Below are 111,102 nucleotides of genomic sequence, written 5' to 3'. Positions count from 1 at the left end.
AACCACACCCCCCCCCCACCACCCCCCCCCACCACCCACCCCACCCCCCCCCCCCACCACCCCCCCACCCCCACCACCCCCCCACCACACCCCCCCCCACCCCCACCCCCCCACCACCCCCCCCCCCCCCCCCCACCCCCCACCCCCACCCCACCCCCCCCACCACCCCCCCACCACCCCCCCCCCACCACCCCCCGACCACCCCACCACCCCCCACAACCCCCCCACCCCCCCCCCCCCCCCCACCACCCCCCCCACCCCCCCACCACCCCCCCCACCACCCCCCCCCACCACTCCACTGCCGCACCCCCCCACCACCCCACCCACCAGCCACCACCCACCCACCACCCCCCCACTAATTGCAATGCGGCGCAATAATCCAGCTAGCACCTGCGCTGGCGCTGCTGATTGACAGGGAGGTGTAATGATCGCATCATTATACCCGCGCCCAACACGCAACCCGTGTTAACCGGTCTCAGCACTACCCCCCGATTGTAATTCGCACAATAACCGATGATATGCCTCTGGTGTTACCGACGCCTGGTTTAAAGCTGCCCGCTTGAAATTTCCCTACGTGGTTCTCGGCTACTATATGAGTTGGGAGGGAGGATGTCTGACATGCGGGTATGTGTGTATGTACACGTGCGTGGAGCTGGCCGGCCACCCCCTCGTGTTCGCTGACAGCACTTGCCCCAACAGTCTGTTCAGGCTATACGGGGGGTCTTTGTCTGTGTGCGTGGGGAGAGGCGGTGTCGCGGTTAGCGCGATACGCCGCGCTACGAATCCGGCGCGTCGAGTTCAATTCTCGCTCACGGCTACCCACACCGATCACGATGATCTGAACTGGTCCTGGGCCTCAAAATGAGTAACCTGGTGCGTTGTGTGTAAACATCACCACAAGGGAGACAAAGGCAGCCGGGGCGTGGTGTTGACCACTCATCTTCGTGTGCCGTGTCGGCCTGCCAAAGGTGCTCGCTCTTGCCCCTACAGTCTGTTGAAGCTATAGGGGGGGGGGGGCTTCTCTTTTTGTGTTTGGAGCGGTGTGCGTGGGCAGTGATTCACGCGTTGCGCTACGAACCCGGCTACCTGAGTTCGATTCCCTGCCACGAGTGACTTCAGAACTGACTCGCACCGATATGTATAGCCTCCGCCTCCGACATGTGTGTGTGTGATACACACTTGATACAGCAATCGTGCTGTGACGGTTCCACCTGAAGACGGAAGCTTGGGTTGCCTCCGAAACGTCGTGATTTTTATTTTACTTTTATTAATTTTAATTTTTACCTACGTGACTTTACCGAAAAAAACCTAAGAATATTTGTGTGTGTGTTTTCACAAACCTGCTTATACATTAAAAAAACTGATGTCTCAGTCGTAGGTAGTGGTGTGCGTGCTCCCTAAGATTGCGCGCGCGGTGTTCATCTGAAGCGACACATCTAAAGATGCCCCCCATATAGACTCGAGACAAGTTAGCGAGCGCCTATGAGGAGGCCGGAACAGCACACGAGGGGGTGGATGACCAGCAGAACGCCCGTCGTCTTGTTCAATGTTTGCACACCACGCCATTTGAGGCCGAGTCAACCTAGGGGACCGGTTCAAAAAAATCGTCACTGGTGTCGACCGTGATCGGGAATCGAACCCGGGTGGTCGGGTTCGTAGCGCAGTGCACTAACCACTACGCCACTGCTCCCCACACTGCAACTGCAGCCGCCGCACGCAACACGCAACACGCTACCTCTCCGAGATGCATACGCACCTAGAGGCGTTGTGAGTATTGTTGTTGTTGTTATCGTGGGGGTGTTACGATTGGAAACTCCGAGGTCGACTCACGCGTTGCAGCGTGCGCGGGGTTCACGGCGTTTCGCGCGAGACAACGCGGAGCGCGCGCGCGCGTCGGCCGTGTTTACAACTCTCACGGAGCAGAGCCTCTGCGTGCAGCAGCAACAACAACAACAGCAACAACAATAAAAAAGCACACGCACACAAATGTAGGTTTCTGGATCGTGCGTGGCTCGTCTCCTCCTTCCCGCTAAAGGTGTTTAATTAGGAGCGCCGCTCACACATCACATCCCTTTATCAACAAGTGTGAATAGCTTCGCTCTTTTGGCTTGAGTGCGTGCCGCGTGCGGGCGTGCGTGCGCGTGCGTGCGCGCGCGTGTGTGTTACGCACGCGCACGCACGCGCACGCGCACTAAACAAACCGCGAAGTGACGGCGCACGCGTTTGCGTGCATCGTCACGCGCGTCCGTCCCAGTCCCCTTTGTCTTCGTCACCCCGAGTTCAATTCCCGGCACGTGGCCCAATATGAAGGGGACGAATGTTTGCTTCGACAGATTGCCTGGGGGCATCTCCCCTGGATCGACTCAGCCTTTAACAAAAATTATAAAACATTGTGCGGTATGGTAAACATCAGCACTGGGGCGGGAGGTGAAAGGGGGGGGGTGGGGGGGAAGACAAAGGCGGTCGGGAGTGGTTTATGTCCACTCGCGCTCCTCGTTCACGCTCCATCGTGCGCCGTGTCGGACTTCATCATCCGTGCTCGCTAACGGCACTTGCCCCAACAGCTGGGCTATATGGGAGGGGGATCTTTGTCTGTGTAGATCGTCAAGCGCCGTGCAGCGCAGGCGTCCAAGGGCTGTGACTGCAACTCTTCGCGTTCTGTATGTGCTGTTTTGTACAAAGAGAAAGACCTCCCGTGTAGCCTTCACGGACTATTGGGGCAAGTGCTGTTAGCGAGCATCTATGAAGGTCAGCACGGCACACGAGGGGGTGGGTGGCCAACTCCACACCCGACCGCCTTTGTCTCCCTTCGTGGTGATGTTTATAAAACACCGCAGCAGGTACTCATTTGAGGCTCAGTCGACCTAGGGGACGCCCATGACCGGTTCAGATAATCGTCACTTGGCGTTGGTAGCCGTGAGCGGGAATCGAACTCGGATCGCCGGGTTCGTAGCGCAGTGCGCTCACCGCTCCCCGTGCACGTAGTTGCTGCCCACAGATGTGTACAAGCACACGCACGCATATGTATATATATTATTATACATATTCATATATCTTTCTCGCTCGCTCTTTTTAGCGAAATAGAAAAAAAAACTGCGGTCTCATGCCAAAAAACTTCGCACCCAATTTGCAGCTGTACATTTTACCCTCCATTCAACAGCTGTCCCACAATTAAAAAAAAAGCAAGCCACACACACCACACACACGTGTGGCTGGCTATATTAGGATGCCGACAAGGGGAAGAAAGATGTCTTGTTCATTCCGAGGTCTCCCTTTCTTTCGAGATAGGTTACCTTAACGCGCGTAAGCGCACGAGAGCGCGTGGAGCCCGCGGGATGTGATGCGCCGTCGGAACCAACACGGAACTTCAGCCTAACTTTACTCGCCGATTCAAATGACCATATCGCGCGGATTTGTATGAAAGGCAAAAGTTAGTGGGGAAGGGTGGTGGGTGGGGGGTTGCATATTAGAATCCGCCAGTTGTGTTGTGTACGTGTGTGTGTGTGGGGGGGAGCGGTGGTGTAGCGGACACGGGTTCGATTCCCGCTCACGGTAAACACCAGAAACGATAATATGAAGCGGGTCTGAGGCTCCCTTAGGTCGACTCAGCCTCAAATGAGTATCTGGTTGCGATGGGGAAACATCGCCACTGGGGACACAAAGGCGGCCGGGCGTGGTGCTGGCCACCCACCCCCTTTTGTGCTATGCCGGCCTTCATAGGTGCTCGCTAACAGCACTTGCCCAAACAGTCTTTGGTGTATGTGACCAGATTTGTCTAACTTTATTGTCGAAGGGCACACGGAGTTTGGGCTTGCGTCTTCACGTTTCGCAGCGTCTCGAACAATCGGAAGCATACGGGGCATCTATTAGCCGAGCAGTGGATGGAGATAAATGAAACCGTGACGTTCATTCGCGTAGAGGGCCGAACGCGATGTGATTCGCGCAGATTCTTCACCCGACCGCCGACGAGTGCGAGTGTCATTGTACCGGAGTCTGTATCGTCGCAGTCGTCGTGTCTGTGTGTCTGTGCGTGTTCCACAAGCATCCTTATAAACTGTCGGGGTCGTAGTAGCAGTAGCAGTCGGTCGTGGTGCTGTGCTAAACAGATGTTGTGTGTTGTTGTCGCTGTGAGCGTGTGTTTGTGTAAGCTCCCTAATGCTGATGGGGTGCGGTGGCGTAGCGGTTAGCGCGCTGCGCTACAAACCTGGTGACCCGGAGTTAGAGTCTCTCCCACGGCCATCAACACCGGTGACGATGATTTGAACCTGGTCCTGGGCCCTCCCCTAGGTCGACTCGGCCTCAAATGAGAACCCGGTGCTACGTGTAAACATCGCCACTGGGGAGACAAAGGCGGCCTGGCGTGGTGTTTGCCACCCACCCCCTCGCGTGCCGTGTCGGTCTTCATAGGTGCTACTCGCTAACAGCACTTGCCCCAACAGTCTGTTAAGGCTATCAGGGAGATCTCTGTCTTTGTTTTTGCTCCCTAAGATTGCGCGGGTGGTGTTCATCACAAGAAACGAATCTAAAGCTCCCCCGTATAGCCTTGACAGACTGTCGGGGCAAGTGCTGTTAGCGAGCATCTTTGAAAAGGCCAGGACGGCACACGAGGGGGTGGGTGGCCAGCACCACGCCCGACCGCCTTTGTCTCCCCAGGGGCTATGTTTTACATATCGCACCAGGTACTCATTCGATGATGAGTTGACCTAGGGGAGGCCCAGGACCGATTCTCATCATCGTCACAGGGTGTTGGCCGTGAGCAGGAATCGAACTCGGGTGGCCCGTTTCGTAGCGCAGCGCGCTAACCGCTGCGCCACCGCTCCGCACATCATACGACCACGCGATCTGAGCGCGCGCGCACGCATCGTCAACACGTGGCACCATCAATGCGATTGTACAATGATGTAGTGTGTCACGTGATCCACTGCTGGCCGAAGGCCATACCTAAATCCGTGTCGGTCACGGGGGAGTTGTTTGACCATACTTCACCACGCCGGTGAAGAAGGGGGAGTAGGGGTGATGATGGGCAGGTCAGACGTGACTCGTCTACTCATGCTAGTCTTGGCCGGCAATCGAACTCAGACAGACAAGTTAAAAGCGCAGTTGTTTTTAACAGTTGTATATTGTGCAGTCTACATAAAAAATACAAATATATGGCGTTTAACATACTGCGAGCACCTGTGAAGGCCGGCACGGAATACGAGGTGGTGGGTGGCCAAGACCACGTCCGGCCGCCTTTGTCTCCCTCTTGGCGATGTTTACACACCGCACCAGGTACTCATTTGAGGCCAAGTCGACCTAGGGGAGGCTCAGCACCGGTTCAGATATTCGTCACTGGTGCTGACTGTGAGCGGGAATCGAACTCGGGTCGCCGGTTTTCGTAGCGCAGCGCGCACACGAGGATGAGCCGAGGCGTTATTGAACAGCACAGTTGAAGAACCCCACACGAGCATAATGTAAAAATACTTCTCGAAAGTAGATTCGGGGTAGTTCGGCGCGATGTCCGACGTTTCGCTCTACATGCTGGGAGCTTCTTCAGGAACTGAAATAAAGTCAGCTAGGGGAACTTATTCGTGAGAAGTGCATTGTTCGACTCCCCGAAGAAACTCCCAACTCGTGGAGCGAAACGTCGGACACCCTTGCCGCACAACACGCCATGCAACCGTGAAAACCGGATCGCTACACAACCGCGACAATCCTCGCACTCGAGTCGTCATACCAAGTGTGCGCGCTGTTATCCTCCGAGTCAAATAACACGCGCTCACCATGGCACGAACTGACGCTGCAGTTGACATTACATGCGTTCAGGTGCACGTGCAAGGTGTAGTATATATATACTGTATACATAGTAACATTTGACGCGTTAAGTGCCTTCCCAATACAATGTGTGTGTTCGTGTTGGATTGTGAAAAGGACTCGGCAGACAAGATCCGCACGCGGCGAACGCAAGGTGATGGCATTGAAGACGACTCTGGACTTTCCTGGGTGAAGCAGAGGGAAGAGCAACAGCAAAACGTACGATCGCGAATGCTAACAACGATGGTACTAACGCAGCGAGGGTGATGTAATAAAGTAATCTGTCACAAGATAACGTCCCAGATATGGCGCTGGAAGAAAGGGGTTCCCGTCTCCGCATACCGAACACATTCGCCGGAACGACAACGACTGTTGCCCGTATGCACGGAGCGTTGTAGCGAAAATGGTGCCTTGTCATGAACACTGCATCATCCTGCCAGTGTCCCTGTCGAGCTTGGGTCTAGCCGCACCGTGTCCGGAATGATAGCGCGATGTTTTCTGAGAGTTAAATCGATGATTATTAGTGGGGGGGGGGGGGGGGGGGGGGGGTTCTACGTTGTTGGATTTGTAGCAGACCAACCCGATTTTGTGGTGCGTCAAATCTAGAGTCCTAAACAGCAACATCTCCTGTTGAACACCTCGTTCATCCCGTTCACCCCGTTCATCGCGTTCATCGTCGCCTATCGTTGCGACTCGCGGACACGTCTTTAGCCGCCACGTTCACGCAAAGGGGCGAATGTGCAAGGGACGTCTTCCCGACGTCAGGAAGAGCCGCTACGCGTCGCTTCTGTGGCTTTCCAATTGAACATTTTGGTTTTTTTTACTCGTTCAAAACCACACCTGCTGCAAATGCTCACACGCAACCTGTCCATCATGTCCGGCTCAAAATGAACGTGTGACGGCACGCGCGTGATTGTTGATTTTTAAAAGCGATGATAACGATGAAGTAGAAGAATCAGGGAATTTACGCGTTGTTTTTTTGTATATTGGATATCTAACACGTGCTGCTTAAACGGATGGCAGGTAAATATGCCGGATTCAATCATGAGTGTCGTCGTTGTGAGACAGACCGTAAGTTGTATATTATTTATACGACGACTACGCTCGGCGTGCGTGACATTTGTTGTTCTTTTGCGATGTCTTTGACGAAGCCATCAGCACTTCGATGCGTAATCCACGCCTAATCAGCCGATGTTAGCGCATCTATGTATGTATGTATGTTGAACTTCTTTTCGCACCGCACGTATCCGGCCGTGCTCATCGGAGGCGACAGGACAGTCGGAGTACGGGTGGAACGCGTTGTGCGCGTACGTCGCACCTACTGCTTGCAATAACTCAACTCATCTTGCGTGATTTGGAACAGGAAATAATGCGCAAAAAATATCGTTCCGATTTGATGTTGTTGTTGTTGTTCTTTGTTGTATATTGTCTTCTATTATTATTGTCTGAAATTACGCAACGATATTAAAAAGCCACTGCAGTTTAACGCACGGCACAATACTCGTCTTAACTCGTCGGCATTGTCTAAGAGTAGAATTACAATTAGAAAACATGTGAATCACGGTTAAGCTTAAGCTACCGTCAGTCGACTGGCGGGGTCTTAAGAGTCTACATACAGCGCATCAAAATGATAAAAAAGACAAAGATCCCCCGTGTAGCCTTAACAGACTGTTGGGGCAAGTGCTGTTAGCGAGTAGCACTTATAAAGGCTGATGCGGCACACGAGGGGGTGGGTGGCCAACACCACGCCGCGTTTGTCTCCCCGGTGGCGATGTTAACCAGACACCGCACCTGGTACTCCGTTGAGGCTGAGTCGACTTAGGGGAGGGCTCAGGACCCGCTCAGATAATCGTCACCGAGTGTTGGCGGCCGTGAGCGGGAATCGAACTCGGGTGGCCGGGTTCGTAGCGCAGCGTAGCGCTAACCGCCGCACCACCACTCCCCACGCAATGCATTCACAATCGCGCAATCGAATCAAAGGTAATCGCGTTCAGGTTACAACCACAACCATTACAAATATCCGCCGTTGCGGTCTTGTATTAGCCGCAGCCTTGTTTGATAACCTCTGCATAGTACATATATACACACACCTGAGTTTGTGTGTTTCAGTGGATGTGTGTTTCACGTGTGTCTGCGTGTGTTTGTTCCGGGAGATCGCGTGTCTCGCTCGGACAGAATCTAAAGAGAGGCGAGGTGTGTTCCTAAGAAGTCCTCGACGCGGCTTTTGCGCAAATAAGCGCAAATTCGTTCTACAACGAGTTTACGAAACGCGGTCCGCCTTCATTGACCGCTTTACATCGACGTCCCAACTTTATTTCGCGCTGTAACGCGAGTCGATTGTTCTGGCGCCGGACCGCCCGACGTTTCGCAACGGTCTTCTTGAGGAAGCTTCAAAAGGAAACGCATTTAGCGCGCGCCGCGAAACGTCGGAACGTCGTGCCGAACAGCACCGCGACGCGATCCGAAAGAAGAAGAAGGAGGAGGAGGAGGAAGAAGGAAGGAAGGAAGGAAGAGAGAAAGAAGAAGAAACGGAATCTTTGTAGCTGCGCACTTTACAACCGCGAAAACCCCTATCGCGCTCCCTCGTCGTATAGAATTGCGACGCAGTACGTTCAATACAAAAAAATGCGGTTACACGGCTCGGGTTGAAAAGGTGTCGGCCAAACCCCCCCCACGCCCATCTCTGTCCCGTGCACGTAACCTTTAAACCACGACTCGCTATCACGAACGCTCACCGCTCACGCCTGCACCTATGTGTCTCCTTGTGATCGCGTTGCGCGCTCACGAGCTGATCGGCGCTGCACGCGGAGAGCGCGCTACCAGTGCAGTCGAGTCATCCCTGCCCCCCCACCCCGCGGTTGAGAATTGCGGGCGCGCTGCGCGGTTTTACAAAGTTTCGCGAACGAAGAGATGCAACGCGGCCTTTAACAACCCTAGCTGTTGGTTGGTGTAGGTGGGGGGGGGGGGGGCAAAGTGCTGCTAACGAGCACTTGCGCAGGCTGGAAGGTCGCACGGAAGCTTGTGCGTGTGTGGTCGCCGTGCGAAACACACACGCGGACAGAGATCTCCCGTAACAGACTGTTGGGGCAAGCGCTGTTCGCGAGCGCCTACAAGCACCCACAGCACACTCACTGCACTCACTGCACGGGCATTCCGGCATGCAGTGCACGTTCCGTAGACTTAAATACACGCACACAGGGAGAACACGGACAAAGTTTAGCGAGTAAACCCCCCACCCACCCACCCCGTCTATATCACGACTGTTGCCCGTACGCTGTTCGAGGGTTCCGATAAGACGAGAGCGCTAGTCGATGCACACTGCTATCGTCCCGTAGTCGCTGGCTACGACTACTGCTGCTGCTGCTGTTGACGGCGATTTAATTCCGAGAGGGACGCGGGCACGCGCGCGCTCACTGAACTTGCGCTTGTGAGTGAGATTATGACGAGGATGACGAGGATGATGGTGATGATGGTGGTGAGCGCGGACTCGACACGGGGCAGGACGAGTGCGTGCCCGAGTCGCTAAGACGGGGACCGGATCGCCACGTGCGGTGCAAGAGGCGACGGGCACGAGGAGGACGCAGTAGGAGGAGGAAGAAAGAGTTCATCAGGGAGGGGTGGGAGGAGTGGGCGGGTGGTGATCGGGGTTGGTGGTGGTGGGGGGGGTAGAGCACATTGGTAGCGATCAAGCTGTGGCTACGGCTGCCCTTACAAGCAGAGTAGTCAGCGAAAGCAGCGAGCGAGAGAGACAAGGAGAGAGAGAGAGAGAGAGCGCGCGCGAGTGAGAGCGAGCGAGCGAGCGAGGGCTCTCCTTCACTCCCGCCCGCGTGGCCTCCCGCCCTCTCCACCAACACGTGCCCCCCACCCCCACGCACCCTCTCCTGTCTCTCTCTCTCTCTAAGGTTGTCCTCTCCTCTCTCGCCCCCCTTCGTTCGTCTCCTGTGCCCGGGTGTCGCTCTCTCCTGTCCACCCACCCCCCACCATCACCCGGCGGCCGCACGGGTCATGATACACACACTCCAGGCGCAGTTCGCCGACATGTCGGAGAGCGCACGCTGCCAGCGACGCAAGCAGGCGAATCCTCAGCGCAAACAAGGTAAGCGGAGATAAGGTGGTTGCTTGGTTGGTGGTGGTGGTTGGTGGGTGGGTGGTTGCTTGGTTGGTGGTGGTTGGGTGGGTGGTTGCTTGGTTGGTGGTGGTGGATGGTGGGTGGGTGGTTGCTTGGTTGGTGGTGGTGGTGAGTGGTGGGTGGGTGGTTGCTTGGTTGGTTGGTTGCTGGTTGGTGGTGGTTGTTGGGTGGGTGGTTGCTTGGTTGGTGGTGGTGGTTGGTGGGTGGTTGCTTGGTTGGTGGTGGTTGGTGGGTGGGTGGTTGCTTGGTTGGTGGTGGCGTTCTGCCGGACCCGTGCGGTGGGTGGGGATGGAGGCTCGCGGTGCGGCCGCGAGTTGTCGTCGACTCGACTCGCGTGATGCCGCGTTCCCACTCCGACCGGCGCGCTCGTTCGCGCGACGCGGCGGCCGGCAGCGGTGGCGGCATTGCGCCCACGTGCATGTCCGTGTCTCTCCGCGTGTGGCTGTCGGTGCGTCTCCCTGTCTCTGTCTGTGTGTGTGTGTATGCAACATTCGCCCGCGATCTGTTTGTGTGTAAGCTGCGCGCAACACAGAGACGTGTTCGGGCAATGCAGATGCACTTCAATGAAACGGAACGAATGGGACCTTAAGGGTCTGTCAATGTTTTGCGGCGACAGATCGCATCGCGGTCAGAATCCAACTCGCGATTTTAAACTCGCTCGAAGTATCGTGTCACTACGCGAGACGCGCTGTGTCCGAATTAAACCCAACACAACTTCAGCACGGAGCTCTCGGAGTCCCGTGAAACAAAGATAAAGTTCCCCCCCCCCAGTATAACCCTAACAGACTTGTGGGGCAAGTTCTGGCCAGGACCACGCCCGGCCGCCTTTGTCTCCCGAGTGGCGATGTTTACACACCGCGCACAAGTACGCTACTCATTTGAGGCCGAGTCGACCTACGGGAGGCCCACGTCCGATTCAGATAATCGTCACTGGTATTGGCCGTGAGCGGGAGTCGAACTCGGGTCACCGGGTTCGTAGCGCTGCGCACTGACCGCTGCACCACCACTCCCCACACTCTCAGGGCGCGCTCGAGGCTTGCGTTAGCCAGAGGCCAGCGCGCCTTGCACCTTGAGTCTACGTGAGACGGCCCGCGGACGCACACGGATAAGGGCATTTTGACATCTGTCATCTTGAATATGAAAATGCGAGGTCGATTTCGTCCGGTTAAGATCGTGTATAGGCAGAGCGACCGCACGTGGGCGCGGATTTGCGTGTATACCACAAGAATAACACGTTGGTTTTTTTAGTTCACTGTGTACGCGTGTACGTTGAACTTCGTTCGCACCGTACGCAGCCACCCGTGCTAATCGGATGTGCAGTGTTTGAGTCCATTGGCCAGTGCTGAGTCTATGGGGTAGTGTTAGTCTATGGGCAGTATGTATGTTGAATTTCTTTCGCACCGTACGTAGCCAACCGTGCTAATCGTGGGTGCAGGAAACAAACACGCGTACACATTGCACACTCACGCGTGCGTTAGATATGTGTGACCGCGTCCGAGCGATATCAGATCGCTTTAAAGTAGAATTAACGCTTGGGACAAAAACACAAGAAAAGTTCTCTCGCACAAAGCAGTTCATTAAAAAAACAACAACGGCAAAATTGAAGATCGCTCTTCATCGAGACATGGACATCGCCCGCGCCTAGTTTCGTGTTTTCCATCTTTCCCACAACTGCTCAGAACTTGAACGGCTGTCGCTCTCACCGTGGGGTTCAAGTGTTGCGGTTTGGCATTTTAGAGCAAAGCGAGAACGAAGGAGCATTTTTGTTTGTTGTTGTTGTTGTTGTATCTTCCGAGCGAAACTAAATGCGTATCGCAACGTATGACGCGCGTACTTTACCCAGAACACGTGTTTGATAAAAAAAAAAAGGGCACGCGCAGAGCCACTTGTCTCGAACATGAATTCGCGTTTTAATCGCCAAAGTGGCCAAATTATATTTATAAATATTGGCGGAGCGGCAATGCGCGTATCTTTAATTAGTGCACGTATTTGTCCCGTCCCAAGGAGTGCCTATGGGCATGACGTGTCAAGTGAACTCTGTACCGGTGTGTGCATACGTCTGATACGAGTTGAGCTTCAATCAAGGTAGGCAGTATACCTCATTGAGAGGGGAGTGGTGGCACAGCGGTTAGCGCACTGCACTGTGCACCCAACCACAATTAACATTAGTGCAGAGTGATACGCGGAACGGGACCCCCCCCCGCACTTAATTTATCCACCAACCCACCCACGCCTTCGCTTCACTAATCCGTACATACCAGCGTGGTGAAGTATGGTCAAACAACCTCAATGACCAACAGGGCGGCGTGGGGGAGACCGTCATCCGAGATTGTCCAAGGGATGTAAAGCATGACACGAAAATGACATTGACCCATTGACACGTCAGAAATGTGGTGATCTTTACGACCCATGGTCTATCGACTGCTGGATGAAGGCCTCCCCGCGCTGCCGACACCCATTCCTCGCTGTCGCGCGATGTGACTCTCCGTCGCGTTCCGTCGCGCTTGACGCTGATCGCCCCGCTCTCACTTCACGGTGACCGTCTTCTCGGGTACGTTGCCTCCTTTGACTGCCATTCCGTCGTCAATCTCGTCTGTAGACCATCATCGTCGTCGTCGTCGTGTCCTGCCCAAGCCCATTTACTTTTTCCGAACGATCATCGTCATCTTCTTGGTTCTTTCGGTAAAAGTCACGTAGAAGGGAAGTAATAAAATAATAATAATAATAAAACAACATAATAAAATAATTCTCACGACGTTTCGGCCACAACGCAAGCAGCCGTCCTCAGGTGAAGAACAGGTCTGTCGGAAAGACAGCGTCTGAATTCAGACACACCTGTTCTTCACCTGACGCCGGCTGCTTGCGTTGTGGCCGAAACGTCGTGAGAATTGTATTTTATTATGTTTTATTTTTATTATTTTATTATTTCCCTTCTACGTGACTTTACCGAAAGAACCAAGAAGATGAATCCCTGCAGTCACGAAAGCTTTACATCGAAATATCATCGTCATGTTGATTTTAGCCGGGTGGCGGCGGCGGTGGCTACGCTGCTGCACGAGGCTTCCTGTTGTCCAGCACTGTGCGGAGGCAGCAGCGAGGGTTGTTTGATCACCGCACACAGAGATTGGATGTGAAACTCCCCTTCCTATGCGCGTTGGGGAGGTTACCATACCCTGGCCCGCCAGGAGAATGCCGTGGACTGATCGCCATCTGTTTCCCTCTGTACGGGGATAGAGCGTTGCCCCCTCGCACGCGTGATGGTTTTCGCTGGGTGCTCCGGTTTCCTCCCACTCGGATAATCAACGACTCGTCGTTAGGTGGATGAAAACAAATCTCATCACACAAAAAAAACATCGCCAGCAGCACCCTCCTGTAAAATTCTCCTACGACTCAGTGTCGATTTGACCGGACGATTAATGAAAATAATTACATTGTTTCTGTGTTTCCCTTTGGTGGCCACTTCGTCGTGAGCGTCGACACTTGGCCATCAGCCCTTCGAGCGACGGCTAAGCCCGAACGTTTCTGAACCGTCGACTCGACGCACGTGGATTCGCGTGCGTTGTCTCAAATCCACGAGTTCTCTCTTTCCGTTCGTCGGCGTAACTCCCAGCGGGCGTCTCTTCTCTCTCCCCATGCCTCTTTTGGGCACTTTTGTTGTTGTTGTTGTTGTTGTTGTTTAAACAAAACAACGTCGCTCGTAATTATCCGCCCGGTCAACAATTCCCTCCAACGTTTGGACAATCGCAGAGTTCACGTGACTCAAATTTGTCCGGAGCCGCTGCACGTGCTGGAGAAAAAACCCACCAAAATCTCTCCTTTCGCTGGAAAGTTGTCTCTAAAGACCACGTGGTATTCTGTCCGCGAACTGGACACTTGTGAATCGTCATCGGAGACTAACACGGCGAGTTTTCTAAAGCGATCACCGCTTACGTTTCATAACGTATTAAACGATTACTAATACTCCTTTAGCTCTTATCGATACCCCTCCATATATTACTAATACCCCTCCATCTCTTACCAATACCCCTTCAACTCTTACCAATACACCTTCAGCTCTTACCAATACCCCTTCAACTCTTACCAATACCCCTTCAACTCTTACCAATACCCCTTCAACTCTTACCAATACACCTTCAGCTCTTACCAATACCCCTCCATCTCTTACCAATACACCTTCATCTCTTACCAATACACCTTCAGCTCTTACCAATACACCTTCAACTCTTACCAATACCCCTTCACCTCTTACCAATACCCCTTCAACTCTTACCAATACACCTTCAACTCTTACCAATACACATTCATCTCTTACCAATACCCCTTCACCTCTTACCAATACCCCTTCAACTCTTACCAATACACATTCATCTCTTACCAATACCCCTTCACCTCTTACCAATACCCCTTCAACTCTTACTAATACACCTTAAGCTCTTACCAATACCCCTTCAACTCTTACCAATACCCCTCCAACTCTTACTAATACACCTCCAACTCTTACCAATACCCCTTCATCTCTTACCAATACCCCTTCATCTCTTACCAATACCCCTCCAACTCTTACCAATACCCCTCCAACTCTTACCAATACCCCTTCATCTCTTACCAATACCCCTTCATCTCTTACCAATACCCCTCCAACTCTTACTAATACACCTTAAGCTCTTACCAATACCCCTTCAACTCTTACCAATACCCCTTCAACTCTTACCAATACCCCTCCAACTCTTACCAATACCCCTTCATCTCTTACCAATACATCTTCATCTCTTACCAATACCCCTCCAACTCTTACCAATACCCCTTCATCTCTTACCAATACCCCTTCATCTCTTACCAATACCCCTCCAACTCTTACCAATACCCCTTCAACTCTTACCAATACATCTTCATCTCTTACCAATACCCCTCCAACTCTTACCAATACCCCTTCATCTCTTACCAATACCCCTTCATCTCTTACCAATACCCCTCCAACTCTTACTAATACACCTTAAGCTCTTACCAATACCCCTTCAACTCTTACCAATACCCCTTCAGCTCCTACCAATACCCCTTCATCTCTTACCAATACTCCTCCAACTCTTACCAATACACCTTCAGCTCCTACCAATACCCCTTCATCTCTTACCAATACCCCTTCATCTCTTACCAATACCCCTCCAACTCTTACCAATACCCCTTCAGCTCCTACCAATACCCCTTCAACTCTTACCAATACCCCTTCATCTCTTACCAATACACCTTCAGCTCTTACCAATACCCCTTCAACTCTTACCAATACCCCTTCATCTCTTACCAATACACCTTCATCTCTTACCAATACACCTTCAGCTCTTACCAATACACCTTCATCTCTTACCAATACCCCTTCAACTCTTACCAATACACCTTCATCTCTTACCAATACACCTTCAGCTCTTACCAATACCCCTTCATCTCTTACCAATACCCCTCCAACTCTTACCAATACCCCTTCAGCTCCTACCAATACCCCTTCAACTCTTACCAATACCCCTTCATCTCTTACCAATACACCTTCATCTCTTACCAATACCCCTTCAACTCTTACCAATACCCCTTCATCTCTTACCAACGCACCTCCACTGGAGCTGTCTGTTGCTGGCCGCTCGGCGTTGCGGGCCTCTGAAGCCTCTGGTGAGAAATCGTTACAACAAAACAAGCACGTGACCAAAGCACTCAGTCACGTGTTGCAGAACAACAAATTGTGGGTTACCTCTGAGAGCAACGTTACCTCGTTAAATCGACAATCCGATGAGTGTATGTGTGTGCATCTAATGCAATGTACAACCGTTTGTTAATCAACTGCTGGATGAAGCGCTGGTCAGTGCGGGTTGGTGAAGGGGAGGTGGGAGAGGGGTTAGTTTGCGGAGGGTGGTGAGGGGAGGGGGTGCAGGACCGGATTGTATCCACATCACCTGAACACATCACGCTTGGAGACGTATCACGCATACGGGCTGGTTAGGAACGAGTCGAAGTCCAAACATTTCTGAAAGGACAGTCCGTTGTTTCGGCGGTCTGAATCGCACGTACATTCTCGGCCAATTGCCAGGGACGTTTCTTAAGAGATGCCTCGATGCACCGCGCAAAAAGATGTCCAGGTGATGTTTACCTGCGCATGTTCTCGAGTGCAAAGACAGAGAAAGGCACCCCCCCCCCCCCCCCCCGAGTAGATCACGACATATACTGCTGGTGCAAGTGCTGTTAACAATCATTTATTAAGGTCGGTATTTCTACCGCGACGCAACGGTGTGGTCAGAGCCACGCCGCCCGGCCGACTATGTCTTCACCACCAGAGACTCGTCGAAGACAAAGGCGATCGAGGGAATGGCCCACGACTGGCTCAGCTGTTAACCGGAGCTGGGAATCGAACTCGGGTGGCCGGGTGCATAGCGCAGTGCGCTGGCGCCTATGAAACTCAAGTGATTTGCTTGAAAATGTTCTTTAGTGAACAACGTGAATACACACCGACATACACACACACATGCATGCACACAGAACCATCTAGCTTTGGAAGAGATACGGGAATTGTCCACCAATCGATGGAGGCCTTTCCATGCCATGTCAGTTATGGGGGGGGGGGGTGGAGGCGGCGGTGAGGATGGGGGACCATACTTCACCATGCTGGTCATTGCAGGTTGGATCTGTGGAGAATAGGCAGAACTCAGTGCCGGATTATCCAAGTAGTAAAAGTAGCTACATATGCAACGGCCCCCGCACTCTCAAGGGCCCCGCGCTAAATGCTTTCAAGCTATCAATTCCGGTTCAGTGATTCTGCACTTGCTCTATTACTATAGTACTATACTGCCTTCAACTTTTACGAACGACTGGGTGTTTAAGGTTAGCGATTTGTCGTATTTTCTGGCTGTATAGCGAATGACAAAAATGCAATTACTTTACTATGCTATTTTAAATGTGTGTTTTAATATTTACGTGTTTTTGTTTAATTTAGGGCCCCTTAATAACATCATGCTACAGACCCCGCACGAGCTGGATCTGATATCACTCGCCACTGATGTTAGCCATCGGCAGCGATCGCAACTCGGGTTCAGGGGCTCGTAGCGCGATGCCGCGAACCAGTTATGCCACCTCTTTTCACAAAGACAAAGGCAAAGATCTCCCGTATAGCCTTAACAGACTGTTGGGGCAAGTGCTCTGAGCGAGCGGCCACCTATGAAGGCAGGCACGGCACACGAGGGGGTGATTGGCCAGCACCACGCCCGTTCCTACACACAAACGCACAGACGTACTCACACGGAGGGATAGATAGAGGTGAGATAGAGAGAGAGAGAGGGAGATATTCGAGAGATGATGATGATGATAGCGAGATAAGGAGAGAGGGGATTATATGCACATACGGTGTGCCCTGTAATTACCGTCCCAAGCCCGGGTGTCTATTTAATTTGGCTCAAGTTTTCCCACCCATTCGCACTCGGACATCGTGTTGATAGTTTGATTAGCGGAAACTGTCAGCGCGGCAATTAAAGCTCTCCCGAGTTCGAACAAGCAAACCGATAGACTGAAAATTAGCATTAAAACTGTTTTTTTTTAATACACTGCGATAGGAAAGTGTCCCGCATTTAAACATAGATATGTATGTAATTCTCTTTATTTGCGAGCCGCCTCGAGAATGTTTTAATGATCGGTGGTTGCGCAGCAGTAAAGGAAATTACACGAGATATTTTGTGTGTGTGTGTGTTTAGCGCTATTTGAGAATAGGCGAGAAGATAGAGCCCCCCCCCCCCTAACCTCCCCCCCCCTTCAATAATACAAATTATAACGCAGCAGAGAAAGCCGATCATCAACATTATTGGGTGTAATTTATGAACACCATCGCGTGAAAATAGTCTGCATTCAACAGACTTCATACGACACGAATGTGAGATGTCCCCTTGATAAGACAGCACAATCAAGTGACGAGAGAGGAGAGATAGGAGAGCGAGAGAGAGAGACTGTCATCTTGAATGTCTTCAGTCCGAACCGCTGCTCGAGTGGCCCGCGATGCCAACGCTGCATTGGGACGTGTGCTTGTGTGTTGCCACAAACAGTTTAATTGGTTTACACGATGTGTGCTTAGAATAATACAACAATACAAATTGGTGGTCTCACCTCTTGTTTGTCTGTATGGTGGGGGAGCGGATTGTTGATTGCCGACAAGGGGTTACGCTGTGGTCACATCGAGGTTGGTGAGTGAGCCGGTGGGCGCATGCAGGAGTGATCAAGAGCTTTGCAGCTCATCGGATTCCTCCAGCGTAAATACATATTCGGATTCCGTGGCCGCGTGGTGGTGCACGCGTGAAATATCTGCTTTGGGGGAAAGATCGAACGTAGGCAGTGGCGTTACGAAGTTGCACTTGGTATGAGATTTTGAGTCGCGCGGAAATTCATGGACTTACACGGAGAACAACATCATCACGTAGAGACCCAAATCCTCACACGGAAACCCATCGACTCAATTGAAGGTTCATTGGCTCAAATGGAGATTCACGGACTTGCAGAGAGACCCATAGATTCACGCAGAGAGCCTTTGACTCACGTCAATGATCCACAGGCGTACACAGACAACCATAGATTCGCATAGAGACCCATCGACGAAATAAACAGACGCTTCTTCCGTCCTACGGTGGGGAGTTGATCAGCTGTGCGTGCGCGCGTGTCCGCGTCGTGGTTGGTGAGCGAACGAGTGGGCGGCTCGAGGAGCAGTGCGAAGCTCCGTTACAATGAATCAATTCATAGAGATGCACACGCGCGCGGCTTAATGAAATGCACGTTTGTCCATTGTTACACGTGTTCTGATTTAGTGCGTCGTGTAGCATGTACGTTTCACTTATGTAACTTTTCCCGGGGGATCTGTGGTGCGGTGCGGCTAGCCTCCTTGCACTATGAACCCGGCGGAGTAAAGTTCGATTCCCGATCACGGTCAACCCCGGGGTGGTGACTTTTCCTACGCCCCTCCCACATCGCCAAACTGCACTGACCAGCATGGTGAAGTATGACCAAACGGCCCTACAGGAGCGCCACAGCATTGAATTGCGCTGCATTATTAATCTAGCGGCGGATTCTCAAAGATGATGTGATGTGTGATTGTATTACCACAAAACAGATTGTTTATCGTATCGTACGTGAACTGGGGAGCGGTAGGGGAGTCGTTAGCGCGCTGCGAGTTCGACTCCTGCTCACGGCCAACACCAGTGACGAGTATCTGAACCGATCCTGGGCCTCCCCTTGGTCGACTCAGCCTCAAATGAGTACCTGGTGCGGTGTATAAACATCCCCACTGGGAAGACAAAGGTGGCCGGGCGTGGTGCTGGCCACCCACCTCTTGGTGTGCCGTGCCGACCTTCATGGGTGCTCGCTGACAGCACCTGCCCCAACAGTCTGTTAAGGCTACACGGGGGATCTTTGTCTTGTACGCTCCACGTCTACTTTAACCCCCCTCCCCTCGTTTACCAATCCGCACACTCATCATCAGTGTGGTGAAGTATGGTCAAATAACTCCACCCCACCCCCGCCCCGCCACAAAACTGCCCGTACGGCGTTGTGGAGGTCGTCATCCAGCAGTGGATTGACAAAGGGCTGCAGCATACGGCACGACACGGCACGCGCATATTGCGAAATGCACGAGCGGCGGACGGCGCGCGCGCGCGTGAAACGAGCGCATTACGCAAGCGCTGAAAACCCGGAGCGGGACGAGAGGAGCCTCAACACAAGCACAAGCGTGTCCACTGCTGGATGCGAAGGGTCCACCCTCCCAGGAAACTCGCTCAAAAGTCCCTGGGCGTTCGTCAGCGGACCTCGCTGCTACTATCGCAAACGACCGAATGAACGCTCCGGCGGTTTTTCAGTGAACGCCGCTGCGTTGCCAATAACAAAACGCGCCGTGCTTGTGCGTTTCGTATCTCGCTTACCACAAACGTCTGCCACAAACCCAAACACACGGGGGCTAGAACAATTGCACGTGAAATATTATAAATACATTCCAACCATTCTCAATCAAACCAAAACGGGACGATGGCCTCGCCACGCTACGATGGTTATTGCGGGGATTCTTCGTGTCAACTTTACCATACTTGAACATTCTGATCAGTGCGGATTTGTACATTGGAGAGAGAGAGAGAGGCTGGGGGGGGGGGGTGATGGGTTCTTGGACAGAGGCCCGCGACAAGTTTCTGACACCAGTGATGTTATCCGCGCGCAGCACGCTAACCGCTGTCCCACCGTTCAACCCCGATTAAGCAAACGTACACAGGTATTGCGTTCCGCCTCTAACCACACACACGCGCACTTCTGAGAATCCGGGACTAGATTGTAAAATCCCTTGCGAAAGAGGCACCCCCTCCTGCCTTAAAAACAGACCATGAAATGCGTAGTGCAGCAGCAAGTGGCGTAGAGTGCAGGCGCTGCAACTGCACCGGAGATCTGAAGTAGCTGGATTCGTAACGCCGCGTGCGAACCGCTGCGCCACCGCTCCCCACAAACCACACACACAGACACGTCGTGCGTCTAAGTCGGCGGTTGTATACATGTCAGGCCGGAGCTGTAATCATCATCGATGATAATGACAGTCAATGTTAATCGGCCATGCTCTATCCACTGCTGAATGAATGCCTCCATCAGCACGTCGTCGCAATCGCTCGCGGTCACGCGACGCCTCGATCCGTCTCGCCCCATGCGCACGGGCTCATCTGGTCTCGGTGTTCTTGTGATCATCATCATCATCATCATCATCTCGTGTCGGTGTTTTTGTGATCATCATCATCTCGTCTCGGTGTTTTTGTGATCATCATCATCATCATCTGGTCTCGGTGTTTTTGTGATCATCATCATCATCTGGTCTCGGTGTTTTTGTGATCATCATCATCATCATCATCTCGTCTCGGTGTTTTTGTGATAATCATCATCATCTCGTGTCGGTGTTTTTGTGATCATCATCATCATCATCTGGTGTCGGTGTTTTTGTGATCATCATCATCTCGACTCGGTGTTTTTGTGATCATCGTCATCGTCTGGTCTCGGTGTTTTTGTGATCATCATCATCATCATCTCGGTGTTTTTGTGATCATCATCATCATCTTGTCTCGGTGTTTTTGTGATCATCACCTCCACCGGTTGTCGTCCTCCCGAGCGTGTTTCTGTCCTTTGGCTGCACATCTACGAACGAACCAGTGTCGGCCATCAATCCCTTGCGATCTGATTGTAAATAATACCGTGTTAAATTTTTTTTTATGTGAACACGTGAATGCAAATTTGCTTGAGTGGCACTCTTTTGTATTGTGTGTTGATGATGGTGATGATGGTAACGATGATGTGTATGCGTCTGTCAGTGTAGCACACATAGGGCGTTGCGTGTGTGTGTGTCAGTGCGGAAAAGAGATACTTGTGCAGAAATGTGTCTCGGCACCAAACAAATAGTGCAGTTCACCAGCATTGATTTCAATCAAGTCTGACCGTGCTGATGAGACGCTGAACGTCGAAACCGGCCAAGAGTTTGCCTGCTCGTATTAACACCGACGCCGGCTGTAAAGCGGCACCTCCAGGACACCGTGCGGCCAACGGGGTTTGTCAAACAATACCCGCGCGTGTTTATTTACGTGGGGAGACAAATATTATGGAAGGAGGCGCTTACGGGTCTTGCCTATTTATTGAACAACACGCGGCTGCGTTGTTACGCACGACACGACGGTAATGCAACGACGGGGCGTGGGGGGGGGGTAGAGGGGGCTAAATGTTCACGGGCAGTCGGCAGAGTTCAGACTTCTGCAGAGTTGCGCCGTGCGGTTTAGGACTCGGACTGATAGCGTGCACAGCCGACCAACCAAGCGAACGCAAGAGGCTGATAATGGTACTAAAATAGAACTCAATATATAAGCTGAGCCCATGCCAAATGCGGTGGGGGGAGGGGGGGGGCTGCGCACTGGGTTCGGTCAGTTTAGTTTTGTCCAAGTGGCCAAAAGATCTCAAATGATGTTAAGAGGGGCACCATCAACCCATATTGACCCCCCCCCCCCCCCCCCCCCAGAATGGTCACTTCGTATCGTTTTGTCCTCGGTTGGGACCTGTGGATATTTGCTATGCGTCAATAACACTGCGGCCTTAAAAAAAGTCAGCATATTAACCGACGTTCCGGGCAATTCCCCTTCTTCAAAGTGCTGTACATGAGAGGTCAGAGAGAGAGGTGGCGTTTGTGATATTTAACGTGCCATGGAGATGGGCCATTGTCTGAAACGTCGCCCATTATAGAATTTTCCTTGTAAAGGCCAACTGTGTTGACGAACATTGAACGGTTTACAGGAGTTTAACACGTAGGAGGCTTTCGCGACCAATATCATCCATAATAGAGGTTTTTTTTGGTTAGATCGCGTAAAAATATAAATGTGTCGTTAAAACCCGCCACCACCCGACACAGCCAACTAGTAAGGGTTGTCACGTAAACAGAACGTCGCCAATTCGTCACTAGTACAGCACTAGTGTATAGTGAAGTGTATAGTAGTGTATAGTGTAGTGTATAGTGTAGTGTATAGTGTAGTATATTATTAGTACAGCACCACCGGTGTGTTGGAGAGCCAAGCCACAACATTTACAATCTGAGTACGACGTTTCGCCAGTAATTACAACTAGCTTCATCAGGCGACAGCCAGATTTGTGGAGGAGCCTTACTGTTTCTTTCCTTATATAGAGGCGTAGATGTGTTGACCACCCTTCTGCGCTCTTGCACAATGTGGGGGGGGGGGGGGGATTACTGAGGCAACGTACATTATGCACGTTCATTATGCGAGCCCTTTGAACGAGCACTTAATTTACGTAAGGACACCCTCCAATAGTGAACAAAAGCTTTAACGTTGTGTGTATATGTGTGTCAAGCGCTGCGCTACGAACCCAGCGACCCGAGTTCGATTCCCGCTCACGGTCAACACCAGTGACGATTATCTGAACCGGTCCGGGGTCTCCCCTAGGTCGACTCAGCCTCAAATGAGTACCTGGTGCGGTGTGTAAAACATCGCCACTGGGGAGACAAAGGCGGCCAGGCGTGGTGTTGGCCACCCACCCCCTCGTGTGCCGTGCCGGCCTTCATAGGGACTCGCTAACAGGCTATACGGGATGTCTTTGTCTTCTGTGTCCAGCGAGCGAAGTGTACACACAAGCCCGCAAGCCGTCCACACCAATTTTGTTTGCAAAACCACATTAACACTATCCGCACATGTTTTTGTTAAATATATATCATCTGCAGCCATTTACCAATCCACTGCTGGATGACAATCTCTCTCCACGCCGTGACGGTCACGGCGTGGCTGTTTGACCATACTTCACCACGCTGGTCAGTGAAGTGACCGCTATTGGGATATCATTCGCTCGTCATGTTAGTCGTCGCTGGGAATCGAAATCCTGTACCGAGCACATAGAGCGGTGTTCTATAACCATTGCGCCACCGCTCACCCCCAAAGCCAATGGTAATTAAGTGCATAATGGGCTGTAACGGTTCGAGTAATTGACGCGATTGGGTCACGATTTGTATTTTTAAACATCGTGAATGTAAGCGCCTCTCGTGGCTGCTGGAGGAGTCACGTGAACCCATGACTGTATGTAACACACACCTCACGTGGTGTCCTTGAGCTCGATTATCAACCGACGAGTCGATGTCACCGTCACACCCAGAGCCAACAGGTCCCAATTCAACGTTCAGAACCGGTTCTGACAGCTGCTCATGAGCCGTGGTCGGGAATCGAACTCGGCCTCTCTGGGGCATTACGGCGCCGCGTGTGAACACCACTGCGCCACTGGCCGACCTAAAACCAAACAACTCTCAGTTGCGGTTTTTGTTCACCGGACAAATTCTGTGTGTGTGGGGGGAGGGTGGGGTTGGGGTGGGGGTTGGGGGGAGGGGTCGTGGATGGATGGGTGGCGCAGCGGTTAGCGTCTTGCGCTAGGAACCCAGCCGCCGATAACATCAGTCGTGGGTTCATATCTGAACTGGCCTTGGACCCCACCACCCCCACCCCCCGGCCCTCAACCAACTCGCACCGACCGGCGTGGTTCGTGGAGCCCGGCCGAACAACCCTCCACGACCGACATGGGCGTGGGCGAGGGAGCCCCTCGTCCAGCAGTGGATTGATCGACGAGTTCGCCGCTGTGTTCGGTTAGCGCTGCATCGGCGTCGCTCCCGATCCGTCGCCGCGCGCGGAGACGCTGGGTGGAGCGCGCCGTGCAATGTGCGATGTGCGTTCACGTAGCCTCAGGTCTCCCAGCTTGGCGTGTCAACCACTCTCGAACGAGAACGTCTTCATTTGAAATTTTAAAAAAAGCTTCAAGGGGCAGCCCTGCAATTGCATGCTCACGTCACTGCTGGCAGAAGGGCGTCCACTGGAGGGAGTTCTTTAGAGTCTCTGAATGTAGAGGCTATTTGGCATAACTCTCGATCCTAACCCTGACGCCTGTATATTTGGAGTTTGAGTATTCTCCCCTTTTAACTATCTCGCCTGGTATACAGGAGGGCGTGGGTGTGATCCCAGCCCTGGCGCCTGCTGTAGATTTGGAGTTTGCGTGTCTCTCTCCCCAAGGTCGCGTGGATTTTTCTCCGGGTTCTCCGGTTTTTCTTTCCACGTTTAGAATCAACATCATCACGCGTTTACAGTATTTGGCTACTGCTATACATTTGCCACGTGATAAGCCACTTCGTTGAGCTATCATTTGTCGGCAGGCCACTTCTGAAAAAAGAGCTGTATAGCTCAGTGGGCCTTACTTGGTAAACTAAAATAAAAACATGTTTAGTAACTAGTCTTTAGTACGGAATGCATTTGTACAGGTTTAAACAAAAGCGTCTGGGAAACATTCGTGTGCACTCTGCAAGGTCAATGGGCCAATAAACTGAACAATATTTTGTATTTTTGCGGTGATACAGAACGGAAGGTGATTTACGTAAACTCGTTACAGATACGCTTTCCTGCGGTGCAGTTGTGACCGCCATAGTTTAACGATTAGAAGCTATTGTTGCTTTATTAAAATAAACAAAGTTATTATAATAAGGCTGTGACGTGGCAAAACGATGGCAGTACGCCAGTGGATTATTGGATACATCTGTGCGAGGCTTTGCGTGTTACCACCACAATGCGCGATGGGCTTTCCCCTGGTTCTCTGGGATTCTCATCGCACACTAAGCCAAACACGCGTGTGTGACGAAGGACAACGCGCCCCGATGTAGCACGATCAATTGCAGTGTTAATGGGTACGTAGCATTATAACTTCAGTACTGCATAGCTCAAATTCATAATTGAGCAGCCTTTATCAATACACTGCTGGAGGAAGTCCGCCCTCCCCCCCCCAACACTGTGTGTTGGTCGTGGGAGTTGCTTTGATCATTTTTAAATCCTTGATATTAAGTTCGCTTGCTTGCTTGCTTGCGTGCTTGCGTGCTTGCTTGCTTGCTTACGACCGTGCAAATCTTTCGGTCGTTTTTTAACCCACTTCCCGTGATCCAATCGAGCTGACATTTTGCACACAGACTCGTTGTGCGTGACAATTAATTTTCGTGAAAATTTTTTTCCAAAATTTTACATTGTTTAGGGAAATTTTTTAAAAATATTTAATTACCAATTGCTTAATGGTGGCAGACAATCATCCGACCCATAGGTGGCAGCCATCTCAAGCCAGAGGACGAGAGGACTCTAGCCGCCCGTTTCAAAGACCAATGTGGGCTGGGTTGTGGCCCATTGAACACGCATATAAAGGATTTATAGTGAAAAACTTTGTTTTTACGGGTTAATTTTTTCATTCACCACGCTGGTCAGTGCGGGTTGCTGAAGGAGGAGTCGGATTAGGACATTGCGTTTCACTGGCCCACTGTGCTGTTAAGCTGTGGCCAGTGTAGATTCGTGAGTGGAAATGTCTTGTTTGTACTTCACGTAGTGAACCATCACAGCATCTACGTGGTCTAACAGGCCATCGAGGTTGCACTCCTCTGCAGTTTGACCCAGAGCCAGTGGTGTGTAGATTCCACATTCTCATGGCGGGGACCAATATATCCATATGATATGAGTGACAATCACTGTTGTTCGTTGGTTGACTTTACTCATCAATGGGATCGGATTAATCACGTTACAACTGCTAGCCAAGGAGATGCCATGCATTTTTTTAAGTTTGTCTCACCTCTTGAATTATTGCATTTTTCTTGAATAGTTTTTTTTCTCTACGTGACTTTACGGAAATAACCAAGAAGATGAATCCCTGCAGTCACGAAAGCTTTATATCGAAATTTAGTTTTTTTGTTTGCCTTAGACTCGATATGCATACGTAATATAAACAGACATTTAAATACAATATTTGTTTCCATCGAGCCTATTGCCTAAAATGTTCCGGCAGCATTTTGTTTGAGCAAGCGAACTCTGGAGCGGATTTAAACCTCTAGCAGAGGCAGCCTCGTTTACCAAATGCTGCTTGGCTTGTTACAGATGTTCTTGGCAAGGGCACTCCATCGAAACCGGTGGCTCTCAACATTTGTTGGCGTCTCAAAAAACCCCTCCTAGTCCAGGCCACTGGTGCCCTGTGTTCTGTTAGTCAGGGATTTGTTTCGTGTTATGTATTGGGGTGCTTTGTGTCAGTAAGGCATTAGTGTGATGTCGTTTATTGGTGTGCTGTGTTTGTAAAGACGTGCGTTAGCGTGTTCTGCGTTCGTAAAGCACTTGATTCATGTTGTGTGTTTGCGAGTTTGCATTAGTAAGGCATCTGATTCACGGCGTTTGTGTTTTTTGTGTGTTAGTAAGGCACTTGCTTCATGTTGTGTTCGCGAGTTTGCAATAGTAAGGCATCCGATTCACGGCGTTTGTGTGTTTTGTATTAGTAAGACGCTTGCTTCGTGTTCTGTGTTCGCATTAGGAAGGCACTTGATCCCCGTTGTGTATCCCCGCGTGGTTTATCACCGCATACTGCCGTTGACGTTCCCCGCGCGGGTTGGAAATTTATCCTGCACGGTATCCACGCCACAGCCTACACGCCCCACCACCACCCCCCCAGTGAAAGGCCGGTCTAATCGACGGGGGTCCCGTTCTTATCGATATCCACTTGGTGCGGCGTCGGATGCTCCTCCTGGTTGTTGCGCACGCGGCTTGAGAGAGAGGTGAGGGGCACTAAATGCCGACATCTGCCGGGCTGTTCGTGTTCCTGCCGCCGACGATAATCGCGAACGCACGGAGAGGGGGGACATTCACAGCGAAGGAGTGGGACGTTGTAAAGCCCTCTTCCACCCTTTCGCATTTGAACGTCGTTGTTGTTTCTCCTGCTTCGTCTGCGTCTTCTTTTTCTCACCGCGTAAAATGTTGAACGCGTTATTTGGCGACGGTCAATAAAACCGTGGCATTAAGACACACACAAATAGCAGGCGGCATTCTTACGTGCTACGAAGCAAGGCCATTGCCCAAAGCTTCGCCTATTTTATAGACGGCTTCCTTTTTAGGGCCACTGTGTTACTTGGCTGGTGCGTGGCGTTTGTTTTTTGCTACCGTGGTGTAATTCGTGGGAGAGTAGGCCAAATACCCCTCAGAGGGGGCTGTCCAAAGCTACCTCCGGTGGAAGACCCCTCTCATCAGCAGGGCCGTTGGCAATGAAGCCATTGTGGAAGATGCACCTTGCACCTAGATGAGAGAACACTCCCACGTCGGTGATGATGATGAACGTGCACGCGCGTCATCGGAATCGAGAAGAGCAAAACATTTAAATAAAACAACTTTATCGGTAAGGAGCCATCCATTTAGTCCGTACGCATGGAGGGGGGAGGGTAACCCAATGCGTGCGCGTCCGTATGGGGGGTCTACTGACAATGTCGTACGCATAGGAAACGGGGGGGGGTGAATCCTCGATAATAATTTGTCTACATTGGCCTTCAAATGAGTTAGATAATCCGGCGGTGGACTATGTTTGCTTAAACACGTGAATATTACTAATCCTTGATCGTTTCTGCGTGGATTAAATATCGACCGTTCCATAGGATTCGGGGGGGGGGGGGGGGGGGTGTAAAAAGTTTACGTGCCTACAGGGAGTGGGGGGGGGGGGGGTAAATTTTTTATGGATTTGTGCGGACCGACTCAATGTATGGCCCCTTGGAACCGAGGCTCCCACAAGGCAACGCGGGAGGGAGCGCGTGACGCGCAGCTGTCGTCGAGGATGCGGTCGTGTCGCTGCAGTTGTGGGCGGCGAGCACAGTTGCTTTCACACACAAACAACGGCGGCGGTGGCAGCGCTACGCGAACGGAACGCCGCAACTCCTGCGGCCTCGCCGGTCGTCTCTGGACGGTAACGGGTTAACGGCTCCGTTTCTAAGTCGAGGGAAGTGACGAGTGTGGGCTTGGGCAGGACGCGTTGGGGGCCATCCATTGAGTCGGTACGCACACATCTGTCAAAACTTGACCCCTCCCTGTACGCACGCGGACTTATTACACCCCCCCCCCCCCACCTGCGTACGTACACTTGACGCACCCCCCCCCCCCCTCCCCAAATGTTATAGAACGGCCGATATTTCATCCACGCAGAAACGATCAAGGGTTAATAATATTAACGTGTTCAAGCAAACAGATAGTCCACCGCCAGACTATCTAACTAATTTGAAGGCCAATGTAGACAAATTATTATCGAGGCTTCTCCCCCCCCCCCCCCCCCGTTGCCTATGCGTACATTGTCAGTAGATCCCCCCCATACGCAAGCGTACGCGTTTGGGTAAACCTCCCCTCCCCCCTCCATGCGTACGGACTAAATGGATGGCCCCTTGCTAGACGTGGGTGGGGGGGGGGTAACGATGAGACAGCGGAAGCCGTGAGATGAGCGAACACGCACAAAAGGAGATCCTTTCCTTGGAGATGGAACGATGAAATCAGCGTGTGCAGGTGCTAAGTGGATTACCATATCATAGGATCGCGAGGGATCGTGAAATTGCTGTTAATTATCGTTGCACAATTGGATAATTGCAGTGCATTCACTGTGATAATTTATACAAAACAGTCCACACGCCGCATTGGCATTGCCCGTTTGCATTGGCAGGTGATGACTAATGTTGTGAAGGGACGGGAAAGTCCATCTTTGGGTATTCCGGTGTTAGATGACACACGCAGAAGGGCTGACTGAAGCGAGTAACTGGAGTGTGATGGCAGTGGCCTCATTACATGCCTGTCAACCCATACGGTTTACCCCGTGTTCTTGTACAGGGAAATTGAGTTTTCAGGTCCATACGGCGTACAGTCGTTTCAATACGGGCAAAAATATATATTTGTTTGTGTTTGTCCCTTGCGATGAGACTTTGTAGGATGAACGTTGAGATGTATAGGGGCACGGGGGTGACCAATAAGGTCTGAATTGGTCTGTCGTAAGGTAGGGCACTGATACGGGGTCGACAGGTAAGTCATCAGCAGCACTTCCTCACATCTGCCCAACACACGTCAATCCGTGCAGCCTCCAGCTCTGGACCATTAGCACAGGTGGCCTTTAACGTCTAAATTATCAATCCATCTGACCAAGGTGATGGAGTGGTTCGGAGGTCAGAGCACTGTGGGCTGGCACCTCTGAGATTCTATGCTGGAATCTCTGCCTCAGCCGCCCGTGAGTTATTGTTTGACAGCTTTTTGTTCAAACCACCCCAGCAAGATGGGTTGTGGGGGAGGTTATTTTTTATTATCACCACACTGGTTAGGTTGGTGAAAGCGGGCGGGGAGGGCAGGGTCGATGTATACACATCACGATGTGCGAGATGTTGACTACCTCGCATGGTATGCATGGCGTCGTGGGTTCTACCCCAGCCCTTACGCCTGATGTATATTTGGAATCTGCGTGTTCTCCCCGCGGACACGTGGATTTTTCACCCGGGACCTCCGTTTTTTTTTCCCTCCACATTTAGAATCAACAACATGCGTTTACAGTATTTGGCTGCTATACATTAACAAGTGATAAAGCGCTCTGTTGAGCATTCATTTGTGGCCACGTCGCTTCGGAGAAACAGCTATATAGCTCAGTGGGCCTTACCTGCTAAGATAAAACGCTTAGTTGAGTTGTTAACCGTGGCAGGGAATCGAATCAGGGTCCCCGGGTTAAGCATGCTAACCACAACGCCACGGCTCTCACCCCTCTCCAAGAAACGTAATCCACTCAACGGTACACCCAGTGCCGGATTATCCTAGTGAAGTATTGGAATTGACGGCAGGAACTTCTTGACGGGTAACACACTTTTATTAAATCTTGACGTGTCACAATACAACGGGTGGTCTCTATCCTTTGGACTATACACTCCACTTAACTCGTGTAGACTCTATGCTTCTGACTACACCCAATACACTTGACTCGTGTAGACCCTATGCCTCTGGCTACACACAATACACTTGACTCGTGTAGACCCTATGCCTCTGGCTACACACAATACACTTGACTCGTGTAGACCCTATGCCTCTGGCTACACACAATACATTCGGCTCGTGTAGACTCTATGCCTATGGCTACACACACTACACTCGCCTCTGGGTTACACAGAGTCCCGGTCCCGTTAGGACAGCGGGACTAGGTACCGCAGGGCCCTAGGTCTTCATCCCCGTCTTCATTCTTCGCTGGTTACATACTGCCGTTACGCCTGTGTGCATCCCCTTTTATAGCCCCTGCTCACGAGAGACGGAGCTGATGCGGACGTCGATGTGAGCATCGCTCCTTAGTGAACCAATCACGACGCACTCTCTCTACGATCCGTTTTCCCCAGCGCGTGTTAACACTCCTCCACCAATCACACCGCGCTGCCACCAGGTCACTCCCTCTCAGCGCGTCACCGGCCCACAGCCAATCATTACCCCGTAACCCACGACCCCGCGCTGACCCCTGATCCTCCACCGTCAGCGCGTGTCACCACATACACAGCCAATCATTACGCGCTGGCATACGATCCCTAATCCCAGCGCGTATCACCACTACACTAGTATCAAAAGTAGCTACATATGCTAAGGGCTCCGCACTTTCAAGGGCCCCGCGCTAAATGCTTTCAAGCTATCAATTCCGGTGCAGTGCGTCTGCACGTGCTCTATTACTATAGTACTATACTGCCTTAAACTTTTACGAACGACTGGGTGCTTACGGTTAGCGATGTGTCGCCTTATCTGTGCTGTATAGCAAATAAAAAAATACAATTACCTTAATATGCAAGTAAAAACGTTGTGTTTTATAATTTACGTGGTTTTATTTGTTAAATTATTTATTTAGGGCCCCTTTATAACATATCCTACAGGCCCCGCACGAGCTGAATGCGGCACTGGGTACACCCATCCACTTTGCACTGACAAAGTGCTTTGCGGCTCGTCCAGCTGAGAGCGCTAAACCGTGGCGTTGTCTTCAAAGTTCAAACATCCGCGGCCCCGAGGCATTTCCGCGGAATCCTAAGAATCCAAAGAGCCACAAGCGGCGGGGCGTCATTGCGCTAAATGTTGTGCAGCCTGCAATGATTACGGCGATGTGTAGGCATTGCAAGCGGGGCGTATTGTGTGTCTGATTTAGTGGTCCGCTGTGGGAAGAATTGGCCCTCGGTCTTCTTGCCCCCGTGGCTTGCTTTTGCTTAAGGGGGGGGCGGGGGCGGGGGGGGGATACTCCTCTTTTTTTTATTTTAATAACTAGGAAATATGTCCCTCAATTCCCCCGTAAACTATATCGCAGCCTCGCGTCTCGCGTTCGACATCTGCGAACGCAGTTAGCTCGGCGTGCGCGAGCGGAGGCGGGAGGAGGAGAGGGAGAAAGCGAAGAGAGAGAGAGAAAAAAAACAGACCACATAACCGGGTAAATTCAAGAAGAATGTTAAAACGCGCGTGGCCCGTTGTCATCACCACGTTTGCATTCGAGACCAGGCGTAGCCTCCAGAGGAGGTGGGAAGGAGGACGAGGTGGAAGAGCACCTGCAAGTGCAGGTGGGTGGGTGGGTGAGTGAGTGGGTGGGTGGGTGAGTGGGTGGGTGGGTGGGTGAGTGGGTGGGTGGGTGAGTGGGTGGGTGGGTGAGTGAGTGAGTGAGTGGGTGAGTGGGTGGGTGGGTGGGTGAGTGGGTGGGTGGGTGAGTGGGTGGGTGGGTGAGTGGGTGGGCGGGTGGGTGGGTGGGTGAGTGGGTGGGTGGGCGAGTGGGTGGGTGGGTGAGTGGGTGAGTGGGTGGGTGGGTGAGTGGGTGGGTGGGTGAGTGGGTGGGTGAGTGGTGAGTGGGTGGGTGAGTGGGTGGGTGGGTGGGCAGCTGCGTGCTCCAAGGGTCGATCCCGCTCACCACGTCCCAGGTGCTGAATCCCAAGAGGTCGCCGCGTGTGGCACGCGGCACCACGCGGAATCCCCAAAGCAGCGACCAATCACGAGTAACCCCCCCCCCACCCCGCCCTGCCCGTTCCGTCCGTCCATCGTCATGTGGTCAGCCGCGGTCCTGCCCGCTGACGGGTGGGAATGAAGGGTACACGGTGTCCTCGTAATGTGAGTTATCACCTCGGGTGGGGAGTTCGCGCGATTCGACGCGGTTCGACTCATTCCCGGCACGCGCGCAGGTCCAGCTCCCTCCTTTGGCTGCTATTCTGCCCACCCGGTCATGTCCATCACTCGCCGTCCCTTACCGGCGATGTGTCCCACCCAAGATCAGAATTGTCGATGGTCATTTTCAGCCGTTGTCAATCTACTGTTAGATAAAGCACCCCCGCCGTGCGCGCCGCGCCCGGCTTCATTCACCCAAGCCATGTCAGTCATGGGGGGGGGGGGCGGGTTCTTGATCATACTTCCGCGCTTTGCCCAGTGGTGGTTGGCAAAGTTGGGGGTGCAGGACCGGTTCAGATATATGTTGAACTTCGTAGCCAACCGTGTCAATCGGTGGTGCGGGGCAATGCCAACAAACCAAACACAAACAACAAGCAGTTCTACAGAAATTAGCTTTCAATCTTGATGATTTTAAAGTGCATAGCTCCAGTCAGTGGCTTTCTAATGTCGGAAGGAAGAGCGTTCCAGACGGCCGCAGCGCGCGATGCAGTGACCGTCATTCTTCGACGGTTAGCCAAAAGCCACTGCGTGGATGACCGGATATCGCTCGCTACTCGCGAAAGCTGTGACCGGAAAACTAATTCGGTTTTGTGGATTCAAAATGCAGTGCGCGATCCAATTTGCCCAGAACTTATCATACAATTCAGTAAATGTCCTTTAAATACTTATCATTAATGCTCCAGCACTGAGTTGATACCTTCTACTTAGAGCTGCAAATGCTGTCAATAATCTGATCGATTGTGGGGTTTCGACGTCAGGCATTATGTAAAAGCGTTACGGCTCATCGTAAGCAAACGTTGTAGTAATTGCATGTGCATTTACAGGCAGACCTTGCTTACCAAACACCGATTACAATTCTCCCACCAAATTGGCGAAGTCAGTAGAATGCCCTGGTAGCCCACACATTTTTAATGGGGCTGAATATGAACGTCAAAGGGCAGGAACATGAAGGTATGAACACTATTAACGTGGCTACTATTTGATTTAGCCGAGAGTCTGTCACTGAAAATTATAATTCATTTCGGGTTAACATGATTTAACAGGTGATGTTACAATTAGATATTGGGGTTACGTATTTGAAGTATGTTAACTGTTAAGAGTTGGTATGAAGAGATCTGCCTGAAGGCTTCAAGGTTAAGTAGGCCCCCAATTAAGGCCACTGCTTATAACGTCCCACTCCCTCCCCTCCCCCGTCGCTAGGGCAACAATGTACACATATATCACGTGTCCATGCCTCGAGTCAATAAACTAAACTAAAAATATTTTTTTTATTTTACCAGGTAAGGCCCAATGAGCTATATTGCTCTTTTTTTCAGAAGCAATCTGGCTATCACAAATGATAGCTCAACGAAGTAGATTATCGCGTGGACATTTATAGTAGCCACTTGCTCTAAAAGCACGTTGCTTCTAAATGTAGATGGAAAAACCGGAGGACTCGGAGAAAAATCCACGCGACCATGGGGAGAGAGGCACGCAAACTCCAATTATACAGCAGCAGGCGTCAGGGTCGGCATCGAACCCACGCTCCTCCAGGGGAGGGAGTTAAGTTCTCACCACCGCGGCGCCCCAGCGTTTGTAGTGCCATAATAACTCATGCAGTGTTAGAAAGCCATTTGTTTCATGTTGTGCATTAACGTGTTTTTGCGTGCGCCCGGAATGTGGCAGTGACGTTCCCCTCGCACGATCGAAATTTCACCCGCACGGAAGGCTTCACGCACAGGTTGAGAACTGCCGGATTAAAGGTTCGATTTGTGGGCTAGGTCATTTTTCAGATGGAAAACTATTTTTTTTAGAACTGCTTTTTGTTGTGTTTAGTTTGTTGGCATTCCCCCGCCACCTCCGATTAGCACGGTTAGCTACGTACAGCCCGAAAGAAGTTCAACATACAACCACCCCTGCAACTTTAGGACAGGGGAACAGCATATGCTGTGCCCCCCCCCCCTCCCCCCTAGATTAATAGCCTTCATGGATTCCGTTTTTGTTATTGGACAAGCACCCCGATGTCTACATGCCCCCTCCCGAACAGCCCCTAAACCCGTGAACTTCACAGTCATTCCCACACATCTTGCTAAGCATTGCGGATGATTGCGCCACGATCATCGTTGATAAGACGAAGAAGATTGAGTGGAGGGGGGTTTTTTTGGGGGTGACAAAAAAAGCACAGCCATCAACCATTGGCCAAGTGGTCAGAGGGAGACTCGAGTGAAGCAAGCAAGGCCCGTTTGGCTCGATGACACAGACATGGGGACGGGTAATGAACGTGGCGTAAGATTTACCGCAGACTAAATTTGTGCATGTTTACGATTGGCCTGCCCGAGGAATGTGGTTGGTGCCAAGGAAAACACTTGGGATGTGCGCTCTTGCCTGGCAACTACTTGCTTGATTAATTCCTTGATGCAGATACGGGAGAGGGAAAAACATCTTTTTTTTCTTCTTCTTCTTTTTAAGTGTGATGTTTAGAGGGGGGCCATAGCATTCACATTCAGTGGCTCGTGTAAAATTGACCCAGAAACCTGTGATGGAGACTGTCGCTTGGCATTTGCACGGTGATACATTATAATTATCTCGTTCATAGTTAAAACAACAGAGAGTTCCACGATTCTAATTGTAACCAAATACATATCAACATGCATCCATGAAAACGAACGAACCTATAACAACATTTGTAATGCTCTCTTTAATATTTTTACCGCATATCTGCCTCTACGTTTATCCTCAAGGTCACTCTGAGGCTCTCCGTTGCACACTGCACGTTACAGACATTACACGTGCGACGCATTTTCAGTTACCAAAACTAACGCGCGCAACGTGTACGCTTGCACGCATTTCTTGAACGGTAACCTCTTGAACGGTAACCTCTGCTGCTGCTGTGAATTGCGACGCAGCACTTGATGCAGTAATTTTAGCTGTGACGGTCCCACCTGATGATGGAGACTTGTGTTGCCTCCGAAAAGACGTGATTTATGATTTTATTTTATTTCCATTATTACTTTAAGTAATTTTTTCTTTTATTTTTTCACCTACGTGACTTTACCGAAAAAAACCTAAGAGTATGCGACGCAGCAGTTCATGCCGCCGCGCAGACTCAGAGGTTGCGTGCGCGTGCAGCATTTCACAATCGGAATCTTTTCTCCATCGCGGAGAAATCCGATGAGCTATGAAGCTCTTCCCCCCCCCCCCACAGATGTCCGCTATTTAAGCGCCGCTGCGGCCAAGCCTCATTTATAAAGCCATTGGCCCCTGAAGCCAGCACTTGGCGCGAGTGGTGTTTGTAGAGCGTGGGGCGAATCGGCTGGCGGTCAGCGGGTGGCGGTGGAGGGGGAGGGAGCTACAGACTCCTGGCTGCTCGTGTGGCTTGACATGTGCAGGCGGCAACAGGAGAGTAACTACTGAAAAACAAGCGACGATAAGTGCACGCTGCGGTGCGTTCGGTTTCCTCCCCCCCCCCCCCCCACACAACTCCCCTTTTTGTTAAATTTTGGCAACACGCAAGATTTCATCGCGAAAGCTTCACGCGAGAGATATGTCACCCTCGCCGCCACCACCACCACCGCCCTATCTGCTATCCCTGTATCATGGAAAGAGTGTCTCCCACCACCACCACCACCACCCGCTTGACCCCCCGTCCCAAACCCCCCTATCGCTGTTATCCATCTCGCCCAACCCCCGTGTTGCCGCAAGAATAGGTAAAGATTCCACAACTCCCGAGGCGTGCGCGTGTCGCAACATCGCAGTGCGATGCCCACCACCACTACCACCCCCCGGATCGCGACGCTGCCGTTTGCAGTGCCATCGCGTTCGCCTTATCGCTCGCTTGGGGGGGGGGGCGGTCGGTGTCACACATGTTCCACAGATTCCGATCGCAATCGTCGTCGCGAGCGCTTAGTCACTCCGTCGTAGGAGTGCGTGTGGACAACTGATTGACTGACGGTGTTTGCCGGCCGGGGATTAAACACGGCGGGGAGAATGTTAACTTACCTCGCCTGGTACACAGGAGGTCGTGGGTTCGAGCGAGACACTGATAGCTGCTGCTGTATATTTGGAGTTTGCGTGTTCTCACCGTGGTCGCGTGGATTTAACTCCTGGCCCTCCGGTTTTTACCTCCACATTTAGAGTCAACGTCACGCGTTCAGAATATTTGGTCGCTGTGCATTTCCACGTTATAAGCCACTTCTTTGAGCTGTCAATTTGTGGCCAGGTCGCTTCTGGTGAAAAAAAAATAGTTTAGTTTTAGTTTACACACGAGAGAGCCATTGACCCTTTGTCAGAGGGCACAACAACAACAGCAGCAGCAGCTTTTTTTAAATACCAAACGCAACCTGGGGCTTACTTTAAGCCAGGCCTGTCCCAGTGAGAAAAATAAATTCCGCATCCCGGCACACCGCATCCAGTATACCTCAAGCAATGGCCGTGGCTGCTCGTCACGCGCCACCGAATCCAGTCCGCCGACAAGCCCGCAAAATATTCAGTGAGAAGAAAGACGGCTGGGAGAACGCAAGTACATCTTCGAGTCAGCCTTCAGAGTTAGCCATTAATTTGCAAACAACAACATCAACAAAACAACCTACCGCCCCAAACAGCAGACGGCAATTTTGGTTGCGAACTTCCGAAATATCCCTGCAATTTCCAGCGCACACTGTAAATATATCAATCCAAAAAAATGTAAAACCCCCCAAAAGGATCCGCCCAGGGTGTTGTAGCGTTCCCTTGTCAAAAAAAATCTCCTCTTTCTCGCTGACACGTTTTACTAATTTGGATGGGACTCGGAAAGGGATTTCCACTCTCCCGCTCGCACCAAGGACATGAGAAGCTAACGCTGGCAGCGGTGCTTCGTCCTGTTCCCCCACCGTCCCCCCCTCCCGCGCCCCCTCCTTACTCAACGTTTCTGGTTATACTTCTGGAATGTTTCCGTTAGATGAATTCACACTGTCTTGTCTAACCTTGACGACAAACACAAATAAAAGTCTGTGGGGGGGGGTCGCCTCTGTTGTGTGTGTTTTTTTTATTGCGTTTTGGTCAAAATGTCGCTGATGCTGCTGCGCTTAATTAATTCGTGCTTGGGTTGAGGACGATGCATAACAACGTGACGGTACTGTCCTGCAATGTTCCCCGCCTAGGGCAGTCTTCGGACGGCCGGAATTGTTTGACTATTACGCGATGCACTTTATCAACAAGCACGTAATGTCATTCGACGAACTGCCGAATGGCATTACGTGCCATGAGACGAGGCGGCGACATTTTTCGTAACCGTTTCATCTGTGGCGTTTAAAGCAGCGACGACAACAACTAAAAATCTCTTTTGTTCACACCGTTACCCTCAATGTAACTTCGCCACGATCACTTGCGTAGCATTTGCATACATCTTAAACAATCTTCTCTCACGCGGCCTGGAAAAAGAAAAAAAAATCTATTTTACTAAATGAATCGAACGCTTCGCCGCTTGGTCCGACACGTGAACGGCCGTGAAGTTTGTCTACGCCGTCGAGGTGTTGGCTTGCTGCCGGGGTGTGACGGTCAGGCACACCGGACACGTAATCCCTGCGGTCGTCACCAGGTTCAAATTCTTCTCCCTGCACCGAAGTTGAAATAATGGGACACGCTTCTTCGATACCGCTACAGATCCCCTCCATCACAACCGCCTCTGTCCACCCAGACGTTTAAACGGACGCAACCACACTGAGTCGATCGGCAGGCTGCTCAGCGGTGGGATAAAGTGGAGGTAACTCCCACCTCTTCAAATTCATAGCCGCCAACGATTGAAGAGTAGGCCAAAACAATCCTCTGAAGGGGAACACTGTAGAGCTCCTTCTCGTGGATGCCCTTCCACCAGCAAGTGCAGGCTATAGTAGTTGCAGGGCTGCACCGTTACCTTTTTCACGCAATCGAGGAATGTGATATTTGAGATATGTTTGTCCGCAATCCCATCAAACGTGTTTTTGGGCGCCACGGTGGTGAAATATTAACTACCTCGCCTAGTATGCAGGAGGTCGTGGGTTCGATCCCGACCTTGACGCCTGCTGTATATTTGGAGTTTTTGTGTCTCTATCCCCGTGGTCGCGTGGATTTTTCTCCAGGTCTCTCAGGCTTTTCCCTCCACATTTAGAATCAACAGGCGTTTAGAGTATTTGGTTGCTATACGTTTCCACATGATGATTAGCCACTTCGTTGGGCTATCATTTGTGACCAGTTTTCTTATTTAAAATATTACCATACAGCTCAGTGAACCTTACCTGGTAAAATACAAATACAGTAGTTGAATCGTAACGTCGAGATTTTTTTTTGTGGCCTCAAAATTTGGAACTGCTAATCCATGAGAACTTTTAACTGCACTTTTGTTAATGACGAATTCTATTCGCGGGGGAGGGGGTAGCGAATCCTATGGCAGAGATGCCTCGCCAGCAATGCTGAGATCCTGGTCTCAAATCCAGATTCCATCCACCCGTGATTAAACCGGCTTCTCAAGCGTAGTATCGAGTTAATGCTCGCACGCCGGTCACAACTGACTGCTCAAAACAAATATCAATTATAAAATTGGCGTTTCACATAATTTCAGTTCATCCAACCTTGGAATAAAAGAAAGATGTTATTGATGTGCACACAACCCTCGTATCGCTTGTGTCCCGAATGTGGATTCATGAGTGCATTCAGAAGTAGTTCTGTAATGCCGCCTTATCAGGCCTTTTTCTGACACAGGGTGGTGCACGTCTAGCTGCAAGAGGACGTGTTCCTTTTTAAACACGTGTCGTCCGTTAGCTGTGTGGCCCCAAGACCCGCATACTTCACTACGACGATCAGTACAGGTTTGGTGGAGCGAGGGCAGTTGCCAGGACCTGTTGGGGTACCGTAATCACCCGCCGCCGGTGTTAGCCGTGGCCAAAAATCGACTACGGGTTGGCGAATTCTCAACGCAACGCGCAAACCACTTGCGCCATCCCCTTGCGTGGAGCCTACAGAGTTGAAATTACGAGCTACGCACGAATATGACAAACAAAAACAATCGAATCTCGACACGTTCGTCAATAATTCGACCTTAAAAAGAATTAAGGACACAATGAGACGATGTGTCGGGGGCAATAGTCCTCCTTCACAGCGCATGTCGAGGCCAGAGAGGTGCGTCACGCCACCGCTGACTGTCGAACGCGTTGAGTTTTTTTGTGCGTTACCTGTTGCTTGTATGTATGTACATTGAACTTCTTTCGCACCGTACGTAGCCAACCGCGCTCATCAGAGGTGCGTGTTGCGGGGGGGGGGGGGACAACAAACTAAACACAAAAACTGTCATGTGCACCACTGCTAATGCAGCAGCAGCATCAGCACCAACTAATTTGTACAGCTATCCATAAGACGGTTTTTTGGGGTTAGATCGCGTACATATATAAATGTGTCGTTAAACCCGCCACCACCCGACGCAGCCAATTAGTAAGGTTTGTTACGTAAACAGAAACATGTCAGTTCGTCACTAGTACAGCACACCGGTGTGTTGGAGAGCCAAGCCACAACATTTACCATCTGAGTACGACGTTTCGCCAGTAATTACAATTAGCTTCATCAGGCGAGAGCCAGCTTTGTGAAGAAGTCCACCTGTTTCGAAACGTCCTACTCAAAGATTGTAAATATGGCTTGGCTCTCCGACACACCGGTGTGCTGTATTAGTAACGAATCTGCACGTTCAGTTTACGTGATAAATATGACTAATTAGCTGCGTCGGGTAGTGGCGGGTTTAACGACACACGCGATCTAACCCAACAAAAACTCTATTATGGATGATATTGGTCGCGAGAGCCTACTACGCGTTACACTCGTATAGCTAGGTGCGTAGTTCATATTTGAAGCACAGCATCGCAGAGAGAGAGAGATGCTGTGGCGGTTTGAGCATTAACAGGACACGGCTGGGAATGTCTCAGGGCACCAGGTGGGTCGGTTTCAGGTGGCCGGGCAAAGCGTCTACGCCGCTGCTGTTGTTGTTGCTGATTAGCCGTGATCACCCAGCCACTAAACCGGAGAGCGGTGGGGCTTGAGTTGACGTGGCTTATTAGAGTGCGTCGCACGGGGAATAAAGGTTTCGTGGAATTAATGAGTAAGAGGTGGGGGGTGGGGAAGGGGTATAACCTGAGTGATACCGAGCGGGGAAGAGGGCAGATGAGAGCGGTTAATCGTTAACGAGCTGCTGCGCGCGGAAAAGTGCAAAACGCTTGCCCCCAGTGCGACGACGATCGGACTACGCACGCCACATCGTGACACGTCCCAGCGCTCTCTCGGCACGCGGCGTGTTCGGGTCGTGCCGCGTGTTTGTCCCGCACGATGTCCGACGTTTTGCTCCGCGTGCCGGGAGCTTCTTCGCGTTACAGCGCCTTGGGATTTCAGCACGTGGAGCAGTGGAGCAAAACAATCCTCGCATAGGGCGCCGCGGTGGCGAGCTGTTGACTACCTCGCTTGGTACACAGGAGGTCGCGGGTTCGATCCCGACCCTGATGCCTGTATATTTGGAGTTTGCGTGTCTCTCTTTCCCCGTGGTCGCGTGGATTTTTCTCCGGGTCCTCCAGTTTTTTTCCTCCACATTTAGAAACATGCGTTTAGAGTACTTGGCTGCTATACATTTCCACATGATAAGCCACTTCTTTGAGCTATCGTTTGTGACCGGGTCGCTTCTGAAAAAGAACTACATAGTTCAGTTGGGGCTTACCTGGCAAAATAAAAAATATATAAATTTAGTTTAGTTTCGTGTTGTAGTTATGTTTGTAACATTCTAAAAATAATATTCAATGGAAGGTAGCAACAATGCGCTGCAGGTGTATCAAGGAAGAGGAGGTTGTGATGGCCGGGGTACATGTGAACAGATGGAGGACGATAGGGTAAGCAACTTGGGACTTGGGAATAGAATGTGGCAGGAAAGCCCTGTAGATGTGATCGGGAAGACGAGGTTGTGATAGGTGGGGTACGTGGAGGAGGCCAGGTGACCAAGGCAGGCATTGGAGAGGCACCCGGAGGTCACCGGCCAGGGGGAAGACCTCATGCCACATTGCGGAATACTATAAAGAGCAGACCTTGAAAGTTGAGTGTTGACTTTGAAGCAACTGAGGGAATGTGGCCAAAAGGAGTCAGTGATGACAAGGTGGGGGTAACTTCATTTGCGTTGGCTGCGATGACCTTGACGTAGACTTAATGCTGCTGTGCACTCGGCTTGCCAAGCACAAAGCCCGCCCTTATCATAGGGTATGTGGTTTGACCAGCAACTCAGCATCCACGCTTATTGTATCGTTACAATTATCAGCCGCGGGTCAATCCTCTGTTGGATGAACGCCTCCCCAATCCACTGCCATCTGTCACGGTCCTGCAATAGAACAATGATAATTCGCCCAGAACCTTGCACGTGGGCTGAGTCCATTGCTCCGTCTCCACTGTAGACGCGTCCTCTCGCAAGCATTTCTCGGTTCGCCGCGCCATCGTTGCCCTTGATCATTTGCCACTGTGCCTTCAAGCGAGTAGTGATGTGTTCTGCCGCACCATAGCACTGACCAAAAAAAATAAAATCCAGAAACTTTCATTGAGTGGAATTGATCGTTTTGTAAAGGAATAGTCTCGTTGAAGTCGAAGGGAAATAGGCATGTTGAGATGACGGGTTAATATTATATTGGGAATAACCGAAAGAATGTTGATCCTATATATGTTAAAGATATATATTTAAACATTCAAGTAGTTTTTGTTCCAATGCTCCACTGTTAGTTGTTAGGCAGGTCACATGCGGCGGGGTGAATTGTGGGTAATCCCACCTATTCCAAGATGTTTGGCCAGCATGAAATAACAGGCCAAACACCCCTTTGGGAGACAGTTCCTTCTGCCAGAAGTGGTATGAGTAGGACATTGCAGGGCTGCGCCTTTAACTTTAACTTTGCATCAACCTACCTCTGCTGTTCCCGTTAATTTATGCCCCAAAAGTCACGAAGTAATTGCGATGAAAAAAAGAAGAGAAGACGTGATCGTCTGTCGCCGCATCGCCACCAACCATATTTAATTACTGCTATCGGCCGTGTTCTCTCCACTGCTCGACCAAACCCCTGACTCGCAACGTCTCTTCTGGCCCTTTGCGAGCCGCGTTGCTCACTCAATTTGCCAGGTCACTGAGCCAGGACCCACAAGTTTGTGGCTCTCGTTTTTTTTTTCTCTCTCTCTCTCCTCCACTCTCTTTTCTCTACCCGCCAGACGCCCCTGGATTGCCGACGATGTGTATTTAAATATTACGGCAATTCATTCGCCATCCGTGCGCCAATTACCGGCTTTCGGAGATTCTAACAAAAGGAATCTCCATTAGCTCATCTTATGGACTGCTCACCGCAGAAAACATGCAGCGGCATTGCATTTTAGATTTTTATTTTTTTAACTGCACTTCAGTACACGTAAGCAAGCGTAATCGTCATAATAAATGTAATTTTATCATTTGGGACCCACTATGAAAAGACACTTGAACGAAATGAATGTGAATTGAATGGGTAGTCCATATTAACAGCATCCGGGGTTTCATTCACCATAGAATATTTTCTATGGGTAGCCAAGCTTCAGCCTCTCCCCCTCCAGACCCCACCGTATCCCTCCCGCCTCCCCTGACAGTGATGGGGGTGGTGGGGGGGAAATATTTTCTGGAGCTCAGCCCCACACATCTCTGGCTGAAAATGAAATTAGGCGCTGCCTCGATCACTCTAGGAATTTTCTTTTCAGTCAAAATACTAATAACATCTCGTTTATATCAATTTGCAAACCACGGTAGGAATTTCAATCATGGTCTGTGACCCCACTGAGAGGGAAGTGGGGCCATCATGACGAGAACCAGGCTATCGGATTATCAAGCAATCGGAAATTCAGAAAACAATAATAGGCTTCAACCTCTGTACCCACATGCGCCACTAGGTAGGAGGTGATGGGCGGGGCTTGATGACGTCAACAGAATCACTGCCCGCATTACCGTGGGCGTGGCTTATAGGGGGTTTCCCACCTTCAGGAGGCAGGATGTTGCGGCGGCCACCATTTTTAAATGGGCCCGAGTCATTCACCACAACAACAAAAATGGATTACAAATTTCAGTTGATTATTCAACTTAACCGACTCATTGCACAAGCTCTAATTATGACACGAACTATCAAAGAGGTCAAAAGGTCACGGGTATAGCATTGCACGTAATTATTATTATTATTGCAAATGTATTCAATATGGAAGCACGTTTTCAAGTTGTTTTAACACTTTGGCTACACTAAGGTGTGCAAACCTAGCAATTTACAAACAAGGCCGTTCATAATTTGCCCTCCTTCATAGCAATGACATGGGCACGAGGCCAGTTTTGCCGAGATTACGTCGTTTGCTCTGTCTGTCGCTGAATGCCCAATCAGGTGTGGCTGTGCGAGTCCATGCAAACGAAATTTCATTCCTCCCACTGCCTCCCTATAAATGGGTGCCCCAAAATTGACCGGCAGGTCACGTGCAGTGGGGTAAGGTGTGGGTAATCACACTTCTTATAAGACGTACGAACTAGCGTGGATGTGAAGGCCAAAATGCCCTGCGGAGGAGCTCTCTCTCTCACTCCATTTTTACGGACGTGCCTCCGCTAGCAGTGGCACGAGCAAGCGATTGCACGGCTGCAACTTTATCTTTGTAAGTAGTTTAACAAGAAAATCTCTCTCCAGTTACTCCGCAATTACCCCCAACAAGGGTGGGGGGGGGGGGGGAAAGACCGACTCGCAACACACCGCCGGTCCGGAGAAGGACCACTTGAGTACATTTTCCAATTATTTTGGCTGCGCTAAATCTCAGAGCTTAAACTGTGTAGCCTAGTGGTTAGCACATCTGTCAGCCCCGTTTGCGCACGCCTCAGCTGTTAACATCCCTCCACACCGCCCGGCAAACGCTGCGCTGCATTGCCAGCGATCGCACCGAGATGCCGCATTGTAGTAGTGTAAGACGAATTGATTTACAGCTGCTGTGTCAATCCACTGCTGGATGGAAGGGCTGTTCACGAAATGGCAGAATCTCTCGTGTCTGTTTTACAGAAGGTAATTTAATAATGTATCTACAATACAGGAGATACACTACAATACAAAGGGGTCTATTGTGTAGTGTATCTACAATACAGGAGATACACTGCAATACAAAGGGCTCTATTGTGTAGTGTATCTGCAATAGATGAGATACACTACAATACAAAGGGCTCTATTGTGTAGTGAATCTATAATACAGGAGATACACGACAATACAAAGGGGGCTATTGTGTAGTGTATCTACAACACAGGAGATACACGACAATACAAAGGGGTCTATTGTATAGTGTATCTACAATACAAAAAATACACTACAATACAAAGGGCTATATTGTGTAGTGAATCTACAATACAGGAGATACATGACAATACAAAGGGCTCTATTGTGTAGTGTATCTACAATATAGGAGATACACTACAACACAAAGGGCTGTATTGTGTACTGTATCTACAATACAGGAGATACATGACAATACAAAGGGCTGTATTGTGTAGTGAATCTACAATACAAAAGATACACTACAATACAAAGGGCTGTATTGTGTAGTGAATCTACAATACAAAACATACACTACAAAACAAAGGGCTGTATTGTGTACTGTATCTACAATACAGGAGATACACGACAATACAAAGGGCTGTATTGTGTAGTGAATCTACAATACAAAAGATACACTACAATACAAAGGGCTCTATTGTGTAGTGTATCTACAATACAGGAGATACACTACAATACAAAGGGCTGTATTGCAGTGTCTCCGCAAAATAGACAAGTAAGAGTCTGTGAGACCATGAATGAGAATGCGTCATTGTGTACAAGCCTTGCGAGCAAAGTTTGTCAAATTATCCACCGTGCTTAATTCCCGCTGTACGGATACCATGCATCCGTGTGATGTGTGGCATCTGTGGGTGAACCTGTACGGCGCTGAAGACCCGCGCAATTTGTTCATGAAGGAGACGGGGGGCGACTGAGGGCCACTCTGTAGCACCGCGGTTATATTTAATTCCCGCGTGTTGTAATGAAGACTCAACAATTACCATTTACAGAGGGAAGAGCACGGACTTAAAAAGCACACACACACACACACACGTTTCATTCGTAAGAATGATGCGACCAACCGCTATAATGAGGGCAATTTAGCAAGAGTGCATGGCAAACAGAAAGAAAATATCTATTTGTTAGGCTGTCCCTCCCTGCTGTGCCACTCGATATGAGATGTGGAGAAAATACGACTGAGGGGAAAAGAGTGCACGCGTTTTGGGGGGATTTAAATATGAACATTTTTATTAAAAGCGAAGAAATGAAGTCACCTCGCTTTCCAATTTGTAATTTTTACCTAGTGCCATTGACGTTGCATTAAAAAATTGTGTACATTAGTCACATACTTTGTTTATGATATAATGGTTTCTCAAATGTGTTTTGTGTGTAGCCTGCGTGCGATGACACGTAAATGTGTGTTGTGCTATGAACAAGGGTCATTGCCCGAAACGTCGCCTATTTTTTTTTAGGTTTTTTAGTTTTTCCTATTTTTTGCGGGGGGGGGGGGGGGGGTGGGAGGGCCACGGCGTTATTAATGAACGCGTTTAGTTTTTTTGTTATTTGTGCTTTGTGCACCGCTTGCCCTAAACGCGGTGCTGGAAAGAATTGTTTTAACACGTCTGTGTCCGCATACGAAAGATTAAAAAAATCTCGCGTCGCGCGCACAATAACGGCGAGCCCGCGCGCTCTCACACATACACACATATATATTTATGATGATATTACGCGGTGTACATCTACCGTATACGAAAGCGCGCGTGTTTGTGTTGCGTATATTTTTTTTGTTAAGGGGGGGCTTGGTGGCGGGGGGGGAGCGTCTGCCGCAGACCGTGTCGATGCGTTTCACACAAGGAGCTGACTGCCGAGAAAGGCGCCGAAAATTAAAACTGTTTAACAGCATCATTCCAGTAATTTGTAAATGAATTAATGAGGTCGTTGCTCTGATTTGCAATTCTCTCCCGAATGGTATTATCGCGTTTGGAAATTGGAAATCTCACTCGGCTGCGACTCGTGAAATTGCTGCCGCACGCTTTCAGCCTGCTATGCTCTTCCCGGTGCCCCATCTACGAGGTGGTGGGGGTAGGTGGGGCGGGGCGGGGGCCTAGGAAATGCAAAAGGGGGAAAAAAATAACCAGGAGCAACAACACACAGCCACCATTTAGCCAATGTTACAATTAAAATTACAAATTGAAAATTTATTGTGCCGAGAAAACGATTCCCCCCCCCCCCTCACGCCTGCGAGCGAGTCGTTTCTATATTTTGGATATACATTTGAATGTTTTTATTTATTAAATTCCCATTATTATTATTTGCCACTACTTATTTTTTTCTTTGGAGGAAGCGCTTTTTTCGCTTGACTGGAAAAAACAAACAAGTTTTACGCGAGTGTTTGCTTGATTAAAATATAAACAGTCAAGAGGGTTAGCTGATTCAGTGTTGTGTGCGCCGCGCGTGCGTAAGAATTAACGGTTAGCTTCCTCGGCCACCGCCGCCGTTTAATGAGCTAGACTTTTATCCAGGACTTTCAATGAGCAACACTGCAGTGTGACGAAAAGTGGCTTTGCCTTCGTCAAGTACTTACACCCCCCCCCCGCCCCACAACAACTAACTCCAAATAGTTTGAACTCAACGAGTAAATTCCACAAATGGAGTATTAACTCGGGAAATTTTAACCACCTCCCAGTTACTTTCCTGCAGTGATTTTAAAATCTTGTTCCTGACCTCGAATCCAGTGCCCAGCGATGAAACTGTTCATGCTTGCGTGTCTTTTTTTTAATGCAAGCAAAAATCACCTAAATTTCCGACGTAAATATCGATGATCTTGTGCGATCTCATTCGCTTGGTTTCATTGGTATAAAATCAATAAGATCTGTATTTTGTGTATTAAGTTATGTATCGATGAACGCTTGATATTGAAATTGACAATAATTTACACGTTTGACCAAAATATTCTTTGCCTCACGACAATTTGAACGATCGCTTTATTGATCATCTCACGTCAAGGTTTTCACGACGAATGCAAGATATTTTTCATGAAGTCCTTTCAGCAGAGTTTACTCTGCGAGGGTATAAAATATTTCGCCAACGTTTAATCGAATAGCTGATGCTACCTTCCTAAGCAGAATAACTCCTGAATCCGTAGATCACTGAGTGTCCCCTTAGCATCCTTGAAGTGCTGCTCTCACGCCCACTCAACCTCAGTGGGTCAGGGATGAGGGGAGGGCCCAGGTCCAGTTCAGATCAGAGGTCGCAACCGGGTACCCGATACCCGTACCCTACCCGATACCCGGCTACCCGTACCCGGCCGGGTATGGGTACCCATTTGCGACCCTGGTGCGGCCGGGTACGGGTACGGATAGGCCGTGAGTCACCGGTGAGTAACCGTTTGTCACTCATTTCGGGTAGGATACGGGTACGGATACAGGTACGGGTAAGGAATCAAAACCCGTTTGCGACCTCTAGTTCAGATGCCATTCGCTCGCTGCCGATGTTATCCATGGCGGGGAATCGACAATTCGGGACAGCGGAGTTGTAATGCGGTTTTTTTGCGTTTAGTTGGTTGTCCTTTCCCCGCACCTGTGATTGTTTCATGTTGTGCATTAATGTGTTTCTCGCCCGGAATGTGGCAGTGACGTTCCCCTCGCACGATCAAAATTTCACCCGCAGAAAGGCTTCACGCACAGGTTGAGAACTTCCGGATTAAAGGTTAGATTTGTCTGCTAAGTCATGAGTTGTTATTCGGGCAAATGCGTGGCTATTTTCAGATTGAAAACTAATTTCTTTAGAACGACTTTTTCTGTTTCGCTTGTTGTCCTTCCCCCGCCACCTCCATTTGCACGGTTGGCTACGTATGGTGCGAAAGAAGTTCAACATAATACTACATATGTCTTGACCGAATCGTTTCCCATTCATCTACGGCAATGGAGACGTCGCGCATACAAGGCGCATTGCCGAGTTTGGCGGTCGTATGGTGCGCAGTCATGAAGGCGATTAGACCCAGGTCATCAAATCCCATCAACATAAAACAATGATAACTCGAGTTATATTCAATGTTTGATATTAAAGGATGGATTTTTTGCTAACTCAGGCACGTGGCGGATGGTGATGGAATGGGGAGGCCTTCCTCCAGCAGCGGATTAGATCTCGGCTAATGATGACGTTGCGGTGGGGACGTGGCGAATTGGTTCGCGAACTGCGCTGAGAACCAGGCCGCCTCAGTTTGATTCCTGGCTAACATCCAGTGGCGAGTGGCGAGTGATATCCGAACCTCTTCAGGGAAAATGTTCAAAATGTTACTTTAAACAATGAAAACAAATGTATTGTAGCATACGTGGGCCATACAAATTCGCCGCTATTGCGCTCTACAGTCCGGCATGGATTCAGAGGGGTCATCTTAAAGTGGTTTATCCAAGACCCGACACTTCACTGACCCGCCCCTACTGGAAGTCGATGAAAAAAAGCATCATAATCGCTCATCGGATTCCTCTTGCATGATACAGATTCTGATGACACTTGCACCCGCGCACGACACTGCCCCATGTCCGCTCGCCGCTCTTGCGGCCAGAAGGGAAAGGGGCCCTCTCTGGTTTCAGGATAATTGAGGCTTTGCAGTTGCGATCGTCCGATGTTGGAGCCATCATTACGGTGAGCTGCGTAGAAGACTCCCCCCCCCCCCCCCCCTCACAATGATTGTGAACCATAAATAATGGATAATCGTAGCCTCGGTCACAGCATGGACGCACCAGCGGAAGCGGCTCGTTGTAACAGTGCACGTGGCTGGTTCAAAGCGAAGTCACGGCTCAGGCGAGCTATGGGGCGGAATTCACACCGGGATTCTTTTTGCGCATTCAGGATTTTACGTCCCGCTCCGCAACGTTTTTCGACGAGTTGACAGTCCCGATGTAAAAAATCCTGGCGAACGCAATCAGACGGCGTTATTATGTTTTATTTGCAAACGTGCAGAACTGTTTTAAAAAGGTCCGAATGTGTGCATTCAAGAACGTCGCTCGGCCCCTGCATCGGAAGAAATAATAAATAATTTCCCCAAATGCCGTTGATGGCCACGTTTCAAAGCCACTAAAAATACATCCTGCTCAAACCAAAAAAAAAGGCGGAAACGAGCGTTGCAAATATAATTAAATTACGGTGCTTAGAAAAATACACAAATTCTGCTAAAGCGTATCTTTGTATTTTTGGCGGCGGTGTGGCGGTGGCGCAATGAAAGTGATGATCGCGCGAGTTGGTTTCGGTATTTGGGATTGTGCTACTTCTGTGTTTTATTTCGGGAGTGACAGTGAGCGGCTGGGGATGCGGGTGTGAGGGTTCATGTGATAACGGCTTCTTCGTCACCTCACATGTTACCCGGCTCCTGTCTCAGACTGCCAGCACTAACAATCAACGCAAAACAAATAACATGGCGCGCAAAAACATGATAATTACAGGTTATAACATCCAAGCCAGTTGCCTTCGCCTAGAGTGAATTAATTTGACTGTTAAATTATCAAACTAGTGGAAATTCTCACCAATAACGCTAGGTTTATGCTCGTCAATTTTTTTTGTTATACGGAAAACAAAAATGCAAGACCATCTCTTGCCATCGCTGTGCTTGAGATGGATCGCTGTGGGTCTGCTCGATTGCCCTCTCTACTGCTAAAACATCACGAAATAAAATCGTGGGGGGGTTTTTTCACCCCCAGCACCCATCTCGTTCTTTGTAGTTGACAGGTCATTAGCAAACCACACTAACCTTCACAGCGTACCGTTCAAAAAGTACTTAATGCAATTTCCTATTATTAACTTGTGTTTTTTTTTATTACTCATCTTGCGAAAAGTGACAGGGAAGTTTCTTTTCATCGCCGCAAACTTCTTCGTTATGCCCGTTGGGCAAACTTTGTTTCGAAATGATGAGTGATTATGATGCGTTCCGTATCACCACCTGGCAATGTGCGGTCACTTGCTCACTCCAGTACATTTTCTGAGATCACTGAAAGTCCACCGCTAGCTGCGAATAAGAAGAAGAATTTCAAAACCCTAAGACCCACATGTTTTGGTCCTTCGCAAGAGAGATGCCACTTTGGGTGACGGGACGCAGGCGAATGGACCGAGTGACTTGTCACGTGATGGCAGCAGCTTTGCCGGCAGAACCTTCTACACCTTACTTCATCTTATTTAGATTTATATAGCGACGCCTATTTCCAAAGGTCTTCTACAACAATTATAAAATGGTACGTAAGATGATAGCGGTTGAAATAAAGAGTGGTGGTGTAATTATGGTGACTGTTAGGAGAACCGGTGGAAGTGGTTAAGTAGGGGTAAGGTAGTGGTTGGGGTCATGATTAAATATAATTTATGTTATTGTTGAATTAAACTTTTATTTCACCAGGTAAGGCCCACTGAGCTATACAGCTCTCTTTCAGAAGCGTCATGGCCACAAATGATAGACCAACGAAGTGGCTTATCATGCAGAAATGTATAGCAGCCAAATACTCTAAACGCGTGTTTATAAATGTGTAGGAAAAAAACTTGAGGACCCAGAGGAAAGTCCACGCGACTACGGGGGAGAACATGAAAACTCTAAATATACAGCAGCAGGCGCCAGGGTCGGGATCGAACCCACGACCTCCTGTATACCGGGTGAGGTGGTTAACATCTCACCACCGTGGTGCCCATAATATGGGTAGGGGTAGTCATAGGGTTTGGGGGGCGGGGGCAGGGAGTAGCTGGAGGACGGGCTAGGGGAGAAGAGATGAGGGTTGTTTTAAGGGAGGAACGAAAGTCGGTTTGTGAAGATTATTGTTTTATCTCTCAAACAGACATTCAATCAGCACAGATTCCCGAGACAGAGCTAGTCCGGTGATAGCCCAGCTTTAGTCCCATCATCACGGATCGCCTTTAACTTCCAATGACCAATCCTCGTGAACAAGGTCTGATAACTGAGCTGCCACCACTGAGATGTTAGATTTGCAACGGGGTTGTAGCTACTCGAGATTATAAATCGGGATTCTGCAGGGCAGTGAGTGTTCACACTGAGACTGAAAATATATCTCAGTATATTCTACCGTCCATTTGTAACACTAATTAGGGGATCGTCAGTGCGTTAACAGTACTTCTCTCTCTGATGGATTTCAACAACATGAAGACACATCAGAGGGCTATACGACAAAACCACGAAAACCTGCGTGGCGGTGCGCCTACATCCTGTCCATTGGACCAATTGAAACGCAGTGTGAGCGTGCAGAAGTACTCACATTGTTCTCTGTAAGCCTTATTGGAGTTCACGACACACCCATGGATATATGCAGTGAGGGGAAAAAAGTATTTGATCCTCTGCTGATTTTGTACGTTTGCCCACTGACAAAGAAATGATCGGTCTATAATTTTAATGGTAGGTTTATATAAACTGCGAGAGACAGACTAACAACAACAAAATCCAGAAAAACGCATGTCAAAAATGTTATAAATTGATTGAAACATTTTATAAATTGACTTCGAAAATTAAGATTTTGCCATTTCTGTGAATTTCAGCACGAATATCAAGTATTCATTTTTTTATCCAGACAATTTCTTGGTATTTTAACAGTTAAGACCCTCTGAGCTATGTAGCTATTTTTCAGAAACGTAGCAGGCCACAAATGATAGCCCAACGACGTGGCGTATCACGTGGACATGTACAGCAGCCAAATACTCAAAACGCTTGTTGATTTTAAATGTGGAGGGAAAGACCGAAGGACCTGGAGAACAATCCACACAATCACGGGGAGAGAGACACACAAACTCGAAATACAACAGGCGTCAGGGTCGGAATGGAACCCACGACCTCCTTCGTACCAGGCGAGGGAGATAACATTTCGCCACCACGGCATTAATAGGCCCGATCTCCTCCCATCTCAGAAGCCCTGCGGGCTTGAGCCTGGATGGTGCTTGGATGGGCGACCACCATGCGTGCATGCCAGGATGTCGTAGGTGGCCGCGGGGCTAAGTGGTGGTCAGCTGTTGTAGTGTACTTCTATGTTCTTGGTTCTTTCGGTAAAGTCACGTAGAAGGAAAATAATAAAATAATAAAAATAAAACATAATACAATTATTTTTATTATTTAATAAATAATAAATTAAACATACCATTTTTTTTTATTTCGCTTCTACGTGACTTTACCGAAAGAACCAAGAAGATGAATCCCTGCAGTCACGAAAGCTTTAAATCGAAATGTACTTCTATGCTTTCTCATATCTGTGCTAAACTGTTCCTGGCTATCCCCCTTCACGAACCCGCAGCAGACCAGCGCGTCGAAGAATTGTCGTCATCGTCATCACAATCATAAATACATTTGGCAATCTCGCGCTGTTCTTGAAGCGCAAGGCTATCATCGCGAATTGGCCATGTTTCACAGACAAGTGCCGTCTGCAGTAGAATCACAGTGGGTGGGCAATGTCGCTATGTGGCTTTATCCAATTAGGTGATTTGCGAGTAGTGGCTTGTTTGTTTTTTATTGGAAAATTTGGACCGTCTGGCTAAAATAACCACCAGCGACGTCGACGAGGCCCTCATCCAGCAAGTGGATTGACGGGGTGTCAAGTCATGTGGCTGTGCGTAGAACCGTGACGCCGATGCGGTGTGACGATGCGCAGACGTGCGGAGTCGCCGGGATGCGACTCCGTACACGTGCGTCGCGCGCACGAGCGGTGCGGTGCTGTACGCGCCTGTGACATCGGTGTGCGCGCACACGTGACGCGTGCGCGTGCAACGCGGTGTACGTACCCGAGGCACGCTGTGTCCACGTGCGTTCGCAACGCAGTAACGCGTGCGAGCGCACGTACGCAATTTTGGGCCATGCACGCGCCCTCCGATTAGCGCTGTTGGGCAACGTACGGTGCGAAAAAAACGTTGAACGTCGTAACATTATGATTAGAATTTCATTATATATATTACAACAAAAAAACACATCTTCAAGCCAGTCAAAACGAAATGGAAATAGATCCCCCGGCGCCAGTGCGGCAATCCTCGCACATGCCTCTCCTCCCGGCTTCTTGACACCAAAGGGAGACGACTCATTTCTCGTGTAGCTCATCCCTTAAGCCCTCTCACTCTGAGCCCCTTTGTGGAAACTCGTGTAAGGACACCGGCAGCTGTACTTCATGGCCGTTTGTAGCCTCTGCGGGAGACTGCAGTGTCCGGCATTACAGAGATATCCCACCCACCGCACCACCAAGACAATAAACATTGATGTTTGGGCTTAGCAAAGGGAATTAACATTTGGCTGAGTACTGTGAAGGATGGGGATTAACTGAGCAGAAATAATTTCCTTGTTGGGTCGAACACCATTTAAGTGATCTGGTTGTTATAATAATGCCCTTTGTTTGTACAGGAAAGCCTCACTGAGGCTAAAGACTTCCTATGCAGGAGGGTCCTGCGCTGTGCGATGTTTGGCCAGTTTCATTGCAGAGTGTTTGGGCTCCGTGTGGCAGTCTGTGACGCTAAACGCTCCGCACAGGAGAGAGTTAAGGAAGCATTTCTGTCCTCTGCCAGGTTCATGGCCATCTCACAGCCCAAGTCCACAACACCCCGGCGGATTGCCAGGCAGTATCCCATCCTGTGGTACTAGCCAGGCTCAAGTTGGCTTCGCCCACAAACGAATATGAATGCCACGTGAACACAAATGCAATCTGCTCGTTGCCATTTACTATACGGCGCCAGCCCCCCGCGCAGAAACGTAAACTCGTCCTCTCAATGAGCTCTCATCATCATCGTCATCAGCCATGCTCTATCCACTGCTGGATCTAGGCCTCCCCCAAATCTAGTCGTCCACTCGCAACAATCCACCTGGCTCCTGCACGTGGTTGGATCTCATCGCCCTCCCGCATGTCTCCGCACGCTTTAATCTCGACCGCCGGCCATCGTCACCATCGTCATCATCATCATCTCATCTCGCGACGTGACTTGCCGAGGAATAGGCAAGTCGCCTGGTAATCGATAGAGGTGTGATGTTACGACCTAAAACGACGATGAGTATCGTAAAGGCGTGACTCTCACCCACACGCTTTGCGTATCTAGCGATGCTGTCTAATGATTAAGACCCGGGGGGGGTGGCTAGGTGCAGATGGAAAACAATGTCCTCGAATAGGTAACAGTGTACCTGCACAGTTTAACAAGCAAAGTACCTACGGGTTGACTTTTTCGCCGAGCAAAGGTTCACAAATTTCGATCGGCTCCGTGGAAATAATTAATTGGCAATAAGTAACCGGAGTCACGCACCTGAGTTGGAGCGTTGCTACTTTGAACTGGCGCAGGCAAGCCACGAGGTGATTGGACGCCTACATCTGAGATACCTTGTTATTGTAACACCCACCCACCCACTACCACCCACTACCACCCACTACCCCCCCACCACCCATGGCTGATGAACACTTCGACTTCCAAATGCCGACGTCGCGAAAACGCCTTTGCCCTCGAATAATCATGACCGTGATACATTGACAGGAACTTGGTCAATCAACCCACTGCCGTGTGAGTCATCGCGGGTGGTTGTTGTTGTTTACACCACATTTCACCGTGCTGATCAATGTGGGTTTTGGCGAAGAGGCGGCGCTCGGATTCGGTTCATGTCTCGCTCACCGCTCACGTCGGCCACGGCCGGGGATCAAACTCAGGTCTCGAGGGGGCAAAGTGCCGTGCCGGTAGCCACAGCCCCACTGCTTCGCCTCCCGAATTACTGTATCACCATCAGCCTTGATCAGTCCACTGCTGGATTGAAGGCCTTAACCGTGGCGTGTCGGTCACGGGGGGTGAGTTTGACCATACTTCACCGAGCTGGTCGGTGTGGACATCCCAAGTGCCAGGATCGTCCGAGGACCGGCTCTTCTAGAGCTCCTTCTCTCTAGAGGGGGACCTCTAGAGCAGCGGTCCCCAACCATTTTGGCACCAGGGATCAGTTTCGTGGAAGACAATTTTTTCACGGACCGTGGGGGAGGGGGCGTTCATCATTGGGTCTTTCCCCCTTTTCAAAGAAGCTCTCCAGCGACGTTTGTTTTTTACTCAATGTGGCTAGGAGTTAGCAGCTTGTGGGCTTACCAACACTGTGACTGAGACAAATGTGCAGTGCGGGAAAGAGGCGCGGATGGAAGTGGTAAATAATAAAGCAATGGGGGCGGGCCACACGTGGACTCACCGCTCACAACCTCCTGCTGTGCGGCCAGGTTCCTAACAGGCTACCTACCGGTACCGGTCCGTGGCCCGGGGGTTGGGGACCCCTTCTCTAGAGTGTTCTAGACTGCCTCCCTAGAGCTGCACTCTAGGGAGGCAGTCTAGAGCTCCCCTCTCGAGGTCCCGTCTGGAGGGGCACCTCGAGAGAGCGAGGCGCTTCTGCCAGCAGTGCGCTGAGCGGGCAACTGCAGGGCAGCACCTTCAGCTCCTGTGTTGATTTGATCACACGATGCTTTCTGCGCAATCGGTTCGTTTTCTCTCTTTCCACCCAATATAAATTGGGAACTGCCTTCCCATTAACACATTAATCAAACCCTTCGTCTCAAAGGGTGGTGTTAAACGAGGGCTTTACGTGGTGTTAAACCAGGGTTTAATTAAATAGGCTTTTTTTAAAGCTCCGTGTTGTTTGCTGTGTGGGATTGGGGGTTGGCAAGGGGACATTCTTTGGCTGCTTCGTGGGTCATTTTCGAAGTCCTCCTTCCTCTTTCCGAGTCACAGCGCACCGTGGGACTTCTGCCGTGTGCTCAGTGAACAGCTCGTGACTTCTCTGTAATAAAAAAAGGCGTGGTGATACGAAAGAAGATGCGGCGGTCACGAGTTAATTCCCTTAGCAGGGTGTCCAAATCATCCGGCTGCCTCTGATGCGGGTCGATGTAACGAGCGTGACGTTCTGGGAAGTCGAAGGCATTCAGGGGCGCCACGGTGGCGAGATGTTAACTACCTCACCTGGTTTACAGGAGGTCGTGGGTTCGATCCCGACGCTCACGCCTGTATATTTGGAGTTTGCGTGTCTCTCTCCCCGTGGTCGCGTGGATTTTTCTCTGGGTCCTCCGGTTTTTCCCTCCACATTTAGAATCAACGGCATGCGTTTAGAGTATTTGGCTGCTATGAATTTTCCTAAATGAGCTATCATTTGTGGCCAAGTCGCTTCTGAAAAAGAGCTGTAGAGCTCAGTGAGGCCTTGCCTGGTAATATAAAAACTTGTTTAGTTTAAAAAAAATCATCAGGAATGTCACGGTGCGCCGATTTGTCGATTACAATTGATTCTTGTGCTCGTGATACGCGCATTGAACTCGCGTGCCTGTGTGTGAGATGCAATTGCTTGAAAAGTATGCACAAACGTCACAAACAATACAAATGAGATGGGACGTATGAGAAGGACAAAACGAGATGCAACCTAGGTTTGTGAACAATAGAAAGGAGAACAATAGAAACGATAGAACAATAGAAACGAGACAGCGCATAGGAGATGGACGATACAAACGAGACTGTGAATACAAAGGAGAGAGAGTACAAAAGACATTGACCGTGGAATAGAATCATGAACGCCGAATCATCTAATCGCTGGAGGACCGTTGGAAGGAGGGTGGGGGGCTATGGGCAATGAATAACATCTCGTAATCATCCTATGGATATCCTTGATCCTTCTCATAGGATTGCGGAGTTTCATCAGTTTGTTTTAAAGGTTAGAGATTTGTTGTATTATCTGGCTGTATAGTAAATGAAAAAAATACAATTACTTTACTATGCAAGTAACAAAAAATAATTGTTTCAATATTTACGTGTTTTTTTTATTTAGGACCCCTTGATAACATATGTTACAGGCCCCGCACTAGTTTAATCCGGCACTGAATTTCATCCACAGTGAACGTGGAGATACCTTTATGACGTAAAACCATTTTGACGACCCTCCTGGCTTTTTTTTTCCATTGCACCAAGTGCCCTCTGTCGGCTGGCAATTTTGTATTCAACGTTTGCGAGTCGCGGCCACAAGCCCCCCCCCCCCCCCTTCTGCGAACACGTGCGGTTTGCTCGCACAACGGGAGCTATTGCTCGGCCTAAGGACGCAAGCCTGCCCCTTAACGTGCCCATGGTTTCATTCCATTGGCGCAGTTTTCCAAGAACTTAGCGGTGAATTTCCTAGGGGCAGTGACGGATCCGTTGTTCGTGCCTGATGCGAGCCGTGCAGCTGCACTTGATGGCAAGTCTTAAGCGGCAGGGGCAAGAATGATGTCCTACGGTGATACACTCGGAAAACATGTGTCTCTGCTTGGGGGGGAGGGGGTAAAAAAAAAAGAGAGGGGAAAAAAGGCACGTCCAGCTGGATTACACGGGGAATATTAGTAAAGGTCGTGGCGACGATGCCGATAATTGTTATGGTAACGATAAGATTGTGAATGCTTCTAATGGTATAGAGAAGAAAGAAGGGAGAGAGAGAGAGAGTAAAAAAACCGGAGCAGTGATCATTATTGGCTGTAATTGCCGTAATTGGTGGTGCCGTGAAAAGGTCGACTGGTCCACAATCTATCGAGGCTGAATGTCGGAATCGAGAAGATTCGATTTGGTGTTTCAACTCGGGCCGGGGTGGATGCATGCGAGCCGTCGGTGAGTTGCACGGGAGGCTGACGGAGCCGTCGGTGAGGAGCGGGGGGAGGGGGGGGTAGAGGGGAGTGGGGGGGTGGAGGAGGGGAGTGGGGGGGGGGTAGAGGAGGGGAGTGGGGGGGGGTAGAGGAGGGGGTGGGGGGGTAGAGGAGGGGAGTGGGGGGGGGTAGAGGAGGGGAGTGGGGGGGGTGGAGGAGGGGAGTGGGGGGGGTAGAGGAGGGGAGTGAGAGGGTAGAGGAGGGGAGTGGGGGGGGTAGAGGAGGGGAGTGGGGGGGGGGTAGAGGAGGGGAGGGGGGGGGTAGAGGAGGGGAGTGGGGGGGGTAGAGAAGGGGAGTGGGGGGGGGGTAGAGGGGAGTGGGGGGGTAGAGGAGGGGGGTGGGGGGGTAAAGGAGGGGAGTGGGGGGGGGGTAGTAGAGGGGAGTGGGGGGGTAGAGGAGGGGAGTGGGGGGGGGGGTAGAGGAGGGGAGTGGGGGGAGGTAGAGGAGGGGAGTGGGGGGGGTAGAGGAGGGGAGTGGGGGGGTAGAGGAGGGGAGTGGGGGGGGGTAGAGGGGAGTGGGGGGGGGTAGTAGAGGGGAGTGGGGGGGTAGAGGAGGAGAGTGGGGGGGTGGAGGAGGAGGAAAGTGGGGGGGTAGAGGAGGGGAGTGGGGGGTGGAGGAGGAAAGTGGGGGGGTAGAGGAGGGGAGTGGGGGGGAGGAGGAAAGTGGGGGGGTAGAGGAGGGGAGTGGGGGGGGGGTAGAGGAGGGGAGTGGGGGGGGCGGTGGGGTCACGTGCCCCAGCACTTTATTTTCTCGAATGAAGTCGAGAGCCCATTTCGCAAATCGAGCACCAGTTGGAAATGCGATACGAAAAACTTGACACAACAACGCGATAACAACAACAACGCGATAACAACAACAACAACGCAACATGCCTGCTGCCCACTCTCAAGTCTGCTCAATCGAGAGCGAGGACAGCTCACAACGCAGGTGTGCTCTTCGGTTGTGCCGCCCGCCACAGGTTGTTTGGCATGATGTCCGACGTTTCGCCCCACGTGCTGGGAGCTTCCTGAGGAACCGAGCCGACGCCCGTTAACTCAGTTCCCGAAGGAAAGTTCCCCAGCGGCGTGCGGTGGGGGGGGGGGGCGAAACGTCGGACGTCGGAAAGAGATACGCAGCGGCACGGCGACAAACCCACACGGCCAGTGAGTTTCGGGCCATTTCACTCGGGGCGTTCGCTCTCGGCGTGTCCGCCTGCCTGCCTGCCTGCGCGCGTGTGTTTCTGTGTGGTCACTCGTGTCTAAGCAACCCAACGTGGTCTTCTCTTTTACGCCTGAACGAACGGGTGCGGTCCGCGAAGGCCACAGAGGAGACATCTCTGCACTCACCCCCCCCCCCACCGCCTACACACAGAGACACCCCTAGCGAATGTCAGAGCCGCAGCTCTGTGTAGGCACACGTTCCTCTGTAAGCGTTTGGTTAATGGAAACAAAGCTCCGCTCAGCAGGAAGCCTAGATTGCTCAATGGCAGAGGCGTGCGGCGGGTGGCGGGGTAGGGGAGGAGGTGGTAGTGGTGGGGGGCTGGGAGAAGGTGGTGGAGGGGGAGACGTGTGGGGGGGGGGGGGTTATGGACAAATGTGCGGAGCGTTTGCAAGCAAATTGTGCAAAATTAGCGGCGAATGCAATCCGGAGGCGCAGCCGCGGCGAAACATGTGGTCCTGAGTTGGGACGTATTAGTCTTAAGCGGGTCCATATGAAACGCAAATGATTTTTTTCCAGCAAGCATTTGCAATTTGCTGACGGCGTCTGCTGCTCGCGAGTTATTGCGCTGGTGTTCAAATCATCGTAAGTTTCAAAATTTCATTTGCTCTCCTTAAGTAGACGAGAGAAAGGGCCGCATTGTTTACCGCCCGACGAGTTTCCCGACGACCGCATGGGTGGTAGTGGTGGTGGAGCGGCCCCGGCTCACTAGATGGGGCCATCTGTTTTCGCGTACGGGGGATGTTTGAGTCCCCCGAAATGAAAGCCGCCGAAGCCGCCCATTAGCGTCCGACGAATTGTCCTTTAAGCGGACGAAACCGCTCTCCCAAAGTGTGCGCTTGAACAAACAACAACGAAAAGGTGGTCTGCCCGCCGAGAGCCGCTATTGCCGTAGTACCCTGTCCACATTTGAAGTCACCCCACCATGTAATGCGGCCAAATTCAAATCGGCCCCCGATTTTCTTTGTTTGATTTTTTGGTTGCAACGGAACACGCCCGCAAGTTCCGAGCCCCAGGACGACACAAATCGTCTCTCTCGGCACATCTCAGAAGGCGAAGTTAGGTTTGAGGACTTGACACGCGCCGGTGATTGCAAGACCAGGTACTATAGACTGCCGCTGTTGCGGCAGGGGCTACGGGGTGGGATGCCGAGGGGCAATGCTGCAAAAAAAAATCAGCCGTTATACTCCGCTTCTATGTGCCCCCCCCTGCCTTCACCAAACCACCGCACTGACCCAGCGTGGTGACGTTCGGTCAAATGTCTCCCACGATCCGCACGGGCGCGAGGAGGCCCTCATCCAGCAGTGGATTGACAAAATAACTTTGAGATCGCAGCAACGCGATCGAAAGTTTGTTGCCATTTCGGCGTTAACCGATTGGCCTGAGAAATTCACGGGCTTGCTATCGGTCAGCCCGAGAAGCGGAGAGTGTGACACAGCGTCGACGATTATCGCAAGAATGTTTTCAAGCCACAATCGGCGTTTCTTTAAATAAAATAAATAAAGATCTTTATTTATATTTTCACGATGGGCGAAGAACCGTTACAAACATTTCCGACGCGAACCGATCTGTCGCGATTGGCACCCAGCCCCACCTATGTGTGCGCCATCGCTCACATTCGTCGCAAACGATCAATTTTTGTTACAATCTTTATGTTTCCCCAAGAAAAGTTCGGTTTTTTTTCATTGTGAGCGAAAATACATTTGCAAAATAATTTTGCGAAATCAAGCAGCGTGACGAGCAGTTGAGAATTTTTTTTTCAATCGCCAAATTAGTTTATAGCGTGAACCGCAATCGGTTTCAGACATCTCGGACTGTGGGCTTCCATATCAACCGAATGCCCACCCCCTCCCCTTTGACCCCTTCCCGACGGTCAGCATTGCCCGTGGACATAACAAAAACAAACGGTAGACACAACAAAATACATACGCGCACGGTGCCTGGAAATATTAATCAATAAACCGCACCAGCCGAGGGAATAATAGGCCGAGCAGGTCTGTTTGCACGGGTGGACTCAAGGTGACGAAGCAAAGTTATTTGCGGAGGGTTTTTTTTTTTTTCACGCGCCCTTCGCGACATGCTTCGAAAGAATCGGTGACAGTTCCGCAGATGAGGTTTTTTTTTTTTACGTTGCGTCGCGTAGGCGGTGTTTTATTTGGTGATGCTTGGTCAATGCCGTCGATGAACAGTTTTTAGCCTTCGTTTAGGTAGGAGAACGCGGATTAAAAAACCCCACCGGGCATACGAGGGGGTAGCACTCAGCACTGCCACCTACTGGCAGCACCTACATTTGTTCAAATTAAATGTATTTTTCTTTTAAACAAATCGTGTTCTTAAATTGGGTTAATTTCCTCGCCTCGTTAAAATACAGGCGACAGCAACACTTTTGTGGCGCCACGCCTATGTCACCCGGCATGCCGTATTTGGTCACCCGTCAAGACATAAACCAGCCTGCAGCCTGCTTAGCTTTCCGAGATATCACGAGATCCGGTGTATTTAGCGTGATATGATCGTAGGCAATTTAGTTCGAATGCACGTCATCTATTGGGATTGTGTTGTTGCCGCTTGAAGTGCCAAAATCAAACTAAATACATTCACAAATAATTATTCGACAGTGATGTATAAGATGGCACGCCAACACAGTACAATTTAGTAATGCAATTGGCTCAACGTTTGAAAAAAAACCCTCCACTCAATGTGGCAAGAGTACAATAAACCCAAGGTAATAGAAAAACTTTCAGTCTCGAGTGCCGTGGTCACTATGTCGTGGACTGACCTCCGCCTTGATATGCAAATTCCTTTGTCAAAGCGCTCTTCCCCCCCTAACCCAGCTTAAATATACGCTGCTAAGCTTGGCGGTGTTCATTCAGACGCTGTCTTTCCGACAGACCTGTTCTTCACCTGAGGACGGCTGCTTGCGTTGTGGCCGAAACGTCGTGATAATTGTATTATTTTATTATGTTTTATTTTCATTATTTTGTTATCTCCCTTCTACGTGACTTTACCGAAAGAACCAAGAAGACCTCCGCCTTTTTATGAACAGAATCAGGTGTTTTGCTAATTGGCATCGCCCCATGCAGGGACTGACCCTTGCCATAGGAACATGTAATTTCTACTATTTCTCCATGGCTGGCAATAGCAGTACAATGCAACGCTGTTGTACTGTTCCCTACCGTCTGTGGTTTCCCACATACGTACATTTTCTTTTAAGTCCATCCCCAAACACATCCCCATTGATGCAATACCAATGTTGCCTGCTTTCACATTTTTAGTTTTGGCTGCTCTCAAGATTAGCGTTACAGCGCCGTAATTGTTTGGGCGAGATGTGTTCTGGCTTTGACAAAATAGATTTAGCTCCAACTTGTGTATTGTGCAACAGTCTTGTGCGCGCCTGTTAACATCCAAATGCACAAAAACAACTGCCGCGCATATAAACGACAGCCTTCCGGCGATACTATTTTTGTAAGTAATTCGAAATAAATATTAATCGGGCATTGAACGTTTCAACTAAACTTTTTTTTTGTACTCACGAATAAAAACACGAGCGGCGTTTCAAGAATAAAACTAATCACTGCTCGGAGGTACAGTGTGTTAACACCCATTTGGCAATACTAATAACGGAACGGTGTTCTCTGTGCAACATATATAAATATTAAATATCTATAGTTTCCTTAATGGTTTTCTTTTAAAGCAAACCCCCGAAGCATGTCAGCGCGAGTTTGGTTCCCATGGTCGTAGCCAATGTGGTATAATTTGAAAGAAAAACATTTTTTTTTCTAAAGCCTCAAAAAAACGTAGATTGCCACTTGTTGCTGCGATGGGCCGGCGCGATTGGCGCAACCGCGCTCGCGGTTCGCCATGGCACACTCCTGCCCCGATCCACGCCTGCCCTCGTTCACCCGCTCAGCCACTCTCCCCGCCACCCCCCGCAACTCTCCCCAGCCAATTCCCATCCACCCCCGCATCCCACGAACGCCACAATGCCCCCCCACTCCCCCGTATCCCTAACCCATCGTCCGCCCGCTCACAAACCGACATTTATCACCCACGCCATCCATTCCCCCCACCCCCAGCCGCCGCCCCTCTCTCTCTCTGCCACCAGCCTCACTGCTCACCCCACCCCGGCTCTGCCAGTCCACCGCCCCACAGATCGTCACCTTCTCGGCCTCGACCCTGACGGCCCAACTCTTTCCTGTTCCCGATGCCCGGCCCGTATAATAACAACCCACGCGCCAAACTCGCAAAGCCACCCCATTCCAGAAGTGTTTTCACGCCGTCCAATCGTAAACGGCGCAGGGTCATTTTGACCTTCCTCTTTGTTTTGGTTAAACAAAACAAAAACACAATTTCAATAATGAGCTCCCTGGCGCAACTTTGCAAAAACGCCAGAATTTCACACCTCAGCTTGATAGAATATTCTGGAGGCAGTCAGTGGACGTGGACACAGCAGCTGCGCAGGGGGACGGCGAGGGAGGAGCCCACGGGGCTGAAGGGTCCCGGGTCCCCAGCTCGGAAGAAACTAAATTATATTTAAAAAACATTTTACCAGGTAAAGCCCCACTGAGCTATATAGCTCTTTTTCAGAAGCGGCCTGGCTATCACAAATGATAACCCGACGAAGTGGCTTATCATCAACGTGGCAATGTATAGCAGCCAAATACTCTGAAGAGGGAGAAAATTAAACAGGGATGCCCATGCCAAGCAAGCTACGCCCACTGCATGCAGAGATGTGTCAAGTCGGGTATTAGCCTGGTTGTTCACGCTGTATAAAACTAAATGTGATTATCATTATTTTAAGGGCGGGTTTTCAGTTCCAGTCTCAATGCTACAAGTTGTCACTACTGACGATGCGCTCCCCAAATTTCACCAGGCTCACTGTTCATGAACTCTTGGAAGTGCTTGCACAAAGGATAGTAACATCTCATCCTGTGTTCTTTGGAATCTGGAAAGTCTTTGATAATTCCTCAACGTTATTTTGTACGAACAAACCACAAATATTGCACCTTGTCTGTAGGATGGGCCACACGTTTGTGGCCCTCTAGCTCATCACAGGACATGCTGCCCGCTAGCATTCACCGCTCGTGAATGGTGAAATAAACCAATTAAAAATTCCTTAAAATATATTCCATCAGATGAAAAGGTGTTAACAAGGTAGGCGATAACATTGATTTTTCCTCCCCCCCCCCCCCCCCATTTTTTTTTGCAATGCTCAATTTGTAGTCCTGCCAAAATGAAACTACAAACATAATTTCTTCATGATACATCCATGTGGGTGGAGTAGTGGCACAGTGGTTAGCGCACTATGCTACGAAACCGGCAACCTAAGTTCGATTCCAGGCCACGGCCAGCATGGAAGAGTCGTCTAAATTGTCCCCCTTTGAGAGGAACTCGAGAGGAGGCCCTTCCTCCAGCAATGACATGAGCCAGTTAATTACAGGGCCGCGCCTTGTACTTTATCTCGGATGTATTTTTTTTATAAGAATTCGTTTAGCAATTAATAAAATAATGTCAAAAGTAGATTATCACCTCTCATTGTGGGACTCGATTGTAAAAAAGAATCCCATACGTAGGGATGCTTAAACCATAAATATTCAGTTAGAGCCCAACACAATCTGCAAACCCTTGCTGTGCATGTCTCACTACCTGGCAGTGTAAATCCCAAGCAAGTAAAAAAATCTATTAAAGCGCCAACTTAATGAAAGCATTGTATACGTATACTGAAAGCGAAAAAGCTAAATAGTTTCAGCACGTTTCAAGTTATATTTGTCTGGGTCTAGAGCGATGGCACAGTGGTTAGCACAAAGGCTCTATTCCCCTGGTAACGTGTGTGATTCTCAGGTGACAGCCTAACATCATTGGCAAGTGATACTTCAACCCAGAACCGTTCCTGGTACCTCTCTCTTCTTTACCAACTCATGCTGTCCAGCATGGTGAAGTATGGTGAAAACTACCCACTCACGACCGATACGGCACAGTGAGGGCTTAATTCAGCAGTGAATTTACCAAACAAACTGCAACAACAACAGCAAAAAGAGTCAGATACCACTCACCACACTGCTCTTAGCCATGGCTGGGCAATTCAAACTCAGGCCACCGGCTTCAAATATACGCTAAACCACTGTGCCACCACTTAGTAATACAAATGTATATATAAATGCAGCTGCTGTGTAGCTCCTGCAACAGGTGAGTGAGTTCGGCACTCGTCAAACTCTTGTCCAAGCTCAGCGGTTCTCATTGCCAAGCCACTCCCTTTACCAGGGCATGCCACCATGAAGTCACCGCTGGGTGTCTGGCATGAGAACATTGCTTCCCCCCCCCCCTCTTGTAATCGATGCCAGTGGCGCGATTAAAACGTGACAAATCGGGGCTTAATTTCGGACTAGATCTGATCCCGGGGGGTTAAAACGACTCGAGAAATGTTTGCTCGCTCGGCACACCAGCATATGCCTCCCACGAATCGCCGTGGCTACCGGTCTTGTTGCTAGTCTCAGCCCGGTCACTGTTGACTGCGTACAGGTTAACAAAAACGCAACGTATGGCGAACCAATTCTCCATTTCATTTGGCTAAATTCCAAGCTCTGAGAATTTAAATATCGATTTGAGTGTCATACCAATGAGCACTGCTCTCATACGCAGAGTGGGTGGGAAAGTGCTCCCCCGCCACTGTGTGGACAAGGGGTCATTCAAAGGTTTCTCAGCGGTAGCTCTGTGATATCCGCTCCCATGGGGGTCACTCCCTTAACGCGAAGGATCGCACTGCCCTCTTCAGCGATCCGAATGACGCGACGCCGACGGCGCAAACCAGCGATACAATTGCGGGAAAACTAAACAAAAAAACCGTTTGCGCATATAGAGCATCGCAACCAGCACGAAAAACACTCAAATCTATTTCATCACTCAAGCACAATTGCGATTTTCTGCGTGCTTTCTCGGGTATCACGGTGCACCTATGAATGTAAATTTTTCAGAAATCAGTTTAGCGGTTAGAGCGGCGGCGCCGCCGGGTGCCCTTATCGGAGTTTTCCGCGCCAGCGCAGTTTGCCGTCGTGCTGTTTTGATGGCGAGCGCCCCGCGAAAAAGTATTAATCAACACACACGTGCGTCCTCGTACGCACGAAGATCCCCCCATATAGCCTGTGCAGGCTGTTGGGGCAAGTGCTATTGGCGAATAGCACCTATGAAGGCCGGCACCGGCACACGAGGGAGTGGGTGGCCGGCACCACGCCCGGCCGCCTTTGTCTCCCCAGTGGCAAAGTTTACACACCGCACCAGGTACTCATTTGAGGCTGAGTCGACCTAGAGGATGCCCAATACCGGTTCAGACAATCGTCACCGGTGTTGGCCGTGAGCGGGAATCGAACTCGGGCCGCCGGATTCGTATCGCAGCGCGCTAACCGCTACGCTATTGCTCCCCTACACACGTACAAACACGCGCACACACACACACGTGTGCGCGCTCACGGGGACACCGCGAGCCAACGTCACTGACCAAACGATTGGTCACATTCTGGGAACGGCGGCATCGGTGTCGAGCGACCGTGTGTGCACTATTTTCGAGCGAGCGAAAACAAATCGCGCGTGATAGCCTGCGTCGGCAGTGGCCACACCAGCGCGGATAACAAACACACCCATAACGTACTGATAGCAATACATGACATTTTATGAAGCGCCCTTACCGCAATATACTGACGCTACGCTGTACGCCACAACGGGTGAATAAACAAAGTGCTGGCCAAGGAGGGAGAGGAAAAAGCGAATTACAATTACTCCGCATCGAAGGAGAGAGAAAAATGATCACGGACGACGTATTGGTTAAAGGCCCTTCTTCAAAGCAGAAAGAGAGGGTGAAAGAGATCAAATAAGACGTCTTTTCGCCATGATCATCATCAACCATGGTCAATCCACTGCTGGACGAAGGCCTCCCCGAATAGCAGCCACCTCGCCACGTAGCGATCCACTTCGCGACTGCGCGTGAATCATTTCCACCTCTCCCTCTCAGCGGTCGGACGCCACTTGTCACTCTCTGTGCGTGTTGATTTCGGTACGCGCGTGTACGTAACGCGCGCGCGTGTGTTTTGTGGGTTTATGTATCGCACGCACGCACGCACGTTGTACTTCTTCTTTCGCACCGTACGTAGCCAACCGCGCCAGTCGGAGGTGCGGGGAGGGGGAAACAACAACCTGAACGCACGTTGATGTGAGACTCGAGTTTTAAAATATCAAAGGCGAATGGAATCTACTGTGGCCACGAAGAGAACAATGTTTTTTGTCGACGTGCACACGGTGAAGGGTTTGTGTGCCGCGCGTCACGCGCACTGATTCCTCGTCGCCTTTCAGCGTGTCCCTCTCCGTCTGAGAGGCTTATAGCCAACACATTACATTCATCAGTGTTGTACTTATCAGGCATATATATGTGTATGTATATGCACACACATATGTGTGGGGAGCAGTAGTGTATTGGTTGGCACGCTGCGCTTTGAATCCAGAGAGCCACGTTCGAAATCCTGCTCACGACCAACACCAGTGACGATTATCTGAACCGGATCCTGGGCCTCCGCTATGTCGACTCAGCCTCAAATGAGTACCTGGTGGGGGTGTGTAAAACATCGCCACTCGGGTGACAAAAGCGGCCGGGCGTGGTGCCGGCCTGTGCAGTGCCGGGAAAACAGCACATACCCCCAAATTCTGTCAAGGCTTTACGGAGGGGATCTTTGTCATTTTTTAAATCCTTTATATTAAGTTCACTTGCTTGCTTGCTTGCGCGCTTACGACCGTGCAAATATTTCGGTCGTTTTTTAACCCACTTCCCGTGATCCAATCGAGCTGACATTTTGCACACAGACTCGTTGTGCGTGACAATTTATTTTTTTTCCAAAATTGTACACTTTTTAGGAAAAAATAAATTATATTTAATTACCAATTACTTAATGGTGGCAGGCAATCATCTGACCCATAGGTGGCAGCCATCTCAAGCCAGAGGACGAGAGGACTCTAGCCGCCACGCATATAAAGGATTTATAGTGAAAAACTTTGTTTTTACGGGTTAATTGTTTCATCGTTTGTTTATACAGGGGTCGCAATGGGCCGGGTATGCGACGGTATGCCATACCCACACTCTTCCGAGCACCAAACACATGTTTACCGACACTTTAGAGCATTTTTAAACTTCGAGCAATTGCTCCGATTTTGGAGGGGGACACTGCAGTGGACATTGACTGCTGTACCGATGAACAGGTATCCTGCCTGGACTTATACATTTTCATTTTCGACAGCTCTATATATGTGTGTATGTGTATACGTGTATATACATATATAGATATATGGCATTACTATTAAATGAATTCACACAATTCAGGGTCACGATTCGATTTTTTTGTGAGAAAAAAATAACATTGGGGTGAATATAGCGGCATCTTGTGGCTGGGGAGAGTCGTGTGAGCCCATTCTTATATCCCCAGCGGTTCAGAAATCGTTCACCGCTAACGTTAGCCCCTGACTGGCAATTTAACGCAGGTCATCAGGTTCATTTATGGCGCAGTGCGCTAACCGCTGAACCGCCACACCACACGCAGCGCGGCTTTTAATATCAATAAATGAACGCTTCCCCGATTCCCGGACGCGAGACCGTTCGACGCCGTGCATCGCCAAGTTTAAACGTCAACGCTCGTCGACGATTTCAGTCGACGCACCGCGATCGCCCCCACGGCGCATGTGCTCGTGCGAATCCGACGTCGGATCGATCACGCCGGTCGACGGAAAAAATCCCGCGTTGTTCAGCGCGGGCGACAAAATGCGCATGATCTTGTCTAGCTCACACGATTTTGGCTTTGAGTTGGGGGGCGGGGGGGGGTTCTGTGTGTCTCCGCTGCGTCGAATCAAGGTCACGGACACGTGGCGCACCCCCTGCCCACACTAAAGCGGTCCGTAGTGAGCGAGGTTCACCGAAAAATGTTCGCGGTCTCCGTTTGCGATCGTTGATGAGTGCACCGCCACACCCCAAGAAAACCGACTGTATCACCCCCCCCTCCCCCCCCCATTGTCCGCTATATTTCTCTTCCCCCCGTCCTTAATTTGGACCTCCCCTACCGCGAGGGCAATGTTTGTTAGCGTGTGGTGGATGATGGAGGTGAAGAAAACCATTATTTACACTGAATTAATGATCGTGCGGTGAGCGAGAGAGAGCGAGAGATGCAGAGGGTAGTTGCCCGTGGGCAACAGAACGAGCGGCTGACACCTCTCGGAGCCTCTGCTTCGCCTTCTGACTTGACTCTGACATCACAACTTGGGACGAAATTAGTGATTAAAGGGAAGAAGAAGAAGAAATAAATAGACGACACGAAACTAAAAACAAAGAAGTGGCTCCACATGTGAGTCAAAGATCCCACCGGATCGTAGTGGCTGAAGTGCAGCTACAGCCCACGACGGCCTTTTCAAATGTCCAAGTCCGTCGTGTTTGCGCAAGATGGCAAGCGGCGCGCAATCGGACGGTCGTGAGTTGAACTCCTGCTTGGAGGTTGACTCGGTCCATCATCCCTATGTGGTCGGTAAAATGACTACCACTTTTGTTGTTGTTGCTGTTGCCTTGATGCAGTTTTGCATGAACGACGTGATACGACAATTATTATTTTTATTTTGTGGGGAGGTCAACAGCGTTCGTCCTATCGATATACTCACCCACCATTCCGCACTCCTGCCATAGAAGTGTGGAATTTCCACTTCTGGTGGCTCACTTCTCTAAAAAGGGTGATGAGCACTTTCTGAGTGCTCATTTGAGCAAGAAATCACTTTTAACAGCAGTTACGATCAATGTAGTCAGTGCTGGCACTCCAAATCCAGTTGTCCTTAATTAGCACTCATAATTATCATAAACCTGTTCATAGGCTCATAGGACTATATGGTACGATAATATAGGATTACTATGGATAGTCGTAACCTTGTACTCTAGTGGTCGTGCCTTGGGCCAATAATCCCTACTCCAAGCCAGCCTACCAGCGTTGCAGAAAATGGAACTATGAATTTTCGCTGGCCGAACAACGCCGTTTTGCTATCGATGCCATTCAGTGGAGATAGGCGTCGACTCCATCCTCATGAATTGCTCGTGGGAGACTCTTAGGCCAAGATCCAAAAATGTGGACTCGTGTTACCAAGGCTTAAGATCCCTTTGTGTTGGGTATTATTGGAAGTGGTGGAAAAGGTTAAAAAAAAAGGGTGCAGCCCTGCAATTGCTTGCTCAAGCCACTACTGTCAGAATAAAACTCCCCTCTTAGAGGGGAGCTTTAGAGGGCCTTTCTTTTACCTACTCTTCCACGCGAGGCAAGATGTCTTGGAAGAGGTAAGAGTGACCCACACTTGACCCCACCGCACTCGGCCTGCCAGTCAGCCAACGGCAAGTGCACCCATTTATGCTGCTGGGTAGACAGAGGCGGTGGAGATTCAGGAAAACTTGCATCATTGTTTCAACTGCCGCGTCCAGTGTGCTAACCATAACACCATGGCAGCATTCACACGGTTGCAAAAAATACTATAATTCAAGTTGGCAGGAGGAAGTTTAATTCTTTGCATACTTGGCTGACTTGTGCACACAAGAGATTTACTTTTTGTTGTTGTTGTGGAAAGGTAATTTCCACTAATAATTGGAACACACACAAAAAAACCCAGGGCAACATTGTTTTTTTTTAAACCCCCCCCAAAAAAACTATATTCTACCAATATTTGTTGATTTTTTCCAAAAAAATGTGTTGGAAAAGCTGGCGTTTTCCACCAACAAAGTAACGGAGCCCTTCTTGAATGAAGTCCGTCAACGTTTGTGACACGTCACTCTCAGCCGCGTCCCTTTTTTCCCAGAATACCGAGCCACCTCGTCGGCCGGTCAGTGCTTGAGAACAGAAAGTGGCTGAACGCATCGGTTTGCGAGCATTACGTATCGAAAAATAAGTGAAGCCAACACTGTCATGCAGTGAAATTATCTGTCACGAAATATGCATTTAGTTGACATAACTGTATGGATGTATAATGCCATTAAAAAAACTAATAAACAAAAAACCTACACGCATTCTCATTGCATCCAATGGAAGTGACTTTAATTAACACGAGGTTTTGTTTGAGATGTTGGGTCATTTTTGACGGCTAAAGGAGAACAAACCCAGCGGAAAAATACGTGTCCTACCTTTGTGTTGCACGCCACGTTCGAGATAAATCGACGCCTTACGCTTTTAAAACGTGTTTTTTTTGTCGTCATTATTTCACAGCAATGATGCATTTCGAAAACGGGACCGGCGGTCCTCTTCCTCGGCAGTCAGTCGAGGAGGAGGTGGGGGAGGAGGAGGAGGATGAGGAAAACCGAATCTCCGCCCAAGGACTGGACTGCTTATTCCAGGATCCGCTCGACAGGCAGTCCAGCCCTGACCTTACAGGTGGCGAGAGCCCCACGGGCGAGATGCAGGACAACGGATGCGACGGGGAGGAGGAGGAGGAAGACGACGACGACTGTGGGGACGACCACGAAGCCAGCGAAAAGGAAGGCAGCTACTCAGCCTGGGCGGAGGCAGCGAAAGAGTTAATATCCCCAACGGAGCCTGGTAAGACATCCTTAATTGGCTGTGTAATTAATGTAATGGTGCACGCTTTTCAAAACACTGCTTAATACTTGCTGGGGGGGGGGAAAAAATTACATTCTATATATAATCATCTATTATCTCCATCTCTAACACATGGACCTGATATAACACCATAATGATGTGTTGTTAAACTTTCCTCCTTGTCACTCACTGGTACGCCACTTCCAGTGTTTCGAGTGCCGTTGTTAATGCCTCGCGCACATTGTTAAAGATACATATTAACAAAAATTGCTTGGTCATAATTAATGTAATGTTCTATAAATGAATTTTAAGGCTTTAAATTAAGTTGATTTAGGGGGATTGTTTTCCTTTATTTTGTCCAATTACGTTCAAAGTGACACGTTCGGAATAACGTGCGTTAAATGGAAAAAAAAACTTCTCATAATTTGCACGAGGTTTAACCCGAGAAGGGCCTGGCTCCTCAAAAATACCAATCTTTTCTCAGCACGTTTTGCATTTTTTTCTTTATTTCTTTATCCGCACCATCGGCGTCCGCCAATTCCACCGTTTGCTCCCGATGTACCGTCTATAACCGGTGGCGAGCCACCACCGCCCTGCGCCATGACCCAGTGTGAGCCCTGCAAAATCCGCACCGGCACAAATTTTTGAAGGGCTACCCCCCCTCCCCTCCACCCACTCCCGCTCCCACCGCTTACCACGGCTCCAGCCTGTGGTCTCGCTTATGGAAGATTGTATCGGGCGCCGTCTCCTATATTTAAAGCAACACGTCCGACTAAACTTTTTTTTTACAGTTAGCCACCAACGCAGACGCAGGGGCAGGGGGCCCATCAGCACCGTGTTGTGTAACAGTGCCCAGTGTTCACGAGGCCGGTTAAGCCGTGGGTTTAAAGGAGAACGCCGTGGAGGGGAGCTTTGGTGCGTGGACCGGCCCCCCTCTCTCTCTCACTGCGTGAAGTCTCTTCACCTCGTGGGGGGCAGGTGGACGCGACTCAAATAGCGGTAATGGGCCAAAAGCTGCAGGTGTACAAAAATGTCGTGCCGCGTCGGATTATTGTTGATAAACCTTGTCTTAAAAATGTATAAGAATGCGAACGTTTAAGACGGTGTGAGCCGAGCATTTGACAGTTACTGTTGTGTGTTGTTTTTCAATGATTATCTGAGCATCTGGCAAGCTTACGTTTTGGGCAAAGTAGCAGAAGCGATGTATTACTTAGAATAAACCATTTTATTTCTGTCACACAGACGCGTAATTATTTTAGATTTTTTTTTGTATCTGCCTACCACACACGTATTTACTTGGCATGTAAATGATGTGTCGATTCATAGATTGAAAACCTGTATTACTTTATTTAAATTTTCGCGTCATGTTATGAGACCAACGTACCCGATTGGAACCGTTGTGGATCACGTTAAGGAATTTGTACTTTACCAGCTAAGCTCACTGATCTCTGTACAGCTCTTTTTCAGAAGCGACCTGGCCACAAATGATAGCTCAACGAAGTGACCCATCACGCGGCACCACTCGTTGAACTAAACTATTTGTCTTCTTGGTTCTTTCGGTAAAGTCACGTAGAAGGAAAATAATAAAATAATAAAAATAAAACGTAATAAAATAATTCTCACGACGTTTCGGCCACAACGCAAGCAGACGTCTTCAGGTGGAGTCTGACTCTGCCTTCTCGACAGACCTGTTCTCCACCTGAAGACGGCTGCTTGCGTTGTGGCCGAAACCTCGTGACAATTATTTTATTATGTTTTATTTTTATCATTTTATTATTTTCCTTCTACGTGACTTTACCGAAAGAACCAAGAAGATGAATCCCTGCAGTCACGAAAGAAGCTTTAAATCGAAATATAAACTATTTGTATTACCCATGGATATGGATACCATAGAGCTACATCTGGAACACCCCTTTCAATTGCCTTCAAAGTCCACGCAGCAGAGGGCAGCATTTCTTACGTGATTTGAAAGTGTGTGGCTCAGATGTCAGCCAGCGACCCACTGACATTAATATCAAGCGGATTCTTCAGTGTAGCGAGTTGATCGTCTCGGCCCAATCAGCAGTGATTGAAAAATAAAAATAAACCGTCGTGTTAAGCTTGGTTTTGAACTTAATTTTCGCTAAATCTCAGCCCTGAAACTTAAACATTCTTTGCGAGGCATCGCAAAGGTTTCAGTCCTCGTGTGGATAGAGAAATCTATCGGAGTGACCTCAGAAATAGTTATGTGATGTCATCGTCTGGGGCATTCTCTGACACAAGGTGATGCATTGCTAGCTGCAGAGTTTTCCCGAATGGAATTTTATTTCTCGAATGCGAGCATAATTAGAATAAAATTAAGACAATCGCAACAAGGATCTCAAACGAAGTCTTACTTCACCAATAGACGCATCAAATCGCCCGTGTGAGAATCGACTCTTTATGATTCGTAACAATTTAAACGCAGACGTTACATTGAAGACAATAGCACGGATACAACACAGATACAGATGATACAGGACACACAACAAACAATATAAACAAGATGGAAAAAAAACGAGATTATTGAGTCAAATCGGCAGTCTGAACCATGCCGAGTTTGGAGGGGAGGGGGGCGAAGAGGAAGGGGAGAGGAGGGAGAGATGGTGAATCATTATATGCCTAATGTCTACACTGTATCACGGAGCGCATATGTATCGGTGTACACGTTCTGTCTCTGTCAAGCCGATAGAATTCCTTGTAAAGCATCGGTTTTGCAAACAGCGTGCGTACAAGGAATGGCCTTTCCCCAGTTTTGTACACTCTTTGTAACGTAACAAATGCCGATAAGTTACACATCTGGAAATGCTGGGGCCAGACCACTTGCACACAATAGCCCATTCTTGCAAATTAGGCCACATGTAATTAATTTCCACATGTAATTAATTTCCACGTTAATACTAATACTAATAATGTATAATAATTATCAACATCAACCTGTCCAAGCATTATCCCAAGATCTGGCGAGATTTCGAGGGGGGCGCGTTCCAGGTGACGTGGGTCATCAGCGTTAGAACGGCGTACGAAGATTGAAGGTGATTGTGGCTGTTTTGTGTTTTCAGTCAAAATGAAAGTGGACGGACCAATGCTGTGTGCTACTGCTGCCCTCGGATCCGACGTGGGAAGTGAGTCTGGTGAGTCCTGCAATATTGCGGTGGGGTATTTTATCCGTTGTTTTTTTTTTCCACTGAATTTACAACTTTCGTTAGACATTTTCCAGTCAAATGTTTCTTGTGCTGAGCAAGAGACCTTTTTTTTCGCGATTTAATCTTAATATCAAGTGTATAACGCGTCGGTTTTCGCGACCAATGTTATCCATAATAGAGGTTTTTTGGTTAGATCGCGTAAATATAAATGTGTCGTTAAACTCGCCACCACCCAACACAGCCAATTAGGAAGGTTTGTCACGTTAACAGAACGTGCCAATTAGTTACTAGTACAGCACACCAGTGCGTTGGAGAGTAAATACACATTTACAATCTGAATACGACGTTTCGCCAATAATTACAACGAGCATCATCAGGCGACAGCCAGAGTTGTGAACAAATCCCCCTATTTCGGTCTGAAAATCCTCTTGTTTCGCTCTATATTATGATTAATATCAAGATCCAGGCATCATATGTTGTGACCTGATAGAGAGCTAATACATCCGTGTTAATTTCTTTCATTTAGCACCACGTGATGTTGTCTTGGAAGCATTGATGGGTGGGGGGTAAGAGGGCGGTTGAATTAATGTTTTCATAAATAAATAAAAACACCCCACAATGACAAAAAGCTGCATGCTACAAACAACTTTGTCTGAAAAGTGCAATTTTTTTCTGAAAAGTGCAAGGTCACCATGAGTAAGAGCACGTGGCAGACGGACGCAGTCTGTGGAGCTGTGCCCTAGGGGCTGGTGCAGTCATTGCCTTCTCAGAAGCTTAGCACGGTTGAGCCTGGATAGTGCTCCGATGGGTCACCGGTGGCATGCAGTCGTGAAACGGACATAGTAGGGCGTGGTGGGTGGCAGTACAGTTCCGCATTCTCCCCCCACCTGCACAAAAAGCTGCACTGACCAGCGTGGTGAAGTAGGGTCAAATAGTCCCTCATGGCCTCGCGAGGAGCAGGGGAGGCCCTCATGCGGTAGTGGATCGACAAATGAGGCTTCACGTGGACAAGCACACACTGACATTAATCCTTAATTTTACAATAGACAATCACCGCACGATGCAATATAGAGCAATGTTTTGTGTGTTTAACGGAGGCATAAATACGCACTCATAAACATTAGTAAAAAAATAATTTCAAAAAACCTCTTAGGATAAAAAAGGAAGTTATTTGTCGAGGGCCAGAACCGTATGTTTGAAAGATATGTTGTTGTACTGGCAACATTTGTTTTGTTAAATAATTTGAGCATAAAAAAAGAACCAATTTTTTTCTTGGTGTCAGCACGAAAGAGGAAGTGAACTGCTGATGCGTTTGACCCCACGGCGAGCAGGCCAAATGTTTATAATGTACCGTGGGTGCAGAGCCATACACAGCAAGGCCCCCCCCCCCATTTTTTTACATGAACAAGCTGTTTCTGCTCCAGTGATTATCCCCTGACACTCAAAAGATACTCACCACATAAAGCCACAATTTCTCATTTTTGTCTACAAAAAAAAAACAATAGTTCTTGTTTACACAGGTTCTGCTAAATTCTCCCTCAACATTGTTTCCTCTGCCAGTCCAACGTCCAACATCCACCGACGTCTTCAGAGAACGCAGCGATCGTGTTTTTGTTCGACCAAGGATTGCTATTTTTTTTTACATTCTGCGCTGTTGTGTCGAACCAACTGAAAACAGCTGGGCATCCTACAGGGATTCAAAAGGGGGAAAACACACAACTATGTGCTTTATACGCTACTCTGGAACATTTTTGTTTAAATGAGTTGGGGTTTTTTTTTATGCGTTCTCAACCCCGCTAGTTTTCTTCTCGTCCAAAATTAAACAATTACATGTTTTTTTGTGTTTGGGTAATAACGCAGAGAGGGGCAGCGGTGCAGAAGCACAAATAACAAATATCAAACAAAAAACTCAAAACATTTGCATACCTGTCAACCCCTTATCAGTACCTTATTGGTCACGCCGTGTCCTTATAAATCTCAACGTTCATCCTACAAATACTCATCACAAGGGAGAAATACAAAAAAAATCTACTTTTTTTGCCCATATTGAAACGGCTGTATGCCGTATGGACCTGAAAACTCAATTTCCCTGTACAAGAATATGGCTAAACTGTATGGGTTGACAGGTATGCATTCGTCAGCAACGCTGCCCTAGCAAGGAATAATATGTAAATATATAATAGTTGATGTTTCTGGTGATGGCCATTCTGCAAATGGCCCCTTAATCACAGCGGAGAGATTAAATAAAACTGCCTCTCCTATGAAGCATAAGAATAAGGGCCATTTGCCCGAATTGTCACCCGTTATAAATATTTTTCCCCTCATTTAGGGCCACGCGGTATTATTGACAAGTGTGTTCTCGGCCATTGGTTTCGTCAAGGCCCTCTCGAAAAACTCGTCGTCTTTTGTATGTATCGGGAATGCTAACGTACAGTTAAAATTGAACGTCGTTATAAAGTACGTATCGTAAAAATCCACGCTACCTTTCAGAAATTATAACGTGGCCGATCTTACGCAGTCACAAGCTCAGCTAAACGCGTGGTTTTTTGTGTTTTTCATTTGAATTGATTTCTTGCAAACAAAAAAAAAACACGAGAATTAATGTTCCCTAAATTAGAACTTCTGCATACTTTGATTGCTCTCGATTCAAACCGATGCCAAGTTTTGCTAAATGCGAAGCACTCCACCAAATAACGACCAAGAGTAAAATAGTGCACGCTCAAATGATAGGTTGACATTTTTATTAATTTGAGCAGGAAGGCCCCAGTGAGCTGCTGGGCTCTATCTCATGGGCGTCCTGCGACGGTACAGTCATTACACAGCACAACAAAGACAAAGATCCCCGTATAGACTTAACAGATTGTTGGGGCAAGTGCTGTCAGCTTGTAGCACGTATGAAGGCCGGCACGGCGCACGAGGGGGTGGCCAGCACCACGCCCAAACGCCGTTGTCTCCCCCAGTGGCGAGGTTTCCACACTTCACTGGGCATTCATTTGTGGCTGAGTCGACCTAGGGGAGGTCCAGGACCAGTTCAGATAATCGTCACTGGTGTTGGCCGTGAGCGGGAATCGAACTCGGCTCCCCGGGTTCATAGCGCAGCGCTCCCCCAGTACAGATCTTAGTGACACAAGCATGGTAACATAGGTCGTGATATGAAACAGCAAGTATTTGCTTCACATACGTAATCATGATTGATTTAACTTGTGTAGGTTCCCGCAGTTGTGCTGCACGGCTCTCCGATGCATTTTCGGGTTGTGCCGCATGTCGTTCATTGTGGTGTACGACAAATTCATCTGCCGAGGAAGCTTCCGGCACGTGCAGTGAAACGTCGGACGTCGTGCCAAAAGTACATGTGGTGCAACCCGAAAACACATCGGACAGCCGTACGACGACTTTTGAAATGAACGTTTTTCATACGCTCCCAACGCGACGTTTTCTTTGATGTTTCTCCCTCCAGGCGTTTCTTGTACGTATGTTGAACTTCTTTCGTACCGTACGTAGCCAACCTCGCTAATCGGAGGTGCTCCTTAATCCCTTGCAGGTGACGGAAGCCTGAGCAAGCTTGAGGACTTCTTTGGCAAGGGAAAGGTGGAGGGAGACGAGAGGCACGCCGAGACCATGACGGCCTTCTTTCGGCAGCGTGATACAGTGGCGGCAGTGATGTGCGCCAAGGAGCTCGAGTTTACGCTACGGAACGGAACACCTGAAACGAGCAGCACTGAGGAACACGGTAACGCAACAGGGCCTGCCACAAGCCTAATGAAACATTACTCATAATTCTTAGGTTTTTTCAGTAAAGTCACGTAAGTAAAACATCAAAATTAATGAAAATAAAATAAAAATCACGACGTTTCGGAGGCAACACAACGTCTTGATTTTTATTTTATTTTATTTTCATTAATTTTGATGTTTTACCTACGTGACTTTACCGAAAAAACCTAAGAATATGAATCCTTGCAGTCACGAAAGCTTCAAATCTAGAATTATTCATAATCAACGTTTTGGGTTTAGATCGCGTTATTTATAAATGTGTCGTAACCCTCCACCACCCGACACGGCCAATCAGTAAAAACGTGTCACGTTGACAAAAGACAAATAGTTCACTGCTTTAGCCCACCGGTGTGTTGAAGCGTGAAACGCAATCTAAACCCAAAAACGTTGATTATGAATAATATTGGTCGCGAAAGCCTACGTATTAAACTGAAACATTACTCATTGTCCTACATTTAGAACTAAAATGCAATACTTCTTTTTTGGTGGTGCAGCGTCTTTTAGATCTCATTGTAAACACCAATGCCATCGTCGTAAATATAATCATATGAATTACTTCTTGCAGAGTGTGTTACGAGTAGGCATCGATTCATTGATTGAAATGTATTATGCATGGCATCTGTCCAGGCTTGTCAGGTGGAATGAGTCGATGGTCTATGATATTTGGAATGGCAAGATTTAGCGGAATGCAAACTCAACTAAAACTGACCAAACTAAATGTATTATATGAGCCACAGCGAGAAAAATCAGAGCAATCAGAGCGGACATAAATGTTTTGCTGTTCGATGCAATATAATCAGTTGACATCACTTACAGGCCTGTTTCTATAAACTCCTGGGTGAAGGCCTCCTCACACCATGTCAATCTGACTATACTTCACCAGTCCCGCTCCTCCCTTTCACCAACCCACACTGAACAGGAATAAACACAATTGAGGATGGAAAAATGGGTGTTACATGTGAGTGACCTGTGTTTGGGATGAAGCAAATTTGAACGTGGAAAAACAACAACTGTCCGCATATTTAACATTTGTGTAAAGGAGAGCCGACACAAGATTGCAGGGGTCTCGTCCTTTAATCCTTTTCTTCCATCCACACCTGTCCCCAGCCGTCCCAATATCGTTCCCGCCAAAAGGCCCCCTCTTCCCGCCCGTTCTCTCCTTATATCTCCTCGATCACCCCTCCCACTAACCCCCCTATTGGTGGGAATCCTTCCCCTGACACCCCTACATCTGCAACAAGAAAGCATCCACACGTTGCTACATTCCTGCCTTTTATATATTCTACACCGCTTTGTGATAGGTAATTAAAGAAGCCTCTCTTTTGTAAAGGTAATGCAGGTAAACCACATCTTATGAACTTGGCAGAGGTGTACATGCTGAATAGTTTTGTTTACTCCAATCATGCCAAGCTGTTGAGCATTTAGCTGTCAACATGTTGGGTCTGTACAGAACGCAGATGACAGGCTGACTCTGATAAAAGTTTGCCTTGTCCTCTTTTATGACGAATATCTTCGAATACAGTTAAAACTCTACGGTTTGTGGATGCATATTTTTTTAAAATTTCAAACAAAAATCCTTTTTGGTTCTGCCATTATTTTTGCCTCTCTATTTTCAAGATGGCGGCTCATATTCTGCCATTTTGGAAATTCAGTTTTTTTGTCAAGACTTATAAACCAATACATTCCGTAAAAAACGTTACCCTCACACAAATTACGAGGTGGACATGTCAAAATCGACCTGCAGTATCCTTCAGAAACTCGATTGTCCACTTAGTTTTCTTCACAGTTAATATGTCTCCAATTTGAGTTTGTTCCTCCATCCATCTGATAATGTTTTTGTCTCAGTGTAATTCCGAGTAATCACTATGTCCGTAATTAAATGTTACAAAAACATAAGTAATTTACTCCAGAAATATAGTCATGAATAACACATTTCCACAACACATGATCATCGTTGTCATCAGCCAAGGTCAATAAACCGCTGGGTGAATGCCTCCCCATGCCCTATCCATTTCTAACGATCCTGCGACACGACAATTCACCTGGCACCCACGCAGGAGCTGATTTCATCATTCCATCTCAGTGGTCAACATGACATCCTGTTTTGGTGCATTCTAGGATTACAGCCTGTCTGGATTTGATCAGGATTTGACCCAGACAGTCCAGGAATTGACATCTGTGTTCGGGTGGCAGGAATTTATTGGCGCCAAGATCCGGTACCAGTATCACGTTGAACTTTATCCCAGTGCACTGTACAGTTTTCGGTAATAGACATCGACCTAACGAGAAACGTGTCTGCGTTTGGTCCACGGTGGAAACGGTGGCAACCCCAAGCCGCATTCCCTCGCTCGGGACATCCAAAGCAGCTAAGCCTCCCTCCCCGTGTGCGTTGCTCGCGCTTTTGTGTTGCGACAGACGCGTCCGCCGGGGGGGTGCCGGACTCGTTCGCTCAGCTGCTGTCGTGCCCCTTCTGCGAACGGGGCTACCGCCGCCTCACCTCCCTCAAGGAGCACATCCGCAGCCGGCACGAGGCCGGGGCCCTACTGGGGCCCGGGGGGCCCGGCGGTTCGGGAGGTCCCAGCTCCCTCACGTGCCAGACCTGCGGCTGCTCCTTTGTCTACCGATCGCAGCTGGAGCGACACTTGGCGTCATCCCACGGATCTCCCCGTGAGCAGGTACTCACTGGCTCAGGTGCACTAGAACGGTACTCACTCCCACGGGTCTACCCCGTGAGCAGGTACTCACTGGCTCAGGTGCACTTGTACTGTACTCACTCCCACGGATCTCCCCGTGAGCAGGTACTCACTGGCTCAGGTGCACTTGAACTGTACTCACTCCCACGGATCTCCCCGTGAGCAGGTACTCACTGGCTCAGGTGCACTTGAACGGTACTCACTCACACGGGTCTACCCCGTGAGCAGGTACTCACTGGCTCAGGTGCACTTGTACTGTACTCACTCCCACGGATCTCCCCGTGAGCAGGTACTCACTGGCTCAGGTGCCCTTGTACTGTACTCACTCCCACGGATCTCCCCGTGAGCAGGTACTCACTGGCTCAGGTGCACTAGAACGGTACTCACTCCCACAGGTCTACCCCGTGAGCAGGTACTCACTGGCTCAGGTGCACTTGAACTGTACTCACTCCCACGGATCTCCCCGTGAGCAGGTACTCACTGGCTCAGGTGCACTTGAACGGTACTCACTCACACGGGTCTACCCCGTGAGCAGGTACTCACTGGCTCAGGTGCACTTGTACTGTACTCACTCCCACGGATCTCCCCGTGAGCAGGTACTCACTGGCTCAGGTGCACTAGAACGGTACTCACTCCCACAGGTCTACCCCGTGAGCAGGTACTCACTGGCTCAGGTGCACTTGAACTGTACTCACTCCCACGGATCTCCCCGTGAGCAGGTACTCACTGGCTCAGGTGCACTTGAACGGTACTCACTCACACGGGTCTACCCCGTGAGCAGGTACTCACTCGCTCAGGTACCACTTGTAACCATAGAGACGTAGTTATACATTATTACTGTAATTATGTACAGGCCTGTGTTGAAGCCAATGCTGGATGAAGGCCTTCTCTCTCCGTGTGGCTTACAGAGGCTACTTGACCATACTTCACCACGCTGGTCAGTGCAGGTTTACAGAATTATACACATTTACACGTACATCCCCATTTGTCAGTCCACTGCTAGATTAAGGGTGCCCTATACAGAGTCGGCTGTGGGGGTCCCTTGACCATAATCTCGCCACGCCGATCAATGAGAATATGTGAGTTTTTCAAGTGGTTGCGCTGAGGACCGTCGCTAATTGAACTCACCACTGATGCCAGCCGTGGAGGGCAATTGAAGCCATAAGCCACCAGGTTCAAAAGCACGGCGCACTAACCACTGCACCACCGCTCGAGGTTATCGGGCTTAATTCACGCACACATACAGAGACATGGATGGGTGGATGCCTTAGGTTTTCACCGCACTCACGTGAGCCTCAGAGCCAGGCCCGAGAGATGTTACGCCGCTCTAGTTCACCTGCCTCTGTCCCCTGCAGGCTCAGGCGTGGGCCCAGAATGTTGCCAACCGGAAGTTCAAATGCTCCGAGTGCGGGAAGGCCTTCAAGTACAAACACCACCTGAAGGAACACCTGCGGATTCACAGTGGTACGTTGCGCCCCTCCATCGCCATCAAACTCCGCCCTCTGTTTCCCTCTACCGTAGCCCCAGCCGTTGCTTTTACTGGATTCTTGTGTGGGTGCTCTTTCTGCGGACGTGACCATCCCAGAGCAGTTTGTGTTCCTCGGCAATTTCAAGGAACCACAGAAATCGCAAACGTGCCCTAGTTTGGCACTTTAATTTTCAGGCATATCAAAAGGCCAATAAACACATGATGTATATCAAAAAATCTCAGGCATATCCATGAACATTAAGAATCTTACTTCACTTTGGTCCCTTGAGTTTAGTTTTGGGCACATCCACTGAATCCCAATAATCCTAAACAAGTTGTCTTTGTGGGTCCTTACGAGTATTGTCACCTCTGAGGTACCAACAACCGGGACATACCATGGGACAAAATATAATCTCACAAATACCAGAAAAGAGGACAACTACATGTTAATGGATTGTCTCGTCATACTTTATTTTATTTAAGAATATTTTCCCCTTTTTTCTGGCAACAAAACTGAAACCTTTTTACAAGGAATCATGTCTGCATTAACCACAATACTTGTGGTCATAATGCAAACAAAAAACATACTCTGATAATATATGCATTGTCCTTGAAACTGATTGGTCCACACCAGAGACAGCTTTCTTTTGAGCCTCGTCTCAAACGGTGTTAGACCATGCAACTGACAAAAACAGGACTTTTAATGTCCAGGGAAGGTCTTTGCAGATTTCCAAGGACAACTCCGTCACTAGCTTTCATCGATGCGAGGGTTGCCAATGAGCTGGACCATCCTAGAGGGCACAAAGCTCTGTCCTTCGGTAGTTCTTGTGAGTTTCCTGGCCCATACTACACTATAAAATCGATAACCTCCTTTGAATTTTACCAGGTAAGGCCCACTGAGCTATATAGCTTCTTTTTCAGAAGCGATCTGATCACAAATGATAGCTCAGCGAAGTGGCTTATTAAGTATACATTTTCTTGGTTCTTTCGGTAAAGTCACGTAGAAGGGAAGTAATAAAATAATAAAAATAAAACATAATAAAACAAATAAAACAATTCTCAATTTTATTTTTATTATTTTATTACTTCCCTTCTACGTGACTTTACCGAAAGAACCAAGAAGATGAATCCCTGCAGTCACGAAAGCTTTAAATCGAAAAGTATACATTTATAGCAGCCAAATATTCTAAGCGCATGTTTCTAAATTTGGAGGAAAAACCCGGAGGAGCCGGAGAAAAATCCATGCCACCAAGGGGAGAGAGACACGCAAAATTACAAATATTCAGGCGTCAGGGTTGGGATCCAAACCATGACCTCCTTCATACCGGGCAAGGGAGCATCTTGCCACCACTGTCCAATCAATAGGGTCATAAATTCAGGCTCTTCTGGGTCAGCCTCCCAGCACAACTACCTTCTCAAAAAAAAGAGGTTGATCCTGAGAAAACCAGGACAAGTGGCAATCCCTAGTTAGCAATGCTTGTGGCTACGCACCAGCTGTGAAAACTTACTGATCTGTTTACAAGATTTTTAGGGGTTTTATGTCACCTACAGGTGTTGCTGCTGCAGCCAAAAGCTCATTAATCATATTTTATCTTCTGCACATTGGCAGCACCGCTCATAGCATGAAGAGGGAATTGTAAAATGTATTGACGGGGGAAAATGTGTTCACCCTTGCTTCTGTGTGGTCCACACAGCGTGCAGTTTTACTTGAATTTCCATTACCTGTGGTTAATTTGAACTCCTGATCGTATCGGTTTGCGTTAATCCGGCACACTGAACTTGCAATTCAGTGTTCGCCGGTTCAATTTCATCTCCCGGCGTGGCAGTTAAAACAAGAGTGCACGTTTATTACGCTGGTTAACAAAAAAAAAATTCTGGCCTGGACTTTTGCAGCTGTTTTCGACTTATTTCAGGGTGCTGATTCCAAATCTGATCTCAGATTTGCTCTATCACATCTCATTTATCATTGTTATGCTATCGGCATACCTCATTTTCATTGATTTTACCCGAAATTAACTCTGTCACTTATGATTGCAAGTTGTTACGAGTCAGTGACTGCTTTAGTGTTAAAATATGGTGCTGTATTTTTAGGATAGTGTGTTTATAATATCATTTTATGTAGATATCCACATTTATTTAATATTTTTCTTCTGCAGTTTTTAGTGATAGACAAAAACTGATGCCAGATTTGGAATCAGCACCCCAAAAGTACCTTAAAACCGTTGGAATACCTTATGCCAGAAAAAGTGTGTTGACCAGTGTTATCTGTACCCCCACATCTGTCCGCCCAGCAGTTGAAATGTCTACACCACAGTCAGTCCATCGGCAGACCGTGCACAGTGGGGTACAGCGTGGGTACTCACACCCCTTCCAATGCGTCTGGCCAACGTGGAACAATCGTCCAAAATACCCTCTCCAGAGCTCCCTCTAGTGGAGACCCTTCTGCCAGCAGTGGTGTGAGGAAGCAAATTGCAGGGGCTGCGCCTACATCTTTTTGGTTTGGTGCTTTGATTAATTGTGGGTGCGTGGCTCCGTTCTACCCCCTGCTACCCACGATGGGCTCTGTGCCTACCTAAGCCGATCGCGATGGTAGGGACAATTTCTGGCTGACGACGATTACGACCCCCTTGCCGCGATCCACTCGTTAAATGCGATGGCCGCTGTGCCTCAACTTGCTGTCACGAGTATCAATGAAACAATTAACCAAAAACATAAGTAGATATATTTTCCTTGCGGTTGTTGTTGTTGTTTCATGTTGTCTCATTTCAATTGCCCCCCGCCTCTGCCACTTCACAGGCGAGAAGCCGTACGAATGCTCCAACTGCAAGAAGCGATTCTCCCACTCGGGCTCCTACAGCTCCCACATCAGCAGCAAGAAGTGCATCGGGCTGGGCGTGGGCGCCAGCGCGGCTCTGAGCGGCGGCGTTGGCGCTGGCGGGATGCGGGCGCGCCTCGCCGGCATGAGGCCCGACTCGCTCTTCGCCCTACAGGCCCGCGGGGTCGGGGGCGTCGCGCTGCCCTTCGGCCTCGGAGGCCGCATCGACCTCATGCACATGATGAGGCGGCGCCTCGAGAGCTTCAGCGCCGCCGCAGGTCACGAGGTCAAAACGGAGCACAACGGCGGAGACTTCTCGGACCTGCAAGGCGGCGGCGGTGGCGTCGGCGCTAGGCGGCGCGGCTCGCCGACGTACGACGAGCCGAGGAATGGAAACTGCCGGCCAGGGAGCCCCGCTCGCAACGGCGGCGGCGCGCTGCTCGGCCAACCGTGGGAGTACGGGGCGACCCCCGTGAAGATGCACCACGGCTCCCCAGGCCGCGACGATGGCAAGGAGGCGCAGCGGACGAAGGCGTTTGTGGACGGAGCGGCACCCTGGCCCAAGGAGCAGGACTTTGGCGATCGGTACAAACCGGGGCACCTTGACGACGCCGCCGCCAGCGCCGTGTCCATCAAGAAGGAGTCGTCGGGCCCTTACCACTACAGGCACCTCGTGCCGCCTGCCGGCTTCGGCGCCAGCTACAGGAACGGTGAGGTGAAGATCAACGGGACGAGCGTCGCGGACGGCGGTGGCAAGACGCGCCAGGGTCAGAACGGCGACGTCGGCGGCGGGGGTGGCCACCGCGTGAACGGCTCGTGCGCCGAGAAGCCCCTGAAGTGCGACCAGACGGACGAGAAGCCGCCGTTTCCCTTTGGGGACGCGTTCCGCTGCCAGTACTGCAACGAGGCCTTCTCGGGCCCCATTCCCCTGCACCAGCACGAGCGCTACCTCTGCCTGATGAACGAGGACATCAAGGCGATTCTTCATCCCAACAACGGCATCGTCCCGGCACACCACGGGAAGAAGATGCACCCGGCGAGCTCCCCGATGCCTTATGACAAGACCTTCGCCGCCTACCCCCTGCAAAAGGACCACCTCGCCTCCTTGCTACGGGCGTTCTTCGCTCTGAACATGGAGCCGAGTGTCGAGGACCTCGCCAAGATATCCGTGCGCGTCGGCCTGCCGCCCGAGCTCGTCAAGGACTGGTTTGAGAAAATGAGGGCGTATTCGGGAAGCCCCAAGAAAATGGTGGATGGCCAGCAGGCACCGGACTACTATGGCGTGGGTGATTCGGCGTTCTTGCCGCGGGGCAAAGAGCATGGCGGCTACCCGAGGCCACCACCGGCGGCAGTTCACGAACACGCCGAAGCGCGAGGGCCATGCCAAGCCGACGATCGCTCACCACAAGAAATGGACGGGGCGTCTTCGAAGCGGGCGAGATCGGACGAAGGCCGCCAGGGCGTCCTGGCGCACGTGCGCGCCGACAAGGGCTGCTCGGCGGTGAAGCCGGGCCCTGCCCACGCGACGGACGCGCCGCACGCTCCGTTCCTGCGGAACGGCCACGGAGTTGACGGATCGCAGCAGCAGCAGCAGCAGCAGCAGTCAGAGCCCCTCGACCTCTCTCTGCCAAAGCATTTGGCAACCGAGAAAGAGTTCGAAGACGATGGCGGCAGTAGTAATAATAACAAGAACCACAACAACGACAAGAAGGCCCTTCCTTCGGGCTGCATCAGCCCCGTGAAAAACCACAACCGTGGCGGGGAGCCGCCAAACATTGCCTACTTCAAGAGGAGGCTCGAGCTGGGAGTGGAGAGGGCAGAGATGGGGCAGCGCGACTTCCCTCTGGGCTCGAAATCCGTTCTGGGATTCCCACTCTTTGGGGCCAAGCCGGTGTTCCCGCACTTCCCGTCTTACGGAGTGGGGCCTCCGTTCCACCCGGCGGCCGCTGCCGCAGCGGCCGCCGCTGCCGCCGCCGCCGCGGGCCTGATGTCGCCGGGCCACCACGGGGGGCTGCCGGGTCTGGTGAGACCCTACGGAGGATTGGACCAGGTTGGGCTGCTGTCCTACCTTACGTTCCCGTACAGGTCGCCGGGAACCGCGCTGCCGGGCGAACTCCGGCACGCCAACAAACTGCACCACAAGTTCGGGCTGCAGGTACCTCGTCCGTTTCACGCCTGCCGCGCTAAAGTCTGCTGCGGTGAGCGACGGGAGCTCGACGCTACGTGCCTCAATAGCACTGCCACCGAGGAGGAGGACCAAATACATATAATAGGGGGGCATTGCGGGCAATTATATGAAACAAGTCCTCTTTTGGGCAAAGTTATTGACGAACGAAGGTGTTGTGTTTTAGTCATCCGCGCTCGTGCACCACGTGACCAAAGTACCTACGTGTGTACCTTGAACTTCTTTCGCACCGTGCATAGCCATCCGTGCTAATCAGAAGTGCGGGGGAAGGACGGCGAAGCTAAGTGCACAAAAGAGTTTAATTTACTTAATCGCACGTCAGCCCACTCCAAGATGGGACTCGACACCCCGTTCTCTCTTTCTCTGCTCCGCAGGGAAACCTGCTGGAGCTGGGCCCCATGGCGCTCAAGCTGCCGGAGATGGAGGTCCCGGCGGGGCCGTCGGCAGCCAAGGCGCGCCGCCTGGAGGTGCCCAACCCGGCCAGCGGCATCGCGGCGCCTGTCGGGGGGGTCTACACGTGCAACCTGTGCGACAAGACCTTCCAGAAGAGCAGCTCGCTCATGCGCCACAAATACGAGCACACCGGTGAGAGGGACGCTGCGGGTCTCGCCGGCGCGGACGCACGCAATGCATGCCTTCGTGAGGACGTTCGGACACCTCCGTATGTACAGATGGACACCTCTGTGCGGACAGAGACCCCCTCCGTACGCACAGACACCACCTACGTACAGATGAACACCTCCGTACGGAGGTGCCCGTCCGTACGGACACAAAAATTATCCCCCCGTGTCATAAAAAAAAGAACAAAAATGCTTTACCCTTTCTGGCAATAATACAGGAGGTGTTAAGATGTTCGAACACCAAATAGACACTTGATGCCTTTGTAGAGAAGTTCCGACGGACGCACTCGGAGACGGAGGTAAGTTAAGGGCTTTCGCCAGGGTTTATTAAAGCTGTTACAATACTACACAGCAGGGTACACAACTCCCAGGGGCTAGGGGTCCTACTCTGAGTCCGGGTCCCTGCCGGCTCGCTCCGGTCTCTCTCTCTCTCGTGTCGGATCGTGGACTTTGCCGACTCCACCGACCGGAGAGAGAAGCACCTCTACGGCTACCACCGGCTTCTCCCCAGACTCACTATTCGATCCCTCTCTCTACCCCTGGTTCCCTCTTCACCCTGCTTACTCTACCCGTTCCCACAGTGACCCCGCTTACGTCACGGGGTATCCCTTAAGTACCCTAGGAGACGTGACGTCATCGCACTGAACGGCACACCTGATGTCACGTCCCCATGTTGCCCCTCTACACCTTGATTCCTAAGTAATAGGTGCCCATTTTTTGTTTGAACATCTTAACAGCTGAATTATTTCCAGAAAGGGTAAAGCCTTTTTCTTCTTTTTTGTATCATCTTAATACTGTCACAAAGGGTCCTATAGATCCCCTGTGTAGCCTTTAACAAACTGTTTGGTCAAGTGCTGTTAGCGAACAGCACCTATACATGCCGGCATAGAGCATGACAGGGTGGGTGGCCACCTTTGTCTCCCCTAGTGGCGATGTCTTCACACACCGCCCCAGGTGCTCATTTGAGGCTGAGTTGTCCTACGAGAGGCACAGGACCGGTTCAGATAATCGTGGCCGCGAGCGGCAATTGAAACTCGGATCGCCGGGTTTGTAGCACAGGGCGCTGACCACTGCGCCACCGCTCCTCACAAGCATGCGCACCCACGCACGCACGCACGCCAAGATTTTGTACATTGTACGCGGTGCTGTGCCACATCCCTCGAAGCAGCAGCTTTTGGCGAGCCATTGAACAAAGACGGCGGTCGCCGCATCGCGCACTTTCAGATGCGCTTCTTCAGCCGTCTGGAACGCTCTTCTTCCTTCCGATATGAGGAAGCCACTGGGGAGCTATGCACTTTTAAATCTAGGTTTAAAACTCATTTCTTTAGAGCTGCTTTTTTGTGGTTAGTTTGTTGCCCTTCCCCCGCACCTCCGATTAGCACGGTTGGCTGCGTGCGGTGGTGCGAAAGAAGTTCAACACACACGCGTACAGATATTTCCACAGAAGGCTTTCTTTTTCCTTCACGGTATTGGGTTGGGGTCAGGATCACGGTTGCACTTCACTTTCTAGTTGGCATTGCGGAACGCCGTGTTGGGCAATGGCCCGGCATGACAGGGAAGCGTGCAGTAAGCACTTCCACGAGTGTGTGGCTGAGCCACGTGAAGACGTGGCTCAGCCAAAGCAAGAAATCCCTCTCCTCTCTCGGATCAGTTTTTGTTTTTATGGATAACAGGAAGCCCACGCTGACGATTCGTTCTCCCTGCGCGGCACAGAGGCGATACAAAATTCGCGTGCGGGGAAAGTCGGTGCAAGTATCTTAAATCCCCCCCTCCCTCCTCTACCCAGCATGCCTCTGTCCACCCAGCAGTGCAAATGTGCTGGACAAGAGATGTCATTTACTGTTCTATCCCATCCTGGTACCTCATTCTGTCGTTAGATTTATCCTACAGCATAAAGTGGCGGCTATAATAATTATGCTATTTATTTATCTATCCGGGAAACGCTCGTAATATCCCAAGACTGTTTTTTTGTCGGAAGGTTTCGCTACATTTGGACGATTGGCCAATTCCATTTCAGAAAGTTTCATGCAGGAGAAAACCAGTGAATCCGGATAAACCTCTACAGAACCAAGGGAGAGATCCACAGAGGCAGATCCAATCCAATCCATCACTTCTTATTAGTATTATACTTTTTGCATATGCAAAAAGTCAAAAGTAGAAGTAGATATTCAAGCCCTGTTTATTGATCTGATCGATGGTGTTTGTGGAGGCAGAGGGTAGGGGGGGGGGGGCTGAACAACTTCATACAGCTCGTGCGTGAATAATTCACACGCACCAACAGGACGACCGATGCTCACATGCAATGAACAATCGTAAAGCAAAAGCTAAGCATAAGCTGTTGGCAGCTGAGATTTACAGTCCAGGATGGGTATAGTGATGAGGGCAGAGGCACAGTCTAGAAACACGTGGAGAATAAAATATGAGCAGCTGACCCCATGCAATGATGGGAATTTGGCTTCTAAGAAGATGCAAGTCTATGGTTGTCTTTGTAAGTCTTTGTAAAGGTCTCGTGTGTAAGTCTGCGGATCATTTAAGTTGTTTGTGAGTCTGTGGGTCTGTACTTAATTCTGTAGATCTCTATGTACGTTTATGTATCCCTAACTAAGTCTATGTGTCTCAATCTTGATTTGAGTCTATGTGTCTCCATGTAAGTCTGTGCAAGTGTCAGGTTATCTGTGTAAGTCTATGGATCATGTAAGTGAAAGTGAGCCTCTGGGTCTGTACGTAAGTCTGTGGATCTCTATGTACGTTTAAGTATTTCCAACTAAGTCTATGTGTCTCACTCTTGATTTCAGTCTATGTGTCTCCATGTAAGTCTGTGCAAGTGTGAGGTTATCTATGTACGTCTATGGATCATGTAAGTGAAAGTGAGCCTCTGGGTCTGTACTTAATTCTGTAGATCTCTGTGTACGTTTATGTATCTCTAACTAAGTCTATGTGTCTCAATCTTGATTTGAGTCTATGTGTCTCCATGTAAGTCTGTGCAAGTGTGAGGTTATCTATGTAAGTCTATGGATCATGTAAGTGAAAGTGAGCCTCTGGGTCTGTATGTAAGTCTGTGGATCTCTGTGTACGTTTATGTGAGTCGATGGATCTCTTCGTAAAAAAAAAGACGGTCACCGCATCATGCGGCACTTTCAGATGTGCTTCTACGGCCGTCTGGAACGCTCTTCCTTCCGATATTAGGAAGCCACTGGACCTATGCAATGTAAAATAGAGATTTAAAACTAATTTCTTTAAAACTGCTTTTTGTGTTTAGCTTGTTGTCTGTCCTCGCACCGCCGTTTTGCACGGTTGGCTACGTACGGTGCAAAAAAAGTTAAACATACATACATACTCAAGTCTATAGAATGTGGCTTGGGAAGAGGCACAGCAGTACACGCAGAGAGAAATTCCGAGCAGCTAACCCCCGTGCAGTAAATGAGACTTTTGGCTTGGACAAAGAAGAGAGATGTTCCAGCATGCAGCGTTTTATCACCCAGAGATGCCCAAAAATCATTTATGACACCCAACCCCACAACTCGGATGAAATCCACCCCCTACCAACCACCACCACCACCACGACGACCGGCCACCTCCTTGGCTCTTCCAAACCGTGTGATTTTCTTTTCTCCTTCACAACATTTTTTTCTTTAAAAATAGTATTCGTATTGAAATGGGTGCATTTTGGAGAAAGGGGAGTCTTTGGGTGGGGAAAGGGGAAGGAAAATGGCCTTTGCATCTGTTACGACATGAGCTGTTCTGGCAACGAGCCGGGGGCCAGTGGCCAAGCAGCTGTGAGTGAGAAGAGAAGCGATCTCGGGCCCCGAGGTCTCGCTCGCTCATTGCGAGCTCCCCGAGCCGCCTACAATCCCTGGGGCAGCCGAGGCAGGAAGCGCTGAGATCACTGCCCGGGCAGGCGTCCACGTGCTAAGCCGGGCTGGGGGGGGGTTATATTAGGCACGCGGACACACGCACGCACGCCCGCATGCATGGAGACGCAGGCGCAAATGCGTTGACACATGCACGGAAACGTACACACACGAATGCACGGACACGGACGCACGGGCGCACACGTACACATGAATGCGTGGACACGTACACGGACGGACATACATGCGCGCGCACACACGCGAATGCATGGACACATACACGGAAACACGTGCGCACATACACGTGCGTGGACACATACACGGAAACACGTGCACGTGGACACACAAATAGTGTGGACACAACACAAAGATCCCCCCCCCCCCCCCACGTGTAGCCTTTTGCAGAACTTGTTTAAACAAGCGCTGTTAGTGAGCACCTATAAAGACCGGCACGGCACACGAGGGGGTGGGTGGCCACCGGCCGGGGTTGGTTATCATCTGCGCCTCGGTGTTGTTTGTGTGAGCGTCGTCACCGTCCGTGCGAGCGTTGCCGCGTGGCGCGTCGCCGAAACCCCGCGCGTGGCATTTACTTATCCCCCCCCCCGCTCGCCTACGTAGTGTGTCCGTCTGGTCGGTCAGGTCGTTACTTATTTATTTCGTCTTCTTGGTTCTGTCGGTAAAATCACGTAGAAGGGAAATAATAAAATAATTTATAATGTTTTCTTTTTATTATTTCCCTTCTACGTGACTTTACCGAAAGAACCAAGAAGATGAATCCCTGCAGTCACGAAAGCTTTAAATCGAAAATTATTTATTTCGATTAACAAGCCGGGCTCGAAGCCGAAAAGTGTTGCGACTCTTGCCCCCCCCCCGCGGGTACTGCCCCCCCCCCCAACGCCGCCCGCACAGTCGAGCGGCCCCCCAGCAGCTCTTTGCAACCGTAGGGGGGGGGGGGGTGCGGTGCGTCTGCGCAAATAAGCAAAAGGAAAAAATCCGCCCAACGCTCTCGCGGGGAGAGAGGAGGAGGAGGGAGTTCTCGCGGCTGATGATGAGCGTTTAGCGTGCGGTGGTGGTGCCGTGTAACGGTGCCCTTAAGAGGGGAGCTCTTGCTCGGGCTCCCGCCAACTCAATAATCATCATAATCATCATCATAATTGTACATTTGTAAGGCGCGTTTCACCCGTAGAGTCGCCAAATGCGCTCACGGTGGAGGCCCCCCATCCGTCAGCGGTGGCGTGGGCAAGAAATCGCCGCCGCGCGTTCCTGAAAGGTGCGGACGACGCATATCGAAACGACGTGAACCACAAAGCGATTATTTTTTCTCTCCAAATAATCTCCGCCTACTGGATGTCAATGATGGATTTCACTCGGACACGCTACGGCGCACACGTCTTTGTGCGCGTAGCAAAGTAGTTCGCGTGCCAGGTAAGGTGGAGACGAAGGCTGAGAGGCGACGGATGTACGATAGAGGTCGCAAACGGGTTTTGATTCCTTACCCGTACCCGTACCCGGCCGCACCAGGATCGCAAACGGGTACCTGTACCCGGCCGCGTATCGGGTAAGGTACGGGTATCGGGTACCTGATTGCGACCTCTGGAATGAAGCCATGTTGCAGGCGCGGGTGGGTTGATTCTAGGAACTTGAATTGTGAGAAGAGACAAGATGTTGGGAAATGAGTGACAAACTGTGACTCACCGGTGACTCACGGTCTACCCGTACCCGTAGCCGGCCGCACCAGGGTCGCAAACGGGTACCTGTACCCGGCCGGGTACGGATAGCCGAGTATCGGGTAGGGTACGGGTATCGGGTACCCGGTTGCGACCTCTGATGTACAAGAAAGGACGGACGGCGTCGTCAGCGACGCGAGCGCAAGTTGCGTGGGGGTCGAGGCGACGCTAATCGGGTTGCGGTGTTCATGAAGTCACGACGTGATAATTGTTTTTTTTACCCTTTTATCTGGCAACAAAACTGACACCTTTTTTACAAGGAGTCATGTTTGCATTGACCACAATACCTGCGGTCGGAATGCAAACAAAAAACACAACTCTGATCATTCTAGATTTGAAGCTTTCGTGACTGCAATGATTCATATTCTTAGGTTTTTTTCGGTAAAGTCACGTAGGTTAAAACATTAAAAAGTAAAATAAAAGAAAAATCACGACGTTTCGGAGGCAACACAAGCTTCCGTCTTGTGTTGCCTCCGAAACGTCGTGATTTTTATTTTATTTTACTTTTTAATGTTTTAACCTACGTGACTTTACCGAAAAAACCTAAGAATATAAACTCTGATCATGTATGCATCGCCTTTTGGCGTCATCTGGTCCAACACCATGTGAGACTAGGCTCTAAGGAAAGCTGTCTCGGGTGTGGGCCAATCAATTTCAAGGACGATGCATACATTATCAGAGTTGTGTTTTTTTTTGTTGCATTCCGACTGCAGGTATTGTGGTCAATGCAAACATGACTCCTTGTAAAAAAAAGGTGTCAGTTTTGTTGCCAGATAAAAGGGTAAAAAACCAATTATCATATTTTGCTACTGGCAAAGGAGGCTCCAATGAAGCGACGACGTCTTTGCGAAACATCGTCGTAAAAGGGGGGTGACGTAAATCGAGACGTGCGTATGTCCGTTCAGCTTCTTTCGCACCGTACGTGCTAATCGGAGGTGCAGGGGAAGGGGAACTAAACACAAAAAGCTATTTTCACTCTCGACTGCTGTTCCGGTAATATGCGCCCTGCCGAAGCAGCAACAATAATCGATATTGCTCCAGCACGTGTGCTGATGAGTTTAGTTCATAGTTTAAATGCCCGGGCATGCATCGTCTCCAATGTGTCGTTGCACAAACCCCAGCAGCAAATTGTGCTCACTTCAGTTGGCGGTCGACGTTCGACCGAGTGGTGCTGACCCCCCCCCGCCCCCCCCCCCCCCCCGTGGTCACCCCCCCCCCTCCTCCCCCCCACCCCCCACCGTGATCCGCGGATCACACAAATCACTCGAGACGCCGGGGTACGGCAGCGGACGCTGTCGCAAGGGGTCACGGTCACGCGTTTAGCGCAGCGGCTCCTTCGACGATGAACGCATGAATCCCGTCCATGCTGCTTCGTGCACTTTTTAACGCTCGTTCCACTCGCCTTTGTTTTATTTTTATTAATTTTAATTTCATTTTTTACCTACGTGCTGTGAAGAAGAACCATTGCCAGGAACATTGCCCATTATAAACTTTTACTTATATGGCCACAGTGTAATTGACCAATGTGTTGAGTTCTTTGTTGCTCTTCTTGGTTCTTTCGGTAAAGTCACGTAGAAGGGAAGTAATAAAATAATAAAACATAATAAAATAATTCTCACGACGTTTCGGCCACAACGCAAGCAGCCGTCCTCAGGTGTTGTGGCCGAAACGTCGTGAGAATTATTTTATTATGTTTTATTTGTATTATTTTATTATTTCCCTTCTACGTGACTTTACCGAAAGAACCAAGAAGATGAATCCCTGCAGTCACGAAAGCTTTAAATCGAAACCTAAAAATGTTTTATTTTTATTTATTTTATTATTTCCCTTCTACGTGACTTTACCGAAAGAACCAAGAAGATGAATCCCTGCAGTCACGAAAGCTTTAAATCGAAACCTAAAAATGTGTTATTTTTATTTATTTTATTATTTCCCTTCTACGTGACTTTACCGAAAGAACCAAGAAGATGAATCCCTGCAGTCACGAAAGCTTTAAATCGAAATTTAATTGTATTTTATTATGTTTTATTTTTATTTATTTTATTATTTCCCTTCTACGTGACTTTACCGAAAGAACTAAGAGTATGAATCCTTGCAGTCACGAAAGCTTCAAATCTAGAACCACTCCCCTTTGTCAGTGTCCAACTTTCTGATTTATATGTGACACACGCCGGTTAAAATCTTTACTTTTTAAACACATCGGTACGTGGCTTTTCATGATGTACAGCCCTCAAAACAAGAAAATAATACAAAACCAGAGTGCGAGTTACTGCGTGCGTGGAAGAAAGTTCGTAATTGTTGTTGTTGTTATTGTTTGGTATGCTAGCTTATTGAAAATGAAACCTGACCATATTGGCTTGACAAAGGAAAGCCACCTCCATTACATTGCATTGAAAAATGTGATTTTAATTAGCAATACAATTTCTTTTGGCATTGAACACAATTGTATTGTAATCGTTCCGCAAAGTTATTTTTGTCCACAGTGGGAACATTTAATTAAAGTGGCCCGCACCTCCGATTATTAGCAGTTGGCTATGTACGATGTCAAAGAAGTATAAAATACATACTACTCATAGACTACTAACACTACCCATAGATTCAACACTGCCCATAGACTCAACACTACCCATAGATTCAACACTACCCATAGACTCAACACTGCCCATAAACTTAACACTGCCCATAGACTCAACACTACCCATAGATTCAACACTGCCCATAGACTCAACACTACCCATAGACTACTAACACTACCCATAGACTCAACACTGCCCATAGACTCAACATTGCCCATAGACTCAACACTGCCCATAGACTCAACACTGCCCATAGACTCAACACTGCCCATAGACTCAACACTGCCCATAGACTCAACACTACCCATAGACTCAACACTGCCCATAGACTCAACACTGCCCATAGACTCAACACTACCCATAGACTCAACACTGCCCATAGACTCAACACTGCCCATAGACTCAACACTGCCCATAGACTCAACACTCCCCATAGACTCAACACTACCCATAGACTCAACACTGCACCTCCGATTAGCACGGTTGGCTACGTGCGGTGTGAAAGAAGTTCAACATACAGACTGCCCATAGGCTACTAACACTACCCATGGACTCAACACTGCCCATAGGCTACTAACACTACCCATGGACTCAACACTGCCCATAGATGCAACGCTGCCCATAGATGCAACACTGCACCTCGGATTAGCACGGATGGCTACGTACGGTGCGAAAGAAGTTCAACAAACACACGTACGTGTAGAGGAGGAAGGCCGATTGTTACACGTGGAATGTTTACGTTATTGTTCCTTTATCTATTTAAGTGTAAAAAAAGGAATTATTCACTTCCCATATTATAGAAATTATTATTTTCCGGAAAAGAAGTCGCCCCCCCCCCCCCCTGCAGAGTGTGCCTGGTTTCAGTAAGTTTTTTTTAAAGCTCCACACGTTTGTCAATAACACCGTGGCATTAAAAGAAAATATGGTCCCTTCTTCATAGCACGTGAACACAGTTATACAAGACAAGGCAAAGATGCACAGCAGTGCTAATCGTGGCAATGAAACCCTATCCCATACAGTCAACCCAGAGAAACACATCGAGGTAAGTAGAGACTAGGAGAGATACATAGACCCATAGAGACACATAGAGACCCATAGAGACCCATAGAGACACGTAGACGTATATAGAGATTCGGAGAGATACATAGAGACGCACAGAGGCACATACGGAGGCCCACAGAGATACATCAAAGACAAGTCACAGTAGTTGTGCAATTGTGGCCATGCATCCGAAACTATGGGCCATCGAGTCAACCACTGCAGTCCACGCTCCTTCAACGCAGGAGGAAAAGCAAAACTGCATGAACACTGTCCTGAAAGCCCTCTCATCGTGGCTTGCAGATTTTGACATTGGCATTTAGCTCCCGAACGTATTGCTGCCTTCATAGGCAAGAATGGAGAATTGAATGTTACACAACTGTGGGTTTCTTGGTTCCCCTTTCGTAAAACCCGAACGTTGATGCTTACACCAGCAAAAAGTTTTCACGAGCTGAAAACTTTCATGAGGACCTAAAGAACTACTTCCTTGTGCAGACCAAGATTTTTGCCTCTACAGGACAGGGCGGGGGGGGGCGGAAGAGGAACATGGACACATTGTGGGGATTAATTTTTGTTTTTTATTGGGTTTCGCTCAACGTTGTAATGAAGTGTATGGATGGTCATCAACAGGCACATAATAATAATAATACGATCTTGATTTGAAGCTTTCGTGACTGCAGGAATCCATACTCTTTGGTTCTTTCGGTAAAGTCACGTAGGTAGAAATAAAATAAAACTAAATAAAACAAATCACAATAATAATACGACCCAAATGTATAAGACGTCCTTCGGTCACTGTTGAGTGCCGTGGGTAAAAGTGCAGGCCCTGCAATTGCTTTGCTCACCGCACTGCTGGTGGAAAGGCCTCACTCTACCAGAGGGCGTTGTGTAGAGCCTTTCCAGTGCACATTTGGCTTTCCTTTTAATGCTGGCCTGACATGTTCTGTAGAGCTGAGAGTAGTCACACTTTACTCCACTGCACACGACCTGCCGATCGACTAATTACCTTGCTGATCTCGTCAAGGAGCATAAGCTATCATCACGCGAACTACAGTCATCCTCGCAGGACGGCTTTTGGCTGGCACATCGAACAAAGAGGGTCACCGCATCGCGCGCTTTCTGATGCGCCTCTGCGGCCGTATGGAACGCTCCTCCTTCCGATATTAGGAAGCCACTGGAGCTATGCACTTTAAAATCATCGAGATTGAAAACACATTTCTTTCAAACTGATTTTTGTGTTTAGTTTGTTGTCCTTCCCCCGCACCTCCGATTAGCACGTTTGGCTGCGTACGTTGCAAAATAAGTTCAAAATACGTACACAACTAGAGTCTCTTAAAAAGAATAAAAATTCCTAATTTTATAATGCGCACATTCAACCACCCCAGCCAGATATACGGTACACGCGTGTGCGCAATATTTCACAAAGGCGAGGAGGGGATTTTAGAAACTCGCACCGTTGCTTGAGCTGCCATGCAGGCAGAGTGAACCAAGCGAGCCCACGGCGTTACAAGTTCATTGCGTTAACCACAACACCGCGGCAGCACAGAGCTCCTATTCCTGAAAGCAGCTTGTGCTGTGCAGTGCCAAACCCCACACTCGGGGCGATCGCAGTGCAACTACTGAACAGAATGATCATACTGGTAGGAACCCACTGGTTCCACCAGCCCACAGGGGATTATTGTATCCGTCCGTCCGTAGTGCAGGGAGGGGCTGGGTGGGGAGGGTGGGGAGGGTGGGGAGGGTGGGGCTGGGTGGGGGGTGGGAGGGGTGGGGCTGGGTGGGGTGGGGAGGGGCTGGTCACCCCGTGGTGCCCTTATAAAACTCAACGTTTAACCTACTCACGCCGGCTTGTGCCCGCCCTCACAGTCGGGCATATTTGCGGAATACACCACGCCGCCGTTGACCCTGGCCATTGACCGAGCAACCCAACGTTCCTACCAGCTCCCTCCGCAGGAATGTGTTAATCATAACAGTGCACGGTCCTCTGTCAATTCAGTGTGGGATGAAGGCTTCCCCCATTTCGCACCAGTAATGGGGGGGGGGTGGTTTGACCATACTTCACCTCCCAAAAAACCTTTTATGGATTATATTGGTCGCGAAAGCCTACGTGTTGAAACATACTTCACCACACTGGTCCGTGTGGATTTCTGAAGCTGGAGGATCCCAAAACTGGTTCAGATTGTCACTCAACTTTCGTGTTACCCTTGGCCAGGAATCAAACGAAGATGCTCCCGCTGATACGACGAATACTACCGCATAGTTTGCATAAAGCTCCCCGATGCGTTTTCGGGGTCGTACCGAGGCGTTGTTGTGCACGACGTCCGACGTTTCGCTCCACGTTGCATCGGGAGCTTTCTTCGGTTCCCGGAGGAAAGCGAAGAAATGCCGAACATCACCCCCCTTACCCGCCCAGTGACAGCACGTCGGAGAGCCGTGCTCTCCCGCCTGGCCCGTTAAGGGTAATACGTCTAGCGCCCGTTAGCGAGCACGCACATGTACAACACGCCATATTGGACCGTTGCGAACAACTCTACTCCCCCTAGAGCATTGTGAAACCAGAAACGAACAATTATAATAAATCTCAATAGGTTTCCAACCAAGTGCTCATTTGAGGATTAGTCAACCCAGTGTTATCGCACGCTTAATGAATGTCAATATGAACGAGCTAAAATGGGCCACGTAAACATCTACATCTCTTGCGCATTGCGCCGATGTGCATGCATATATTACGCGTGTTGTATATAACATTACGTTATATAACACATTAAATGCACGCGTGCATAGTCTTTCCCTGCTCGGTGTTGGAACCTCGCGACGATACCTTTGGTTGATAAAAAAAAAATAGACTGTGGGTGGGTGGTATTGCAGAGTGTCATCCGCCGTTACCGCATCACAATACGACGGAGTATTTTGCCAAATAAACATCGCGGAAGAAGCCCCCCCCCCCCCCCCCATTGCAAAATAATTGCGACAATAAACAATTAATTTTAATTGTTTACTTTCGCGCGCGAGCGCCATGCAAATGCCTTGCGTGCCGGAGAAAAAGCGATCCCCAGTGTTGGCTCCAATTATTTAGGCCAAAAGAAATTGGATGAGGAGAATATAGCGCGTTGTCAAGCGCCGTTATTCACAGATGCGCGCAAAAAATTGTATTTTGTAACCCCCACCCACCCTTTCCTCCGGCCCACTTTAATTGTGGATTTCTTTTTTTTTAAACGCCGTATTAATAACAAACGTAATGCCCACGTTTGTTAAATGAGCCCCTGCGTCTGTTGCGCGTCGACAAAATGAAGCATTAGCCACTTGCGCTATTTCGGAATTTACAAAACATGTGTATTTAAAATTGCAATTTCTGCAAACAAGCGCATAGAGCATTTACGCTCGGCAAATTCTCTTCGCAATTGCCAAACGCGCCAATGGAATGCGTAAGCGCATGCGTGTATTTATTGCTCACATATACCGCTCAAAAAAAAGTTGAAATGTTCCAACATTAGGACACATACACGCACGTGCAGCACGGAGCGCTGTGAAATTGATTACCACTTAAACTGAAATTTGAGCCTTATTAAAATTGTTTAATTTCATCCTGATGACTGCCAGTTGGATCATCTCCGCGGTGGTAATTTATTTTCTTCGTATCTGCACTGATGGGTTTGGGTGGGCTATAGAGGATACTTTCCGAGCCAAATACTCGCCCCAAAGTTGGTCCAATTCCAGAGAGTGCTAACGATGTTCCGAGTGAACCCCACCCCCCCTAGGGCCGATGTATCCAACGCGGTTTCACGTATTTACTGGGCATGTAGCAATTTGCCACTCGCACTCCCCAGCGATTCGATGCACTGTCTTGATTCTGGTTAATCTTCCAAAAAACATGTTTTTGCTGCGTGTAAAAATGCCATTTAATCACTGCCTCATTTGTGCTGCCTGTAGTACACCGTCCACCTCCCACCGTACAAACCGCAAGTCTCGTTTAGTAGCCCGCCTTGTTTTTGCCATCTGCCTCATTTGTATCGAATGTCGCAAATGCTCCGTCTCGTTCAATCGGTCCCATTTGTACCATCTCGTTTGAATAGTTTGTCTCATTTCTAATGTCCGTCTAGTTTGTATTTACGTTTCATTTGCTCTGCGTCATTTACACGATCCGTCTTCAGTGCGCTGTCCATCTCGTATGCACCGTGTCTCATTTGTTCCGTCTCATTTATATCGTCCGTCTTACTTACACTTTGGCCTAAAGGTACATCGGCAACATCAATTCAGCGTATAATCAACACATGCATTTCAAACGGTGGATTCTCACGCGCACAATTCTACGCTCGTATCGCGTGCCCAAAAAACAATTTAGACCGATGACTCAATGCATCCTTGGACGCCTAATATGCACATAACATAACCGAACGCAATCCATCATTACGCAGTTACCGTGCGCACACGAGTAAGCACAGAAGTGGCTACTACCTCTCTGGCCTCTCCCATGTGCTGTGAAGAAGAACCATTGCCAGAAACGTTGCCCATTATAAACTGTTACTTATATGGCCACAGTGTAATTGACCGATGTGTTGAGTTCTTTGTTGCTCTTCTTGGTTCTTTCGGTAAAGTCACGTAGAAGGGAAGTAATAAAATAATAAAACATAATAAAATAATTCTCACGACGTTTCGGCCACAACGCAAGCAGCCGTCCTCAGGTGTTGTGGCCGAAACGTCGTGAGAATTATTTTATTATGTTTTATTTTTATAATTTTATTACTTCCCTTCTACGTGACTTTACCGAAAGAACCAAGAAGATGAATCCCTGCAGTCACGAAAGCTTTAAATCGAAACCTAAAATTTTTTAATTTTATTTATTTTATTATTTCCCTTCTGCGTAACTTTGCCGAAAGAACCAAGAAGATGAATCCCTGCAGTCACGAAAGCTTTAAATCGAAACCTAAAAATGTTTTATTTTTATTTATTTTATTATTTCCCTTCTACGTGACTTTACCGAAAGAACCAAGAAGATGAATCCCTGCAGTCACGAAAGCTTTAAATCGAAACCTAAAAATGTTTTAATTGTATTTATTTTATTATTTCCCTTCTACGTAACTTTGCCGAAAGAACCAAGAAGATGAATCCCTGCAGTCACGAAAGCTTTAAATCGAAACCTAAAAATGTTTTATTTTTATTTATTTTATTATTTCCCTTCTACGTGACTTTACCGAAAGAACCAAGAAAATGAATCCCTGCAGTCACGAAAGCTTTAAATCGAAACCTAAAAATGTGTTATTTTTATTTATTTTATTATTTCCCTTCTACGTGACTTTACCGAAAGAACCAAGAAGATGAATCCTTGCAGTCACGAAAGAAGCTTAAAATCGAAATTCTTTGTTGCTGTTAGCTGAGCGCGATGGCTCACGCCTGCGATTCAGTGCTTTGGAGGCAAGGGCTGGTGGATCACGTCGTCTTCGTCTTTCGTACGGCCGATGCAGACACAGAGCAACAACTACAGTTTCACATTCAGGTGGTCAAGCCAGACAACAGCGGAGTGTATCGCTGCGATGTCTCCTTCGTATTTGTGGATCGGCTTATTGCGTCCGATTCACAAATGTGAAGGATCACTTCGTGATTTGTCGTAAGTGACATAAAGTCCCCGCCAGAATCGCAGCTTCACATAACACGTCACCCTGGCACTTTGCCCCTTTGTATGTACACGTATCTATGTTGAACTTCTCTCGCACCGTACGTAGCCAACCGTGCTAAGGGGCAGAGGTCGCAACCGGGTACCCGATACCCGTACCCTACCCGATACCCGGCTACCCGTACCCGGCCGGGTACGGGTACACGTTTGCGACCCTGGTGCGGCCGTGTATGGGTACGGGTAGACCGTGAGTCACTGGTGAGTAACTGTTTGTCACTCATTTCCCAACGTCTTGTCTCTTCTCACAATTCAAGTTCCTAGAATCAACCCACCGGCGCCTGCAACATGGCTTCATCCCAGAGGTCGCAATCGGGTACCCGATACCCGTACCCTACCCGTACCCGGCCGGGTACGGGTAGGGTACAGCCGGGTACGGGTGCCCGTTTGCGACCCTGGTGCGGCCGGGTACGGGTACGGGTAAGGAATCAAAACCCGTTTGCGACCTCTGCTAAGGGGCCATCCATTTATTCCGTACGCATGGAGGGGGGAGGGGGGGTTAACTCAAATGCGTACGCTTGCGTATGGAGGGTCTACTGACAATGTTTGTACGCATAGGCAACGGGGGGGGTGAATCCTCGATAATAATTTGTCTACATTGGCCTTCAAATTAGTTAGATGGTCCGGCGGTGGACTATCTGTTTGCTTAGACACGTTAATATTTTCATTTAAAGCTTTCGTGACTGCAAGGATTCATATTCTTGGTTCTTTCGTTAAAGTCAAGTAGAAGGAAAATAATAAAATTAAAAAAATAATAAAAAATATGATTTCCCTTCTACGTGACTTTACCGAAAGAACCAAGAACACGTTAATATTATTAACCCTTGATCGTTTCTGCGTGGATTAAATATCGGCCGTTCTATCGGATTCGGGGGGGGTGCGTCAGGCGTACGTACGCAGGGGATGGGGGTGTAAAAAGTTCGTGTGCGTACAGGGAGGGGGGAGGGGTCAAGTTTTGATAGATGTTTGCGTACCTACTCAATGTATGACCCCTAATCAGAGGTGCAGTGTTGAGTCTATGGGCAGTGTTGAGTCTATAGATAGCGTTAGTATATGGGCAGAATGTATATTGAACTTCTTTCGCACCGTACGTAGCCAACCGTGCTAATCGAAGGTGTGGGGAAGTCATCGGCGCACTTTCGCCAAAACCGGGTGAGAAGAGACATTGACTGAGGCGTGAATGGTGCTTCCATTAGTACGAGCGCACGTCTTTGGATGCGTTGCTTTGTGTCTCCGTGCATTTGTGGAGTGTTTGTTGCATGGAAATGTTAAATCTGCGCGTCGCTCTCAGTGAATGCGGCTAGAAAGGTTATTAGCGGGTTTAGAATGTCATTTGCACGACTCCGAAAATCGCAGCGCTGCGACGCTCAGCCAGTCGCGTGGCTAATGGGGCTGTGCGAAGACGACGGTGAAAATTGGCGGATTAATTTCGACGCTGAAGTTAATCATCGTACCTATGTTTGGGCATCACATTGTTGAGTTTTCACCCCCCCCCCCCCCCCCCCCACTTAAAGGAATTATGAAAAAGCCATCGTTTCTATTTTATAACAGCCGACAACGCTTCTGCATAGCGAACCTTAGACATGTCAGACATGGTTGACGTGTGACGATTACAGAACGCCAATGAAATTCAACACGTTATCCAAATTCAGGGTAACGATTCTAGCCAAGAATTTGTACTTTTTTTTAATTTCGTTCGTTCCACCTCGTTTGCAATGTTGCTCATTTGAACCCCCCCCCCCCCACCCCCTTCCCGGTTTGCGTAGTTCCGTTCGCTCTGCTAGCCTCAATGTAACGTAAGCGTGTCACCGGAATATAATTTAAATTCGTCGTTGATTCTTACGCAGATGATGTCACGGCGCGTGCATTGTGATGGGAAAAAACTCATTTTTATTGATGTATCGTGCCATGCTAATCTATTGGTTTATCGATGAAATCTCCTGGTTTGTACTTGTATGTATACAATACTAGTTGTTCTTATAGAGTGTCTAAGGGGGTAGCGGTTGAGCAGTTGTTAGTGCACTGTGCTAGTCAATTCAGCACTGCACTGCGCTACGATTAGCGCAGTTGCTGATAAACCAGCCACATGAGTTTGATTCCTGGCGAAATCAGTGGCGAGTGATACCTGAACCGGTCCTGGGCATCCCCGCTTCACCAACCCGCACTGACCAGCGTGGTGAAGTATGGTCAAATAACCCTGACAACTATCCAGCAGCGGAACAACAAAATGACCCGCGATGAACGGCGTGGCACGGCTGGTGGTAACACGTATATGCACAAATATCGTTCTGTTCTTCTACTTCAATTTGATTTATTTTACCAGGCTAAGGCCCACTGAAGCTCTATGGCTCATTTGCAGAAGCGACCTGGACACACATGATAGCTAAATGAAATGGCTGATCACGTGGAAATTTGTAGCAGCCAAATATACGGAGAGACCCAGAGAAAAACCACGGGGGGAGAGAGAGAGAGAGAGACATGCAAAGTCCAAATATACAGCAGGCGTCAGGGTCGGGATCGAACCCATGACCTCCTGCATACCAGGCGAGGGAGTTAACATCTCGCCACCGCGATAGTCTGTCGAGTGGTGCTAACCGCGTGCTCCGTGTATGTTGCGCGCGCGTGTGAATGGGCGCAGGCAAGCGGCCCTACCAGTGCCAGGTGTGCGCCAAGGCGTTCAAGCACAAGCACCATCTGATCGAGCACTCGCGCCTGCACTCGGGCGAGAAGCCGTACCAGTGCGACCGCTGCGGCCGGCGCTTCTCGCACTCGGGCTCCTACTCGCAGCACATGAACCACCGCTACTCCTACTGCAAGCGCGAGGCCGACGAAAGAAGCGTGCAGCACCAGCAGCAGCACCAGCAGCAGCAGCTGCAGCATCAGCAGCAGCAGCAGCATCATCATCGGTTCGAGCAGCAGCTGCAGCAGATGCAGCAGCAGCAGCAGTTCGGCGTCGACGACGCGGCTAGCGGGATCGAAGCCGAGATGCCACGGGAATCGTCGTCGTGGGGGGGCGAGCAGCACGTCGCGGCGCGGTCGCGTCCCTCGCTCGGGGAAGAGGAGGTCAGCGACAAAGAGGAGGAGAAGAAGGAGGGGGAGGAGGGGGAGAGGGAAGAGGAGGAGGAGGAGGAAGAAGAGCGTGACGGGGCCGGCTACGAGCCCCAGGGCTGCGTCGCCGGGCCAGACAGCTCGGCCACCGAACTGGACGAAAGCTCCGACGAGAACGAACCCGAGGCCAAGTCGAGCCGAGACGAGCGGGACGCGGCGGAAGACTTCTGAGACGATGGAGGAGGAGGAGGAGCGGCGGCGGCGGCGACACTGTCGAGATATACACGCTGCGACCCGCGCACGGAGCCGTGGCGACCGCGTGCGGATGTTGTCACGGCGGCCCTGGGTGTCACGGGAACGGGCTCCGATCCGCGCGACGTCGGAGAACAAAGGTGGCAGAAGAGTTCCCATCGCGAGAGACTGATGGCTACGCGCGCAGGCAGAGAGGGGAAAAAAAGCACTTATGAAATTATTCACGGGATTTGATTGACTTCCCCGTTAGCCCCTGCACGCAAAACAATATGCCAACCGTCCTTGCTACGATACATGAGACTTTCAATAAGTCGGCACTTAAATATTGGACTATTTTTTGACATTCGTTTTAGTAATCTTTCGAGTGAGACGGGGAGAGCGGTACAATGATTTTCTTTTGCGGTGTGTGCCGCGTTTTCACACACAGCAGCCGTCAACAAATGCATCGAAGTAATTCCATCGCTGCTAATGATATACATGGTACTTTCCTACTATCCTTCGTGCATTGATGGAAATCCCACGGTCTGTGTGTATGTGTGTGTGCGCGTGTGTCACGCCACTCAAAATGTAAATAACATTAGCCCAATGTAACCCGCTATGCCGTGCGCGTGTGTGTGTCTACACTGTTTGTGTACGTGTGTTAATACATCGCACGGTGCAACTTAATCTGCCAGTTGTTTTGGAAAGCAGTCACCCATATAATAAACCGCTCGAGATATTTAGTGCAAATGCATTGCACGTAAACGCATAAATATATACACCAGTGTAATATATCACATCATCTTCATACATCACCCACCCTCACCGTCGAAACTTTTGGCTACCCTCACGATGAATTAGCCTCGCGTCACCATCGTCAACCGTTAGTGGTGTAACTATGCATCGATTGGTCAATTTTATATCGATTATACATCTCCACAAACACAGTACACATGCCAACGTTGGGGCGTATCGTTAGAACCGTGGGCTCAGCATTGGCCTCAACGTTCCACGTTTTGCTGGCGCGACACACGCATCGTATGGCGCGCTTGACAATTTTAGCGGCCGCGCGCTCGTTGTCTGCGATCGGTCGACACGATCCCTCCGGGCGGTGCACGCGGCCTCATCTCCGTCGTCACAACGCAGTCGTGAAGCAGCAACAAAACAACCGGAACTCAGTTCTTCGATGAAATCGTGACCTGCGATCGCGACGAATCCATCGTGCGCCACGGCGGGACGGAGTGAATCGTTGACACCCCCTCGCGCCGCTCGCGGATGTCTGCATTCGGGCGCGGGCCTCGGTGCCACGGGAGCGAGGTTGCACGTGGGTGGATGTGGTGGTGGTGGCGGTGTCGTCGACTTGAGAGCATTACCGAGGATAAGCGCTCCGGCACTCCGATTTTTCGGAGGCGACGACGGTGAGGTTTACATCCCCCCCCCCCCCCCAAAAAAATATATATTCAGTGCAATCCGCATTTTGCCGCATGACAGTTCTGCAGTACACCGCTACAGTATTTAATATTTATATAGATGTGCGCGGTGGTGAGGGGGGGGGAGCTTGGGGCGGCAGGGGGAGAGGTGCTATGATGGCCAGAGATGCATTTTTTCCTCCCGTCCGTCGTGAACGCTGACACACACTTATAGTTGCCACCTGACCTGGTTTTCCCGGGATTGTCTTCTGTTTTTTTGAGGAAATCGTGTAATTACAGTCATCCCAGGTCATTCAATGTCTGGGTTTTTTGTCAGTTGTGCGAGCTTAATAATAATGATAATACCCCGCTCGAGACCGCGCGTATACACGCAATTCTCCCCCTCGTCCTGTATTGCGATATGTTCTTCCCCAGCGATATGTCCCGGTTTGTCCTGTACCTCAGCAGTGGCAACCCTGTGGCACCGCTCGATCCCAAGCCGCGTTCCACACGGTACTTATTCTCACCTGGGGGAAGAGGTGAGAAGAGGTGCGATGATGAGCGAGAGCGTCTTCTGTTTTTCTTACAAAACTCAGCAATTTTAAAACCGCGTGAATAACAACAAGACGAAGGGACAAGAACAGGACACTTGTGAAGCAGAAACCAAGGCCTCGAAACAAGGCAAGGACTACGTCGTGAACAATGAAGGAAACGAACAACCATTGCCCGTTTGCTGGTCTAACTGCAGCAGAAGAAGGTGGCTGAGGTGCAGCCGTGCAACTGTTGTGCTCACACCACTGCTGGCGGAAGGACCACCACTTTCGTGAGATATATATAGAGAGCCCCCGTGACGGGGGTATTTTGCCTACTCTTCCACGCTGGCCACACTTTAGCCCACCCGCACGCGACCTGCCGATTGGTGAACTGCGGCGTACCAATTTACACAGAGTCGACGAGATGTAAGAAGGCTGCCCATTTGTGCCACCTGTCACGCCGGGAGATGGAACCGGCAACCTCTTGGTTCCCAGGCCAGATTGCAAAGCATTACCGCGGCAGCGGCGTCCTAACTCCAGTTGTAAGTCGTAAACTTGTATTTAACCAGGAGATGTTAAACAAGCCATGGAGGCAGCATGAGAGATGTTCTTAAATCCTTTATATTAAGTTCGCTTGCTTGCTTAGGACCGTGCAAATCTTACGGTCGTTTTTTTAACCCACTTACCGTGATCCAATCGAGCTGACATTTTGCACACAGACTCGTTGTGCGTGACAATGCATTTTCGTGAAAAAAATTCCTAAATTTTACACTGTTTAGGGAAGAAAAAAATATTTAATTACCAATTGTTTAATGCTGCCAGAAAATCATCTGACCCATAGGTGGCAGCCATCTCAAGCCAGAGGACGAGAGGACTCTAGCCGCCCCGATGCCACGCATATAAAGGATTTATAGTGAAAAACTTTGTTTTTACGGGTTAATTTTTTTAGTCTCAATCGGTTAAATCGTGAGTTTAAAAAAACTAATTTAAATCGCGGGTTAAATCGTGAGTTCAATCGTATGTTTGATTTATTTTAAGTCGCACGCTAAAACAGAGCGGCGGTGACACAAATCTGGCCACAATGACTCAGAAACGAAGTGTGAAGCTTCAGAAAAAAACTAGAACTGCAGATCATTCAACCCACGGTCATTCCCAATTTCATTCAACGCGAGAGGAATACCACCAGCACCCTATTCGTTTTGTTTCCCAAGTCCACGTTACACTGCTATGTATTTAAAAAAAAAAATGTTTTAAACAAGCAGTGGTAAAACCACTCTAAACGTCTTTAAGCTGCCCTCCTTTTGATAAGAACAGCTTTTGGCTGTTCTAAAAAACCCAAGACCGTGGTCTCTAATCCCGTTAGCAGAGGTGTGGCTTTTCCACGTCACCCCGAATCTGGGATTTAACAAAGACAAAACGAATGGAGTACATCTACACTATGGGGACCTCATTTGCCAGTAAAAATATGATAATTGATTCTTTACCCTTCTATCTGGCAACAAAAGGACAGTGCACATTATCAGAGTTATGTCTTTTGTTTGTATTTATGACTGCAGGTATTGCGGTCTATGCAAACATGACTCCTTGCAAAAAGGTGTCAGTTTTGTTGCCAGATAGAAGGGTAAAGAACCAATTATCATATTGGAGTACATCTCTGAACATTCGCATATTATTGTTAAGGGACGTGGTCCTTGATTAGATCATTTACAGGTAATAAGGGTGTAATTTCGTTAACCTTGAAATATGCCCTCTTATGCCTGATATTGTCGATAATTAAAAAGAAATGTAGCACCTTACTCCTCTCCCGGGTTTCCACCTGTCCTTGTTTTCCCAGAATTGGTCCTCTTTTTATTTTGAGGAAGCCGCTGTCTTGGGAAATCTTTAAATATTCCCAGGACACTAAAATAATACAGCACTGAAGACAATTTCTTCTCAGTGTGTTGTCCCCCTCTCCTCCGGTAGTGTGAGATAGTTTCCTGCTGCCCATGGCTATGCCTCTGCTTTCGTTGGTAACCCCTGCTCCTCCCTCTCGTCCAGTAATAAACGTAGGGAATTGTTCATGCTCTCGGTTCGGTTAGCATTGTGTAATGTACACGCGGAGAGAGAGAAAGAGAGAAGAAGGGGGAGAAGACGCAGACCGTTCCCTTGTGTAATGCGTGAATGTGTCTTGCGAAAAGCGATGGTTTGACACTCCCCCCCCCCCCCCCCAATTTTTTTTGTTTGGGACATTGCAACAACAACAAAACGGTCCCGTTTTTTTTGCAAACGCTCTCAGAAGTCGGTAGCGTGGGCGGGGGCGAGGGGCTGATTCCTCGCCACAGCCCAGCAACAGCTTTGGTGGCAGAGAGGACGATTGTGACCACCGTCACACGGCGTGACCCCCCCCCCCCCCGATCGGAACACCGCTCGCTC

General features: G+C 49.5%; 1 protein-coding gene across 1 annotated transcript; it reads left to right on the top strand.

The window, feature by feature from the left end:
- Nucleotides 1–9,690: 9,690 nt before the first annotated feature.
- On the top strand, nt 9,691–108,190 carry LOC133349727 (zinc finger E-box-binding homeobox 2-like). The gene is made up of 9 exons (XM_061563422.1): nt 9,691–9,889; nt 71,564–71,893; nt 74,974–75,045; nt 78,599–78,787; nt 81,244–81,503; nt 82,877–82,985; nt 85,786–87,959; nt 88,364–88,574; nt 106,108–108,190. The coding sequence occupies exons 1-9, from the start codon at nt 9,799–9,801 to the stop codon at nt 106,746–106,748; spliced, it is 4,077 nt and encodes a 1,358-aa protein (XP_061419406.1). The 5' UTR covers nt 9,691–9,798; the 3' UTR covers nt 106,749–108,190.
- Nucleotides 108,191–111,102: the final 2,912 nt, after the last annotated feature.

Source organism: Lethenteron reissneri, chromosome 31 (genome assembly GCF_015708825.2).
Source record: "Lethenteron reissneri isolate LAM-NWPU_2019-01 chromosome 31, ASM1570882v1, whole genome shotgun sequence".
NCBI classification, from domain to species: Eukaryota; Metazoa; Chordata; class Hyperoartia; order Petromyzontiformes; family Petromyzontidae; genus Lethenteron; species Lethenteron reissneri.
Note: the sequence above shows the minus strand (reverse complement) of the source record. Positions and strands in the feature narration are given on the sequence as shown.

Coding starts and splice junctions, on each gene's coding strand:
- LOC133349727 (XM_061563422.1), top strand. CDS start 9,799: ATGATACACACACTCCAGGCGCAGTTCGCCGACATGTCGGAGAGCGCA. Junction 71,894..74,973: donor AATATCCCCAACGGAGCCTG/GTAAGACATCCT, acceptor TTGTGTTTTCAG/TCAAAATGAAAGTGGACGGA. Junction 78,788..81,243: donor GAGCAGCACTGAGGAACACG/GTAACGCAACAG, acceptor GTGTTGCGACAG/ACGCGTCCGCCGGGGGGGTG.